Source organism: Temnothorax nylanderi, unplaced genomic scaffold, assembly GCF_030848795.1.
Source record: "Temnothorax nylanderi isolate EJ_2023f unplaced genomic scaffold, tnyl_v1.0 TNYL_tig0183_pilon, whole genome shotgun sequence".
NCBI classification, from domain to species: domain Eukaryota; kingdom Metazoa; phylum Arthropoda; class Insecta; order Hymenoptera; family Formicidae; genus Temnothorax; species Temnothorax nylanderi.
The window spans coordinates 109,137-219,882 of NW_027249245.1; the positions used below are offsets into that span (position 1 = coordinate 109,137).

Consider the following 110,746-nt stretch of genomic DNA (forward strand, 5'->3'; position numbering starts at 1 on the left):
AGATCCATTTCTAAATAAATTCTTGGAAGAGATATGCAGTTATTAATATAGCTTTTGCAATATATCGCCGAACTATTCCAAGCAAAAAATGACCAATCGCCCAAAAAAATCAAATTATGAAAAAGATAAAAAAATAGAACTGTTCAAAAATAACAAAATTATAAATAAATATGAATATTTCGTTTTTATTAGACATTAACTTCTTTTACAATCTAATTTGCCACATAATTTTTACAAAGTAAATTTGTAAGTATAAAAATATAAAAAGTAAACATATATAAAAAGTAAATTAATTTGTCCTAAACTAGTAAACAAAAACTATTTCAATTATCAGCGTAATGTATAGACGGACACATGCGGATATCTCTCTTTCCATTGATTAACCAATCGATTGCTTATAATGTTTACATTACAGTATATCAGATGAAACTATTGCAGTTTAGGACATTTGTTCGAAAATAACGGAATATTTATCAGGTCTATTATAATCCACCTGAACAAGATATAACTTTTTCAAGTTTCTACACTGCGCTAGTAATTCCAACCTGTGATTAGTGAGGACAATATTATACAAATAAACTTCTTGCAAGTGTTGATAAAAGGAAAGTAATCTAAATAAGCTGTCATCAGCAACTGGGTATCTGCTTCTGTAACAAAAATAATATATTTATTACAGTACTTTAATTGCAAAGAGAACATTCATGTAACTTTTTCAAGATGCTCGCAAGAGAAGCAAACAAATCAATAAAGAATACAATAATATGTATTTTAAAAGAAAATGTAGCGCACATACTTACGGAAAAATAAAATTCACTTTTCGTAAATTCTTACAGTTAGTGAGGGCACTAATACACTGAGGTGCAGATATTACTTCCCATGTTATTACTTCCAAGTCACGACACAAATTTCCGAACTCTATCGCAACTGGGTCTAATACAATACGCTTTAAGCCCAAATGTAACTCACGCATCCATTGATTTTTTTGCAGTATTTTGCAAAGACGTTCAGTTTTTATCAATGTTAAACCAACGTTTAAACGTTCCAAACCTTCCAGCTTCTCGAGGTACGAAAATCCTTCGTCGTATATATGAAAGCAATGAAAAAGATCCAATTCTAAGAAAAATGTGTATAAGTTATATGCAATTTACACACAATCTTGACAATTATATATACATATATATATTTTATGCATAAATATACATACCTTTCAAATTTTTGCATATCTCTGAAATTTTAAGTAGAGTACAACTGTTAACAGATTCGCTGCATTCACTTAATCTTAAGTGCGTTAAACGCATTCCGCAATTATCAAGAAAGATTACAAAATCCTCAACATAAAAGATGCTTTCTGTAAGATCTAACTGTCGCAAATATTTACATCTAGATGAAAAGTAACAAAATATATCGCAGATATATTTGTCAGATCTAATATATCGCATGCTCAAACATGTATAGAGTTCACGGTCCCGTATTAAATTATTGAAGCGCTTATCTACATAACTCATGCGGAATAACGACATGAATTCCAAGTTTTTTAATATCATTAGTAGTACTTCATCCTACAAAGATAAAATATAAAACGTCAATACACGATATGACATTGCAATAAATATTATTATGAGAAATAGACTTCTTAGAATACTTTACAGGAAGCGCAGACAAATTGCAAAGTGATAGCTCCTTGGATTCATCCGAAGAGAGTTTCAAACCCTTGTCATAATTTGAATTACTTTTTAATAAATTATGACGCAAGTTTTTCTCTCCATTAGGTTGCAGATAAGCAGGAATTACCTCCTGAGGTACTTCTTTGTGCCTCATATTATTCTTATAAGAAGTCGTCCTTCGTATATCGCTGCAAACAACATTGGAACAAATTAATATTTATTATTAAAAGAATAAAAAATATTTAAAAAATACTTATTATCTTCGATCAATACCTTTTACAAATAACGCAATATTCTGAGAAATTTTCTTGCAGATGAACTATATCCAAGTGTGCACTTTTTAAATCTGCCGTTAAATTATAAACATCGTCATGGCATGGAGAGTACATGGAGTTAATTCTTTTTAACACATTTGTTAAACTCTCTTCAGCATTTCTAGAAAGAATCAATTCTGATGTACCGATAAGCATCACAGCATCTATCTTTGTGTAAGATTCAGGTGAGCTCTTCTTAAATACTAGTCTGAGATTTTTGGTTTTAAAGTTACACGGATGCGATAAGGGTGGAGAAAATAATCTTGATGTCGGCGGCACAATCTGAGACGATCCATCCCACAATTTAAACCACTTTTTATTAGAATCTTGAGCCCAAATTTGCATTACGCTTCCAGGATTATATATTTCGTAAATACAGACTCTGATTGGATATACAGCTTCATGAAACTCGATATCTTCAAAATAGAAAATATAATTATACTCTCTTCTCAACAAAAGCGTATCTTCTTTAACAATATCTTATTTGTTAATTCAAATATATTACATACTCATATACTCATTTTTGAACGTATCCCAATTTATAAAATGAAATTGAAACATTTTTTTGTCTTGCCATGGAGATATTGAGATATGGTGATCACCATCACCATATGTCTGTAATGAAAAGTCAAAAAGTGTCAAATACTATATAAACGCTTGTAAGTTTAAATTCCAATTACTTTTTACGGGACAATAATGTATAATACCAAGAAATATACATTCCAACATTTTTCCAAAAGGAAATGGTAAATGAAATAGTTGTCCATAGTTTGGAAATTTAGGTGGCCCAATTATGTCAGGGGCAGTAAGGAATACGCTAAGATTCTCGTGGTTCTTGGCAACAAATCTTTTCTTCACAAATTGATGGATGAAGTCAACACTATCCTCCTCTCCTACGGATACTCTGCCGACATAGGGATATCGACTACAACTCTCGCAATATAAAGATTGATAATGGAATGTCATATTTTCTCTCTGAAAGAAGACAAATAATATGGAGAATAATAATCCTTGCTTTTGTAGTATATGCTAAAATGCATTGTAGTATCATGTATTTATAATTATAGCGGTACGATTATATAATTAGAAAAATCCTTTGCTGCGACCAAACTGGCTAATATTTATTTAAACAGCACAACGCGTTTCGACCGTGATTCCGGTCCTTCTCAAGTGCTTACAATAAATTAACGCTCGCAAACCACTTCATTAAACACCATGTGGCAGCAATGAGTCTGCGAACTAAAATATATAAAAAAATAAATATAATTAGATTATATTATATAATCTAAATTTATCCTGGTTGCATTCACATGGCTAGTACTGACATTATTATTACATAGTCTGCATGTATATTATTATCAAATATTAAATAACTGATTATTCTAAAGAAAATTACAGTTTTATAATATAGAAAAATGTTTTTTTATAAATCTGAAATATCGCGAGCTCTGTATTCTTCTACCACCACGCGTGGTACACGTGCACGATTACAAAGAAAAAGACAAAAGAATTACAAAATTTAGATTGCTCAAATTTTCCACAATCAAGTAGGTACGCTTAATTTCTAAGTAAGGTCCATTCCACAATAGTCGTATATAAGAGTAGATGTAAAACGTAAGCACTGTAAGCAGTAAACTATTCACTAATAAAATTTTTACAATCCACGAATAATCGAATGTGGGTGGTCAATTTTTACTGCTTACGTCTTACCGCATACTCTTACGTCTATTGTAGAACTTAAGATTTTCCGAAATGTATTATTTATCTTACTTGGAAAAAAAATGTATTTTTGATTTAATTTTCCGATATACGTTGTAGTGTGTTCCACCACGTAGTAGTGTTTCACCACGTGGGAGAAGAACATACGGCATACACGTGCATATTACACGAACACCAAAGATAAAAGATAGCAAAATTTAAATTGCTTTTACGTTCTCTACGCTTACGCTTCTAAGTGACTAACATTTTTTTAAATGTATTTTTACACTTAATTAATATATCTTTTATCTCATTGTTTGATACAGTGCTAACAATCGAACAAAGGATTTTACAGTGAATAAAGAGAATTACCGAAAATTTAACTCGAAACTGAATCAAAAAATTAATCAGAATAACTAATTTCTATCGATTTTCATACTTACTGTTTATCAGCGAGGCAGATTTAATTTTTTTTCGTATAAAATAAAAAAATCACGAGAGAGATGAAATGTTGGAACACGTGGTTAGTAAGCGCATACTGGTGCATACTACTTCTATGTAGATCCACATCTCATGCCAACTCCCACGAAATACATACATAGATCTGAAAAGTGTTACATCCAAACCCTAGGATTATTTGAAAAGTGTTACGTCCAAACCCTAGGATTCAGGTAAATTACTGGAAAGCAAAGGAAAGACTAGCTAGAGGGTGGGGGTATGAAAGGACGCAAGTAGGTAGGTACAGATAATTTTCTACTGGGAAAACTACCCAGACAACACATAATACTAAAAGATAACGAAAACGATGTCTTTCTTAAGTTATCTTTTTGACACAGCTAGAAGATACGTGAAAGATACTTTTTAATCTTATTGAAAAAAATTATCATAAAAAAAACAAACCGTTTCGTCATCTTTTTTATAATTTCTTTAAATAAAAACAAAATATAATGTTAAAAATATTTTTTCGACCAATCAAAAATAGTTATTATTTTATATTATTATATTATATTTATATTAAACTAATTAAACATCAAAATGTCGGTCGAAAAAGTAAAAAGTGTTTTTTTTTTCAGTTTTATTCTGCTTGCAAGATAATCCGTTCGTAGACCGTTAATAATCACTGGCTGCGTTCAGCAGAGAAAACTGCTTTGCAACTGTTGTAAAATTTAGGAATCTAATTGGTGAGTGCTTTTAATTTTGGCCGAAGCTAAGAGTATACACTAATCAAATTCGCGATTTTTACAAATTGTAAAACTTATACCGTTGTAAAATAACTTTTTCTGCTGAACGCAACCATTGTGACCATGTTGGAAGCAAGAAATGATACACTGAGAATTCTTGCGTGTCATTTTTAATAAAAAAGATATTTGGATGAAAAAAACACTTCTGATCACTTACATTTTATTTTATTCAGAGAAGAATATTACAATAATAAATATTAAGTTTTAACAGTACATACTGCCGAGTACTTGGTTGATTCGTCATATTGCACACACACACACACACACACACACACACACACACACACACACACACACACACACACACACACACACACACACACACACACACACACACACACACACACACACACACACACACACACACACACACACACACACACACACACGCACACACACACACACACACACACACACGTTTATATAATTATTTTATTAAAAAATTACTAACGTAGTTTTCCAAAATTATTTTACGCGAAAGCCTTTTACGGCACTCACATTACGTTTTCAAATTTATTGCATGTGAATAACAGTTATCACTACGTCATAAATATTCGTATGTAAGTGTCCTAATAACTGTACTAAGGCGCTACTAAATTTATTATTATAAAGTATTTCGGAAACGATTGACCGTCTGCACCTATAAATAGAGATATCATTAATTTCAAGGGAACTTTCTCTGTAAATCCTATTAAGTTTCATCGAAATCGGTGAAGTTTAGTTCTGAACCTTCACTTGCTAATAAATAAGACCAGTATTTCGCTGAACTATTCTCAGTAAAAAACGTACACCGTCGCCCAAAAAAGTCAAATTATGAAAAAGAAAAGAAAGGTAAAACTGTTCGAAAATAACAAAATTATAAATAAATATAATCAAATATTTTGTTTTTATTAGATATTAACTTCCTTTACAACCTAATTTGCCACATAATTTTTACAAAGTAAATTTGTAAGTATAAAAATTTAAAAAGTAAGCGTAAGTAAAAAGTAAATTGAGATGTGTCCTAAACTAGTAAACTAAAAACTATTCAAATTATTAGCAGAATGTATAGACGGACACATGCGGATATCTCTCTTTCCATTGATTAACCAATTGATCGCTTATATCACAGTGTATGAGATAAAACTCTTGCAGTTTAGGACATTGTTCGAAAATAACGGAATATTTATCAGGTGTATGAAGTTTATGAAGTTTCACAAGCTCAAAATATATCTTTTTCAAGTTTTTGCACTGCGCTAGTAATTCCAACCGGTGATCAATGAGTACAACATTGAATAAATAAACTTCTTGCAAGTTTTGATAAGAGGAAAGTAATTCAAATAAGCTATCATCAGTAACTGAATAATCGAGTCTGTAACAAACATCATATAATTAGTACAGTACTTTAATTGCAAAGAGAACATTCATGTAACTTTTTCAAAATGCTCGCAAGAGAAGCAAACAAATTTCAATAAAGTATACAATAACGTGTATTTTAAAAGAAAATGTAGCACACACACTTACAGACAAAGGCCCACTTTTCGTAAATTCTTACAGTTAGTGAGGGCACTAATACCCCGAGGTGTAAGATAACGTGCAGATGAATTTATTACTTCCAAGTCACGACACGAATTTCCCAATTCTATTAAAATTGCATCGTTTATAAAGTCTCCCGATTGTAACTCACGCATCCGTTGATTATTTTGCAGTATTTTGCAAAGACGTTGAACGCTTATACGTGTACAAAAAAGGTTTAAACGTTCCAAACCTTCCAGTTTCTCGAGGTACGAAAATCCTTCGTCGTTTATATCAAGACAATGACATAGATCCAATTCTAAGAAAAATTTGTATAAGTTATATGCAATTTACACACAATCTTGACAATTATGTACATATATACTTTATGCATAAATATACATACCTTTCAAATTTTTGCATATCTCTGAAATTTTAAGTAGAGCACGACTGTTAACAGATATGCAGTTACTTAATCTTAAATGCGTTAAACGCATGCCGCAATTATCAAGAAAGTTTACAAAATCCTTAACATCAAAGACACTTCCTGTAAGATCTAACTGTCGCAAATATTTACATCTAGATGAAAAGTAAATAAATATATCGCGCATACGTTTGTCCGTTACAACAAGACGTATGTTTAAAGACGTATGTGTATAGAGTTCAGGGTCCCGTATTAAATTATTGAAGCGCTTATCTACATAACTCATGCGGCATAACGTCATCAAATCCAAGTTCTTTAATATTATTAGTAGTACTTCATCCTACAAAGATAAAATATAAAACTTCAATACACGATATGACATTGCAATAAATATTATTATGAGAAATAGACTTCTTAGAATACTTTACAGGAAACGCAGACAAACTGTAAAGTGATAGCTCCTTGGATTCATCCGAAGAGAGTTTCAAACCCTTGTCATAATTTGAATGACTTTTTAATAAATTATGACACAAGTTTTTCTCTTCATTAGGTTGCAGATAAGCAGGAATTACCTCCTGAGGTACTTCTTTGTGCCTCATATTATTCTTATAAGAAGTCTTCCTTCGTATATCGCTGCAAACAACATTGGAACAAATTAATATTTATTATTAAAAGAATAAAAAATATTTAAAAAATACTTATTATCTTCGATCATAATACCTTTTACAAATAACGCAATATTCTGAGAAATTTTCTTGCAGATGAACTATATCCAAGTGTGCACTTTTTAAATCTGCCGTTAAATTATAAACATCGTCATGGCATGGAGAGTACATGGAGTTAGTTCTTTTTAACACATTTGTTAAACTCTCATTAGCATTTCTAGAAAGAATCAGTTCTGATGTACCGATAAGCATCACAGCATCTATCTTTGTGTAAGATTCAGGTGAACTCTTCTTAAATACTAGTCTGAGCATTTTGGTTTTAAAGTTGCACGGATGCGATAAGGGTGGAGAAAATAATCTTGATGTCGGCGGCACAATCTGAGACGATCCATCCCACAACTTAAACCACTGATTATTATTAGGATCTTGAGCCGAAATTTGAATTACGCTTCCAGGATTATATATTTCGTAAATACAGATTCTGATTGGATATACAGCTTCGTGAAACTCGATATCTTCAAAATAGAAAGTAAAATTATACTCTGTTCTTAACAAAAGAGTATCTTCTTTAACAATATATTATTATTTATTAATTCAAGTATTACATACCAATATAGTTATTTTTGCTCGTCGTCTCCGACCATGTATAAAATTCAACATTAATAATACGTCTTATCATGAAATCTTTGTTTTGCCATGGAGATATCGAAATATTGATACCATCCTCCCTCTATATTAGAAAATCAAAATGTGTCAAATAGTAGAAAATCTTATTGTAACATAAATTTATAGATAGCGATTACTTTGTACAGGACAATAACAGATAATACTAGGAAATACACATACTTTAACATAATTTTTTCCAAAAGAACATGATAGATGAAATAGTTCTCCGTAGTTTGAAAATTTGGGTGGCCCAATTATATCAGGGGCAGTACAAAATATGCTAATACTCTCGTGGTTCTCGCCAACAAATCTCTTCTTCACAAATTGATAGATGAAGTCAACACTATCCTCTTCTTCTACGGATAGTCTGCCGACATAGGGATATCGATTACAACTCTTGCAGTATAAAGGTTGATGATGGGATGTCATATTTTCTCTCTGAAAAAAGACAAAAAATATGGAGAGTAAAAATTCTTGTTTTGTAGTATATGCTAAAATGTAATATAATATCATATTTTTAGCACATTGTAGCATCATATAATTATAGCGGTAAGATTATAATCTAAGTTTATCTTGCTTCCATTCACATTGCTAGTACTGACGTTATAATATTGTCTGCATGTATATCATTATTAATAATTAATTATTTTAAAGAAAATAACTGTTTTTTATATTTTTTTAATATAAAAAAAGTTCTTTTTTATTAATCTGGGGTGCGTTCCAGAACCACGCTCTTAGCAATATGCGGATGCTCTGCCCTTGTTCAACTTTCTGTGAGTAACAAAGATAAAACGACGCTCGAGCGTTAAAAGTGTAATTCTGGAACGCAGCCCTGAAATATCGCGAGATCTATGTTCTTCAACCACCACGTGGCACACACGTGCACGAGCACAAAAGATAAAACAAGAAAATTACAAAATTTAAATTACTCCACAACAATAATAAGTCAAACAAGATGACACAGTGAATAAAGAGGATTACCGTAAATTTAACTCGGAACTGAATAAAAAAATTAATCAGAAAAACCAATTTCTATCGATTTTCATACACTCACTGTTTATCAACAAGGCAGATTTGATTTTTTCCGTATAAAATGAAAAAATCATGAAAGAGAAGAAATGTTGGAACACGTGGCGAGCGCATACTACTTCTGTGTAGGTTCACATCTATATTATATATACTAGACTGCGACTTCCACAAAATACATGGTCCTGAAAAGTGTTACATCCTAAAGATTCAGAATTACTGGAAAGCAAAAAAAAAATACTAGCTAGAGGGTAGAGGTATGGAAGGACACAAGCAGATAGGTATAAGTAGCGTTCTCTACTTGGACTAAACTAGCGTCCTCTACTTGGACGCACATAACACTAAAAGATAACGAAAATAATGTTTTTCTTAAGTTATCTTTTTGATAAAACAAAAAACTGTGTGAAAGGCATCTCTTGATCTTATTGAAAAAGTCATCGTATAAAAAAATACTCTTTCGTCATCTCTTTTATGTCTTTCAATGAAAGCAAAAGCAAAAGAATGTTAAAAATATCTTTCCACGGTCAATCAAAAATAGTTATTATTTTATATTTATAATATTAAACATTAAAACTCATCAATATACCGATCGAAAAAGTAAAAACTTTTTTATTCTGCAGTTTTATTTTGCTTGCAAGATAATCCAGCCCGTTTATTAGTATAGTCACTGGCTGCGTTCAGCAGAGACACAACTGCCTTGCAATTGTTGTAAAATTTAGGAATCTGATTGATGTATGCTTTTAATTTTTATCAGAGCTAAAAGCACACAAATCAAATTTACGAATTTTACAAAAGTTCCAAAGCTGCTTTCTCTGCTAAACGTAGCCATTTTTAATTCTCTTCAATTTTGTAGGGGAGACCGGGGCTAAACAATCCGTTTTTTTTCGGTGCCGATTTTTAACAACAAAATAAATAATTGTAGTTAAAAGTGGTATACCACTGTAAAGAGTGAACCTTTAGCTACAAAATTTATATAGGAAATTTTTGTCTACGTCGCTTTGTTTAACCGGTATAGAGCAAAAACGACAACGGTGGAAAAATTAAAGTCTCAAAAATGCCGGGGTATAACAGTCTGCACTGCATTTTCAATACATATACGTACATCTAATCCTAAAAAAATAATAGGATACATGCAATAATTGTTTTTTAAGAGAAAAATATAAAAATTTATTTAAAATTTTTATACGAAACATTATTAAAAAATAGTTACAAGGGTTCCTCTTTCCGCAGAAGTCACTCGCCCTACTTGTTTCACTCCTCGACGTCCGATGACTCTATTCGGTGTCTGAACGGTTGTAATTCCCGTCTCATCCATATTCCATATGCAGTGAGCCCGAAAATGCCTTGGAAATGCACCCGGACTGCTTACTGACCGATTAGCCCCAAACACAAGTTTCAGGTTTGATCGCCCACGAAATATTAGACATCAACGATAATGAAAAAACTACACTGGATTCGTGTTCAGCATGCATTACTCTTTATAATCACGTACCTCGAGATTTGGAGAGCAAATATTATTGCAGATATTACAAAATTTCCACGCGCAGAAAATGTAACTTTCACCTTTCGAAAACACGTTTGCCCTCGTAAAAATCATAACACGGCAGGTAACCTGCCGAAACTCCGTTGGGGTCACATGGGTAGGGGAGAGTTGGCAATTACCGCGCGGTTGACAATTCCGCGCCATTGTTTATCTCAATAACTATTTGTATTACGCGCCTACAATGATGTTAATATCATAGAGTAACACGAAATACCCCACCCGCATGCGCCGTCAATGCGTTCCGGCCGTCCATGTAAACACAGTGCGCTCTGGAAGCTTCTCTGCTTGCTCGTTGCAATTTTGCTGGTAGTTTCGATAAGAGGTGAGTAACATAATATTTTCATTAGAGAAATAATCCTGACGGATTTGATAAGCTAAAACACTATAAAATTAGGTTGCAAAGTGATTTTAGAAACATGCGTTTCTTTCCTATATATTTTAAGGTTGTAAAGTAAAATGATTGAGTTTGATAATTTCGCGCCCAAAAGGTATAATACTCATAGGTATAACGATAACTGTGTGTTAAGAGTTACCAAGACTGTTTAGTTTACAATGTAAGGTGCTTACAGAAAAGATCGTTGCTTAAGTTTTGATTTGAATTTATAATGATCGTTATTTGTTAACGCATTCACTTATTTTTATATGTAGGTACCTACTAGACAACTAGACGATATTAATGCATACATATAAAAAAAACATTTTGTTATTGTGTTCTACTTCATGTCACTGGCTGAAGCCAGAGTAATTTTTATAGGTACGGCTTTATTAAACTGGGCACGATTTTATCAGACCTGGTCACGATATTATCAGACCAGTTTGATAATACCGCGTTTTCTCACTTTTTGAAAAATTATTAATATTTTAGTTTGTGTTTAACTTTCAACATTATTGGTATGATATATGGATAGCCAAATAAATGACCTATCTAAAACTGCACAGTTTGTTTTTTTGAAGCATTTCTGAGCTTAGATATACGCTTCGGTTCTTAGGGGCTCGGTAATTGCCAACTCTCCCCTACTATAAGCAGCGTTTACAATGTTAATAGCGAGTTCGCACAATATACAGGTTCCGAGATATTTGATTAGACGTATTTACCCCGTAGACGTTTTAGCCCCGGTCTCCCCTACATATAATCCATCCATTCATCCATCCATCCATCCATCCACACATATCTAAAAAAGGCATGTAAAGTCGATACTCGAATTTATTAAAGTTTATTGTTGTCTCTTTTCCGCGATGCTAACTGGTTCTCTCGCTGCGCTTACTTCATGAGCAGCTGTCATATTTTGACAGTTGTGTGCATCAAGAAGTTAATATTGTAATAGTGATAGTATAATGTTAAAGCTAAATAGCGCGCGCAATGAAGTGCGCGTCTGGTATGTGTAGTGTTATAAAAAACTAATATTTGAATTTTATTAACAATTTTAAGGTGATGCTGGAGTCGTCTGTTTTACCGGCATTTTTTGCCGTCACGTAGCGTCGTATTAATTTGACAGAATTAAAATTCCTTTTTCACAACACCTCCACGGAAAGTTCGACTTTCCATGCCTGTAGAGAGGGGCGAAAGCGGTCAATTTCACGCCAAGGCGGCATAGCGGGCGGAAAGTAACCACTTTCCTCCCTGTTTAGCGGGTTTACAGATTTGATTTTTTCCGTATAAAATGAAAAAATCATGAAAGAGAAGAAATGTTGGAACACGTCCCTGGCGAAAATTAAGAAGCTTTATAAAGCGTTGACAACCGTTCAATGAGGGTTTTTTGAGAGTTTATACGCTTTCAAACTTTATAAGAACGCTTACACAACGCCGTTGGATTTTGAACGCTTTCAGAACGCTTATAAAACGCTGTATATAACGTTTCATGAAAGTTCTGAAATGCTGAGGCAACGCTTTTCAGAGAACGCTCAGTAAACGCTGCGTGCAGAGAGTTTGCTGTCAGATTTTTCAAACGCTTTTCCCAACGCCGTAAGACAAGCGTTTTCAATCCGTTCAGCAAACGCTCTTCCATGGCGCTCTACAATGGCGAATTGTAGAGGCGCAGTGAACGATTTGTAAGGCGTTAACGCAAACGGCTTGGAGACGCCAGACGCCCAAGAAACGCTTTTCCCGACTCCGTAACACAAGCGTTTTCCCTCCGTTCAGCAAACGTTCTTCTAACAATGCCGCTAGGCGGCGTATCTTTCTCGCATTTAAAATACATCCAGCCGTGTATATAAGCAGACCCCCTGCGAGGCGAAAAGCAGATTTTAACATTTAACGCTCTTTACGCCGTTTCTTCTAACAAAAAGAGTAAACGCCCGTTAAGCTCAATAGAGGCTGCACGCAGTTTTCAATGATGAAAGCAAACGCTTTCGACTTATCAGGGCTGCGTTCGAAAACGTCACCCGAGTGCACACGAGTATACTCCCTTCTCTTTCTATCTCAGCGAGTTAGGAGAAGGGAGTATACCCGTGTGTACCCGGGTGACGTTTCTGAACGCAGCCTAAACGCTTAACAGAGGATCTCTAAATGTTTTAAAGAACTCTCAGCAAACGTCATACGTCATGTAAACGCTGTGCAAACTCTCAAAAACGCTATATACAAACGCCTTTCAAACGCTGCAGCGTTGCAATTTCCGCTCTACGAACTCTCTACTGACCGTTTCTAAACTCTCAACGAACTTCCGCAAACGCTCACGTAAACATCAAAAAAACGTTTATAAAACTTCTCATTTTTGCCAGGGTGTATCTCGATGAAAAAACATTTGTAAAGTAAAAAATACCTTTCTAGGAGTAAAAATAAGACTCCTACTATCATTTGAGTATCTTACATCTAGATTTACTATGCGTTAGGCGTAGATATTCAAGTATTTCAAATTTCATGCACTTTTGTCTAAGATTGTACCTCCGATACATCCTTAAGGATGTAGAGTCGTACAGTCCTTGCTAAAACTTAAACTTTCAATAAAAGAAGACTTTGCATATACCTATATGTCAAACAACTCAAAATTTTTTATATGTTAGAAGGGATTACCGTTAACAGTTTGAGTATGATTTTTTGTTATTTAAATAGTTAGTATTGTTTAAACAATTAAAAAATTGTTTTGTTGCAAAAAATTTTGAAACCTAAAATACAATATCAATGATGTATGTTTTACACATAAAAAAAGTTTAAGAAATATCTTAATGGTTTATTTATATTTTATTTATATTTACAGCAAAAATGTCGATTCTCTATAAGGGATAATGTTAATTTTATCAACTTTAAACTTAAATACATAACTCTTAAATAACTTCAAAATTTTACAGAGTATTTTTAATTTAATTTAGAAACAATTTACAGCACTTTCTGAATATATTTGAAATACCTCCAATATATCCTTAATTACAATAACTTTTAAACCAGTAAGAGAATTGTGCTGAAATTTTACACATATACTTAGACGTAATAATAGAACAATCTATGAAATTTTTAGATTTTTGGTAATGCTTTGAGATGTCACCCATACATCCTTAATAGGACCTTTTTATGTTGCCCTTAAAATATATATTTTAAAAAGAAAATTATTTTTTAGGGCAAACCAGGCATGCTTGATACGGCACCAGTCAGGACCTTGCCAGTTTGCCCTAAAAAATAATTAAATATTCTAAACTGGCGCGCCTGATAAGGCAATAATCAGGACCTTTTTGAGTATCCCCTAATACACAAATTTTCAAAGGTCAATTAATCTGATATTATTAATATAATATCTATAATAAAACATTGAGGGCCTTTTTTATTTGACTAATATTATTATTGTAGAAAGTACAATTCGTCTTCTTTCATTATATAATATTAAAATTTGTTTTTAATAATTATATTTGAATTAATAAATATAATATATATATATTTACAATTTTATTTTTTTAACCCGTCTCGACAGTCGATAAAAACGATATTTCCAATTATCCTTGTACTTATCGGGCTTGCTTGATAATTGCAATAATTTACCCAGCAGGGTCGTCTTTAATGGTACCTCGTCTGCTCGTCGGTGCACGATGTTATCTGTGGCGCTTTGTGCGCGCAACTTGTTAAATATAATAAAAAAGTGTTGGAGGTTAGAGACGTTTCTGTCAAGCTCGTCGAAATTTCACGCACATTTAAAACATTTATCCGTCAGCGATCTGAACATTGTGGAGCAATTAATGGATTGACAATGGGTCTGTTAACGGTGCTGAAAAAATTGAAGCAAAAGGAAAAGGAGATGCGAATTTTAATGTTGTACGTATTCACATTTGTGTACCTATTTTATATATTCAGCCTGTGGTTAGTTTACGCGTTGGCAGGTTAATAAGTGTTACGCTTAACTGAACTTACGACGCGTCAAATAATTGAGGACAATAATTTGAAAATACATGCGTTTCGTCACTTGCCTTTTCAACAACGCCGTGTTACAATTTCAGGGGCCTGGATAATGCAGGCAAGACGACAGTGTTGAAGAGGCTCAATGGCGAACCAATAGACACCATATCGCCTACGCTTGGTTTCAATATCAAGACACTGGAGCATCGCGGATACAAACTCAACGTATGGGATGTGGGTGGACAAAAATCATTGCGCTCCTACTGGAGAAATTATTTCGAGTCGACGGACGGGCTTGTCTGGGTGATAGACAGCGCGGACAGAAGGAGACTGGATGATTGTAAAACAGAGCTGTACAAGCTCCTGCAAGAGGAGAGGCTGGAGGGAGCGAGTCTCCTTGTGTTCGCGAATAAGCAGGATATGCCTGGCGCATTGTCTGCAGCTGACATAGCCGACATTCTGGAGCTACCTAATATAAAGACTCACCATTGGCAAATTTACAAGTGCTCCGCCGTGACGGGCGAGAATCTAGTCGACGGTATTAATTGGATTGTTGATGATATTGCAGCGAGAATATTTTATATAGATTAAATTGAATTTGGATGTCGATACTGTTTACCTCATTAAATGCAGAAATTAGTGCTTGACAAGTTTTTGCAAAATGATATTGATGGTGTAATCTATACTGTAAAAACGTGTAACATAGTGTTATAAGGAGATTCTCTTTCAATCATTTATTACATAATATAATGTACATTTTTTCAAATATTTTTTTATTTATATTTTATCCTCTCCAATATTAGTTTTTATATTTCTTGTATTTTTTTGTTTTTTGTTTGTCTCACTTTCTGCTTTCTTTTTTTGTCTATTTGGCGGTCTTAAGTTTTCTTTTCTTCAATTTTAATAATGCAGCTGTCGTTTCCGGGTACTCTTCTAAATAGAATGATTTTAACAGTTCTTGATCGACAGTGTTATGCGGCCCTTCAAATGCATTCATAATCTCATCGACGAGCGACGTCGAAAGTTTCAGCTTGAACTTATGAACTAACTCCATAAATTTTGCTGCAAAAAGGAGGAAATTTGTTTTTAATTTTTTTAAAGGTACAAAAGATCATAATTTTTTGTAAATTAAGTAGGAATCCGAGATAAATTCTCGCGAACGTGCCTCGCGATATTTTTTTGTCTTTCAGCGACATCACGAAGAGGCCAAAGTTGCGTCGCAGCCTCTTTCGTTTCGGCAGCATCGCTTCGTAATTCGCTCTCTTCAGAAGTATTCGCCTGACGTTCGGCCCAACGAGCTGATAATTGCTTAGAATACCACCCAACTTGACTGCGACCCACGGTCTGAGCTTTTTGATCATCTCCAAGCTGTGAAGAACATCCTTACTCGCCCAAACGTTCTCCAAGTCCAGGAGGCGTAAAGCACTGTCGGGCGATAGCTGCGGGGTGATCGCGTGAACTAGATCTGAAGCACCTTGTGCTCTTAAAGGGTTGTTTCCCAGGCGTAATTCTTGGAGCGTACTATTTTTCGATAGAGCTTTTGTGATGGTTACAGCGTCGTCTTCGGTAAATCTATTCCCTACGAATCGCAAAAAATAAAGTAGCATTTGTCTTTGGAATTTATTTCAACTGATTGTTAGACGTTCATATTTTAAGATACTTTCTATTTCGTTTTTAAATTTTATACATCATAAAAACATAATGGAATGTGCACGAACTTTGAGAAAGTTGAGCTATCTCGATTTTAAATAAGGAAGCTTATCTCTTATAAAAATTCTTCTTTTATTTCTATTATAATTGTGCGTGAAAACATTCTTTCTTATAACGTGATACATATTTACAGCTTAAATCCAGCTTCTCGATGTTCCGCGAGCGTGATAATAGTTTGTAAAGATGAGGCACGCATTCTTTATCAAGTGCGTTCCAAGATAAATTCAGGGAACGCAGTGTCGCATTTTTCTTGAGCCCATCGACCAGAGCTCTCCATATTTTTGCATCGTACAGAGAGTTCCAGGATAGGTCCAGATGCGTCAAGCCTTTCGAGTGCGACAGCAGATCCCGCAGATTTTCCGAGCACGCCTTATCCAGGTGATTGTCGGATAGATTAATGCTCTCCAAGTCTTGATTATCAGATAACGCGGACGCGACGTATTCGAAGCCTTCGTTCCCGATGTTGCAGCTGCTGAGATCGAGGGTCTTCAGGGTTGTGTTCTCCGATATCGCGTCGGACAAGTTTTTTGCGCCGTTCGTGCCAATTCGGCAACCCGATAGTGACAAGTCGGTTATCGTGTTGTTTCTGAGCAGTAAATCGTTTAGATGTCGGCACGCGTCCGCGGACAGTTTATTATCCTGTAATGAAATATAGCGATTAGTTGAAAAAGAAGATATTTTTATTAATCAACGCGAAGTAATATATTTGCATCACAATGCCAAAAGTTCAAGAACTTGTTTCCAATCTGTAGACAAATTTCAAACAGATAATCCACCATTTTTGTAGTATTTTGAAGATATTTAGGATTTTATGCAATTCGTATAAATTGTCAAGCTTGTTTGTCGCACCTTCAGATCCAGTTTCCGCACGAAAGTGTTGTCGGCCAAAGCGTCGCAGATCACTCTCATTACCGGCGACCCGAATCCATAATACCGCAGATTTAGGTAATCGGTCATGAGCATATCCTTCAATGGGCCGATCGGTCTCAAACCCATGCGTTTTGTCGTGTCGTAGAATTTCTGCACGCCATCCGCGCTGTAAATCGGCGGGCGTTCGCGTAACAGCCAGAAAGCCGGCAGCAATCCGGGATCGTTCGGCACCATATACACCGTATACGGATTCACTAATTTCAGCTGAGAATCGCTGATGTATATCTCGCGCAAACATGGATGAACCGAACTCTCAGTGGATACTCTGTCACTGGTGATATCTTCGTCTTCCGGCGTGATCACCGTCTCCTCAGACGCATCGTCGTCTTTCTTCCGTTCAACCTACCTTGCACATCGTAGCACTTGACTAGAGGTTTCCCAAAGTTAAAGGCAGATCGGCCCTGTCACTTATTTGCATTGCGGTAGCTTAATTATTGGGATCGCGACATATCTAATAAGATCGAACTGGGAACATCGAAATGTCGAAAAATACAGGACATTCTGTATATATGTTACTGAAATGTTAAGCTACCAAGCTACCACGCTCAAGTTACACGGATCAGATGCCGCAGCTGTTTCTTCTCCTCTTTAGCCTTGATCGCCAATTCCTTCGTCCTTTTCGCCCCAAATTCCATCATAAAATTAGCCAATATGTCAGTCTCATCGATTATTTCTGATTCCGCTTCGATGTCTTTCCTTTTCTCTTTCACGGCTTCGGACTCGTCTTCTGACTCCGTTTCGATGTCTTTCTCTTCCTCTTCCATAATATCATCCTCATCATATTCAGTATCATCTTCATCATATTCGGTCCACGCATCAGTTTCTTCATTCTGCAATGCTTCGACAACATCTTCTATATCTTCTAATGTCTGAGCAATGTTCATGGACTTATAGAAGGTTATTTATAATTATATCTCAATCGCTATCGTTAATTATTATTTCGACATGCAAATCTATTTTGAATACAGAATGCACGAAAATTGTTCTAGCATATTTTTATTCTGTCAGTCGCAAAGAAGAAAGTATATCGGGACATTCTAGAAATCGCTATGGTTTAAAGTTTTAAATACTTGTGTGAGATCCATTTTTACGAGTTGTATACTTCTTACTCGTTCACGAAATTGGTGATATACCGAGAGCTTGTATAAATATAAATATCATCGTATCAAGACATAATACGATTTCTAAATTTGCAACAGTTCGCTGTGTGAAATTAGCTGCAGATTCGCAGAAATTAAATAAAAGTTATAAAATAAATGTATATCATAATGAATAAGTTCTTTGTCTTTAGAATATTATAACTATCGTTCGCTCGGAAGAAGTCATCTTCATCGGCGTCGATCGGCGGTCAGTATTGCGTTTCACACGAGCCGCAATCGCTCATCGCAGGGTGCATGATTCATCTACCGGGTATTTGTCAAGTGGCTCTTCTGGTCCATTGTATTGTAATTTCGGCAGATCGTTCATTCAGCGGTACGTGCTTCGTACACGAGAGGAGACCCGGCGCGTCTCGCTTTGTTAATCTCAGCCGCGCTTTCGATGGTAATGGCATCGGGTATTATCTCTAATGAAACAATCGTGACGGGCCATTGAAATCGGCGCCGCTGATAAAATCCGCCGCCCGTATATCTAAGAGAAGCGAATGGATTTATGACTTCTTAATTGGCTAGCGAACAATAAAGATATTTTCATAACTTTATCATAAATTTTTGCAAATCAAGTTTCTCTACTCTTTGCAAAAATAATTTTAAAAAATATATCAAAATTTGTAATTTGATTTGCAGATAACATGAAATAGATTTAATTGTCGATCTACATAAAATGTTCCTTAACTTCTATTGCGGATATATTAACTTCTACTGAAGATATTTAATCTTTCTTTTCTCATCATCAGTTCTCATAACAAGAAGGAAAACTGTTCTCTCTCAGTGATTTCAATGCCGGGAATGCTTATTACGCGACGCGTTGTCATCGACGCATTTGATGCAAGGGTATAATAAATAGTAGACGCCACGTCGAAGAGTTGTACTTTTTATTGAAATCCTTCACATCGTCAAATCTATGCGAGGGGAGGGAGGGGGAGAGGAGAGGGGTAATAGGAGGGAGCTTATGTACACGCATTCGTTTGCACATTTCTCGATATCAAACACGAATAATCACAACGCGTGAATGTTTTTTTTTAATTGTTTATCGTCGATTAGACCAAAAGCATTAGTTTGACAAATTTTTATCGCCATCGGCTTCGCTTCGAAGCCGACGAGTGAACAAAAAAATTATATGACAATGATCAACTATTGCTTATGATCTGGAAATAATTAATACGAGACAATAAAATAAAAATAATATAATATATAATATATAAAATAATATATAATATATATATTTATATATATTTATATATATTCATCGTCTCTCACTCTCATCTATATGTATTCGTACAATAATATATTTCTCTACAAAATAAAGTATCTATTATAAAACTTTGTTCCTTCCTGCTGTAAATCTATGTACTCCTAAAACGAGCTACGCTTCTTAAGTTTAAACTAGTCTGTTGTGGACACTTCGCTGGGGCATACGGGAAACGCTAGTATAAAAAAAAAGAAAACGAATTGCACATCTAAGGGCGGGGGGTCAATAATGACTGGGGATGAGAACGATCTGGACATGTGTATTTAGATTTATTTACATCGTTCCACGATGCAATAGCGTCACTATGTACATCGTTCGTTTTTACTCTGCGTTCGAGTACGTTCTAAAATTGTATTACACTTATGCCGCTAATATATGTTCTTTACAAGTCAAATGTGCCGTCGCGATTTAGCGTATCGTGTATAGCACATCCTCTCGCAATGGCAGTATCTCTCATTCGCGTAAAAATCACGTGTCGTGTCTTCGCGAAAAAAAAATAAACTCGAGCAAGTGTTGAAGTAAAATGAACACGCGGAGTATCATAGTAATGCTATACAATGACGTTGTTTCCTCTATGAGTATCACAATAATATCGTCTGAAGGAACGTTTGAAGCCCACGTTATATCATACAAAGCACACTTTCACGTACTATAATCGAACGATTGTCTGCGCGATGCATCAGTCGCAAATAAGTCCCAAATGATACCTATAGAAACTCTCGTATTTTTCATCAAATTTATTTATACTTTACGTTTATGTATCTTCTTGATCTTGAATGAAACGCAGCTTCGCTTCGACGATTATACATGACGAACGTACAATACATCTCGTAGGTGCGACGGTGCCATTCTATTTTTCAAATTATGAAAATAAAAAATACTAACAACGACGATATATGATAATATCAAAAGAGTACAAGATTAAATATAAACATATAAAATCAAGGCGCGTACAAAGGGGGAAGAATGGCAACGCCGAAGAGGATGCGAAGGAGAGACAGGCTTAGCGAAATTAATAAGTACGAGCTATGTACATATGTACAACGATAACAACTGATCATTATCATTAAAATTATTTATAATTGTCAATCGCTTATTGTCGTCGTATAGAGAAGCGCGAGAGGGCCGGACAAGGAGAAAAAGAGAGAAAATAAATTTTTAATCGTTTTCTAAATTTGCTATCTGATAATCGTGCTAATATTGTTGTACAATTATTCAGAAATTGAGAATTTTTATAGCCATATTCTAATAATACTATGAATGAAGCGATCCTAAAAAGATGCGCTGCGGAAAGGCATTAAAAATTTATGCGTTATCTTATAACATAATCGTATTGCTGAGCCCAATAAGAATGCGTTCTCTTCTTTTTTCTCTGCATTTGTCCCTAATATATTCTGGTTCAACTTTCATAAAAGAAGAACCTCAGGAGAGAGCCGTCTCAAGTTATCTCGAAATCGAAAGTCGATTTCGACACATTTCCCATTATCACAAAAAACAGATCGTCCAAGTAAGCATTCAGTCTCTAGCATTACCTTCTAGTTCCTAACAATTTTTATTAGTGCATCGCATACGGAAGAAAAGTCAAGAAAATCACCGACACTTCTGTCTAACTGTTTTTCATATTATTTTAATGATATTTAATCACACGTGTACCGTTAGCACTTGATGCGGCCCCGACGTCAGACTCTGACTGGTACCTGGCTGCTGATGAGGGTACGGATGCGGTTCCTGCAGTCTGGGCTTGCTATAAGGTTTGTGCGGTCCTTCCTCGTAGCTAAAACTGGCCGTATTGTTCCTGGCTTCCGCGCTGGGCGGTTTGTAGAGCGGTGGTAAACGATGTCTACCTTCCTCAGATACCATTTCAAGACTCTCCTCGGTGCCGGTCAACGTGCCGAGCGAAGTGCCCGACAAAGGCCTTACGACGGAGACACGAGGCTCAGAATCCTGGTCCTTCAGCGGATTGGCGTATCTCCTCAGATTCTCCTCGTTCTGGAGATTGTTCGATTTTTCGTCCAGATCGCTACGATGGCGGTGCAACGAGGTCTCGCTGCTGGTAGTCGCCGTCAGGTTCGATCTGTGCCTCATAGTTTTGAGGTACCAGAGGCTACCAAATAGTGCCAATAACAGCACGGTCGCCAGAGCGCCGCCCAAAACAGCTACGTAGCCGCCGGCATTAGCCGCACTCGCCGAACTGGGCTCGCTGAGCAACGCCGTCTCTACTTTGACCTCCAGCACGGAGGCCAAAACGAGAGGCCTGGCTAGCGGGCGACTGAGGGTTTCGCCGAGATCGCGAGCCGCGTCCGCCGCCGCTTCGGAGAAGATGGTCACTTCCACCGTGTCGTTGTCACCGGGCTTCAGATCGCACAGCAGCACCACCGACTGCGGCCTTCGTGGATCGGCCAGGAGCTTCCTCAGACGACGGCATAGTAGTTCCACCGACGTGCCGGACGCCAAGGTGTCCCTCCGCAGTAGTATCGTAAGTCTCGAGCAAGTTGGCCCGAGAATGGATTGTCCGGGCCAGCAGGACGGCGGAGCTGGTAGCGCGGGCGGGCCGACTCGCCTCCCAGTTTCGATGGGACGGCACTCGCCCCACGCTGGACACGGCGGCGCCAGGCAACTCTCGCCTGGACTAGGAACGCAGACCTCGTGGGCCAAGCAAGAGGTGCCGTTCAGGCAGTTGCCCGGTCCGCACCAGACATTGCTGCACTGATTCTTGCCATTCCGGCATTCGCATACGTTGCAGTCATCCTCCCACGTGGCGGCCGCGCAGCCGGGCCCACCGGCCGTTCGGATCTCGCATCGCGGACCGGTTCTACCGGGCGGACAGATGCACGAGTAGCTCGCGATGCCGTCCACGCAGGTAGCGCCGCCAGTACACGGATCGCTCGCGCATTCGTTCACGTTGATGCGGCAATCCGGCCCGGTGAAGCCGGGCGCGCATTCGCATCTGAACCAGTTGTCACCGTCCACGCATTTGCCGCCGTTCAGGCACGGCACTGGCTGGCAGTCGTCCACGTTGCGCCGGCAATTCGTCCCTTCGAAGCCCTCGCGACAGACGCACCGGTAGCTACCGTCGACCGTGTTCACGCAGGTCGCGCCGTTCGCGCAGGGATTACTCGTGCATGCCGACGGCGACGCGATGTGACAGGCTGCACCCTCCCATCCGCGTGGACAGTGACACGTGAAACCGTCGCCACGATCCTGGCAGGTGCCGCCGTTCCGACAAGTGCCCGGCTCGCAGTGACCGCGGCGCAGCGCACAGGTCTTGCCCTTCCAGTCACCCTGGCAGATACACGTGAAATCTGCCACGCCGTCCATGCAGGTACCATTGTTGCGGCAAGGCTGTGTCAAGCATTCGTCCACATCTGGAAGAATTCATTTATCAATTACACATTATATCGAGTCCAATTGATCAACTTTCATTCTATAGCACTTTTCGAGTGTTCCGTTACTTACTTTGGTCACAAAGATCCCCGCTCCAGCCCTCCCTGCAGATGCACTGGAACGAGTTAAGCAGGTCGACGCATGTGCCGCCGTTCAGGCAGGGATTGCCGCGACAGTCGTTGATGTTCTCGTGGCAGTGGACGCCGGTGTAGCCCGGGTCGCAGATGCATCTGCCGCCGCTACAGCGACCCTTACCGCCGCACGGGGTGCCCTCGCTGCCGCAGCCCGACTGCCCGTCGTCCAACGCGCCGAACTGCGGATTATGCGAGACCGACTCCGAGCAGTTTCTACCCTGCCACTGTGCCGGGCAGTGGCAATAGTAGTCGGTCTGCGTGTTGAAACACGGCGCCGAATTGCGGCATGGATTTGGGCTGCAATGATCGCGATCGATCTCGCATTGATAGCCGGTGAAGCCCACCGGGCATACGCACTCGTAAGCGTTCACCAGGTCGCGGCATTCGCCGCCGTTCTGGCACGGCTTGGACGCGCACTCGTCGATGTCAACGTCGCAGTCCTTGCCGGAGTAGCCGGGAGTGCAGCTGCAATGGTAATCGTCCACCAGATCGATGCAGAGCGCGCCGTGCTGGCACTGGCCGACGCAGTCGTTGATATTCTTCGTGCAGTTCTTGCCGGTGAAGCCGCTCCGGCATCGGCACCTGTGAAACGAACCGATAAAACTTGTAAGTGGGGTTTGCGACTTGGGGGTTGCGACTTGCGAGAAAATCGCTTAGACGGGAACTTCGGTTAGATCCGAATATAATTTGGCTTGTTGGGTTTATTAATTACTGTTCGCCTGTTTTGCAGAAGATTAATGAATCCTTAAATCACATTTAACGCAGTCAACTGAAACACGGTTTTTTTCTTCGTTAGCGTTATTTTACGAACGACGGGGGTAGTAAAGCGGGTAGTAAGTGTCAAATGACAAAAACGCATTTATATTTATTGTATAGGTATATTATTTAACGCCTCGTGCTGTGGAGAACGGAGGGAAATGGTATAACGACTTAATTTCTAATAACTATATCGTCCGTGGGAAACCTGTAATTTGTACGTAACGCACTGTGATTCGAAAAAATAGAAAGACTGGACGGAAACTCAAGCTTGCAATAATGTCAACTTGTCTTCAAACAGCGCTATATATTTACGTCAAACCTGTTAATAATATATGCGACCTATGATAATAACATAAATTTCGATATCTCCGCATTTCTTCCATAATTATCGAATGTTATTAATTAATAGCTTTTATGTAGGTAATAAATGCGTTTACTGGTCGCTTAACATGTATAGTTCTTCTAGTCGAATACATGGGACATAAGAAATGTAACTTTAAAGCGATTAAGAGCCGATAAACGAGCAAAAATAAATGTTAAAAAATGTAATTAATATATTACCTTCAATACAAAAGTAGAACGTTTCAACTACACTGAGACCTTCATCAGCCAAATAGAAAAATTCTAAATTTAGACTTTTTAGTTTTTAATTCTAAAAACTAAACCCAAATAAAGAGCGATAAATAAATAAGATTAGACACTTAAGAACAATAAATTAGGAATGAAAGTAAGTCAACGTTAATAAGACATAATAAAAAGCAACAATAGAAAGTAATAAAGTGAAGATCGTAAACCAACGCAATATCCGGAAGAAATAGTTGAATCGTCCTATTTTTTTATTGACGTTGATATATTAATTTAATTTTTTAACATCTATTTGCTCGTTTTATTTGTCATTTAATCAATTCATAATATTTGATATATATTCGAGCTTGATTTCTCATTTATTTTAAATGTAACTTGGACATTCATCACAATATTGGAAAGATAAGACCCCGCTTTTGAAAGATCCTCCACGAATTCGTGATAATTGACAATAAAGGCAAGCGGTACCTACCTGTAATCGCCGGCCAGGTTGATACAGGTGAGAAAGTTCTTGCAGGGCGACTCCTTGAGCGTGCACTCGTCCACGTCGAACTGGCAGAGCACGCCCTGCCAGGCGGGCGGGCAGTTGCAGACGAAGCCGTTCCTGCCGTCCACGCAGGTACCGCCGTTCTGGCACGGCTGCGAGGCACACTCGTCGATGTCGGTCGCGCAAAACGGCCCGGCGAAGCCCGGGGCGCACTCGCACTGCGCGGTCTCGCCGAGCTCGCGGCAGATCGCCCCGTTCAGGCACGGGCTGGACGCGCACGGATTGTCGACCTTCTCGCAGGTGGGCCCGGAGAAGCCCTCCGGACACGTGCACCGGTACTGATCGGGCGCGGTGTTCTCGCACGTGCCGCCGTTCTGGCACGGCTCGTGGGTGCCGCAGTAGTTGAGGTCCTGGTCGCACAGTATCCCGCCCCAGTTCGTGTCGCAGATGCACTGCCAGCTCGAGCCGTTGCAGTAGCCGTGCTTGCAGCCGGGATAAGGCATGCACTGGTCGCACAATTCGCCGCGCCAGCCGTGCCGACACTGGCACTCGCCGCTGACGTTGCAGTGGCCGTGCACGGGATGACAGCCCTCCTTGCACACGGCTGAAATGATTTTTGCACAATTACACGATAAATCACATGCCATCGTCGCGATCAATTCGGAACGTTTGAGATTCTAATTCGCAATAATTTCCAACAATGTCATTAACCCTCCAGTGGACGCGTATAGGGTGTATTTTATATCCCACAACAACTTGAAAAAGATGAGTGTTCTGGATTCATTAAAATTAAAGTTTCAACCTGTTAATATACTTTAAGGTTTGTACAACAATGAATAATATTAAACAGAAAACACTGGACCCACTGGAGGGTTAATGACGATTTTGTCCGCAACTCCAGCGCAGTTTCAGATGTCTAACACTTCTCCATTATATTCGTTTACTTTCCAACCGTTATAAATAAGATTCAAGTAATTAGTAATATACTGTATCGGGAAGATTAATATACTTTGCGTACTCTCAAGAGATCCAAGTTTTACTCATCGATCACACGTAGCTATTGAACGAGAGATTCGAAAAGAATTCTCTCTCGAGATGTCCACGGGCATTTGTGGATGGTGACGTAGACGGATTAAGTCTCTTGTTCGTCCTCCGTGCGCGACATGCGACACGTAACAGTCATAGAGTCGGGGCAAACGTAATTAGCGGAGATGTAATGAACGAAACGAGTGTACGCGTCGAGACGAACGCGGAAGGGCCGATGGGGGACATTTTCTACGGTTTCTCAAAGAAGGGATACGCACGATTATCAGACATCTCTTACCGGATATCTCGATTACTAGGCATGAGAGGACGTACCGAAGCAACAGGTAGTTGGACGAGAAAATCTAATGGCGTTGCCAGGGTACCGTATCCCCGAAACCGACGAGGCGCGCCGAAGACGCGGCGACGATGACAACTCGGTTTCTTCCCGTCCTCCCGCCAGGATGAAAAAAAAATACGAAACAGCGGGGAAAAGAGGACGTACGTGACGGGGATCTCGCCGGGACCGGGCAACTCAATTAGCCGGTGGGACAGAAAGACAGATGAGAAGTGACAGAGAGAAGGATTATCCCTCCAACCGTGAAACGAAAACTCATGCCGCGCGCTCGCTCGTGTGCACGTACGTACGTACGTACGTATGTATGTCTTTTCGGGATTTCAGTCGGCCGTGCGTATACCAACACCTTTACCGTTACCGTGCATACGCGATTATCGTACACGCGTACGATACGTTCGCGCGTATACACGCGGGCGCATATATGCCGCCCGCGGCATTCCTAATGATTAATAGCCCCGCTCTCTCGTCCGGCACGGACAACGGACATTTACGGATATTTATACGACTGCATCGCGATACTTCGGGGCCCCCTAAATGACGATGCATTCGCGACAGCCTTTTCTTGCCGCGCTGCAGCACCATCCGCGATTCCCGCGAGACGCGGTGCCTGCATATGCTAACGTTGACGTCGTCGTCGTCGTCGTCGTCGTCGTCATCGTCGTCATCGTCGTCATCGTCGTCTTCCGTCAGAGGATCGAGCTAATCAAGGCTTGCCCCGCGTGCTTTTACAATCTCCGGGGACTCTCTCGCGGTGCCCCGCGCGCAGTCCTTTCGCACAGTTTAGAAACTATAAATCCCCCCTGGGTTGAAACGATCGCGCGCTGCTACTCGTATATGCCTACGGCTCGCGGTTGATTAATACGCTGGCAGTTAGGTAAATTAACTTGCGCGAAGCGTCTCTCTCTCTTCCTTTTTCCGCATCGTACGCCTTTTTGCGTACGGAACAGCTGCGCGAAGAGAGGCGGATTGCCGGACCCAGCGCGGCGCGGCGCGGCGCGGCGCCGGCGGTTCGCGATTTTTCGCGCGATCGTACTTTGTACGCGCGCGACTATGACCGCTCACGCGGAAGCGTTTTCCAGGAAAATTCAACCCGTGGTTGCATGCGTGGCGAGAAAAATTTTTATCCTCGTCCGTCGGTAATCCGCGCGTTGAGAGGGTCATTGTCGTGATGCGACCCTCTCTCTTCTAGAGTGTAATTATATTTTTATCGCGTGCAAGATAAAGACTCGTCCCTCGACGATGAATAACGCACAGGCAGGAACGTTATTAATTTTCTGAATTTTTCTCCCGGTCTAATTCTATCACCACATATCAATTGTCGTTATGCAAACGGTGCGATGTTTTTATAATTTGCACACCTGCGAAACCCCTTAATAATTTGCGAACCTGCGAAACCCCTTTTCGCGGCCGCCAAATGTTAAAGGAGCACCATGTATGCGCTTGGCGTAGAGATTTTACCTCTATCGCGCGCGACCAGGTTGGCGCATCGTGTGAAGACGATGCACGAGTGAAATTCTCCTATTGACCTTTCACATCGCGACAAAAATGTCGGAGCCAGTTCTCTCTCTCTCTCTCTCTCTCTCTCTCTCTCTTTCTCTTTCCTTCTATCTTTTCTCGTAGCCGAGACTCGCGTCTCATCGCTTCTTGCACGAACACGCGATCTTCGCCGATAGTTTCTAATTGGGGTTTGCGCATTTTTCCGTCCGCTTAAGTAGAACGTGCTCAAAACGATAACTCGATCCTTCCGCGTCGTTAAACGGGAGAAACTTTTTGTCAAGAAGATTCGATCTTTTGACGAGATGAGACGTTTACTTGAAGCTATGAAACGAAAGTGTCGCGATGTAACTATCGCCGTCGCACGTGTTTGATATCCGCAGAAAGCGGATTATCGAGTAGCGGCCCGAGATGATCGTGGCCGCTGATTATCAAACAGTAGAATCTCAAAGTTCATAGTGCCAAGGAAAACGAGCACCGTTGTCGAAGTAAACGTATGTTATTTAAATTCCTTCGGCATAATATCGTCAGCGTGCAAACTTGCGAAATGATTAGGTAAGCAAATTATTGTTTGAGCGCAGCGCATGACGGGATCTCGATTTTATCGCAGTCTTATAACATCCCAAAATTTATTTAGTAATAAAATAATAATGCATATATACATATATGTGGATATATTTGACTCGCGACTTCTTAATTTATAACGCTTCGATACTAGCAATAAGATTCAAAGTCTCAAAAAATTGTATATCTTTATTCGAAAAAGTTTATATCGAAAAATAAAATAAAAATTAAACTCTACACCCATTTTTTTTTTTTATTCACATCTTGACTCGACAGCAGCCCTGGATAGTGTCACGATATCGTGCAAATGTCGCGGACTGTTCTGAAAACGAGTGGCATGATTTAAATGCCGGAGTGCAGAAAGGGGACTCACGTATCTATCTAACGGCCGGAATCGTCAAATGAATGCGGTCTCCGGGGTCTCCTCGAGTCGTCCGTCGCGGTCGGTCCGCTTGTGATCGACCTTATGCATGCGCTTGTGCCCCCCCATTACAAAGGGGAAGGGATGACAGTAACCACGGAGCGGTCACGGCGAGGCGGAAGTAACGATTAAGCAGCGAAGAAAGAGCTGTTATATTAGTCGGCGCAGCATTGTACGACTGGACCTGGCGTGATGTGTCGCTACCTTTGTGGCGATCGTACGACATGCGTCTAACGTCCGCCTCATTGAGGCACGCTCCGGGATAATTCGCGTGTTTTACGATCCATACGGGACCACGCACGGCGGCGCGCATCTTCCTCTCTCGGGCTCGACTCGCCGCGCCGCGGCGACTTCCTGCGCGCTAAATCGCGGACGTGACGGAATTGCGTTCCCCCGTAGGAACGGACGAGAATCCGGAACGGTAGAAATAAAGATAGGAATCGCGGAACGTGGAGGGCAGTTTCGTTCGTCCTTCCGTTTCTGCCGTCAGGTTCCTCGGGATCTTTTTTGTGCCGTTCGTTTCCGTGTCTGTAGCCTTTCATGAATTACTCAAGTCTCGACTCAAGTCTTAAAATATTATACCCAAAGTCCTCAATAAATATTTTTCAGGATAAAAGAAACTAATACTATAATTTAAGATCAAGATATCGTCAAGTTCACTGTAATATCGCTCGTAATATTGCTTATCTCGATTGTCATTTACGGATCCCACAAAAGCAGGTGCAAGATAGAACTCTTAGATAAAGATTGACCTTTTTTTATTTTCAATATTATCCAACTTATGCAACGTTTTGATCATTACAATGATTATTATTAATGACCCGCAATCGATTTGCAAGTCTCGTTAAGCTGAGAGGTGCACATGCGTGTGTGAGAAATCGAGTTAAACGACACCCATAAGCGGTAAGTCCTGTCGTGAGATTTCACGCTCCAATGAACGATTAATTATTCTCCCGGCGCGGCGGCGGTGCACGGGAGACGGCAAAAAATCAGATTATGCCGCAAACGCTATCGATATGGTCGAAGACCCTTAGGCGTAACGAGATGATAACGATGACGAGCGGGAATATGGCGTGCGAATTTCGCGATGTATCTTCTATCGCGAACAAGTTCTCCTGGATAAGAAAATTCTATGAGCGAGTTTATTAACCCTCCGTCTGTATACGTTTTTTTTTTGCACCCTAGTAAAGTATTTAAAAATAATCTGAAAAAATTCACAAAATGTCTGTCTACATTGTAGTTGATGATTTTATAGTCATTTTGAGATAAATATCGTTTATTTAATATTCTCTAGCAGGCTTGCAAGTTTTACAGTTACGAGCGGATACCATTTTGGCTCGGACGCCGTAGACCCACATATACAGACGGAAAGTTAATTAGGCAAATTCTTTTTTATTTCGTGTAAAGCGCGCATTTTCGCGTCATTAAGAAAATTGATGTTATGTTGCGTATTATAAAATCAAGATGTAATGAATTAAAAATCAAATATGATTTATATGATATATTGTACATATAAAAAGATTTTATATAATATTTTGATAAAAGTAATTTACCAACGAAACATTTTCTATGAAAGGATTCAGAGAAGGGTCAAGGAATACGTTTACGGAGATATTTTTTACCTATACGTTACACCATGTCCGGTATAATTAATAATGCGCATGGTAATACGTGGTTATGCGCGCGGTAAACGCGGGATTAATCAGCAATAATTCATTCTAAAGTCGATGCACACCTGAGGTGCTAATACTGAAATATGTTAAGGGAATTCTTTGCGTCTCTTTCTTGCAGCGCATTCCTGCATGATAAGGAGAATTACTATTTGGAGACGGTAAAAAGTAATTTACCAATTTATTAAAGAAAATTATTTTCCCAAAAACGTTGAGTTCAGCGTTACAATTAATCTAAATGTTTAGACATATTCGAAATAAAGTGACATATGGCTATGTAACAACGAACCCGAGTAATTGGGGTCGTCGGCCAAACTTATCGTCAGACTCACCTGTCTCGCAGTCGACGCCTTTCCATCCTTGTATACACACTTTGTCCCCGTTCTCATCGCAGGTGTAATGGCCGAAAATGTCGTTTCTAGGTCGGCAGAATTTGGTACAGGTCGCATTGTAATAGTGATCGGCGCACTGGACCCGCACCCGATACGCCAAGTGAGCGTTTCTTCCTTGATGATTGAGAGTGTGCCACGTGGGTCCTGGCAGGACGATGCCGCTGTAACTCGCTTCCTCGATCACGCCGGCGCTCACCTCGTCCCTCGCTTGCAAGATCAACGTGAATTGCCTCTGTAACAGAATATATTAAAATGATTTTTTTTTGCAAAAGCTACAAAGCGACAAAAGTAGACGATAAAAATGTTCAGGTTAAAAACTGTCTCGTTGCTTTTATTATTTTATATAAATTCTCTTTACTTTATTAATTGTAATCATAGAGATATTATTTTATTTGTTATTTAGTAAAAAATAATTATTTGAATAAATCTTTATAAGAAAAAACGTACATTTATCAAGATCGAGATCATCTCTTATATTTTGACGGATCTATCTGGATCCCTCGTCTACGGATTCAGTATTGCCGTGACGCAACAAAATCGGATTAAATACAGAACGGTGATGTCACGGACGACAAGGGCTCATTTGAAAGAGGAAGGGAGGTGGTTTGATGAAGGCAGCAATTAACCCTTGCCCAGCTTGAATAATTCCTCGCCAGGCATGGCTCTAAGTGGGACCTTCGGTGCCTGGTGCTTTTGCAAATTTATACAGCGTCTGCTGACCTTTGGGGGCGGTTTAAATTATATGATAGTGTACGGTTACCAATTTCAGGCCTTCGGGACTTACATAACCGAGAGTTACACGAAAGCGCATTCGTCGTGCGAAACTATGCGGTAGAAAACAACTTCCGGTGTAAAACGATTCCGATGTAATGTAAATCTGAACGAAACAAGATGAACACGATGCCGCAGCGTGTGTCGCCTCCTGTTTCACCACCGTGTAAAGTGCGTTATATAAATTGCCTTGTTTCTTAAATTGTACAGTAGTTGATGATTTACATATATACTAATGCGACATTATACTTATATGTGGATAAACTTCAATGGTAAGGCATCGTGGTTAGAACTTGGATATTACCGTAAGTCCTGTTGTAACCGATTAGCGATACATTGATAATGGCCTGCGTGATAATGCAAAACTGAGAGAATAGCCGTTAATCAGGATAATTACAACGCCGTTTGCACGAGTATCGACATGACAGTTTTGTCCTTTATATAGCCGGCTTATCTCCGCCAGCGTGTTGCTCTTCGCTCGCAAAGGGGAACCCGATTGGTACCCACCAATCAAGCGCCGTGAGTGAGCGACGGCCGACTAATGCAATAAATAAATTCGAATCGTGCTGCCGCCGCGCGCGGAAGACGCGACCGTCCGTTTCTTCGTGTATAGCCGCGCGCTGGCACCCGATGGAGTTACACGGGAGTCGGGCCGCCGATGCGATGGTAGAAAGCTGGAAGTGTTCCTCTGATGGAACCGGTCCCGGCGAAAAAAAGATCAGCGCGCACATTGGCGTCTCGCGCGCGCGCGCTTGCGCTCGCGCTCGCAAACGCGTCTGCATCGGTATAATGAACTTGACGATCCTCGGAAATTAGACAATGAACACGGAGTTCTCGACTTCGGTATTCGTGAAGTGATAACCGTGAAAACTGTGTAACTTGTACGCGCATTTCAAAATTTATATTATGTTGACAAGTTAATATCGTTAAATATATTTATCTAAATAAAAGTGTATATGTTCTTAAATACATTTTTGGAAATATAAATTGTCGCGAAAAGATTACAGTTTCAAAATTAGAAGAATTTTGGATAACGGAATGCAATCTGACTAACAATAAAAATGATCCGTTTCCACTACATTAAAAAAAAATGTATTATTTGCATTATTTAAGAAAAACATTTTTCTAAGTTCAAAATATTTTCTCGAATCTACCTAATACTTCTTTGAATTAAGGAAACTAAATTCGAAAAAATCTATTTTCTTGCAAATATAATAAAAACTTTTTTCCAAGTGTAGCGATTTATTTCTTGATTTATTTCTTGCGCCAGTATTCCGTTACTCCTTGCTGATTGATTCTTCTCCCAATTTTGACATCGTGCACGATAATTAATTGCACACTTATAATTCACGAAATTAAAGCTTATAAATCTTTCTTGGCAATCGAAATTGTTATGCATAGCATCGATCGATTGGCGCGAGTTAGTTTCGCGCGTCAAAGAATTTAGAAAATTATATTAAACTTAATTATATTAAACGGGTTTTAAATCTATCAAAAGGGAATAACGATTATTCCCAGTACGTTTCTCTTGTTTCGACGGTATAGAGGCAATATACTCGATGATGCAATCTTTGCAGTACAAAGAGCATGTTGTGGCCAATCCGCGGCGAGTCAGACGTCTCGCGCTAAACGTAAAGTCAGCTCCGCTCGCTTGGCAGTACCTAGAGCAGATGAGCGCTAATTGGTGTTAATTGGTGGCTCGCTCGAGGACCGGCTTTCCCACGCCCGCGACTTTCGTGCTCGCCTTTTTTTTTTACACCTCGTATATATATTCTAATGCGGTCGGTCGGTTGGCCAGCGGGCTGGCCGGCCGTCGCGCCTGCTTCCCCGTGAAAAGAACGTTCTTTGTGCTCGAACGTCGTGACGCTTCCTTTGTCGCGCCGCTCCTATTCCTTCACGACGAGTTCGTCACAATTGAGACGTAAATGGTTTAAGGTTAAGGTCGGAGGAAGTGTCCAATATCGCGTCAGACTTTACGGGATCGATAAGTTTCCGACCGGCGTGATGAGCGTCGGCTCATTGCACGTAAATCTAATTAATTCGTCTCGTTAATGTGTTCGGAAAAATCGTAAACAATTAAGATATATGAGTAAAATTGTTCATTTAAATTTTGGACATGTTCAAAATGTTTACTTTATCCGAAAATTTTTTAGAAAGACTTGGGAATCACGAATTAAGCATTTTGCTTTTCCGTTCCTGACCGTTCGCCCATTATGCAAAATGAACTTTAAATCTTCGCTGTATGTACCTGCTCGGAATTATCATGCAAGTAAGTAGTCCTAAAACAAAGGAACGAACACGCGTGATGCGCCAAGAGAAGAGAACCAAGAGCCGACAAGATGGTACCGATCTAGGAATTCGCGTGGGCGTTTCGCTATTCCGTTCGCAGCTTCATAATCACGCGGGCGTACCTGACGAATTTCCCCTTTCACCGTTAAATAACGAGGGGGAAATTGAAAGCCAGTGAGGTGGATGCATCTTTGAGGATGCAACCGCCTTGCGGCTGATGATCTAATCAAAGCAACTGATAATCAAATTTTTCTTGGAACACCGGATAAGAAATAAGGAACGAAATTAATCGTATAAGATTGAGAAATTAGGACTGTTCAGTAAATATATATATATAACGATATAATAAATTACCAATAGGCAATGACTGAAGTAACAGACATTGCAGTTTAAAATCAAAATTACATATACTCAATAACTATTAAGAATAGCAGTTATCAACGTTATCGTGCACGATTATCTCTCTGACCTTAAGAAAATATAATAAATATAATGCGGAAGAAAGAGGAGCGTGGGATGTGCATACGTGCTGCATCGCGGTCGTGTGCATCATCTCGTATTCCACGGCCGTCCAGTACGTAACATGAATTATCCTGTTTCTCAAATTGTGCGACGCGAAGTACACGCATAAACCATTATTTGAATGCGTGTCAGAGCGCGTAAACAGCGCCGAAATACATAAATCATCGCGAGCAGGAATTTTTTTTTATGATCACGCCGTTTATGGATGCACCCTCGGACAATTTTTCCTTTTTAGAAAATACACGAAGAAAACTTGAAAAGCATCCAATTCGTGCGAATCAGACGTGGTCTTCGATACAGGGAACGGAACCTCTCGATATTGGAAATTGCCGGCACGATTCCACTGTCTTTTCGAGGGACGTGGAAGGAATCGCCGCGTCGACCAACTCGCGTAGGCGTAGGAAATTAATTAAGTCGAACAGTATTCTCGAAGAAGTCGATGCACGTCTATTTCTCTCTGTAGTGACCAATTAATTAATTTCCTGTGAGACCATGGCCGGTTCCATTCCTGGCAGTTGACGCTAGGTTTCTAAAACGTTGTTGAAAAACGCCGTCCGCGGGTGTTGCACAGATTAAATATTTAAAACATAATTTCATACCAATAGGCACATAGTCAAGATAATAATCAATTTTGTCAACGCAACCTTTATCGATTGCGTTGCTTATTCAAGAGTGAGAAACGCAATTAGGTATTAGTCAGCTGGTTCTTACAATCTTTATCCTCTATTTTATATATTGCACACACAATGAAACACACTTTTAGAGTCCGAACTTTTAGAGTCTGATGTTTTTAAACAATTCGTAGTAGTGCTCCTAGGAATTTTATTCGATGGGCAAGCCCTCGTTGGTGACCGGGTCGATTCGGAATTCGTGCAATCTGCATGTCCGGCGTATTAGAGCATCACGCGGCGGCACAGGCGATTCGAGGCGAATCTAAAGAGATCGAAGGAAGCGAGCGGACACGTGAGGCACGTAGAATCCCGCTGCGAGGCTATCTGGCCGTTTGCCTGTCTGCCTGCCTGCCTGCCTGCCTGCCTGCCTGCTTGCCTGCCTGCCTGCCTACCTCGTCCGTCAGTCTATCGGGCCTATGACTTACGTACGCGCGCATCCACGCTCGTGTGCGTTCGTCGGTAGACTTGCGGGCTGGCGGACAAGCAGGTAGATAGGTACTTACGTACGCCGAATAGAGTGCGCCGAGTCCACCTCTCTCTATGTCAGGCGACGTGTCTTAGGTTTCGCGGAAAAGATCGAACGAGCTGTACGTGAGGACGCATACGAAAGACAACGGCCGTACGATCGAATGAGGGTACCAAAGGGTACCCTCCGATTTCCCATGCGATCTCCTCCCTCTACCCAAGTAGGAGTCGTCGCGTTAGATTTCGCGACGCGACACGACGCGGAGCGGAGCGTTCTCACGCATGTGTCTCCTCATTCTGACGGGATTTACAGTCGGCCACGGTAACGCGATGCTAGAGGAAACGATCTCTGCGAAGTAGACGCCTTTTTATTTCTATAAACCGAGAAATATCTTAACGAATTCAGTTTTCAATAGAATAGAATAATAGATAAATCTTTATATTTGCTATAATGCCTTTTCCTTAATATTATTCTATTACGTAACGCAGATTGTCCTCGAGAAAATCGTCGGGGAAGATAATCACGTACGTGTTCGACTCGCAGCGGAGAATCAATCTCGCTAATTGACCAAGCCAAGGAACACGCGGTAGATAGAGCGTCGCGCCGTAATTGAAAAACGTGGCGACGCCGAGGAACGCAATGGGCCGCTTTTGCGGCCGGCGATTCTGGTTCGTTCGCCAGAGATTCCGTCCGGTCGCGTTGCGTCGTCTCTTTCTCTCTCTCTCTCTCTCTCTCTCTCTCTCTCTCTCTCTCTCTCTCTCTCTCTCTCTCTCTCTCTCTCTCTCTCTCTCTCTCTCTCGGTAGCGCATTCCCTTTGGCGACGGAAATCTCCGTTCTGTAATCCCGGCGGCCGTCCTCGCTTCCCAATTAGCCGGATGGCTAATAAATCTCGCGGTGTACCCAGAACTGCAGAAAGACTCTCTTCGAGCGAGAGGGTAGGATCGGGAATGAGGGAAAGGGCAAAAGCGGTGCTGCGAGAGGTAGGACTGAGAAGAGGAGAGGAGAAGGAGGAGACGACAGGAGGGAGAGGATCCCGTCGTTGTCGTCGTCGTCTTCGTTGGACGAAGAGACCGCTCGTAGAGGAAGAGGCGTCCACTATTCGCGAGGGCACAAGGCCAAGTGCAACGGCGCGCCTTCTTCCCGCTTGGCGGAACCAAAGTGGAAACGCCGCGGACGGGCGATATGCTGATGATCGTGCTGGTAGTGCTGGTAGTGGTGCGTTACCTGCATAATATAACGCGAGTCTGTGGGATACGCGCGCTACGCCTCGCATTAAATACTCGCCTGGACTGTCCGACCGCGTTCCACGTTGTTCCACGAATGTGCTTCACTTCGGACTCGGGACAACGTAATGCGTCTCTTATCGCACGTAATCGACATTCGTTTGCGAGGTACATCGCGATATCGGAAGTATAAAGTTCAAAATCAATTCCTGCCGTCCGGACAGAAAATAAATTATTTAGAAACGATAGAAATGTATTTAACTGTAAATTCTTTTGCACATATTCTGATGTTACGTTGTATTATATGTGATACCTTCTACAAGTTCGTATAGAAACGGCGAATCAAGGTACTCCCGGAGAAAATCGCGAATCGGAGAGACACTGCATGCTGCCAGCGGGTTCGTACAGAGACGGTCTCGACAGCCTTTCGAGGGAAAGGAGGAACAGGGAGAGAGAAAGAGAGAGAGCAAGGACAGAGAAAAAGAGAGAGGGACGAGTTTGGTATGCGCTTCGCGCAGCGGGTTCACACACGACCGGCCCAAAGGAGAGGACCCCGCGGCCCTCGCCGTTTCCTCCATCCACACGCTCGTCGAGCCCCCCGTGGACGCGGAGACACTCCAATGCGAAGAAGCATCGTCTCCAAGTGACAAAAAAGCGTGGCGACATTTTTTCCCCCTCGTATACCCACCTTGCCTTTCATTCCCCCTCTCCCCCCGCCCTCCCGCCGCCTCTCGTGTAACACGCCGTTGCATTCTGCACCTGCCTGTGTTTGCGCACGTCCACCCACTGATGCCGACACGTGCGTGCGGATGCGTATACAATAACATAAACGCGGTCAAATGTAAATCTTGCAAAGAAGAGAGAGACGACAGGGGGGGAGGGGAAACACCATGATTGCAACCATCCTCGGGGCGATCGCATAAAGAGAGCAATTTCGGAGCGGCGAGAGAACAAGGAGGACCGGTTCGCGCGCGCGCGGAAGTTTCGACAAATCGGCCGCGCTTCCGCATTAAGAACGTGCAATTTATGCGTTCCCCGGTGAACCTTGCCGCGCGATGAATCCCGGCTTCAATGGGCACCCGTTGATCCGCCCGGGAGCCTACTATACTCTCGTCGAGGAGGAAATCGTGCGCGTTCTCGTGATTAAAAAAAATTACGCGACTCTGTCGGACGTTCCTCGTCTGCGTCTCTCCTTCGTTCTTCTTTAACGCAGCTTAACTACTTAACTATTTCTCGCGTAACTCTATAATTAATTCACAAAGGTTTTTATCTTGCATCTTATTCTCATCATTTCCGTTTAACGCCAGGTTTCTTATCTTTCACGACTTTTACAACTAAACCAAATTTTCAATTATATATGTATAATCGTATTTGGTCCTAATTCAGATAATTATATTTAATTTCAGTAATCTCTTGCTCGTTTATCGTTGAGTTTTATTAAATTATTCAGCATTTTATTTTGCAGTTAATTAATTTTTCTTCCCCTTCTATCTCGAGATCTCTAATACTCATCGCCGATATTATTTTGAGAAAGCGATCTACGAGAACATAAAGCGCGCAAGTAAGTCATTTATACCTATCGTAAAAATAAGTCTAATAACGATCAAACGATGCAGAGAGAGGAGATATCGTGCTCAACAATCGATGACAAATTGTACAGGTCATTATATCGACAGCGTGGCTATTATGTTAATGGAATTAAGATTAATATCGGCGTGTACGTCGGGAGTACCACAAGTGTGTGTGTGTCGCTGTAATCACTGATTTTCGTAGAGAGAAATTGTCTTCGCCAAGAGCCGATCAGTCGGGAGCTGGCAATCAGGAAATCTTTAATTCGCGCGAACGTAAATCTCGATGGCGGGGGACCGATGAGGCTGGCCTCTCATGATTGTAACCCCGCGGGCGATCGGCGCAAAGAGAGCAATTTCGGATCGTCGGTTTCTCCCCCTTCCCCTCCTCCTGAAGACCGGTTTGCACGGAAGTTTTGACAAATTGCTCGCGCTTCCGCATTCGAAATGGTGCAATTTACGTTGCGATTAGATAAAAAGGCTCGGCGACGCGCAGGGATGCGCGACGCGAACGGCCGCTCGCGATGTAAATCCCGCGAGCGTTATTCATTATTCGCGTTAGCGTCGCGTATTAACGGCACTAATATATTTGAACAACCGTAGGTTGCGCTCGCGGGCTTAGCGCAGCTTATTCATGACGCTATTAAGTGCACGGCGCGAGCAGCGGCTGTGCATGGCGCAGCCGGCAATTCTGCGAGCGGCATTAGACGAAACAAAACGCTAAAAGTTGTCTCCTTGTAAAGTAGAGATTATTGTAATTATATTATTATGTTTAATAACTAGTAGAAATGTTTTCAGCTTTCGATATTAATGACACGAAAATCAGAGATAAATAATTTGAAGATTTATTTCCATAAGCTTCAAAGAAACATTTTAAAATATTTAAAAAATATTTTTCAATATACCTCCACTCTTCAATGTTATTTTTAAAAAAGTATGATATTTTGTTTCAGAGATATTCACTCGTAATCAAATATATGGAATTTCTTTCAACCCTTGAACATGTTTCGAAGCCGATTAAAAAAATACGTGTGTACTTTACGGTATATCCAAAACTCGTAAAAATCGGTAAGGGACGTTCCCTTGTGAGAAAGAAAAGCAGAATACAAGAATCAATTTCGAATTGTGCTCGTAGTTTTGAAACACGTGGTAGGTTGAAAGGGCAACGAAGATATCGGCGAGAATGGAAAACGCTTATAAGGCCGCGAGGCTCGTTTTCGAGACGCGGATGTACACCTGTTAGGCCCCCTGACTCACGTCATTCGATCCCCGTGGCGTTCCCGCGACGCGTCTTCGAACGGGCTCCTTCATTTTCGTTCCTCTCTCTGCTCCCCACCGTTCCCGCTGCTGACCGCCGCCGCCTCTTACGTGATGAATGCCGCTCGGCCGAGAACATCGTTTATCATTATATGTCCATTATCGAAACTACGATTGTCGGAATTAATCACGTGCTCGAGGAAAGGGGATTAAACGTGCCGTATGTAGACACGGTTTCCAATTCAATTCGGAGAGGCTCTTTCTCTTTTGTGTTTCGCCTAACTGTACGCCAATGCCACACTTAAGAGACAATTTTCATAATTGAAACCTCTATTTTAGTCGAAACTTTCCGCCGTCGAGACAGCCACTGCGTATCGCAAATTTACAACTAGCTGTCCTTTTACGCAACATATCAATTAACCGTGGCACAACTAAAACCACAAAAGAAATCGCTAAACTATTTCAGTCATTTGGTACGCGCGTTATTTTTAGACGACAATTCTACAGCGTCCACGTGGATCCAGCGGCGGCGTCTCGTGATGCTCCACCATTCATAGTGGCGCCCAGATTGCAGACATTGTACGCGCGGGTATCTGTATGTGTTCCGATGCGTTCAACACAACCGGCCAGTCGTGCGTGCCGGTGCATACAAAACGCGCGGACAGGTCGAATGTATACGCGCACCACCGCATGTGAATCGTATAGTCGAGTTCATAGAGTCGCATTGGCAACGGTCGAACGACAAGGAGAAATTATCGAGAACGAACGGGGGATAAGGGGGAAAAGATGGGAGAACGATTCGCAGAGAACAAGAGAGAAAGAGAGAGAAGGAGAGATCGAGTCACGAGGAGATGTGTGGCCGGAGAAAGGAGACACGGAGCACACTTGGTTCGAAGATGCATATAGCTCCGAGGTGGATTGTGTAAAAGCTCGACCGTATACTCTCTCATCTCGCCGATCGCTTCCCGTGCTATTATGCGACCGCCGAAGATAGGAGAGAGAGAGAGAGAGAGAGAGAGAGAGAGAGAGAGAGAGAGAGAGAGAGAGAGAGAGAGAGAGAGAGAGAGAGAGAGAGAGAGAGAGAGAGAGATGCCTATCCCATCCCGTATTCCTTACATTGGTATTGAAATTAGAAGCAGGGAAAGTCGACGGCGGCGACGACGGACGATTACAATGTTTGACGTTGTTGCTATCGCGACCGCATCACGTTCGCGTAAACTAGGTCGCTATTAGAAAACTCTTGCGATTGCCGGCGATATCCGCATATGTAACTTATTGAAAGTTATATAGATGGATGGCCTAGTATCTGAGACTATCAGTAACGTCTAACCATTATACCATGTTTCTTCATCTGTTAGACTCAACGATCCAATTATTTTACCGTGATGAGTATCGCTTATATGAAACTCTACGAATTTGAATCGCAATTTTCGCACGTACGCGCGACTGGTTTGCGCGCGTTAAAGCCGAGAAATCGTTTTCAAATTATTTTTCGATTTCGAGCGCGAAACGAGCGATTTTATATTGAAAATCTTCGCGAATGGACGCGCGATCAAGGCACCGACTTCGTTCGGATGAGAATTATAAGATGGGAATCGTAGGATTTGTATTGGTAAGAGAGGAGGACTTCTCGGATGCTCTCTCAAGCCAGCCTCTCGCTAAGCGCAGGTGGCATTCGGTAGCCTGCGCGCGCCTGCGAGTGCTCGCCGCTCACTCGACGTGTCTCGGTGCCTGGTCGAGAGGACGAGATTATATATACCGTATTCAATCAGCGGAGACGATAATGACGGCATTATCCGCGGAAGGACGATGAAAGTCAGGCAGTTTACCGTTTTCCACGGTGGGTACCACGTGAAAACCGTTCTATGGCTATTACATTCACGACGCACGAGTACGCGAGATACCGAGGCATCCGGGCTTTTATCTCTCCGCGCCTCTTATTCCCCTCCGACCCCTTATTTCGACCGTATATTTCGTTGTGCGCAAACATGCCCACATTCTCGCGCACCTGTATGCTTTCCATATATATATTTTTCTTTATTGCGCAGCAACGGCATAATTGAATTAGACCGGCGAGCGCTAAATGATCGAAGGTAGCGCGTCGAAAGCGGGATGAGGAGAAATACTTCACGAAAGGGAAGCAATGTAAGGATTTTTCTGTTTATACCCTTCGTGGCGGCGGTTCTTCGAGAAGAGAGGAAAAGAGGAGAGAGAGAGAGAGAGAGAGAGAGGGGAAAAAACAGAAAAAGAGAACAGGGCCTTAGAGCCCCTTTGTCGCGCGATGGGTCCTCTCGGAAGATAGCCGCGAGCGAGTTATGAAATATACAAACAGAAAGACTGGCGCTCTTCAAACAACTCACGACGACGCGGATGCGTGTAGGTAGATACAACGGGTGCGTTTTTTCTCGAGCGTGGTACCCTTCAGGACTTGTCAGGCACCCACCGAACCCATCGTCGTCTGAAGGAGGCACTTTCGATGGTCCTGTGAGTATACCCGGTCTCGCGAGGGCACGCCTCGCCTGCGCACTCCAGGCATCACTTGAGAGGACTGTTTGGGCATCCTCGAAATCGCTCGTACATTATGCCGTAATTACGTTAGACGACGACAACGGCGGTCTGGTCGTAGGTGGTGCGCTACTAATTGGGTACCGACAAGACGACTCTCCCGGCTCCCAAGAAGGACGGGAATTTTTCTAGTGCACGATAATGTACATAATTATTTAAATAGATAGAACGTTTTACGTTAACGTTGCAACAATGAAGTATTTAAATGTTATTTTTCAAGTCGCATAATTTCTACGCTTTCCTTCATTATCTTTTAAATAGGTACGAGACAATTATCTCGCGAAATTATCTGGCGTGACACCTTGTAGAAAACTCGCGATTTTCGAGCATTACAAAATTCGTGTGTAAAACCGTCGGCTCTTCACGGTCGAGCGAACTGATTCCGTGTGCCGCGGAAAAAAAGTGACAAGGTAAATTCAACGTGGGTGAACGATCGTAAAAATTTCGCCGCGAGAGTTCACCGAGAGAGCATGGTGAGAAAGAGGAACGCAGCGGGAGAGATGGAGGAACTGACGATGAGGAGTTGCCAAGCGACTGGAACCAAACTGGAATTCTACGCAACGACTCGCGCGGATGGGAGACCAGCGGACCGGAAATCCCTCGCGCGGATTCGATAGCTCTCTCTCTCTCTCTCTCTCTCTCTCGCCGTACAAGACAAAGGAAATCGGGGGCTAGAAATTCGCGATTCATCCGACCGGCGATATAATGCGAGTTATAAGCGCACGGACTCTTACTCGCCGCTGGTCGTTAGCCTTATACGTTGCGAAAGAGCGGCGCCGTTCGCCATTCGCGATTCACACTCGGCCAGCTTTCGGCGATTTCGAGAATGGGAGCTCGAAACGGGAAAAGAAGGTAATCGCCGTGGTATATCCACACACACACACACACACACATCTACACACATATATTTACAGTGGCCCCCGGGGGCGGCGTCGCTAATGAGACGCCGCCGTTCTCCGTCGGCGTCGTGTCACGGCGTCGATGATAAATGATCCGAGTGGCGGCCGATTCGTAAGCCCGAATGTGTCGTCCCCTCGTTACGACTTCATCCTCTCGCCCGTTCGTCTTTCGGCGCGACGTTCATTGTGCCGGTGACCAAACAAAATTACGGTCCCGTATATATGTACACCGTGCGGCGTCATTAATCGCGGGACATCGAATTAAGCCTCGTCGCCTCGTGCGTTATACGCGCGGTGTAACGGCGACCGGTTGGGATTTTCAGCCGACGTTCGCGTTCTCACGGATATTAGGTAGTGCCGCGCGTGTTTCGGCACTCGAACGACTCTCGGACTGCCTCTCGACGTGTATTTAGCGATTAAATGCGATTGTCTGATTTCTCATCTGACAGCGTCAACATTGAATTCGTATTAAACAAACAATATTAGCGAACGTCATAAATGAGAAAGTACTTGTCATAGTAATACTCATAAATCAAAATTAAATATGGAACATGTTCGCGAAATCTTTTTAACATGAGATTGCGCAACGTTTATATTGCACCATGAGGGGAAAATGCGAATAACAATTAATGCTTAAAAAAACAGAAGCTCAGAGGCTGTAGGCTGTTGCGAAATAACGACTCACCGTCCATCGGAAAGTAAAGTGGAGTTGCAGAGTGACGGGGTCGGTGAGGGTGAAAGTGTTCGGGCCGAGGGCGTGACTAGATACGTTGCCGAAGCTACAGGAGCCGATGGCGGTGACGTTCGACTGGTACTCCTTGAGGCAGAGCCAGAAGGCTGTCGAGCAGGGCGTCGTGCAGGGCGGGAATTCTGTTTTTCCGCCCCCGCCTCCCCCGCCGCAACATCTACCGTCCACCAGGGTGCCCCTGTTGTTCGTCAGCGAGAGGATCTGCACCTCGAAGTATCCACTCGCGGTTGTTGCCTGCAACACAGCGGATAAAAACTTAAAATTAACTCAACTTGTTAGACATTTCGTGTTTTGATTCTCATATTATTATCGTGATAACATTATATTATGTTGAATATGTCTTCTAATAGAAGAAAACGCTTTTAGGATCAAAGAACTTCTGCCGTCTCAGATAAAACAATCTATGCCTAGATGCTACACATATATGCTGTAAGAGTTGCATAACGACTTGTTAAGTACGGAATTACTCGTTTCTCACTAACTTGTCAGGAGCTTGTTTCGTAAATCGTGAAATTTAGAGAAAATGAAGCGTAAGTGAGAGAGGGGAAGAAATGAGGAGCCCCTTCTAATATTATGAAAGACTTTTTCGTAAAATTCGGTTCCCGCTTTTGCGCCAAGCGCGGGAACCTGAAAAGGCCTCGGGTTACTGTCCATTATTGCGTATCGTGGAAACGGAAATCTCATGTTAGCATCTCAGGACAAAGAGAGAGAGGGAGAGAGAAAGATAGAGGCCTCAGGCGAATGCATCGAATACAGCAGCAGTAGCAGCTTCGGGCCAATCTCGGAAAAGAAATCGAGCAGTTTCGAAACTGCAATCACGGCCGGGCAATTTTCGAGCTCGCCGCGATACTGCGTGCCGTTACGCGCGATACGCATCACACATTCTACATCCTATAAGTATTATAATGAATGATTCTACTTTTTCCTAACCCGTTCCGAATCTGAGTTCCTGATACGCAAATTCGGATAACAACAAGCAGTTTAATAGTAATCCGAATATACCAAATATATAAACATGTGTCAAGACAGAAATAAAAATTAAATATATATTCACAGTTTGTCTTATTTTAATCTCCCTTTTTTATTTTGTGACAATACATTGTCTAATTGTTTAGAATCGATTAGGAATACTTTTAGAAATTAACGTGGTAACGATTGTCTATACTACTCTATACAAAACTGCTTTCTCGAGAAAGTGACGTTGTTATAGTTTAAATTCACTTAAAGAGCTATGAGTAGGAGTATGGGATTGCACTGTACACCGCGAGCGCGTGTATAGGGTATGTTCGACACGGTGCATACACGTGTGTATACGTATACACGGCACACGTAATTATCGTAAGAGTAAGATCGAAGGTAGAAAGCGCAAAGGCTCGTCTGCTGGCCTTTGCTTTCCATAACGCGTTTCCCTTTACATTATATAAGCCCGTCTCTCGCGAGTGACATTTTAACGGGTCGGCACGGCGGGCGCTGAGCTCCCGCGGCTCCGGTTCGGGAGACGTCGGGGATAAATCAGAGAATAATTGAAAAGCAAAACTATACCTCGGCGATCGTCCGCGTGACGATAATCGCGCGCGGTTCAAGAAAGGCGGAGGAGAGAAGGAGCCGATAACACAATGGAATTCGTAACGAATCAGATCTTTTGTGCGTTCGGACAATACGCGCGCACGGCAGGTGAATAGAAATTCGTCCAAGTAGACAATAACTACACGCGTGGTAATGTACACTTGCAGCAATTTGGAGAAATCGTTAAAAGAAAATGGCTATTATTATTTACGAAATAAATTCAGTACCTCAATAATAGTTGAATCGTATTTAAAGATTCAAAATATTGCAATCTGCGAGGCAATCCGCTCCATCGTGCATCACTCCGCGGTGGAACGCACGGAAGGAGGCTCGTTTCAATAAATTTCAAACGAGCGTTTTGTGCTTTACGATCAAGCTGTTGATCGCGAAGACGACCTCGTGTATATGCGATCCCATCGCCGTAAAAATAGTATCGCGATTTATCCTCGCGTTAACCCGACCCATTCGGCAATAGTAATAACTATCCCCGCAGCATCATGCACGTCTATTAACATCGCCCGGTGCTTTTTGTATGTCGAGAAATAGAAGATGGGTCTCCCTCTCCCTCCCTCTCTCTCTCTCTCTTTCTTTTTCTTCGATTAGTGTCGTGTCGCAAGGCGACGTTCGACGTCGACATCATCGTCGTTGCCGTCGTCGTCGCGGTTCGCGTTTACGTCCGACGACCGACGTCCGTACGGCGATAAATCCCGTCGGTACGAGTTTCCGAGTGCGCGCGATGACGAGAGCCGCCGCGCGTTTGTTTGGAAAGCGAACGCTGTGTGTAACGACGCGCGCGTACGCGTTTTATTAGCCGAGCATACTTATTCTGGAGGCTCTCTCGGCTTCGTCGGTAACCTCCTGCCTCCGTGCGGTCCAGCGATAGAAACTCTCTCTCTTTCTCTTGCTGGCGAGCGAACGCGCGTGAGCGTTTGCAAACGCGCGCTCCGCAAACTTTGCACAGTCCGCTCACGTGCCGACGAGAAATTGTCGGACGACAAGCAAGCTGGAGATGCTTTAAGTTAGCCGACGCGGAAGACCCTTTCCGACGCAGTCGCGGATGGACGCTTACGGAGCCTCGACCGGGAGATGCTCAAGAGAATCGCTCGCGGACGCGACCAGAATTTGGTGGCTCGACGAAATTTCGGCACCAGATTGAAAAATGTGAGTTCCCCTAATATTTCGACGCTTTCATTTTTTTCTCATAAAATAATGCCACGATATATTAGTGTTGTAAACGTTATGTAATGCTGTAATAATCAGTGATATGTTGTACTTATCGTGTTTCAAATAAAAAATGTATAAAAAGTTAAAGCGTACTAATGATGTTGTATAACGTAGTATATATTAAGGACTCTATTCCAGTTTCTTCCTAAGATTCCAGCCAAAGTCTATATCTCAGATTCTCTCATCGAAGTCGACCGCCACCCAACGATAATTGAAGTTTCTCGGGGCTGCCGAGGTGTAATAAAAGTGGAGACACCTCGTATTAACGATCGCTTCCTTTATCCTGGTACCGCGCCTTCTATCTGCGAAGCGATTATTTCTTTTCTTTCGTCTTTCGCAGCGACGCTCGCTTTCGCGGTTATTAGGTTGAAAGTTCATCCCTTTCTAACTATATTATACGTACATTATAATAACTTCATTGTCCATTAAACAGGTTTTCACGATTTACATAAAAAAATAAGATTTTTTAAATTATACGCTATATTCTTACCTTCTCAATGACGAAATCGAAGGAGATATTTTTGGAAAATGTTTGAAATTTAACTTTCCTAACGATGAACACACCTATCTGGCGGTCCAGTCTAAGTTTCGGAAACTATTAAGTTAAATTTTCAATAAAAAGAAAAATTAACTTAAGGCTCTCGATAATAAACCAACAAATTGTGATAACTAAAGAGCTATGAGAATACAACGCGTAATTTTATAGATTAAAAGTAATTTACTTTAATTTTTACAAGATAATCTTCCGTAATATTTCGGCATCACGTTGAGCCATTTTCAACGTTGTAAAAATTCGTAATAACTATTTCTCACGTTTTGATCACATGATGAAAAAGTGTTCATCAAAAGGGGCATCTTATTCTCGCTGCGAGTGTGCACATCTTCGTAACCTGTCGCAACGTCAGCCGTGTGTGTGTGTGTGTGTGTGTGTGTGTGTGTGTGTGTGTGTGTGTGTGTGTGTGTGTGTGTGTGTGTGTGTGTGAATATACACGAGATGGACAAAATGATGGCCTTCGGTATATGTAGTAGCGAGTTGCACGTGAGTTGTGTGCGCGTTCGCTCGCGCGGCGGTCGGTCGGTCGGTCAGCGTTCGTCAGAGAAGAGCCTTTCCTTTCCGCATAACCAAGGTGCAGCGAGCCATACCTCAGTGCGCCTACTTTTATATACATTCTCGTAGAACTCGCGAAGTACGAATAATTCGCCCGGCTGGCCGAAAAAAACGCTCGCGGAACGCATACTGAGGAACGACTCTACCGTGTCCTCTTCAAGTGCGTCTTCCTCCTTCCTTTGTTCTTGCCCCTTTCCGAGGAAACTCATTTGCCGATGCAAGCCGCGTCCGCGAAAATCAGAACCTGCCGCTTTCGAAAAATTCGCTTGGCGCATTTGCACGATTTTTCTCACGCTAGATGCGAAAATCCGTCGCAGTTAGTGAATTTTTTCAATTTTATCGCCAAATAATAATAAATGTATAGATAAATAATAAAGAGGTGACAATATTTATTTAAGTACATTAATATTTTCTTGCCTAATTGTAAGTCCTTCTTGCACACAATAGCATTATCGGTAGCAGTCGGAATCGAGGATATTGTACGAAAATGTAAGATTATAAAATTCGATGCATATTACCGATTTATGGTTGGTAATCATTGCACTTAACTCGAAGATAAACAAGTTTAAAAAGTGGATAAATGCAGAAAGTACGCTGTGTACAAATCGATTGTTATCAACCGATCTCATTAGGGTGCCGTAAACGCGTACGGCATATATGTAATTATGTAAATACGTAATTACACCCGGCTATGATTACGTAAACCCACGGAAGAGAAGTGTTCCTTTAATATCTTAACTGCGAATCCGCTACCGTCTGGCGACGCAACGGGACGCATCGATGAAAGTACCCGTATCTTATCATTAGATGCTAACGCTAATTGGAAAACGGCGACGCGCCTGCAAAAAAATTCCCATCTAAATTAGCTAAATTAGCTAAGTACCTCGGCGTTGCCTTAAACTACTTGCAACGAACGATATCCCCGATAATCGATGCGCCCAAATAAAGAAAAAGGAATCGCGACAAGGCGCGCGGCGCAATAATCTCCTAAAATTGATTACGTAAATATAATCTCTCGTATCCTGCACATTAATAAAGCAATGGAAATTACATATTTTTTATCATCCCTTTATCTCGCCGATCATCGCGAGATCGCGAGCCAAATGGCGCGATCGATCACTCCGAATTGCAGAAGGAAAGGAAGGACAAGAGCAAGAATAGAAAATTGGCAAGAGGAAGAATAGAAGCGAGGAGCAGCAGCAGCATGCAGCAACAACGGCAACAGCCGCATCAGGGACTGCCGCGATTTCGGTTTCGAAAATCGTCCGGGCCTTTCATTTTATCTCTGAGCTCCCAAGTCGTAGGTAGTAATTACCGGTGGCCGCTACCTGCCCGAGTGAAATAGACCTACCGAACACCATTTAATTTTATACCGTAGAATCTGCACGGACAAATCGCTCGGGCGTGCGTGTGTGTGCGTGTTGGCCGTCCGTATTGCACGTCTCGTTTCTGCACTCCGCTTCGTTGTGTGCCTCGCGCGCTCGCCTTCGCTCACGGTTTTACAGGCTTGTGTGTTGTGCGCTGCCTCAGTGTACCACGGACTTAGGCCATGCCCCTACGGTCCATATATCTCTCTCTCCATCCTCCCTGCGAGAGATAGGGAGACCTATACTTAATATTATTTGCTACCCACTCGGCAAGCCCGCCAGACTGCCTTTAACCTGACCACAAATTACCGAAATAATTAAAAAGTCTTTGCGTGGGAAGTTTCGCGAACCCCCCATCGCTTTCCCCCTTTATCATCTTGTATTGCTTGGGGTAGGCAAGAGAGATCCGAATCGAAACATCCGAGCCTGTGATTGAATATCTCTCTTACAGGTCTATTAAAGACCGGATGTTTTACTCGAGATATGCCTCGACGCGGCGTTTCCTGCGGCATGTGTTCTTAGATATCATTTAATAAAAGGAAAAGGAATGTCATCGTGCGTCGTTCAATTTAATTGTACCTGCTTTATAGTATGTCGACGGCTTTGAAACCGTTAAGGCGCATCACGTGATTAGTAAAATTCGCTGGGCATTCGGTAAAACTGTAATCGTTAAAAGCGCTGAAATTAATAATCGCGGGGATAACTCCTCGAAGTGGGCTATCATTTTCACATTCTTCCACGGCCGAGGCAATAATTTGATTTAGCCATAAAGAGCGCATTTAAGACACTCCATCGATCGGGCAATAAAATTCAAGTAATATCTACCCCCCCTGCGATAATTATAAGACAGGTAGTTCCCGTTTCGTCGCCGCTTACCGACAGAATTAAATTTTCATGAGCACATGCCTTATATTTTCCCAAACGATTAAAACAATTATAAAACCATAAAGCCGTTCCTCTCGGTTTCTTCTCTAGAAATCGAGAAGATTTATCAAGAGAACGTTTTCGCGAATGTGCGGGTGCACTATACGTCTTGCTTTTCTGATCTCAATCGGACGCGATTGACGAGTGGGTATATCGTATTCGTCGTGGGAAGACTCATGGGAACTTGTCATCGTTGCAACAAAACGGCAGGTCGTTATCGATGAGCTTTTGTTAGCTCCGGTCGAAAGAACGTTTGAAACCCGATCGAAGGCCGGACTGGAAAGATCGGCCGTGGTCCGCTCAGCCTGAACGTCTTCTACCTGTCTGCCTCGGAGGATCGTGGATCCGAGAAACCGGCGGCAACAGGTGTGAGTTGGGGATTGTTTCGTTTACACGCTTTTACACGCAAGGCGTCTGTCTTGAATGCAGACAGATATATCGGTTTCGTTTCTATTAACTGATAAGTGTGCGGATGGCGTACGATAAAATCTCAATAACGATCGCTTTATTCCAGTCGAGCGATTATCGTTTCGTATATCGTTTTCCTCTTCCAAAGAGGAAGTCTGTTCTCGCGTCCCCCGTAATTAATTCCGAGTCAGTAATTGCGACTTAATCCGGCATTCTTCGTGAAATTCGTGCGTTCTTACATGATGTTTAAAATGAGCACCGAGCCAGCAATTAGAGGAAAATTTGTTCTAAAATTTCTATGATTTGTATCTTCAAAAATTTTTTAAATATCTAAAATTAATTATAAACGAACGACCATAACAAGGTTTATGATCGTTTGCTGATACTCAATCATGAACTGCCACTGCGGGCGTTACTCTCGAATTCACAAAATCATAACCTTGTAAATCGCGTTTTTTCCTGGCTCGTCGATTATATTTCGCGGTCACTTTTCGTGGTAAAGAATTGGAGGTGTAAAACAATCAGCCAGACCGCCCGCAGCATCAGCCGTCATCAGCACAAAAGACCGTCGCGCTGATCCGCGAGTATAGCGAAAAGAAAGCGGTGTCCGTAGTCTCTAATCACCAGACTATAGATTACGAGGGCGATTATTACCGATTACACGTTGTGTAAGTACTCTCGCGACAGTGGCTAAGCGATTACGGCGGTAAGTCGAGTGGGGCGAAACGCGATAATAAATTAAAAGGAAAAACGTCGCCCGGTTGGTGGAGCGAACTAAGCGTTAAGGCGCGCAGTTAATCATAATCGACGTTGCTCGAGTTCAGTGAACACGAAAATGAGCAACGAGCCGGGATCGTGTACGGAGTCTCCCCCGTTTGAATTTCAGATAGTCTCATTATTGAAATTTCCAAATAAAACACGCTGCCGGCGATAAATCCCGCTACGTCATCCTTCTAAACGGCCGGCCGTTTGCGTTACGCATATTTCTGTCGCGTGTGCTATTCATGTACGCGAAATGTAACATGCAAAATGCACACACTATGCATTTAAGATGAGATGTAAAAGGGGAACTCACCGTTCGATGATAAGTGCCATATAATTCCAACGAGTGATTTGACTCGTTGGAACTGTATAGCAATTATAATTTATAATATATAATAAGAGAGACCCGGCTGAGGGCTTTATTGGTTTCGCATGCAAAGATAATATGGCGTATCAGGTTGAAGCCGTATCTTCGCGGAGAAGGCAAGGGGATATTAAAATACATATCTCTATACACATCGGCGCGACACTTCGTCGAGGAACGCGACGCGAAATGGAGTAACTGTTAACGGGCTCCGCCTCGCAGTTTTCACCAGTCACACCTGTCGACGTTCATCGAATCGTCCACTCTTTTGTCCACGGCCGTCGTCGGCGGAAGACAAGAAAACTGGAGGCGGCCAATGAAGCACAGAGGCATCTGCGAAAAAAAAAAACCCCGCGTCTTTCTTCTCTCGAGGCGGTATTCGCGCGGTTCCCGCACTGACGAACTGCTCTTCTCGCGCTCGTTCTTCTTACCCATTATTTTCGATCGAATAACGGAGCGATCGACCAAGAAAATCCGATTAACATCAATCAAAAGAAATTGTGCTGATGTCGGGGAAAAAAGATAATCGCCCCGGTAATCATGTCGAGACGACCGCCCAAACCGCCATTGGAATATAATTTCCTTCTTGTCATCTCTGTCGCAACAAGATTTAGTTTCTATACGGGTACTTGTACACAATAGAAATTGAATCGAGACAAGTAAATCGCAATAAGCGCGAAGAAGCTGCGAACAAACTCGGTGGAGTAACTAGCGGAATTAATATCCACATCGTCACGTGCTGCTTCGGCAATTCCCATCGTGCGCAGCATTCGTGCCGTATCACAGAGAGCGCGCCCCATTACTCGGCGCGTTTCGAAACTCGTGAGGAGCATCTCGCGGCTCGTTTCCACGAACTCGTAAAAGCTCTCCGTGCAGGTTCGCTCGGCGGCGAGCTCCGCTTCTCCGCCTGATGTTGCTCCTTCCTATCGGCGGCGCGGCGAGCCGAGGGGGAAAAAGGACTCGCAGGCACGCACCTGTGCGCCGCCGTGGTCCATGGGGTACCATGTCGGTCAGGACGGGGCACCCAGCGCCACGCCACGCCACGCCACGCCACACGGGGCAACGCCACCGGACCGCATTATCTGTCTATCTGCCGAGCATTCGCCGAGGCTGCTCGCTCCTCTTCTCCGCCTCGGGGCTGATTTTTATAGGGGATTCGCGTGACCGCCGGCTAAACGCTTCGCTTTAACCCGGCCCCGGCTCCGCTTCGGCTGCTGTGCAGTGCGCTCTCTCTCTCTCTCTCTGTGTTTTCATCTCTCCCCGGCCTGCCCTTCGTTTCTCCCCGCCGCGGCTTTTTCCTCGCGGATCCCACCGCACGTCCTCGCCCGGCGGCTCTCGTTCGCGCGGAAGGCGCTTCTTCTGCCCCGAAGGATTCCCTATTTACACCCCGGCCATCATCGCGTTCCGCGTTATTTCCGTTCTCTCACACTTTGCGCCTCGCTTCTTCAGTCCTCCTCGCCGGGTCCGAGATTAATATTTTGTTTGATTTTCTTCTCTACTTTTTTTTCGTCATTACCAATTTTTCTTATTGCCTTCGTCACTCTACATGGTGTAAATCGAGGAGGCATCGGATCTTGCCATTGTACCGCGCATCCTTCTAGTTAACTGGAGTTTTCACTTTCGAGGAGCCTGGAGCATTCCTCGTTCTCTTCCTGACATCGATAATTGGCCACGCCGATCGAACGCGGAATGGAATGGTAACAGAGATAAAAAAAAGAAAGAAAAGAGAACAAGATGGATCGAGGTGAGAGATGCGCGAGAAAATCCTCGGTTCTCAGGACGAAAGCGGAAGGAGGTACGGGCGCGCCGGCTTAACAGATCGTCGTCGTCGTCGTCGTCGTCGTTGAGCAAGAAACGCAAGTAGCGTAGGACGAATATACGTCTTGCTCGGCTTTATCTCGCGTCTGTCACGCGGAAGAACTCGAGCCATCAGTCTATGCCGCGGCAAATGCGTAACCGCAGATTTTAATTAAGACCGCGCGATAGATCGAATTTAAAGAGCTCACGTTAATTAGCTCGTACCTCGAAATATCGTCAGCGCTGGCGCGATGCAAAGAGACCCATAATCGCGCGAGCGTGTAATTACGGTCTCAGTGGACCGCTTTCAGGTTCTTCTAAACTCGGGGGGCCCGGCCCGGCGCGCCGGAACTGAGGCGGGCGATCGAGGCGATTGTATATGCTTGAAATAATCGTGATTCGAGATTCCGCGAGTTAATCAATCGGCTAGTTAATCAATCACGCTCGATTAATTATACTCCGCGCTCCACGTCGAATGAAATTTTCTTGTCGAGACCTACGACTTTGTCTAAACAACCGTAAGAACTATCTGAGAAAATTGCGACAGCGCGCACATCTGTGAGAGATAAGATCGGCAATACAGTTTCACGGCAAATTGTCCAAGATATCAATGGAAACCTATAAAACATATAAAAATTGCAGACGCTGAGAAAGTTAGAGACGCGTTGCTGAAAACGGTCAATTATTTTCCGCCGTTGTGCTAATAATCATTATCGTTACTCGCTAACAATGCAAAAATAGATTGCATTACGTAAGAGCTCGTAAAGAGAAATGCAAAAATTATTTGTTTCCACAAGTAGCTGCAATTATACCTACTTTTTGAATTAGCATTCAAGATTATTATAATAATTCAATAAACGTCAGTGAAAGTACACAATTACGTAACGCGTATTCGCGTGCGCCAAGCAATAACGTAATTGTCAAGTTGGTCCAAGGTATAAACGTAAGTGACTGAATCGCGTTAATAACTACAATAATAATATGATGTAGAATATCGACAAGGACAGAGAGAGAGAGAGAGAGAGAGAGAGAGAGAGAGAGAGAGAGAGAGAGAGAGAGAGAGAGAGAGAGAGAGAGAGAGAGAGAGAGAGAGAGAGAGAGAGAGAGAGAGAGAGAGAGAGAGAGAGAGAGCTGCTAGTTGTTTAAAAGAATAGAAAAAATTGCGGATGCACTTAACGGTCGGAATCAGAGTCGAGCAGCGCAACTGTATAAACTATGTTTCTCATATTGAATGAGAGTTGATGATAGTCCACGGCGCGTTCAGCGGATAATTAAGCCGCGGCGATGGAGAAGACGCGATGAATTATCATCTCGCGGCGGCGGCGGCCAATAAAAGTCGGGCCGAGGCGAATCTCAGGTGCATCTCACGCGTCTCGCTGTACATATGCAGACGAATGCGGATCGATTTCCAGCACCAGGAATCCATAACGGGGGTTTACGATAATTGTTGGAGGCCTCGTGCAATTTCAAGCTTAATAAACCGGCGTCTCTCTTCCTCCACCGATCGTGCCGATCGTCCGCGATCGTCGCGGAATCTCTCCGCCGCGGAAAATCGCGATGAGAAAGCCGACCGGCCGATCCGCCAGTCCGGTGGCTTCGATATTCGTTAGTCAGGCCACATCAACACCTTCCGATCCGCAGGCCGTGGCTCTTCCCGTGAAATCGTCTTTAATCAGACAGCCCGAAGTCGATCGCGCTCGATTAACCCGCGATTGCGCGCCGCAACTCATGTCGAATAAAAATAAAATAAAATGTTCGATCTGTAGAGAACTGTGAAGGCTAAAGTGAAAAAATTGTAAAAACGCGAAACAGATACTACATCATGCCAACGACAGACTTTTGTTTTGAATTATTTACTGGCGACGGAAGTTACTGTTTTGTTAATTAATTACGATATCACGAGTAATGTATCACGTAGTGTTGTAAAGATATACATCAGTATTTACAAGGATAATTTCCCATATGCCATATGTTTCAGTAACGATCTATAAGTATGGAGCACAATCGTTTCATCATATATACATTTAAAAAAAATCACGCGCCTACTTCCGGGTTGATCTCAATCGCGGGCTCATCGATTGCCGTGGCCGTAGGAAGCGTCAGCTGCGCGCACGTGGAAAGTCTCGAGAATCGCGCAAGAAATTGCGCGGAAGTAATCGCTTTGCAAATTACAACGCAACCGTGCGAAGGCTAAGTTCCCTTTCTCAGGTTCACGTATATTTTCCCGCGATTTTTTTCGCAGCTAGCGCTCTTCGCGCGCATGAATCACAGTGTGCCATGTGGTGAAATTCACGGATGGAGTAACTAATGTTCTCCCTACATTAAATTACTATATCTTTGGAAAAACTATTTGTACACTTTAAGCAATTAATCAATTTTTTTTAGTCGAAAGACGAGATGTCTTAACGTAGAAATTCCCTCAAATTTGATGTTCCTTTTTAAAATAGAACACGCGGAAGGGCACGGTCGAAGAGACACACACGAAAGGGCACGAATCTAACAGACGCGGGATATGCGCTTCTTCGGAACCGCTTTCGAGGAACTTTTTTCGGCATCGCACGTTATAACGGTAATTCCGTTCGGACTGTAATTGAAAGAGAGCAGCGCACACAACGCGGCAGCAACAGCAGCAACGGCGGCGGCGACGGCTTAATTGCACTAGGTCGAAATCATCGAGAGAACGACGGACGGACGCGGCGAGGGAACCCTCTTCTCTACCGCGGCCCGTTCTTCGAAAGTCATTTATAAGAGAGAGGGCCCAGGAGAGGAGGTGACCCCCGGTAACTCCAGGTCGGAGCGAGACTCCGCAACGCTCCGGCTCCTAAGCTCCCATTATTCGTCGGGTTCGACCGAAATTGTCGATCGTTACGGAAGCGTGGATTTGCTTGCCTCCTCGCTCGAACACACGCATCATACTTTAACCCGGCAATTTACATTTGATATTTATAATTTAATCATTTTCGCTCGTGATTGCGGCTCTTTTCCGAGATACCACGGCGAAACAACGGGATAGCTAGAAGAGAAAGAAGTTATAATTATTTTTATTGTAGTGCGCGCTGTCTCTTAAAAAATATATAAATTTTGCGTAAAATATCACAGAATTTTCTTTCATTCCATTGCTATTTCAAGTTTATAATCAGCGCCGAAAATTCAACAGTCTCTAATAAATTGATACATCATTGACAAGTTTACAGGCGTGCCTGCAACTAAGATGCTAAAATTTTATACACGCGATTCTGACACGATGACTGACTGAACAATTGTAATAATTCATGCAAAAATAAATACCCGCATATGCGCGGCAAAATTTAATATTAATTACTACATTAACATACATTCCAATACAATATAATACATAGTGATGTAATAAGCAATCCGTAGACAGAAAATAAGCTATATAGATATTTGATATGTCAGTTTAATATTAAATATAGAGTCAAATTTAAAGAGTCCATGATTGGTGAGTTAAAAAATACTATATATATATATATATATATATATATATATACGGCAACTATTCGATAGAAAAACGTAAGTTTGCAGTGCGAATGAAGACTGCGCGATATTGTCATTCCCGGACGAAGCTATCCGAGATAGTGCACAATACGGAGGAGAGACGCAGTAAGAAAATTATAAAGTGCGAGTGACGGGGCAACATCCGCAAAAAAAACTATACTTACGCAGTAAGTGCGTAATCTCTCCTGGCTGAGAACAAGGAGAAGGATGTAACGCCGCCCTCCTATCCTTGTGCAACTCGCGGGAGAGACGCGTTAAGATAGTCGTCCAACGACATATTACATACCGTGGTATACAGAAACACAGCCGACGATCACGAGGACAAAGAGACGCCGATTCATTAGAAGCGAATTCCGATCGTGCTTTAATATCCAACGAAATAGAATGAAATCTTGTTTCTTTGATGTGAAACTCAGTCGCATTTCTAAGCAGTCCTTGTACGCAAGGTGTAGCAACAATCATAGTTTTTCTTAGTTATTAATTCCATCAAGAGTCAGAACCTACTTTTCCCTGATGACAATTAAATGAACTTATTTATAATTATTTAACATTGAAAGTGAGAATATATTAATCTGTAAAAACATACATATATATATATATATATATATATATATATATATATAAGATGCTACTTTTATAAAGTTGCAAAATGACGAAGGAGTTTCTTATCGTGTCAATATCTAAGGGCATAAGTAATTTAATAAACTGTATTAAGTGAATCACCGTCTTTCTCGCCTGTATTTATCTAATCGCTTCACTTTACAGCAGTTTGCTAGTTTTTTAATATGTAAGTGATTAATATATAATCGTTTTCTACTAATTAAACTGATGTCAACATGATTTTGATAAACGCGATAATCTTAATTAATTAATTTGGTCTTGTAATGTATATTCAAACATCGTTATATGTTATAACTTATCGATGAATAATTTATAAATTATAGCTATAGCTATCAACTACATCGTGTAACCGGCTATATTATGCAAAAGCCGGCTTTGCCGGTACATATGTGAAAGCAATAAAAATTGTGTGATAGAAGCAATAAGAACGTGAGAAAAGAATTATTAAGTATTTTAGTCTCATAATTTATAAATTTATGGAATGTTTTATTTTTTCTTTTTAATATTGGAAATAATAATTCCGTTATAAAGTTAAATCATAATATTACTGTGAATATTATTATAAAATTATTTTTCTTCTATTTAAATTGTATATTAATGTATGATAATTGTATGTTAATGAAAAATGAACTTGGCTTCTCTCTTTCTCTCTCAAAGGGAGAAAAAAATTTGTTGATAATTAAACTCCGATGTGTCACACACGCGCACGTTAATTAAGTGTTTCTTCGAGATCAAAATAGCTGTGATTATAATAAAATTCACGTTTTTGTGTTACTTTTGTGCGATTGGTTTTGTATCATTGATCGTACCCCAAGGCGGAAGACTGCCAGAGATCAAAACACGTACGTGAGAACGGCCTCGCGTCGCAGATGCTACATCACGCATGATAGCACCTTGTGCGGTGATGCAAGCGGTAAACTATGAGCATTTGAAAGGAGCCAACGCTATGCGCTGAGATCGCAATGATCTATAATGGTCGCGGGGACTGGTATGGAAATCTCGCCGCACTGTCTTGCAAATTAACTTCCGATACGCGATGGTAGCAGATCTTGTGTAAATCATAGTGATAACGAGACGGTACTCGTAAATCGAGTATGGGTATTTTCTATTACATTATCATAATCCAATGGTGGGATATGTACAAGCGTACAAATATTTGGAGTCACTGATGTTCCGTTAAATTATAATCGATTTCTGCCGTTTCGCGGATAGCGTCAAGAGCAAGTTTTGCTGCATAAAAGCAATTATATCTATGTTTTTAATTAGTAAACGATAAAAGTTTTAATTTAAGAGGCGTTTATATACGAGAAAAAACCTACTTGATAGACGTGCAATAAAAAAAACTTGAGTTCAATCATACATAAATGTGTATCGTAATGGCCTGTCACGTACAACTGTTTATTTTTGCGAACGTACGCCTCGGGGTATGTATGTACACTGCGTTCTGTACGCTTGCATCACCTGTTCGAATACCCATTGGCTCTTTTTTCCGATCTCACTTGTGTCGCCGCGCAAAGCGAAAGAAGGGGATACTTTTCACTCGACTGCGTGAGGCTTTACTGCTGACGATCGAGCAAACGTACAACGTTATAACGCAATCTAATGTCTTAACGATCGCGAAAACAGTCGTTCGCAGAGACTAAAAAGTGTCTGATTATTAGTATAAATAGTACCGTGATCTTCTCGCATGCTGTGCTTTTTACGGCTCTTAAATGCCGGCTTAAATGCCTGCAGTGAAAGATATTGCAGTGGCCATACGGAGTTTACATTGCTAAGTTGGACGTAGCAATCAGAGGTTTCAGTTATTTTGATATGTCCATTACAAAGTCCATCTTTCTGTCTTTTAAAGATTTAAAGTATACATGATTTTTTATACCTTGTAAATGTATCATACCTTGTCGTATTCCATTAAATTCATGTTATAGATGATAAATATGGTCGATTATAGGTTTGCGGATTTGTAACTGTAATTTACTGCGTGTCTACTTTAAATTACAATAAACGCAATTTTGACATAATTGAAATTATAATTTTCGGAATTCGAGTACCACATTACGTTTCATTTCAAAAGTAACATATTGCCTATACTGCCAACCTGCTTAATCCTACAAAATAATTTATTCTATTCATCTCCTCTCTGACTAGCTCGTTTGTATTTGCATCGAGTTGCACCCCGAGGGCGACGATATCTAGCTATTATTGCTTGACATTTCAGACGATTCTTTTCGCCCGTTTCGAAACGCGAAGTGAAGCACGCGAGAGAGTTATCCGGGTGAATCGGAGGAAGGTGTGGAGGCGACGTGTGTCGCGGCGCGTACCTGTATGAGATGGGCAAGGAACAGGACGTAGGTGGCGGCCGCCCTCATGTCTCTCCCTGGGGAATCCCTCGACTACCGCATATCATCGATATCCCCTGCTGCTACTCCTCGGCCGCTCCCTCGAGCACTCCTCCGCGCTTTCGATGAATCCTCCACTGTCTGCCCGTCGCGCCGTTTGTACGTATCCTTCGCTCTTTCTCTCTCTCCCTCTCTCTTCCTTTTTCTCACCACTCTCACCGAATATTATCGATCTCTTATCGGCACACTGCACTCAGATTTTTCCGGTCCGCGCACCAACACCGAATATCCACTGGCCTGTGTATCCTCCGCGGGGAGGGACGATCCTTTCTCCTTTCCGTGGAGCACTAAACACTCGTCAACACTTGGTGAATGAATGGAAGACTCGCGTGCGTTTTTCTCCGCCGTTTCTCGTCCGTAAAGATCCTCGAATCCTCACTTTTCCCGTGCATAAGCGACATTCAAAGAGGAGACTCGGGTGAGACTCGCTTCTTCGCGTACCGCTCTCGCGACGCGACAGGTACCTTTCGCTCTCGAGAATACTCCAACCACGATCGCCGTGATACGGTCCTTTTCTCTCACGCCTCTTTTTTTTTCTTCGTCCTGCAACTCACTCGCTTCGTTGTTCGTCGGTCCTCGTGCAAGACTAATCCGCGTCTAATTACACGACTCGTGCCATACAAATTTTCATCGGACGGGAGAAAGCGACTGCGCGCGCAAAAGCCTGATGATCGCACGCGCGCTACTCCAGAACTCGACACCTGCTTTCCTCGATGCGCAAGTCGCGACGTCCAGCACGTGTCCCACGTGTACGAGCGATACGACAGTATCGTAGAAATCAATTTGGAAAGTTGGTAGCGTCACGTGTATTCTTCCTTCCCGGACACGTAGTTACGGTTGGATCTGACACTGATTTTCGCCGGTCGATTCCTCAATCTGTAGGCACGTTGCGGCATATGAAAGACGAGAACGATTCGGAGTTCGAGCTATCAGATAATTCCATTCGCACTCCATGCGTCAATTGACCCCCGATGCACGAGAGGGGGAAAAAGAAATCTTCGCGGGAGTCGTTCGCACCTTTTGAATGAATTTGATTATTGTCGCAAGACGCTCGTCGCGCACCCCTATTCACTCACACGTGTAACAATCCTGTGGTCCTAAAGAAGCGATTTCCTCGAGATCCTCGGGAGAGAAACGCGATACCTGGGCACTACCGTCGGGAAAACGAGACGTGTGACACTGCCTCACGCACACGCGTGACACACCGCGAGAACCCGCGAGAGAGTCGGCCGCCCGGCGTCGGCGCCGCCGCGGAAACGCGCGGCGAACAGGTGTGTGCACGTGTCCGGCGTACGCGGGAACGTGTGCGTATAATACGGCGTGCAACGCGCCTTCGCTGTGTGCACGGACACGCACGCACGCCGCCGCTCGGTAGCCGGCGTGCACAAAGACGCGTGTGTGTGTGCACGTGCGCGCGTGTGCGTGTGCATGAATGCGCGGCGATGTCCGTGTGTACCGTTCCTACCACTTGTTAATCCGTGTGCGCACGCTGGAGCACGGAAACGCAGTAACGTCCGCGGGGTACACGACTCGGTCGCTCCGGGGATACTGAGTCGGAGAGCCGCAGGCCGGCCTGCGGGCCTCCCCCCTAATCCCACCGCGGCTCGTCCCCCCCTTTCGGTGCAGCCCCCTTCCCGAGTCACTCCACCTCCGGGAGCACGGAGGACCCCTTTACGTGTGTACCCCGCGCGCGCTCTGCCTCGCATCCTTACGGGGTCCTCTCTCTTTTTCTCCTCCCGCACCGCGCATCGCGACTTTACACACGTTCGCCGACGCTCTCCCTCTCTTTCTCTTTCTCTCTTTCCATCTTACTCGATCGCGAATCCACCTCGTATATGCGCACGTGCGTGTGCATCGGGCCGCGTTTGCTCACGCGCGCATAGGTGACTGTGTGTGCGCGCGCGCCGCGCGAACATCTCGAGGGCTCTTTGCTCTCTCTTGCCTTTCTATGAGGCATTACACGACGACGTACACTTGTGCCCCCCGTGCCCAGGATGCTGGGCCCGGCTGAACACGAGCTAGCGCGCGTCCGTATATAAGTCTTACAATCGGTTTCATCACGAGCGGCATCGCGGAGTCGGTAACGCCGCCGCGCGGTGGTTGTGTATTCTCACCTCTTGCCTCGCGATCGAGGCGAGAAACGCGTGGCTTAGGCGCGCTCTCCGACTGCCGCTCGTGATATGAATTTCGCGGGGGCTGCTCGCGAGGAGTTGCGGTCTGGGGTACCGCGGCATCCAGGCCGCGAATGGCTGTTGCAAGTCGCCGGAGTAATATAAATTTCGTTAGTATCGCGAAGGAATAGCGGATCGATGAGCGCAATGAGAATTATGGGAATAATAAGAGTCACTTGTTTCCTTAAGCAAAAAAATACATGAAAAATATTAAAGGATTAACGAGATTCCCACTGTCCCTATCTACTATCTAGCGAAACCACTGCCAAGGGAACGGGCTTGGAAAAATTAGCGGGGAAAGAAGACCCTGTTGAGCTTGACTCTAGTCTGGCACTTCCTGCAAATAATAATGGGTCTGTTTCTTTTAGCTGCACTTGCTGAACTGATGCACACTGATGCAGTAAGTTAGAGTAAAACAAAATATACTTGTCTCACTCTAACTTATTGCACCAGTTCAGCCTAGTTCAGCCAGTCAGTGCAGCTAAAAGAAACAGATGGCATCTCAAATAAAAATTATTTTCTTAAAATCTGCACATGAATAAATTACTTTTTCGTAGCAAAAAGTTAACGCCTAGTTTCTCATCGTGATGTTTCAATTTAAGAAATAAAAATACCGCAAGATATATTAAGGATTATGTGTGGATATGTTAAATTCGAGGATTCACAAAATATTTGACGGGTTACTCTCCTTATAAATTGACTATCTTTTCTTGCGGAGACAAAAAAGGTGTTTAAATGTCGTTAATAATCATCGTATCGGAGATCGGTTGTTTGTATCGAGTCGTTAAGGTGGGTTCCCGGTAGACTCCGGCTGGCAAGACAAAATTATATGTATTCACGAAGAATGATTTTGGACGATGAATAATGGATAAGTCCTGGTGGTGTCGCGTGTCCATCGTCATTATGTGGCTAGCGGGCTATGCTCCTCGCGAAAGAGAGATGCCATCGCCGTCGCGTCGCGTCGTGACGATCGTCATTGAATTTCTGCCCCATATACATACAGTATATACCGTTCCACCGTAATTCGCGTGTCGGGAGTATCATGCGAACTGAGAAGCCGAGTTAAATGGCTATAAATTATCGCTGCAATGAGAAACGTCTTCGCTGATCTTCTTTCAGGAACTACGTAAGTAACGATGTATGTCACTTTTATGTGACGCGACGTCTGGTAATCGGAAAATTATAAACGCACGCGGATTATCGTACAGTATCACGTCTTTCTTGGAAATTAGTCTATTGAAATCTGTATGTAAACGATCTGTATGTAAATGTGTTCATCAAAATCGTCGTAATAAAAAATTTGCGGACAGTTTTTGAATTTATGCGAGAGCATTCGCGCCACTGAAAACACTTATTGTTACGATGGATAAAGAATTTTGTTATTTTTGCAATCCTAAACTATTTTACGTATCTACCTTATTTTTTTTTTGCATAAACGGTTACCTGGGGGTAAATTTTATCTCAATTAAAAGTCATTGTTATTAATTGCATGTTTTTCATTGTTCTATAATTTATTAGTATTTGAGGACAGAATGTATATAGATTTACTCAATATTTTTTAAATAAAGTAAGGAGAAATTTAAAAAATGTTTAAAAACGAAAAAAGCACATTAAAATTATTGTGACGTAAGCTTTATTTTTTCGACAATGGAGTGTAAAAATCACTCCATATGACCGTTCTCGGGTTAAAGATTTATTAAAGCAAGATCGTGTATTTCAGCAATTATGAGTTTAAGAAAATTTTGGCAAACTGTTAAATGTAATCAATGATTAAAAAAAGCGCAAAAGTTGATAAAAATATTCAAGAGGTAAGAATTGAATGACAAAAATAAATATCTTGGAAATGAAATTTCACGACGCTCGCGCCAGTTTTGATTAGCGCGGTCATTAGAATTGCGGCGGGACTCTCTTCGGCTGAAAGAGCCTGTAACGGACGGTATAGCGCAACACGGCGGGGCTATATCTATCCTCTCTTTCTGCTCTTCTGGCGGCAGTCTCTTGAATCCGATGGCGAACCCGGTGTGGTAGCGCAGCAGTATGGTGTACCGTGGTCCACATGGGCGGATGGACGAACGGGCGAACATCAGTAGTGGGATGCTGCGCGGTGATGCTGCTTGGTCCGCACGCTCATCCGTCGTTCTCTCCCTGTCTCTTCCTTCTCTCTCTCTCTCTCTCTCTCTCGCTCGCTACAGTCTCACCATTCTCGTCCGTCCTTCTTTATCTCTCATCGTCTCATTCCGTCCCGTTTTGCTCTGTCCTTCGTCCACTTCTTAATACTAGGTACGTCACTCTTCTCGCTCTCGCTTATACCTTCCGCCTTCCTCCCGTTCTCCGTCTCTCTCTCTTTTCCTCGTCTCGGAGGACTTGCTTACTCGAGGGCCCCGAGTTAGCCGGCGGGCATTATGGTGGCTACTCCGTTGGCTTCTCGCATCTCTCGAAAGCTCACGAGAGAGTGTGCCCCCCGAGGGTCAAGGAACTCCCTCGGGAACAGGTTCACCTCCTTCCCTACCTCTCTCCACCCCTTCTCTTTCCACTCCTCCTTCTCCTCCTCCTCCTCTTCCTCTCTCTTTCTCCTTTCCCCTTTCCTCACTGCGCGCCGCGTACCATCGCCAATCCGCCCTATGCCCCCTCCGGTTCGTACCTTAGGGTTTTACTTATTTTCTCTTATTACCGCCGTGGGCATGTAGGTATGTTTCACATACACACATACACACACACACGTCTGCAAATCCAGCTCGTACGTACACGGGATACGGTCCACCTCGAGGTTCACCGGACTCCCTCCTTCGCACTCAGCGCCGTTCCCTATGTTCCTCTCGTCTCCCTCCCGCCCCCTCCCACGGTACTTCTCTCAGGTACTCCAATATGTGAGCACATTATTACAGAGGCGCAAGAGGAGCGGGAGGGACGCGGGAGAGTCATGGGGAGTCTCTCTCTCGCGAGGGAGCAAAGACGAGGTGAAACGCACACGCGTTTCTCCCGGTAGGTAGATGAGGAAAACGCGCGAGTGAGTGAGCGTTCATGCAAGGGTGTTTAGGTGCGGTTCCCTCCCCTCGCGCGACCCTTCGCATACTCCTCTTCCTCGCTTCCCCATCCTCCCTCCGAGTCTGTCCCGAGTCGAGCTCTCTCTGAGAGCCAGATACGAGATTCCACCTGTGCTGCCTGATATGCTGCCGTTGCTGCCGTGCTCATCCTCCTCTCGTCTCCTTCCATGTCTTCCCCGTGTCGTGAGATCGTTTCGAATTTGCTGGATAGCTCGTCCTTTCTTCTTTTCTTTCTTTTCTTGTTTTCTTAAAAGCCCGGGCCGCGCAACCGGCCCGGGGGATTATGGCGGCGCCCAGACGAGAAAACATGTGGATTTTCGGTACGCGATATACGCATGAATCGAACGAACGGAAGAAACGCGAGGGCTCGTAATAAGAGCATTTAGCGGTCCTCGCACCTCGCGATTCCCTCGCACGTCCTCGCCGCCTTTTGCCGCGTCCCGACCGTTAAGAAATTGCCTACCGCCATTCGGCGGTTTCCTTGTCCTCGGTTTCGTTCTCTCATGAGATCGTTCCGAATTAGCTGGATACGCGTATTTTTAACAGCCCGACTCAAATGGCAACGGCAGACGGAGGATTATGTGGGCCGGTTCGGCGATCGTGGAATATTTTCATGTTGCAGAGACATCGCCGTGGCAAAAATGAAAGAATCATAAAGTCGCCTTTCCTTTTTATCAGATTTGATCGGATTCTTTCTCGGGTTATTCCAGTATATTAGGATTGTCCGTTAAGTAAACGAGCGCTACGTATATTATTATTTATCGTATTTATGCGTACGCTGGATAGCTCGAAAAAAATACTTTTTGCAACGAATCCCATATAGTTTTCGCACGCGTGTCATCGACAGGACTCTAGGCATATTATTCTCCTCGCCTTCTATTTTCATTATTCATGAATTTACGTTTAGGTTTCTGAAGGGCTTTTGCAAAAGCGGGAGATGTAATGGATACGCGACGGGGCGCAAACCGCGCGGAGTGTATACACACGCAGGAGGATTTTAATGATCTTTCTTCAGGCATTCGTCGGACTATAGATACCAGATTCCACCTGGACCGCAGCCGTACGTTGCTTCGAACTCGGCTGCATCCGCGCAGCCTGTCTCGAGGACACGAACTTCTTGTGTACTCTTACTTTCTTTCCTCCTTGTAAAATTAATGTAAACGTCCCACGATTTAAGTAATTACTTGTAACAAAGTTCAACAATTTCTCCTTATATACTCACCTCGATGATTCACATGCATACGTAAGATATTACGTAATATTTAATAAATTTTACAACACATTTTTGTCTCGTCTTTCAGAAATATCTCAAATAAAACAGCGTTATTCGTTGTAATGTTATTTGCATTACTTTCACGAGAAATATATTTATAATTTTAATAGAAATTTAATTCATTGTTATAATTATCTGTAAGACATACGAAAAATTTAATGCCGCTTTAAGATTTCACTAGAATTTCATAACGTCTGGGTATATGCCGGACAGATTCGCAGGCGTGTCATGAACTCCGGGATAGCTCGGTTTCTCCGGTTCCGTTATCCCGCGAATACCCGTCAGGTGTCCTTTTGACGTCTCGCTAATTGTTGCTGAAAGCAAGTTATGCCCGTTACATACTTGCTCCATGAACTTGGAATAGCACGTAGTTTCTTTTCTTCGTATGCGAAATTATGCAGATTCGCTTGCCGAACAGAGCGAATCGGCGAATCGATGATATGCAAATTTTACGACGAACGCGCGTAATTAGCGGCGCTTCGACGAGCGCGTAAATAAAGTAAAACTTTCTCTGTTCACTATCCATTCGAGCAATTCTTATTAAATAATTGCGTAGTGTTCGCGATAATCGAGCATCTGGATTTGTGAATAAAAGTAAAAGTATTCCAGAAGTAACGCAACTGAATATTTTCTCTATCATCTCGTAGCGATACAATTACCGGAAAATTAGTAATATTATAAATTACCTAGCTAGTTTATATAATATTTGCATCCTGTAATTTATCTAAAAACATTGTTTATAAACTTATTCCATTTCAGTAATATCAGTAGATGAATAATATATTTTTACACAAATTCTAAAATAAATACAACTAAAAACTAAAATCTCTTCTTACTAATATGCATTACAATGCAATTCTTATTAAATAATTGCGTGGTGTTCGCGATAATCGAGCATCTGGATTTGTGAATAAAAGTAAAAGTATTCCAGAAGTAACGCAACTGAATATTTTCTCTATCATCTCGTAGCGATACAAATACCCGAAAATTAGTAATAATATAAATTACCTAGCTAGTTTATATAATATTTGCATCCTGTAATTTATCTAAAAACATTGTTTATAAACTTATTCCATTTCAGTAATATCAGTAGATGAATAATATATTTTTACAAAAATTCTAAAATAAATACAACTAAAAACTAAAATCTCTTCTTACTAATATGCATTAAATATTAAGATCTTATGTGTTATGGAATTTTAAGAGTAGCTTTAAAATACAAAATTAACTTTTTCTGTTTCGATTTTTATATCTATACGCATTGTAATATCGTAAATAATTATCTAACGTAAATGTTTATCGTAAATAATGTTATTTTCTCGTTTAATTCCTTGAAGAGCCAATATACCGTACATTCTAATATTTATCGTAAGCATCTCGTCGTATGAGTATCTACTTAACTGATGCTTGACGTATGTATCTTATGACGTACGATTCAGTGCCTCTAATTCGTTCTTTCAGAAGATGTATTGGCAACCACCGACGGAAAAATGTAAGGATGCGGCGTATACCGTTAATTCAGTGACGCTGTCAATAACGATTAGACGAACGGCCGACACGAAGACGAAGATATATAGACGGATAGAGGGATAAAAGAGATTTATCGTTCCGGCTAAACGCGCTGTTTCGCCAGCATATCGACCGCGCGAGTAAAGCGAGTATAAAGCGAGAAAAATCGACTCATATTCCATTTACAGATGGACGTAAGTTGTCAATCAGTCGAATTGAAAAAATATGTGACGTTCCATATGCGAGAAATAAACTTTTTCCCATTACGAGCTGTGTACATTCTGTCAATTAGCCACGACTCTATTCACGATCGTGTCCAGATATAGATTATATAAGAGGCCGGCGGTCGTTCGCAACGGTTATTTTTGTTATCGTCCCTCTTTCCACGCGCTCCGATCGTAACAAGGTAAAATGCTATTAGCGAGATAATTAATATTCGAGTACAATCTGGCTTTTGGGCCGGTCGATCCCAGAAAAAAATTATAATTACGGTCCCGTGAGAGTTTTTGGGCATCGGAAACAGGATCACGAAAGTAAGCCTCACCCGCCCCTCGGCGGGTGCATCGCAAATCGCTGCTTTTTATTGCAGTCTTAAGAGGAGGCGGGCACTGGATATTTGGGCGTGTAATAATCGAATGACGCCGATGAGACGAACGGAGCGCGCAGAGGGTGATCATTCAATTTTCTGCACTGGCCGAGTCACAGCACGCACACGACGAAGCCGCGTGGCACGGGACTTTACATGTGCGCGTTGAGGCCTCTGGTCTGGTTTAACGTTGGGTCAGTGAAGCCCCGCACGATAAGCTCCGGTCGAGTTAATTAATGTTAAAAAAAAGCTCGAGATAAGAATAAAGGGCCTCGTGTGCGCGCGCGCCCGTATGGCGCACCACGACGCCACCGGACCGCCAACAGGCCTCTCCCCACGAGACCCATTCTCGATATGCATATTGTGCTCGTTAAATTAAACAATCGCACGGGGATCGAAGTAAAAATTCAAGTAAAGACCTATCTAATCTGCCCGGCGGGAACGGGGGACGGCTGGTCGTTCGTCCGGCAATGGCCACGCTCCCCTGGCGGCTTTCGAAGACGATCGTTAGAATCCTGAACAGCGGCCAGTGTCCTTGCAGCTGCCCATATGACTTTCTTTTAATGCCTCGCAAATTGATCCTTGAAATTTCAAAAGTCATCCGCTTCGGATATCGGTAAACTTTTCAAGTTTTGTATAAGTTTCAGATATGAAGAAAAAATATAATTAAATTTCTTCTTCATATTCTTACTCGAAACTTATTATACATATAAAGAGAGAGAGAGAGAGAGAGAGAGAGAGAGAGAGAGAGAGAGAGAATATTTTAAAAACTATATTTCAATGTTAATTTTAAAACAACTAAATAATAGTTTTGGACATAATCACAAAGAATACGTTCGACACAGCAAAAAATTTTACGTTCTGTTTCGTAAGTACTACAGATCAATATCTAAAAGAAGGTAACAATTTCACCAACCATCGATCGATTGATAAGGCTGTCGACAGTGACGTTTTATTCTGACTTAAGTTAAAATCCCATTAGTTTCGAAAGATGCCGATTTTCTGGAGGACCCTTTCGTCGTATCGGACATGTACATGCCACTGCGGTGATATATTGGAAGCGAGCAAGGTGGCTTTTTAACGAGAGGCGGACCGCTCTACCCTCTCACACAGAAAACCTAACTCGGTTGTGTTAAAGTAGAATCAACAGGTGTCTTTCCTACCTGTCACTAACGAAAACTTATCGAAATCCATTTAGTGGCCATAAGGACTTAACCATTTGAGAAGGCCCGCAAACGAGGGATAGAGGCACGACAATTGGGAGAACGAAAACGGCGATAGATCAGAAAACGGAGGGAGAATGGAGAGCTCAAACGAAAGTGAGAGGGTCCGAGAGAAAGAACGGTAGGCGAGAGAAAAAAGAGAAAGAGGGAGCGATTGGTGGAAGCGAGAGAGGGTGGCGGAGGCTCCCACAGTTATTAAGGACCGAACTGAAGGTTTCCAGGTTTAAGGGCTAACCTGTGCTAACGTCGACGGTGGAAGGAGTCACCTGTCAATTACGGACAGAGTTCTTGGACTCCCTTGTACCCGGGCCCGATCGTTATCCGCTCAGGAAATTGAGCGTTCAGGCACCGCTCGGCTTCCCCTACCCCGGTGAAAACTCCGAGGGCCCTACCGAGTTAGACGGCCGCGATCGCTTATTAACGATCTCGTGCATTTCGTGCAGTCTCGGCGTTAACGAAGCGCAGTCCTGTGTGCGTTGCGAAAGAGGAGAAGCCGAGTTCCGCGAATTTCGCTTTTCGAAGCCGATTGGAAGGTCGGGTAGATATTCGTGCCCAAAAATTACGCGATACTCGGGCGAACCACGGGTACGAACTTACGTAAGAAAATACGCCTTTCTTGAGCGCAGCTGATGCATGTCATTACAGGTACCTTAATTAACGTAGATCAAAGTGTTTTATTTATCGCGTAAAAACAAGCGGGACTCTCTCATCGCGGCGAGCAATTTCCCGTAATGCCGCGAAATTCGCATTCGAGATCGCACGCTTCTTGGCGTTACGTCCATTGAGAACGCATGAGTTAACCGCTGTCCGACTTTCGTGGAACACCAGCATTATAGAATTTCTCGACCGCGAAAAGAATTCGCGCGGGCGCGCGCTTAATTTCTTTCGCGCGCGGAAGTATCGTGCGCGTAGCTGCATATTCAACGCGGCTGCTGCATGTTCGTCGTCATTCGTAATTTCGTGACGTGACCGACGCGGTCAAAATTTTGAAACCGAATTCGCAATCACGGCGCGAACGATCGTAATGGCAACGCGACGTAATACACGTTACATAACGGCACGCGGACGAAGCAAAACGCGGCACGATCGTGGTTACCATGTCCGCACATATTCCGTACGCCGAATATTCCCGCATTAGTGTATTCTTCCATTATCATTAATGTATTTATTCACTTAGGAATATTTCACGAGCTGTTGGCTATCTGATACGCACACCGCGTGTTCTCCGGTAATAATAGACAGAGAGATAAAAGTACGATTCTCTCTCTCTCCTTCGTGGGAAACATCCGGGCGTTCTATTAATAATCCGTGTTAAGTCAACGATCGCCAGTGTCTCACAGACGTCACTTCCCTCTTGCCTTCTCTCTGGGTCCGCGGGGAGAAAATCTGCGCGCGCCGAAATCGCGAGGCATGGACGGCGAAGCCGCGATTCTTACGAATGCCTCCGATATACGTGAACGGCGTATGGATCGGCTGAATGGCGATCGGCATCAAGTAGTAATCAAAGAATCCCATTAAATCGCAGGAATTTCTTGCGGCGACCAGCTTCCCTCTTCGCTCCCTCTCCCTCGTTGTCCCTCTTTCTCCTTCTCTCTCTCACCCTCTCTCTCTCTCTCTCTCTCTCTCTCTCGACTCTCTTTTCTCGTCGTACGAATCACTCGCGCGCGGCAACGCGTAGTTAATTTCTGCGTATACCAGCTTTTGAAAGTGGCCGCGCAAAATCATTGCGTCTCTCAAGTGGTCTCATCGGCGCGATTGTATTGCCGTGTTGCAAGCGCGAGTTTTATATACGTATATTTTAGTTCGAATTATCTCGCAAGAATAATATAGGATGAAGAAACAAATCGAAAGGAAAAATTGCGAGTCGAAGTCTCGTAACGCGACGAAATCTTAATGCGTATATTACAAGCGATGCCACCGTGATATAATAACGAGGTGAAAAAGTAGTCGTAAACGTGATTCGACTTGAGTCGAGACGTATTACGATCCCGAGAGAAGATTTCCGTTCGCGCTTGAAACGAAACGAAGAACAAACAAAGTGTATCGAGGCAATAATTATTCACTAACAAATCTGTACTTTTCACAGAATATACTTCGAAATTGGAAATTTATCACGATATCAAAAAAATGATCGAAGAGAAAGCTGTCGATGTGGAATTGCGAAGGTCTTGGTGTGTGCCCAAAAGTTAATAAGTCCGATTAAAAGAGCAGAATGGATCGCCGTCGCATATTGCCAGCGATATCGCGACGTTTGCATAGACACGGACGATGTCACGGTCGTCAGGATTAGTACGGTCCGCTTCGTCTTCTCCGTATATCTCCTGCCATCTATCTCCGATTCTCCTGCCGGATCCTCCATTCAATGGACCGCTCTCGCGAAGGTTCTTATGGAGGTACTCACGCAAAACGCCGCCACGTGACGGGCATCCGGATCGCCGATGACCGATGAAGATTCCGTCCGTACGTGTACGATGGAATCGACGAGTAATCGCTGCGATGCCACACAGTACATTGGCCCACGCAAATCTGATTTTTATTCCTCTCGAGAAACTTATAAGAAGCTCGCGAAATATTACGGCTAATAAACCGTACAAATTTTTTAAATGTAATATTTCATATATCTAATAATTTTTCTTCGATTGTACATAATACAGTATATCGATAAAATAGATTATGGAAAAGTTATTTATGTTTATGTAAAAAAAAAAAGGAAATAAATATTTCATATGAGTTAAGTTAATATTTAAGATTAGGGAATTTAAAAGATATTCTACGTTAAGGAGGTTCGCCTATACTATTCTGAAGCAAAAAATGCGGTTGAATAATAATGTCATTACAGCGATCCCGAATTATATGCATAATGCATATGCATAATGAATTGTGGATGCTAGTTATGCGCTATATTCTTCGTAAATTATTAGTGTATAGAATATTAACAAATATATGCCGAAGTATGAAAGCGTCAACGACTCGGGAATCGTTGTCAAATACTTATTATCCAACATTATAAAGTAAAAGAAAAATCACAAATAATTTATAAAAACCTATATGAACAATTGTCAGGGAATACTAAAGACTTAAAATGATTAATACATTGATAATTGCGTGCACTGAAAAAAAAAATAGTTACATTTGAGAAAATATTTTTTCACATAGTACCAATGGCCTTATTTACTTAATATAATCACATATTTATTTAGAATTAGATATCTTTACTTAAATTAAGTAAAGATATCTAATTCTAAATAAATATGTGATTATATTAAGTAAATAAGGCCATTGGTACTATGTAAAAAAATATTTTCTCAAATCTAACTATTTTTTTTTTCAGTGTGTCGTGAACTCATGATTAGTGGTTAAACACTGTTTGTGAGGTTGGGATCGCATCAGCTGTTGCGTTGCCAATGGCAACGTCTGTCATTACTAATTCGATCCACGAGGTAAAAGTAAACTTTGTGACAATAAAGCTTTAAATCCACACGGTAAAATCCTATTTTTAAAGTTTTTATGCAATCCTTAATGTTTCACGTGTCAAATGCTAGTTTTTCAAAGTCCTAAGTTGGCTAAGTGTGTACTAAATCAGTGATCATTTACCTCAGAGCGACCGTTTCTCATGGGACGATAGGATCAAAGTGGTTAACTTTCAACTTCTGAATAATATTACAAAAAAACTATACGGTCAATATTGCTCAACTTTTAGGATTATTTGTGTAAAGTGTTTATGTAAATCATATAAAAAAATTAAGACTCTAAGTTGACTTTCGACTAATAGGCGAACCTCCTTAAGACAATTTATTATTCTCGTACGTGCGAATTAGTCACGTGTGCTGCCAAAAAGTAAGTGATTAAAAATCTCTCCTAAAGCTGGCGACTTCTCCGTTCATACAATTTTATTTCACACGTCATTCCGTGTTATATGGACGAATAAACGAGCCGGCCTTTCATACACTAAGGTGATGTCGGTTTTCACCGTTCGGAATGTTCTTAAGACCGCCTCAGAATCTAGGTAGACGTTCGGTAGAAACTAATGATCGATGATAGAGACTTGTGTTGGGTGTTATCTGCGATCAATGTCAAGATTATAATCGCGAGCCAGTTTCTCGGCGCGATTTTCATTAACTGTCTGGCCGCAACAAATAATGTAAATTGTGCGGGCTTACGTAATCGGTACGCGTAATATACCTATAGAGTAATAATATTGTCTGCGCAACGAAAGCGGAGAAACTGTGTTGTTAGCATAACTCAGCTCGATACATATTCGCCTTCACCGCGCCGTCTGTTCTAGATATAGAGTTTACTTTATTATTTCTTATTCTGAAAGCGTTTCAATGTCGCTAAACCAGTAATCATTCGCAATGTGGCTGTTAAATGATAATTAAATAAGAACTTCTGGCGGGCTCTCTATATTTAAATATAACTCAATTACGTGATGCTGTTCTATGTAACGTATATAAAATATTTTTCTTATATTTCTATATTTTAGTATATTTTTATACTTTTATATACTTTTATATATTATGTGTAAATTTATTTATATTTATTCTTAGAATTCACTCGATCTTCAATCCTTGTGAATCTGAATTTTAGTATAAATATTAAATAATAATTTAAAAGGTATTGCACACTGTACGCGCGTAAATTATTTATAAAGTTAACATGATCGAGTCATCGGTACCGGTTGTTTAAATGGCAACGCCGAGAGGACCGCTTGGTCCATCTTGGAGTTATCTTCTGTTTGAACTGTGGAGGTAGGGCAACGGGGGTATAACCACAGTCCGGTTATACTCCCTCAAAAAGCATACGCCATAGGACACACGGCTTATCTAAATATATCCTAAAGTGGAAACGCACGATAATGTTTTAATTAACTAATTAACATTTTTGGTGTCGCGCCTCGTATATCTCGATTCCACGGATCAAGTCATGTCTCACCGCATTCTTCGTAGATTGACTTGTTTTAACATGTAAGTGCCATGGGCGTTACGAGATAATTTGTTCAGTTTGCATCGTCAATTTCTCCTTTCTTTACATCGTTATCACAAGTCGCAATTGTCACTGTAATTATTATATATAGGATAAATATTATATAGAAGATAATATTTTCTTATACTATCTTTTGTGCTCATGTCAAACGTGACAAATTCTGAAAAGATTTTAGGACACAAAGAGAGTTACTAAAAAATAAAAGAATTTTGGTGGATTTTAATAAAGTGACTGTGCAGTGAGGAGAAAGGAGCAAGGGAGGATTCTGGTTATAATATTAAAAGTTAAAAATTGCGCTTAGGACTTATCTCGCCTCTACCGCTTCGCAAGAGACGGTGGGCCCTGGTACGGGTCCCCTTCGGGGCCCCCCCACAGATCCACCCGGCCCCGCCGAGCCGAGTTAATCGGCGCGGACCTCTGCAAGCACGCTTCGCCACCTCGACTCGCTTCAAGAGGCCTCCAAAGCTGGTATTAATAATCCGACGCTGAATCCCCCCGCCGTGCTTCTTTATGTACTTTTTCGACACGCTGGCTGGTCCGTCGCTTCTCGGCCACGTTAATCTCCCCGAATTCATTTAATTCGCAAAAGAGATACGCAATACGTAAATGATAGCGCATTCCGCAAATTCCGTAACGACATACTTACACGTACGCACGTATGTTCAATAAGATCTCGAAAATGTATGTTACGCCACGCCGTCCGTCCGTCCGAGAGTAAAACGTACACCCGTTGACCTCGAGCGCGCGGAACGGTCATTTTCTTCCCTCAGAAAATCTCATCGGACGAGACTCTTGATCGACAATCAAGATTACGCCGTTCGATCGAGGCGTCCACATTCGCGTAATGTTGCTCAACGGCGCGAATCATATCTTGTTATTCGGCTTATTTGTATTTACGTGTCACAAGTAATCGTCTATCGTTACGTGAAATGCGAACGCGAATTGACGTACGTGCGAACACATCGCGGAAACATCATTATATATTACGTGGAATCACGGAACCGCGTCGGACAAATTGTCCGGCATGATTTACCGTTGCGTTCGATGTATCTCAACGAGTTATCGTATTTTAAGATTAGCTTGTCGCGGGTAATTCCGTATTCAGGACTTTAGCCTGAAAAGCTGGGGCCCCGTATGAAGGCGATGAAATATTGCACATAGTTTATTTAACGCTAATTCGGTATAGCGGTCATGTAAGAGCGCATCTTCATGTTTGCGAGGAGTTTTTCGGTCATTCTTTCACCTATCACATCTCGACATTCGTGGGAGGCCAAAAGGCTGATTCGTTTGAATAACCGGATGCAGACTATGTGGATTAAGGAATGAAGAAATACTCGCATCGATTCGTCACGGATGAGAATTATGCGCATGCAGAGCGATAAATATTTGATCGTTTTAAAAAGGCAACAATTATAGCAACGTGGTTTATGTTCAAGAAAATTCCTCGACGCTTGCTTAATTCGCAACGCAAAAAAGATGTTTGTTTAAATCACAAAAATTAAGATATCGCAAATAAGAATAAGAATTAAGGTATTATAGTACCGTCTGATAAGATGTAACGTGTCCGAATGTTTAAAGAAAATTTAGAGAAATGTAATCAATTATGTATCAATTAAGTATGTTACATTACTAAATCTCTCTCTAACTACCGTAAGTTTACGAAAAAATTTAAATACAATCTGCATGGTAGAATCGAGCGTTGATTCGTTTAGCACACGTCTCTTCGCCTTCGCACGGAGATGTAAATTCTCATCGCTTGATCCGCTTATACCGGCCGATATTACTTTCAGCCCGCTCGATAGAAGGTCCATAATATACACGTGATATGAGTGCGACGATAGCATGGAAAACGAGGGCGCCGGCGGCTGTAAAATTATATGGCATCTTCTTTGTGCTTTCACGAATTCACGAACCGTTTTTACGGCCGCCAAGAACTCCTCGTAAATCGGCGGTACCTATGTAATATTCCGCCGTAAAAGGGCAAGCGTAATAGGGGGAGAAAGGTAGTAAAAATTCTTTGGCAGCAGCGACGTTAATGAAAGTATCGATCGAGGTGTTAGAAAGATTCGTCGACTAGCGTTACATTGTTTATTGACGTATTATTTGTCTTCTGGGAATATATGTAATAAATGTACATATGTAGGTATATGACACGCTAGGATTGTAATTTTTAATATAAAAAGAAAATTATAGGAAAAAAAGCAAAATAAAGATTAGAAGACGAATTCTATAATTCAACTTCTTTGTTACATTCTATAAAATCCGTTCATTTAAAATTTAATCGAGACGAAAGAAGTTCTCTTTCTTACAATTTGACTATAATTAAAAAAAAGAGTGCTTCTCCCACATCCAAAACCGATAAGACTTTCCGTGTCGTTAACGCAGATTGATACAATTACGTGTAATAAAGCGATCAATTTATGTTCCTCTTTTTTCACGTAATTACACTAAATCCATCGGAAACCGGTGTATCAATTATAACGGCTGACCATTAATAACGGCCCGGGCATAATGACAATGCTCTCCTTCCTTGCGCGCACCAGCGCAGCGGTATTAATACAAATTAATACCCGCACGGCGATAAGCGTGAACCTGTAGAAAAGCCGCGTGTATAGCAATAAGTCGTAAGGTGCCGGGACGGTCTGCCAAGAGAGCTACTACTTTTTGTGTCAATTAATATTTCGTCACGGATCAGAGGCGGCTAAAAGCAGCGTCTAGAAACCCTTCGGGGCCTCACGGGCTCATTCAAGCATACTTACTCGCCGTTTCTTTAAAGTACGGTACATCGGTACCCATTCTCCTCGATTTTCTTCCCTGTCTCCTGAGAACCGGCTTACCGCAACGATGAGTTTGATGAAAATGGTATTCCGATTTTTCTCCAATGTACTTTATCATCGTCCCACGATAAAGAAACTGCCGGAGCGGTTTACGCAAATCACCACGTTGGTATAGCTGACGGTCGACATTTTCGATGCAATATTATTACGGTAACTTGACGCCTTATTCAGGAATAATTCATTAATTGTGCTAACGAAGTGTCACAGGAATTATGATTTTATGTTAATAATATCGTTTCAGTTTCCCTCCTCGTTCGCTTTTATCGTTCCGACTTAATTTCTCGACCACTTACGTACACTCGCCTCACTGCCGCCGTGCTCCGGTATGCGAGGCGTGGAAGACAAAAAGTGAGCCATCTAATTAGACGCGATAAAAATGTTAACGACATTCCAGATGCGCGCTATTTCGATACAGTCGAGCGCGTTCTCTCGTACGAGGCCCCCACGTTCTCGCGCGTCGTACGCCAATTTACGTATGGTGCGTAATGCGACATTATTATTTACTCGCGATTACTGCAGAGTAACCGGGTAGCAGGCCGGTAGATTAGTAGATCGTCCGACGGTGACTTCGCTATTGAGCATATCCGGCTTAATGATGCGTGCGAGGTAAAAAGGACGAATGTGGAAAGCACCGCACGTATCGTTCGCGCGGGGATATCGATGACGTCCGCATCGTCATGAGGATGACTCAAAGTCATCGGTATTCCGTTTCCGTCGGCTTTTCTTTTCGCTCAAAAATCCGCTTGCCGTTAGGATACGCTTCACGATATAGTTATATAATAGCAGACAAATGGTGGCTTTCCCGAATTTGACGCTAATAATTTTTAAAGAACCGCAATTAAGAAAATATTTCTTTCTTTGGGTAATGTCTAACTACAAAAAATTAATAATTTTAAATTATCTTACATCATTGCGTGACAATTGAGGTTCAAAGTTTCAATTTTACTAGTTCCCGTATAATAGAAATCTAATTCTCATTAGTGGAAAAAGATGACCGAAATGCCTCACTGAAGCAGGTACACTAATTTTACACGTATTTTTTTTCGAGCCCCAGTTGGTCGGTCGCGTAAATTTACATTGCGGCCACTTCTAATGGAACTGCCGATACATTTCGCGCGCGCGGACGATTATTCCCGTCGCCCGACCAACAGAGTCAATAAAGTCAGGAGCAAATACACGCGCGGCTTAACAGATTTCAAGCGAGTAACCACGTTTCATTACACAACGCGCGGCTCGTATCTCTCTCGGCCGGGAAAATAACGAGCGTGGTGTTTCCACACTCTGATACGTCTCTAACGCACAGACATCCAAGGCCAGGGAATAGCCTTCTTGTTACTCAAGGATAACCCAAGATTCTATCCTCCTTACGCGATTTTAACTTCTGCCATCCGGGGGGATATTAAATAGCTCTTTGCGCGAATCGACCGCATCATCGCCCCGTTTATTGTGTCTCGCTATGAGAATGATGCATCGATGTATTCCTCGAGATTTCGCAACCGTTGTGTTGCGACTTATGAAACCCGATAAATGTACTTCTGTCTAATTCTAACTGGTAGTAACTATAGCTTTCGTCTCGTATGGATGACTTATTGTGAGAACGAGCAATATCTCGCTATCAAACTGTCATAAAACGTAACGGTGTGGCCGTAAATGATGCAATCGAGGACATCGGTTTTAGCGGGAGCCTGTGAAACGCCTCTGCGTTGATGGCCGCTTATTAATTACTACGAAAAGTCATGTCGGACAAACGATTAAGCGTCTGATAAGCATTGTAATCCGAAGTGTTTTTAACATAAAGCACTTAAAACATTTTTACGACTTCTGAGGAATAAGAAAGGTAGTCCCGTTTATCTTTAATAAAGATCAGATTGAATAGAGTATGTTGTTACTCAATGAATATTTCCATCTCTTGGATAAGTAATAACGTGTATCGTGTATATGAGTTCGGTGCACGAACTATTCTCAAGCAAAGATTATCGAATGCGCAAGGTTATCTGCATCCTCTAGGAAATAGAAACAAAATCTAACGAGATCACCATATCGCCGTGTCCTCGAGAAACGCTTTGTGTTAAAGGTATATTAAGCTATCTAAGCCAAATTATCAGAACACAAAAAATTTTATATGGAATTAATTTGCTAATTATTTGCTTTTAAAAGTAATTTTTTTGCTCCAGCTATTAAAAAGTTACGAAGGGCTGGATAGCTTAAAATTAAGCTATCCAGCCATTGTAAAAAAATATATATATACATAACTACATAAGTCAAAGCAAAAAGTTAATAATACCAAAATTATTTCCTATTTTTTTGGTCACACTATTAAAAATTTACAAAGGGCTTAAGATTAAGCTGTCACGCTATTGTAAAAAACAGCATATTATACAGAAGTCAAAACAATAAATTAATAATACCAAAATTATTTGCTACATTTTTGCTATTTTTTGCTTGCAAAAATAATTTTTTTGCTCGCAGCTTATACTTAAGGGGATGCTGGAGCCGCAGGCGAACTCGATCAGCGTCGATAAAGAAGTGCTCACCGACTATATCTGTCCTTGTATAGACAAAGATATAGACAAGGATAGCACGCTAATTGCACGCACACATACGCACGATACACATCGAAATTATACTTTTATATTATGCTTCCAAATCTTGATTTGTGGGGTTTATCGATGTTTTTATTGTTGTACAATTCAGGGGAACTTGTTTTCGCGTTCGTACCAATGGTATATCTCTTATATGAAATACATCTTGTGACGAGCTGACAGCTCGCCGCAACTCGAGACGCCATATTGGGATAAAAGTAGATAAGGAAATCTGTACTTCCGTAATTTTTTCTCGTTTTCTATATAAAATCGGAGTTCCCCTGAATCATGTATGTACTGCAATTCTGGAGAAGGATTTTTAATTCTGTCAAATATTAACGACGCTACGTTTCGACAAAAAAATGCCGGTAAAACAGACGGCTCCAGCATCACCTTAAGCTATCCAGCCTTTGTAACTTTTTAATAGTGTGAGCAAAAAAATTATTTTTGCAAGCAAAAAATAGCAAAAACGTAGCAAATAATTTTGGTATTATTAATTTTTTGCTTCGACTTATAAATATGCTGTTTTTTACAATGGCATGGCAGCTTAATCTTAAGCTATCCAGCCTTTTGTAACTTTTTAATAGTGTGAGCAAAAAAATTATTTTTAAAAGCAAAAAATAGCAAATAATTAGCAAATTAATTCAATATAAAATTTTTTGTGTTCTGATAATTTGGCTTAAATAGCGTAATATACCTTTGTGTTAAATGTTTTGTCAGAGCAGACTCATTTATTTATGTCCTACGCATTTGATGATTAATAGCCATCAAGATATATTCTGCTAGCTCGTGTTCTAGGGATCATAATGAAATCCAATAATGAAATCGTGTGATACATTATAAAAAAAAAGATCATATTTGGATAACGAGATAAGGTCGCAAGAATCCACGGACCGGAAACGTCGTCAGGACATGCAGATCGGAGACCGTCGGGTTCCCCATTAATCTTCTGAGTGTTTCGCCAAGAGGAATGGAGCGGAGAACTAGGAGCGAAGAGAGGGTGGACAAAAAGGCGATCGTTTCAGTTCGAGTAAGCGAGGTAGCGTGCCCTGAGGGCTCTCCGCGCCGCCGCAGTCAATGTAAACGGGGTCGGTTGCACCGGCGCGCGGCGCGGCGGTATGGTGCCGGCGCTGGTACTGGCACTGGCTGCCAGCACCGGCACCCAGGGCACCGACATCAGCGGCAACGACAACGGCAACGGCAGCAGCAGCAGCAGCAGCTAGGAAACCCGGCGGCAGTCCGAGAGCTGGTTTATGAATGCAGTCCTCGCTTGCATTTATGCCGGTAGCTGGAGGCGCTTATAAATAAAGAGCCGGGACGCGGAGAGAGAAAGAGATGAAAGGATGGAAAAAGGGGTGAGGTGGCGAGCGGGCGAGAAGAGGAAAAGTCAAAAGAAGAGGGAGATACGGAGGAAGATAGAAAGAGAAAGAGAGGGAGGGAGGGAGGAGAAGGAGACGGGAAGAAGGAGAATGATGAAATGAGCGCAATGATGAAAGTAGCGTGTGTGTGCGTAGTGAACGCACGGATTCAATTATTCTGCGATTACAACGCGACTGGCGACTGGACGGTCGGCTGACTGCTTGGCTTCGATCGCCACTGTGGTGCTCCTTTGCGCTACGTGTTTCTACGTCGAGGTTGTTATACTGGGTGATCGGTTCAAGTACGACGGAGTTAGCGCGTTGTTGAAAAGTGTTAACGACCTTTTTGTGAGCTGCGTGTTATCTGAAGCTCTCTCATGGTAAAAAAGTTATCGTATCATTTGATCATTATTTAGTTGTCATAGCTAAAATGGGAAACATCTGCAATATAAATATAAATATAAATATATTATATATATAAATTTATCGGAACAAACAGTTTAGGATATAAACCAGAATAAATACTATTGAGCTACGCAATCCACAAAAAGTGTGTATCAGTTTTTCTTCGATTGTCATTTTAAGGACGACGATATTTTTTATTCATTGTCCGCATTCTATCGATATTCATGAGATGTTGTATTCACATCTCTATGAACATGCGCAACAACTGTCTCCTTTGTGAAAGACGATCACCTTGTATAAGTGGTGACTGGCCAATATTCTCTCCACACATTTCCACGCTCGCTCCCGCAGTCACTTATGCTCAAGTCCTATCGCGATCACGTCGAAACTATCGCGATCTGTTATTGCATACTGCCTACGCTCTACGCGCGTCATACGCCGATAAGCCACCGGCAAATCTGATAACTTGCGTTAGTACTTGTTCTCTCACGCGCTTGAAATTGACACGCTGGAGATGCTTCGTGTCATCGCTACCACTTGTTGGAAGCAACTGTTGATATTATCGTTTAAATATTTATAGTTCGTACATCGAACACATGCCACTTGTTGCAAACGATAATAATAAATATATGTGCGATGCCTCTGCTTGATTCAAATTATTTTTAACTTATTCCATAGTTAATTGTTTCTTGGTTAAGGTTCTTGCCGCAGTTAATATATTTTAAATCAAAAAACTAAATTTTTAAACTATGTTCTCAAATTACATTCTTAAACTACGTTCATTAAATAAAGAATACTATCTACTAAATTGGTAAATATATAAATTTGCCAATTCAACCTAAATCAACTTTTGATTTATATAAATAAAATCAAACGTAATGAAATTCGTGTCCCATTTCGAGATTAATTTCCGTCTCTGCTTTCGATAGGCGTATAGATACGGTGCGGATACGGTAGACGAGGTTGCTCTCGTCTTTATCTCGTCCTTAATTAATCCCCGAACGGATCCTCGAACTATCGAACAAAACGAGAACCAACCACGTCGGACCACCTCGGCGGAGCGGAGCCGTCGTCGTCGTGACCCTCGGCTCGCCGCATCGGGGGATAGGAGCGCGTATAATTACGCGGAAAGAATCGAACGGGGGTCTCTCTTCTCCCCGTCCTTTCGCCAAGTCGAGGGATCAAAGAAGGGACGATACCCGCGGATGTGTTGCTTTCGACCGGTCGGACGACGCGTCACGGTTTTGACGGGGAAACGAGTTCGGCACTAGCGCATTGCCTCGCCGCAGAATGACGAAGAAGGCGTTCTCGGGCGAATTTGCGTGAAACGACTCTTCGCCGCGGTATCGGTTTGGTGCACGGGCCAAGGATAAAGGTAGCAGCGGCAAGAGCGTGCGCGCGGCGCAGCGCGGCGCGGCCGGGCCCCCTTGGAGGAGATGAACAAATCCGCGAGAGGAGGAGGAACGGGAGAAAGAAGAAGATAAAGAAATGTGGAGAAGAGAAGGAGGAACGAGAAGGAAGGAAAGAGAGAGGCGAGAGAATCAGGAGGAGGTAAAGGCAGACAGGTACTCATGGACGATCCAGGTAGCTCAGCGCGCTCCAGCAGCCAGCGGGGCCCAGGTACTCTCTCTCTTCTCAGGCCAGGCAGCCTTGAGCCAGTGAGACTGGTTTCTGTTTTTGCTTCCATAGGTTCCATCCTTCGAAGCTCCTCGGTAGTCCATCCTTCTTCGACTCTTTTTTCCTACATTCTCCTCCTTCCCTCTCTTCTCTCGTCTTTTCGATCGTGTTAGCGCGTCTCTTTCCTCTCTCTGGTGTATCATCCGTCGATTGGTATCTTCCTACATCGTTTCCATCGCTTCCTTCGTCCCGACATACTTTCGGCCCTCGTCGATCCCCTTGTAGCCTTGTCGCGCGGTCAATCGTAATTATTTCCAAGTAATCCGGAATAAAAGAGTTACCATTATAGCCCGATAACAATTTAAAATGCATGATATTTTCGTAATCATAACCTTCTCTTTATCGATCGTCAATTATTCTTCCAGCAAATTGTGATACGTTTTTATTTCGTATAATTTGTGGCAACTCCCGCCGCGAATTTTCTGAGGATGCAACGCGGTATTTCCATGTCTGTGTCGTCAACACGATTTTGTAATTAAACGTAAGTATCAGCGATATCTACATCGGTTGATCGGTGATCCTGTGCGATGACGTGATTACGTCTCGTCCGCCGATGCCTCCCAGCTGCAATAATGGAAACGGCGTCGGAGACACGCAGCGTGAAGACACGCTGGTGATCTCTCCGTGGCTTTTAATTACGGCGCGCGCTTTTACGAGTTAAGCGTGGTTGAATCTAAAAATTCCACACGTTCCCGCCGAGAGCCCGGAGGTCGTAGACGGGGCCCCATAAAAATTTCTTCCGGCGAAGTATGACCAAACTCGACGTCTGCCGTTGTCGTCTCCTCTCGATGCCGGTCCGTCCTTCTTCCTCGCGCGCCCTCGCCGCCTCGTCCACGCATTCGTTTTTCTTTCAGTCCACTCGTCGCCTTTTTCGAGTGAATTATCCGACGCTATTAAGAGAGACCGAAAAGAAATACGCCGGATGACGTCACGTGTCTCTCGGAAGGTTGAGCCGACAATACAGAAAGACTCCCGTTCCCTCATTTAAGGAATCGGTCCGATTTATACCTGAACGAATCAAACGGATTAACGCCGACGCACTCGCATGCGACTGAATCCTTTTTAGATCCTAATCTGCCGAATCCGTCCACGACGTGGGCATATAATTCCGCAAAAAGTTATCTGTGAACTGCCATCTTGCCTCAACGACATCATCAGCGTGTCCACCGGATTTTGGACTGTTAATTAACGGCGACGCGGTTATCGCCTACAGTTTTTATCAAGATTAATTATAGCATTCAAAATTAATTATTATTTCCTGTCGAATGTTACAAGGCATCGACCGTAATCGGCAATTCCGCAAAATTATAATTTTTTCATATATAAATTGAAAAAAATCACAAGAGGCCATTGAATGACGCGATAAAACGATTTTTTCCTTTACGTTTTCTCTTCTTCTTTTTCTTTCTTTTTTTTTCTTTCTCGGTTTCTCTCTCTTTCTTCTTCTTTTCGCGTCGCACGGACCTTTTCTTTCTCGCTCCCCATCGACTTATTCCGGTGGTAGATGCTGGACAGGTTGGAACGATCTGGACTGTACAGCTCGGATCGGGACTCGTGGCATTCCAGAGTCGGTTTCTTCGTGCAACACTACCCCGGCGAAGAAGAGAGGAAGGGTAGACCGTGCTTTCTCGGTTCGGCTGTGTCTGGAATCTGTTCTCTCATTCCCGGACAGTGCGTCGTCGACGGGCGGGATCAATGGGACCCCTTGGCATTAACATTGAGTAACAGTACTCGCTGCATACTAACTGCCGTGTTATCGCCCCACCACGTATCTCATTCACTATGGCTCGTCACCATAATCAAATACTCCATAAACGCCCGCTTTACGAATCCGAACTGTCTCCCGAACACGCCTGATGCCTCGTTTAGGAGGCAGTTTCAGGTTTCCCTCGAAAACCTAAACAACTAGAACCAGGAAGATGATGTCATCATATTCACATATTTGTTTCGTTTTGACAACGTAATAACATCACTGTGTTAAGTAAGTCTTGTATTTAAAAAAAAACATCACAGACGTCCATCAATGACCTTATTAAATAAATAAGAGAAAATTGTAAATAAATTAGATAAAATCTACATCTTATTATATAAAATTTGGAATATTCTTTCTTCTTACGCATTTGTTATATCTACCTATTGTATGGAATTCCAAGCAAAATAAATTTTAAAAGCTTCTAGTCTAGTCTATGAATTTCTCAACCCAAGTACCTATTTCACAAATAACGATCCATCCTTCGCGATTTATATATCTCTAATTATTTTCTTTTCTTGCTTATTGTCTACCAGAATCTCTACACCACGAAAATGGCAAAGATTCGATCGTAAATGTGAGCGAGACGGCAATTTGTGTCGGATCACGTGTTGGAACCAAATGATATCCAGCCGAATTGATGTTTCCTTACTTCTGGTGAGGTCGTTAAACGTCGAAAAGTGCTCGTTTCATTCACGAAACGTCGACCGCCTCGGGCGAGAGACGCGTAACATATGATTTTGAAGTCAAGGTGCTCGAATCCGCACGGTATTTTGCAAAGCGCGGTATTATAATAATATAAACATAAATACTGCAAAAGAGATAAAAATAGAATTATTTTAAAAATGCAAGCAAAGAGTCTTGACTTCTTATTTCTGTAATAATTATGCAAAATATGATCAATTAAATGGGCGTTCGCAACATCTCTGTATCATCGTCGGATAAATCACATGTATCCATAATCATCAATAAAATTTATATATTTAATCACAGAAAATATATCTAATATAGTGTCAGCGGAGAGAACAAGACTAATATATACTAATGATACATCAGCGATAGAAAGGCGTTCTCAATGTTTTCTATAAAAAAATGTAGTTTTAAATAGATAAGGATGCTTATAAATTTGATACCTACACAATTTCTTTCGGTATATAGTACATGATGAATATCGAAACTGTCAAATATTTCTGCGTTATCACATACAAACGTACAATAAAAATTCAAATTGCAAAACTGCAACGTGGTCTTCTCGATTTTCTACAGCAAAGTCGAGTCTTCATCAAGCGAATATACGTAGCTTCTATATATACTTCCTGCGGAGGAATCGCGAACTCTTTCTTCCCGTGACACGGCGCTGACCCCTTTAAGAATGTTGCTCACTGGGTTCTCGGCTCGGCCTCACCCGTCATGGCTATTACTTATTGCCGATCTCAAGGAGATTCGCCTCTCGTGTATTGTTTATGAACGACGAGATTGCAACACGACGGAGCGGACGATCGCGAAATGCCTGTTGTTTGCAATGTCGTGGTTCGGGATGCGCTGCACGGCGCATGACGAAGTAACTCCGCTCGATTGGAAGCTTCTCGATTTTTATAATCACGCGGATAACGGATGGCAAGCGATTTTATGGCGGATGGTTGCTATCGGCGACAGTCGAGTGCGGCTAATTGGCCTTTTACGAGATAATGTTTTATTTTCACGCGAGTCACAAGATCAACTAAGAATATCATTTATCGATACGTCGGGCGTGCAATCTAAAAGCTCCAGCATGTAAGTTTTATACGTTATTCGGTGAAATAGATGTCTTCAATAAGCAAGACAGTTTCGATCCGGTTTAATCACTTTTGAGATTCCACGGGCGAGGTTCTTGCTTGACATCGCGGAAAATCGAATGTCTCGGCGCTACCAGCACTTTCCTACAGCTGGGCTAGCTGAGATTAACGTAAGTCGAGCGATTTATGAAAGAAGTGAAAGCACGATGTAAATCAGTGACGGCATGGCGCTCAATTAAGTAACAATTTATTGCACAATTACGTACAACTCGATAGGGCGCAGCAACATTTTACCGGCGGGAAGATCGCTGCTAACCAACTGATTACTACCTTTCCAGCGGCGCGATCGCCTTTCGGTTATCGCCGGTTAAAAGTGGAAAAAGTCAAGTAGAAAATTAGAAAGCAACAGCGAAAACCGGAAGTTAAGTAACATATAAATATAATCTGTAATATAGATGTCATTTTTCATACACGATATATAAGATACTGCATTGTAATTATTACTCGAGCCTCGTTGCATCACACAAGTCATGTTCTTGAACCTACTAGCACGATAACTCTAAGATTGTCGCTCATACGGATAACGACTACGTTCTATTTTGTAATAGTAAAACTCGCACGTGTGATCTATGAAACGTTTTTCATTTGATCGCCTGGGGACAAACGAAAATGAGAATACTTACGGCATTAGAGGAGGATATAACGAGGCCACGATGGACTATTAAAAGGACGGGTTGTGCCGAGCGTAAGAAATCGAGTAACGATATCCCATCCTGACGAACGTAATAAGGCGGCGCGGCGCCTATTATCGGAATATTCGAGGACCGTGAATAATTCGCCCGATAATGCCGAAGTAATGACAGACAGACTTTAGCCGCGGCTGTAGTTATATATTACACGATTTACGCACACGCGTGCGCTCGCCTCGCTTCGTACTCCTAATACGAACTAATTGGATGCCGAGTTAATCATAGTTCCTACGTTCGAACATTCCGCTGGCCCGCCCAATTATCGCATCGGCTTCGGGCGCGCATTAATTAAGTTATTTTTAACACCTGCCGCGCTCTGCAGCTCGGCACCGCAAACGGCGCCGAGTACGAGCTGTAAACTCGTATAAACCACGCGCAGCCCCTGCGGCAATAATCTCGCACCATAGATGAGATGTAATGTCGATTGTTTTCTTCAAATTCAAAAAGTAAAAATGTGCGCGCGAGGTTCATTTTATTTAAAATTTAGCTAATAGACATGTCCGCAGTTTTGTTGAACAAAGTCAGTATTGTTCGTTATGAGAATATTTTATTACTGTATTTTATCATTATATATATTAAATAGCAAACTAACGATATATCATTTTGATATTTCTGATGCATCATATTATTATAATATAGTAAATAATTACACATTGCAACATATATCTGTCCTTATTTTGTGTAATTGTTGCTGACAAATCCTGCAAAAGTGGTGATTAGAACTTACAATTATGCCAGCGACGCGTGTGGCTAGTGATATATTGACTTGAAAATACCGGACTGAAAATCGTAGCCGATGGGCAAGCGAAATTACCGGATCATTAATAGCGCGATCCGCTCGCGTAAAGAAGGTAAGGCAAGAAATCGCGGAGAGAAAACTCGTACGGGCTCGCGGGACTGCCTCCTCGCCGATCGCGGGGACGATAACGCGCCTATGATCCCGATAAACGGCCAGGGCGATAATTAACACGTGAGAACTAGCTCCTCCTATGGAAGAACCACCGTCGGACGCGCGTATATACGTGTGCTGCGATCGTGCCGCGTTACACGCCCGTAAAAGCGATGCACCGTCTGTGCATTGCATCGTCGTGGTCCTCGTCGTCAGATACACGCGAATGGTCGACCCGAACGAACTCGTACGTTCTCACTGCTGCTGGAAAGAAGCAACACGTCCTGCGCGACGCAGGAAGAATAATAACGGTACGACGCGCTGCCGTGGATAAGGATATAGAGATTCCACAGCGAGGCGTTATAGGAGGACCTCGTTATAGCCGCCGTGCGCCGTACCTTCCGCCATGAATCGTACGTATACTTACGTTCCGCGCGACACGAAGGACACGAGGCGCGCGAGGACGTAGGCGTCGAACGTCTCAATTTTCCGTTCCCTTACCGAGAAATGCAGAAGTTGTCATCGCGATGTAGGAAACTAAGGAATTCCAGTTCTTCAATGATACATCTTTCAACAATTTACAGAATTCAATTTACAGGAATTACAGATATTTCATACCACAATTGAACAAGTGGAAGGTTATAAATCATTGGGACTTATTCTTTCTCGATAACTTTTAGGGCTCATGCACAATGAGAGGAATAAGGAACAAGGAATTAAACACAGAGAGAATTCCGTGTCTTGAAAAAAGAGAGAAGCTGCGTCTTGAAAAAAGATGCGACTACTATGTTTAATTCCTTGTTCCTTATTCATCTCATTGTGCATGAGCCCTTAGAGTTCGTATGTTATATTCAAGCAAAATGCAGAAAGCTCCTCTCGAAGCCATGATCGAACCTGAGTATAAATAGAGACTAACAAGAGTCGCACAGCCATCTTTCGTATACAGTTTAACGTGTTATTGCCTCAGCACTTCAATCAAATCGCTGATTCTACGCCTCTATCCCCGCATTCAGCATCGCGTTTCACGGAAAGACTGACAAAAACTGTATAAAAATCGCCCCCTCGTTCACCCCGAACATTCTTCGGTAAGAGCAGGGTACCGCATCCGATATGAATCGCAGGCGGACACAAAAGAGGAAGGATACGGTCAAACGACGACGTCGGAAAGGCGAGGAGGCCGCCGGTCACTCTTTTTAATTGACGGACACCACATAATTTCAGGGTGGCCCGGCCGGTCCCTCAGGCCCCCTCAGCGGGAAAGGTGAGAGGGGAAGGACCTGTGTGGCGCTACGACCACTGCAACGCCGGAATTCCGTGGAATTCCGGGACTATGCGCGAACATACGGAGGGCACGAGGCGAGTCTTCGGGGCCCTCCGTCTTCCCGAGACGTCATCAGCTCGCATTCGCGGGCTTAGTCACGCTACGCAACGAGCTCTCTCGCGGCACACTACTCTTCTCGATACGCTTCTCTCCTCGCACACTCGCAACGATCTCGCCAACGTCGCGGTCGTAGTGGTCGCAACACCCGAGCCATTACGTGTCGTTATTGGAGCTTAATAGGCGCGCCGGGCCCTTCGGTGGATATGCCGATTATCGGGTTACCCCGATGCCAATCTATGCCTGCGAGGCCCCATAAGTACACGTTGTTATGCGTGCGCCTACCGTACGGGCGCGAGCACGCCGCCCTTTCAATGCAAACGTACGCAGGGACGGGTTTACGTGGAGAATAATGAAACCCCAACTATTTCGGTACGTCGCGTCGTCTAAAAAACTTGAGATATCTGTATTTATAAAAAATAATTTTGCTTTTTTTCATAGATATTACCTTTCAGTATTTATTCAGTAACGTATTACGTAATGTGTAATGGAGTGAGGCCAGATATTTAACAAATTCCATCGACTGTTATATTGACATAAAAGCGGCCTCGCGTTCTAAGTTGACCGAAAGGATCAAATTTCCAAGCCCCTCACCGACTACGCGGAATAATTTCGCTCACAAATATTTGCCAGTTTTTTCAAGTAATGTATATACGCATTCCTCCGCGTAACGGGAAAGGCCTTCGTGTAGATACCTCTTTCGCCGCTAAAAAATTATCATCCTGCGGGACGGCATTGGCATCCGCCCCTGCGCCGAGCAGCGTACAGGTGCATTTTGCTCGAGGGATGTGGACAAAGAGAGGGAACGTAAATGAGCTTATGCTCTCGCGGACGAAAGAAAGAAAGACCGGGATCGAGCGAGCACATCTCTCGATGACCGCGCCGCGCGCGCTCGTTCGGCGATCGTTTTCGAGAGGTAACGCAGTCCGTGTCGTTCTGGCCATGTATCATGGGCGGGCGACATAATGAAGGTCTTCGTGCCCCTTTACGAGATGATTGCCGAGCGACACATGGCGCACGGCATCATCTTGTCACAGTTTTGAGATAAGCACGTGCTCAGAGCGATCGCGGATATCGGGGGAATCTCGCTCGCACGCGATACCAATCTCACGCGTTTACATTAGCGGTAATCCGACTTGCGTTTCGCTTGTTATTATTTGCACGCGTGTCGGATCGATATCTATTCCAGGTACTCGATGAGAAAATGGAGCAACGCGCCGATAAAATTTATCGAGCGTCGCGGTATCCGGCTGATTTAATTACCGGTCCTCACCCGGCGGAAAGCGTAGTTCGCTAATTAATTCTTCGTCACCTCGGCGTATATCTTAACGGTTAATGATATCCGCGCGTGTGTACATACGCACGCATGACGGTTGCGACACGCGAACCCGAAGGTGCACTTTCGCGCGGAGCGAGTTAACGCAGCTTCCCGTTTGCTGCGGGGAATGTTACGCGCTCGATAGGATCGGCGGAGACGAAGTCGCCAGATATTACGAGGCCAGAGCGGCAGTGCCCTCCTCTCATCCACGAAGAGGTACACGGGGAGTAGCTTTACCTTCGATCGGATTACCGCGCGGTATATACGCTTTAACAGACCTGTACGGCAATTTTTAATCGTTGAGATAAAACGCGCCGAGCGTACATCGTGAGACTGACAAGATATGTTCGCGCCAAGTGCGTTTCACCACGTATTCTGCAATCTAGAACGCCTGATGATTGATAGAATAAGCTTGCGAAACTGTCAAGGTTACAAGGCACTTGATCGTAATCATTCCTTTTCGAAGTTATTCTTGATGTGGTAATCAATTGCAAATTTGATCTCTACGAAGTTGTGCGACACACGCACCTTAATCTTTTAAGGAAAAAATAGTATGATGTACGGAAAAATAAATTATTATGTGATACAAAGATAATATTTTCAAATAAAAGACAAATAGAAAATAATATATATATTAAAACAAGTTACAGGGACACTATTCTAATAATGCTGGATTCATCTCTTTTTCATACTATTAATTTCTATAATTAATAAAAAAGTAATCTATATATAATGTAATTATATAATTTCTTTTTTGTTATATCAATTTTGTTTCAAATAACTAAGATATTCTCAATCCGTATGAAATATGGTCTTTTATTAATTCAACAGCAAATAAATTTTCTTATTTTACTTATCGAATGTATACTGCAACATTTATTTCACGTAACTTAATTTCTTAATTAGGAGCAATATTTCACTTGCGTCGCTGCATTAAATCTCCAGGTTCTCCGATATAAATTTATCTTTTGCTCTCCATTCCCAATCCCCCAATGGGAGCGCCAGATGCATCCGTGAATGCGAGCGAGTGGGTGCTTTCGTGTTTTGCGCCCGCGGGAACGTTGCATCGCTGACGCATCTGGTCGTAGCGCGTTGGAGAAACGAGGAGCGAACGAAAGGGACGGGAAGGAACCCTGTGTTCAATGGGAACCCCGTGGTACGCACCTGTGCGCTTTTCAACGGTGAATGGAGGGCCCCTGCCGAGGGGAAAGGCTCGAAATGAGTGGCTTTGCGTCGCCGCCGAAGGGTGCGAAAACGCTCTTTTAAAGAGACACGCGCGACCACGCATCTGTCGCAATCATCACGGTATTGTCAGCAAGCCAGAGGTGATTTAAATAGGGTTAAGCTCTCATCCTACGCGCCTGCTCCCCGGTATGTTTTGCATCGATCACTGGCATAGGCAACGGCAACGCCTCGTAAATTTCGTGCTATCTGTCCTAATTTTTTTATTCTTTAGCGAAAGAAGCAGAAACTCGCTTTTGTGTATGCATTCATGTCTTTTAAGTAGAAAATTGGGATAAATAAATGCAATATTTATATCGAAATTAATGGTCAACACGTATATATAATGCTCCACTTTCTACGATATAATATTTAAAATTATTTATAATTATTGGCTTTTGTGCGAATTAGCTCAATAATTCTTGACATATACCAAGTTATTTATTCTAATTATTTTAAACATTTTACAAAAAAATTAGCTAATAATTGTATCTAAGATAATAATAGTGTCTATATAATCATCGATTCGACGCCTATGATATGGCTCGCTTTGCAAGTCACCCTTTCACGAATTTTGAGGGTTGTACTCGTTCACGCGTTGCAATCCCGCGCACGTGTGCCTCACACATCTTTGCCTAGCGTTTGCACGACGCGGCTGTTCAGAAAACCGCCAGTAATCCGAGAAGACGGCCGTTTACGCGAAACGCATCACGCGCATTCCCTCTTTCTCACTCGTATCTCTTCTCTCGTGCGTGCGGAATCTTTTTCCATTTCTGTCGTCTCGCCTTGTATCTCTTTGCGTACACGACTCTGCCGGCGCTAAAACGTAAGACGAGATCCGAAGGCAATGGAATCCGCCGACCGATCGTTCGAACGCACGCTTTAAGCATGCTTCGCGCACCGCGCGATAAGTATTTACCTGTCCCACGTTCCCCGTCTTGTAGCCCGATCCCTCAAGCTCGCCGTGTCAGCACCCAGATTTCCACCGAACGGATTAACGTCACGAGATAACGTTACACGATCCGCGTGTACACTTTACTAAACGTTCAAGCCAATTTTCTGATAAGGAAAATTAAAGCAAATAATGTCACGGACAATATTATTGTAGGAAGTTTGAAGGTTTCGTGAGAAACGCGAAAAAATAATCGGAATATCTAATTTATTCATTTGGACTCGGACTAGATTTGTGGCTAGATAACTCTCCACGTTCTCGCGGCGCTCATGTAAGACGAAACCGAGTGGAAGTTATCGATTGCCAGTTCTACAGACACTTAAGTATGGTACACGCACCACGCAATGCATATTTGCTTGGGAAGCCTTGTCGCCAGCAAACTGATCTCTTAAACGCCCCACACATGTCAGCATCCAGATGGTCAGATTGAATTTCGTACGCGTAGCGTGGTTCAAGATAATGTTGCGCACCGATAAGATACACAACCTTCGCTAAATTGCTGAAATCTTAGTTTAGAATTCAAAATAGACTCAATGTAATTCAATTAAAAAATACGGTAATGCAATTTTGAGTCAATTATTTATTCACGCTTAAATTTCTGCTTTATGAAAAGTTATGAGTTAATAAAAAAATTAATTAATCATGTAATTTAAATGTATACTGTGGTTTAATTTTTAAGTATATCGCCCTAAATATGCAAAATAGTCCTAATCAAAAAGAAAGCATTCTACTGTATTTCTATGGGATGCTGCCGATGGCCTGTGACGATGCACTTAGAGCTTGAAAGAGGATCATAGAAACGTCGAGGGTGCAATGCCGCACCCTGAATTACCCTTCATCATTGACAAGGGTTGATCCAAGCAGGATATGAGATATGAGAACACTTGTCTTCTCTCATGCACGTGGCAAACGCGGCTCTTTTTCACATCCTGTCTATCGATGACGAAAATCTCAAAGTACTCTATATTTATACTCCTACTATCTAAAAGCTTACAGATGCTTTCAAAAAATTGTAAAGAAGAGCACGATTGTAAATTATACGTCTTTAAAAATAAACTTTAATTATATACAGAATATATTTCCCAGTGTTGCGTATTAATATTTTGAAACCTGTGTTTCTCTCCCGCGTTTATCTCTCTAAAATGTGTGTGAATTACAAATTGCCCATCGTTCATCAGTCAACCCCCGCAATTTCTAATTTACCGCATGGAGATTCTACGAAGCGAGGAAGGAGAGGCGCGTTACGCGTTGCTTCCCATCAATTTCAACGAAATAACACGAACGGAAGCCTATGCGCGCAAGCAAGGCAGAGGGTCACAGAGGAGCAACCGGTATAAATCTCGACAAGGCATCTTTAATTCCGTCGATACGGTCGAGACGATAAAACGGTCCGGGCGAAGATACGAGCAGATTGAATCTCTGCTAATTACGGTTAATTACGGCCACCTCTTGACTGGCTTCTCTCTCTGTATAATACTGAGAATATCCAGAAAATTGCCCCGCTACCCATTGCTACCAGTACTCCAGAAGCGCGTGATCCGCCGCGGTGACGTGGCTAGCAAGCGCGCGCTCGAGTGTATCCGAAAACTGATATGCACCCTCTCACGATGCGCCATCGGCGCACATCGCTTCCGCAGTGCTCACGTCCAGGCAGCGTAACAGACGCCGAACGAGCGTGGAATCGATTCGTCGAATACCAAAGTGGTAAGTAACGCGACGGTAAAACGGCGCGGCGGCCGCGCGCGAGACCCCGGAAAACACCGGCGAGATGTGTAACGGAATCGTCGATCAGGCACCGTCCGACCGATGGATCGGGATCGATAGGTCGCGCCGATGATTCGCTGTCATTAATTTTCGATCCTGCGATGGATCGGGAGAGAGAGAGAAAGAGATTCCTCTTCGCGCGCGCAAACGGACCAAGTTTATCACTCGCACGTGTGCGACGTGAAATGCGCGCAAATGACGATAATAATGATAACAATAATGGTAACGATCTTTCTCTCTCTATCCCTCTCTTTCTCTCTCTTTGACCGTGAGCGCTTGATTAGGATCGTGGGGATTATTGAGAATCGATGGAATCACGCCGGGATACCGAGTTATTAATTCCAATAACTTCACAGTCGGTATCGACTTGCATCGGCGTGCGTTCCTCGATCGATTAAAAAATCCACCTGGCGAGAGCGTTCTTCGTTGTTACTCTGTTGCACCTCAATGATTCATACGATATTCGCAATTAATAACGACAGTGAGGCTAAGGTCTAAAACCGTGGCCGAAAGTAAAGACAATTATTTAGGATCGCATTTGATGCTCGAGAATCAGGTTATTAATTATTACAGCGGCCTTTGCTTGGTATCATCTCACGTATGTATTATCTGTTTGTTTTGAAATCACGAAGTAATCGTTCTCGACGTCGATAATTACGCGAGACCCTGGGATGCTTATGGCGGTATATGAAACCATTTAACATTAATGTTCATTCTTTTGTCGACATATTTCTCCTGTATAAATGTTTCAATAAATTATCTGGATAATATTAATATTATATCAGCAGAGAAATGTGATTATATGCGATTTTAGATTTCCTTAAAAATAAGAAATAATCTATACGCTGTATGAAAAAATACTAACAAAATTATTGCTAAAAATAGCAACTATTAATTCTCATCATATATAAATTTGTTGAATTATCTAATTCACTCACTAATTACTTACGCTTAGTTTTATATTCCTTCAATATTTAAACAATTACATTAACGATATTATCTAGAAGTTTGTATTTTGTCGAAGCGTAAACCTTCGAGAATTCCTGTAATGCTGTTTAAATTTCACTGTTCTGTCATTTGCGCAATGTTCCTGGCTCCCAACTGTGCCTCGCATAATATTTACGATCTAGTTCGATAATACCTGTAAAGATTAAATGAAAGACTGAAAGCCTACAGCATCATTTATGAACGACAGAACTACGTCGGTCATGATTTATAGTGTTATTAATTATCGTAATTTCGAATATAGTAATGAATGTCATTCACAATGTTCTCTAGCATTTCAAAGCTGAACGACCATCGTTCTTGACGTCGTCGTGGCAAAGATAGGGTAACGCGCATTACTCTCGGCAGTGTATGAAGTAGTTTACCGATTTCATTGATTTCGTAAATCTCCCGATACACATCTAATTGATAATCTGATCGTTTTGATCGGCGTGATCTTAATGGTCGGCAAAATTAGCACGGAAGGAACGGAAAGGAACAGCTCGGGTCGGCTTCTTGACTATACGATCGTTAATTATGCGCGCCACGATCGTACGTCGTGACGAAACCGCGAAACGAAGTCGTAAGTCATGGTCGAAATAATGATAATTGATGACCGATAACGCTCGTTAATGCATCTATATGTGGTGAGCCTAACACGTCGCAACACGTCGTATATATGAACGCTTGTAATCGATTCTGATGAAGCTCGTCGACGTGGAAACGAAAATCAAGATTCGATTCTGTGGCCAGGCGAGAGACGACGATGAGTTTCGCCGCGACGTGCGAAACCCACCTGATAGTGTATACCGTATACCCACCGCGAAGAGAGCACTTTTAACAAACGTGCATTACGCCGCGGCGGCGGCGCGGCGCACGAAATATACGTGTAGGATATGTATGTATCCCCGATGCTGCGCGGCCGATACATTTTGCAATCAGACTTTATTACATCGCTCGATTTACACCACGAATCGAAAGTCACGATCCCCCCCGAGTTCGATCGGGCTCCGATACGTGCAAGGTGTATCTGCCCGCCTGCCTGCCTACCTGGATGACTCGATATCTTCCGTACGAGGAAGGGACGAGGTGAGGGGTCGAAAAGAGAGAAAGAGAGATGGTGGTGTGGGCCCAATGTAGTCGGCTTGTACCGTAAGGATACGATCCGCGGCGATCTCATACTCGCGCCTGTATATGAATACGAGTGGATGGATACATGGAGAAGTGGGGGCAAAAGTAAGAAGGACTTACGGCTAATAATCATTAGCCGGAGAGATGCGGGAGCAGATATCAGTCGAGGCAATCATTGCGGCATTCGATCAAACGAACGCAGGTCCTGAACCTCGCCTCGAACACAACGTAACATACGTACATACGTACGTACGTTTCTTCGCATCGGTCATGATACCGCCGCCAATTGCCGATTGCCGATTGCAGAAACATCCGTGATCGCTGTTCGCGATCGTGTTGATCTCGCGCCGCGCGACCGATGCGCTTCCGATAATGATGCGCGGTCTATCCTTCCTTCCTTCCTCCGATTTGTGATTAATAGCACAATTATTGGACGTTTGATTGTTGATCGTTTTTTTTCTATTGCAGAGCTTTAAAGTTTTATTTAAATTGTTCTTTTCTCTGTAATTAAGAAACATGGTAGTGTACGTCTCGTCTCGCACCAAGTGTACGCACAGACCATGTATCTATACGCGATAATATGAGAAATAATTTTTTTGTCGTAGGCAATGTACTAATATATATAAATAGAAGCTATTTTTAATAAAAAAAATTTTAAGTAATACCTTCTAAGAACAACTTTGCAAAAAAACATCTGATCGCTTCTCCATATGGAGCAATATCCTTATACAATCGACTATTACGCTCTACAGCATTTTTGACCGAGGATCTTTCCGACGAGACAGTATCGATTTCGGTGCACGGCGCGTCGAAGGGTCCATAATTTGAGATGGCGCATCCGTTTTCGAAAGCACGGCAATTTTACGACCACGCGACCCCTTATAGGAGATAAGGTTTAGGGTGAAGACCGAGCCCCGGACGAGGTAATTAAGCTTAACGCGCGCGGATCGTCCCACAAGCGAGCGAGGAAGCCACTGGCTTGCGATTCTCTCCCGTCTCTGCGGCGTTCCGCCGTATAGAGTAGGTTTTGCCGCGGCCGCGTTCTGCGGTTTACCGCATGTCCAACACGGCCGCTACGGGGTCTGCGCCTCCATCGGCCATAAACCATCATTACGCTAGTATATACAAGCGCATAAGGGCAACCCGGGAGATCGCGCCGAGCCGCGCTGAGACGAGCTGAGCTGCGCCGCGCCGGCCGCCGCGGCCGTCTCCGTACTTCTATCGCCGTGTCAGAGCCGCGCGAGCAGCGTCCGTGAAATTTCTGGTAATATTTCCAGTGGAGAAGGACGCCAGCATCGATCTTCCTCCCCGAAGCACGCCGATGCATTTCCTGTGCAGCAGCTCTCATCATCTTCTTCCTCTCTTCTTCGTGCGCGCATAACGGTCGCGTTAACTTCACGACGTGGAAAATGAAATTTTATCTCAGCCATCAGGTGTTCCTAAAGATCTATGAACTTAATTTAATAATAATCTTACTGTAAGAGTAATGATCTTAAAATTGACATATGTACCAGATGTAAGTTTTCAGAGATATCGATTCCTATACTTTCTTTGATGACATTAATATCTCTTCTTATAATCGGTATTATATAAATCTCCACATCATTCAACTTGGTCATTTTTCTATATATTTTAGACCCGTATAATTACGTTATAAAAATGAGAATTACGAGATAAATCGCCCATGAACAATTTTTGTCGTAATGGCGTATCACTTGATACCTACTCGGGGCGGCGCACTTTATACCTCTTCGCAGTCGGGTGATAAGTAAACAGCCTAGAATATAAATGTAATAAGCGGCCACATATAATGCGGCGGGTAATTTACGTATCGAGTACAGCCTGAAGAAGCCGGTCTTAAGTGTCGAGATAATTCGACTTCTTATCAAACCGGCGTCGAGCAGTTTCGTTCATTAAAGAGGCGGTAAGAAAAGCCGCGCACACGCCCGCGGTAACAGTTAACGTAATAAAACGTGTTGTTGCTACCGCAAGTTCCTGCCAAACGGCGGCCCGGCTACTTATCAATTACAATAATGGGACTATTAAATAATAATGGCAGACATGTTAGGTGCAAGGGCAAGCTTTTATGACTGCGACTTTTATAATAGGGTTAGGTGTTAGACTGCCGACTCAGATTTATAGATGATGTAGTACAAACACCGTATCGGTGTCTTAAAAGCCAGTCTTCAATCTTGTAACACCACAAGGTGAACTTTGCGTAATGAATTGAATCTCGTTAGGCTTCTATAAAATTCATGTACGTCTGTTTAACGTTAATTTCATTTAAGCGATGCACGGAATATATTTCGGCAAATATCCACGCTGAGCGTTTTACGTGCAAATTTTCTCCCACAATGTTACGCCTTTATTATTATATTTAATAATAAAAAATTGCCATAAATAATTACCACGCTAAAAATTCCAATGTATTTCAGATGTAGAATCGCATGAATCTTATTGTTAGTGAAATCGCAGCTCCGTTGACTGCCCGACCAATCGCGAAGACGTCGATCAAGCAGCACGGGCGACAAAAATACGTCGATCGTGGGGAGATGGGCCGCGATCACGAACAAATTTAATTCTCGATCGTCGCGATTCGTTACGCTCGCGTGTCTAGCCGCTCCACCAACGGCCCACACCACAAGCGTATCATTTATTCGATTAACCGCCATTTCTTAACCCGCGTTGGACCGAAGATTTTTTTCCCCTACTCTCCTCGTTTTGTGGCAGAGCAACGATGCGTGGCTACGGATATCTAGTATCTTCCATTTCGTATCGTTGTGTCGCGGTTCCACGGTGTTAGGCACGGGAACGATCTTCTTAGTCCACTCCTACTGTGGTCTCATTGCTGGCCACGAAAAAGCGTGCCATACCAGTTGAATTTAATCGGGCTGCACGTCGGATATCAGCTGCGTTATTGTATTCGGCACGTATCACGTTGATCCCTGCGGTACGAAGAATCTTAGAAATTTCCGCGCGTTTGCCTAACTTGCAAATGTTGCGGGTCAGATCCTATTATCGAGAACCACCTATCGATTTGTCTCATTTCCTCCGAAGATCTCTTTCTATCAAACGCGGATATTACAATAAAATAAACAAGTTATATATAATCGGTTCTGTTAAATATCTCCCGAGATTAATTATAAGGTATAGAATAGAATGTAGATATAATATATTTTAGATACAAAAGCAATTACGAATATTTAATTGCATATGTGTGATGTTTGAACAAAAAACTATATATAAAATATGCTATCAGCGGATAAATACAGAAATACGTTGGCCACCTTTCAGGCTCTATTCATACGTATTGTTTCAAATGTTCGTTCTTTGTGCAAACTTATTACGCCTTCCGTAGATTTACGTATTTACGTCTCGCATACGTCTAATAAGTATCGTATATCGCGTGGGCGACCTCCTACGTGCCGCTATTCGTCAGGAAACTCGACTTCGGATGAATACATACACGTTATGCGCAACAGCATGCCGCGTTTAGGTGACGCTTATTGTTATCCGCGTATGGATACATTGTACATCTATTGGACGAGGAAGAGATCTCGCGTAGGTATTAGACGTAGCTAATTTTTCCATCGAGCATAATGTCCACAAGCGCAAGCTGTCTACATACGTCAATCTATCGTTCGTCGCGCGAGAGCCGATATGTGAGAAAATTCCGTGAAGCGCGAATGTTTAATTTAATATAAGAGAGATGATTCAAATATCAAACCACGTCGACCAAGTTCGATCGGGTGAGACTTTCACTATTAAATAATACCCGTAAATGCCGTATTGCGCGTGCGAGATAAACGATTGTAGATTCTCACGGAAGAATCGTATAGCATTTAAACAACGTATAAAACCAGAAGACATATATTTTCTTGAATTCTCTATTCTTGACCATTGAGATATATCCGCGTAATTGGAAGATAATTTGATGTATCGAGACGCCGCGAGTTTGCATCAACTTTACTTCCTTTCCAGACGAGATCTAGATAATTTGATTAATTAGATATTATAAGCGTTATTGATGGGAACAGCGGGTCGCGCGGGCCCCAAGTTGGGAATCTCGAGCGATGCGAGGGACAGACGGACGGACGGATGGACGGATGGACGAACGGACGGACGGACGAACGAGCGTTACGGAGAGATCAGATCAGGAACGGTAGGTGGTCCATCGAGGCTCGCCAGCATCCACTCTCCACCGAACAGTCTCGATCTGGGCATCTCCTTCGGCTCCCGCACTCTCTCTCCGTCTCGCCGTTCCGGCTCTTCTTTGCCACGTTTTCCATCTACCTCACGCTTCCAACATCCACTTTGCTTCCCCGTCTCGCGGCTCTCTCAACCTCTCTCCCGCGTCTCCTTTGCTCCTTATCCCTTTTCCCCTACCATTCTTCTCGTCGCCTTCTTTTCACCGCATCTTCGTCGCGTCCTTTTCTCCTCATCATTCTCTCGCTGTGATCCTCCATCACTTCCCCGCTGTCCTAACATCCCGTTCCACCGCCCTTCACCCCCCCCCCCTCGACGCCGAGAGGACGGGTACACGGAACTCCTCGCTGCCAACACACGATTCAACTACTCTCGACTACGCCAGCAGCCGATACCGCGAGTATCTATATACAACCTCGCCACTACGGCCGATTTCTATGTATATGTGTGCGGGGACTCTTTCATGCCCGGTGTCGTTCGGTCCCTACGAGCTATGAGATGAGACCGGCAGCGGAGTCGGAGCACCGTGCACGGCCGAGCACTGATCGAATCTCGGGCGAGGATCTCTTCCTTCTCTCCTCTTTCTCTCCTCGCCCCGAATCGCGTCGGTCGACGTCGACGTGAGCGTTTCCTTGGTGACTTTTTCCTGTTAAGGACAAACGATCCTTCATCCTGATCCCTGTCCAAACGCGCGCGCACTTTGACCCGATAGGTCGTTACCTCTCGACCAACCTGGTGGCCCCCTTGACGAGACGTGACCGCCCCTGAAGCGACGGACGGGCCCGGTCAGAAGTTGCCGGTCGGGATAATGCCGCGGGCGGCACACCAGATGTGCCGTCCGGCACCGTAATTTGATGTAAACAACACTCCCCTTCCCGCTATTGCTGACGAATTAGAACGGTTACCAACACGCGCCGTTTGAATGCTCGGATAATACCGGGGTCTGTCCGAAAACGGTGCCAATAGCGGGATGCTGTGTTTTTCGGATAATCCTATTTACTCGGACGTCCGGATGATAAAGGTCCTGGAAACGCGCGCGGGACTGGAAACCGCGAATAGAACCGGGGGGGGGGGGGAGCTGCAATTATCGAGGTTGCATCGCGTATCCTGATGATACTCGCCAGATGGTTTCCGCACGCGGCGGCAGGACGGTTACGCAGCGATTTCGAGAGTCTCACAGTCGTCCTTATATCACTTCTCATATATACTTGAAATACTTTTCTCCACTTACGACGCGGAGATTACATTAGCGGGATGCGCGCAGTCGGCTGAAACATAACGGCGATCTCGTCCCGGCTCTCACGTTTCACAGCGTCCTCCTAATGAAATTCAGCTTGCGAGATGCGTCGGCGAGCCGAAGGATTCCATTGAAAAGGAATCTCGTAAGCGGCGCAATTCGCGATAGAGAAAGATAGAGAGAATCCGTTTGTCCCGCGGCCATGTCCTCGACCCTCTTTACAATCATCGATAATAATTATTCCACGAGAGAGACATGGAACCATTGAAATTACCGTGGCGTGGAATTTAATGGACTTTTACGATCTGAGAATAATGCTTAATAATTCGCGATCGTCCGAAAACAAGAAAGCGGAATCGTGCCACATGTACAGTGTACGCACGTTGTGTAAACGTAAACGACATAAATTAATAGTCAGTAGATTGGACGGCATTCGTTCTAGAGTGCCAGAATCTTGACTCATTAACCCAGAATCCAACGTTTTAGCAAAACTAGCTGGACAATGAACGAGTTACCGAGTTCAAGCGTGCATTAACGTCTCATTATTTCGGAATATTTATTCTGTTAACTACAATGCGCATATATAGAAACTCTTACAGAAATGTTTAGAACTAAACTGCTCATGATTTTGCGGTTCAAATTTTATGAACAATTTGTTCAACAGTGAAAAAATTTCAGCTACCTCATTAACGACTCTAATCGTATGTATAGATACAATCACGCTTTTTTATACGAATATATACTTTTTTCGGCCTGAATAAAAAGTCGGCTTAAATAAAATGTTGAAAGCAACCGTGCAACCGAAATAAAAGCAGCGGCATAGTTATAATCGTAAGGATCAGAGACTCTCGCCGACGGCGAGTATTTATCCTATTCGTTGGTCCCCTATATCTTTTCGAATAGTTTCGGCGGCAGATAAATTTTTTTCCAAGCGCATCTCGTCTTTCGGCTGGAAGAAAATTGGATATTCTCGACCCTGTGAAATTTATGATTGAAATGATGTGTCTTCATTAATAAAAATTATATATCTATCTTGAATTCTCGATAAAATTTCTCCTACTGTCAAACATTAGTATTAGCTTAATTTCTACGGCATGTTGGAATATATTTCTTTAGTCTTGCTTTCTGTATAATTGTAAGTTTGTTCAATATTTGTCCATATTATTATTATTATTTGATAAAAACTATCTATTATTGTAAATAAACAGACTTTTACGCAGAACTCTAACGATGATCATTTAGTTCTAATTTAGTTATGCTGTTTTAATGCACGGATTAATAGCTCGAAATAAAATTCTCGAGACGCTGGCGGAGTGTTAATAACGCACCTGTAACTTTGATATGTTTCTACGTTTTCGTTGGCTATCGTGTCCGGCGATCGTCCTTACGTCACCGGACTCTCACACAATAATTTACCCTACCATTATTATTAATTACGATGCAACGTCTCGTAAAAGACGAGCACTTAACATTCTTGCCGCGTTGACTATTTACACGCACAGATACGCGCGCGTTTATGTACCGCGTAGAGAGCGATCACACGGGCTCTCTCTCTTCTCCGTTCCTCCTCGTTTTCCACGTGGATAGGCATGAGCATGAATCATCTCGTAGGTGCTTGCTCGTTCACACTCGTCGCCGAAGAGCGGGAAAGGAGCGCGCCGGTGCCGTGGAGAACCACGGGGAGATGACAGCCTCGACTTTTTCATTAGACGACAACGTCACCGACAGTTAAGTTCTCCGTTTCTCTGGAATTCCAGAGGGAGATGTTACGATTATTGGTCTTCAGCCTGGAGAAGAGTGCGAGATGAAAAAAGGAGAGAGAAAAAGAGTATAAGGTAAAAGTGCGACAATTGTAGAGACGTGGAGAAAGAAACGTATCCGCGAAGATACGTTGTTCTTTGCGAAGGACGCTAACGCGCACCGGCTAACCATGAAGAACGACGGAAGATGTTCAGTATTCTGCATTCTGTTTCTTCGCGTAACCGTGGAGGATCCTTCGATGTTCTTCCGAAGTTTGACCGAAAGAGATTTATACCGTGAAAACAATATCACGTTCGTTTTGCCGATAACCTTTCACACGTATCGCTGTATTTCTTCGCCGCGCGTACGAAGCGTGCAAGAAAGTACCGGAAGATATCGTTTTCGATGTGATCGCGTATATATCGAGTTAGCTCTTTGGAATTTGGCGTGGAGTAGGTGCTACGGTTATTGGCTATATCCGTGACGACGAGAAGAGGCAAAAGGGGGCGGGGGAGGGGAGGGGAACGGATGGATGGATCGGTGGTAGGCCGCAGAGTGGAACAAAGAGAATCCTCTGCCGTGGCAGAAGGAGGCAACGAGGGTGAAGGAGGGTCACGCCTGTCGGCACGAGCTCTTTCGATATCGTCTGCTCTTCACGCAGGTCTCGTAATTACCCGTCGATCGAGAGTAGGCGCACTAAGTCTCGCTCAGCTGACTTCTATTTCCAGACTTTTTCCTCCTCCCGGTGTTGCCGCCATCGTCGCCGCCACGTCTTTCTTTCCACGGCACTCAGCTTTTTCGTCGCATCGCACGAACCTCGATGGACCCGTTCCCACCCTGTTCACCGGCTACGTGACTGCACGGCCCTCCTGTCCGCATCAGGAGAGTTACATGTCGTCTGTCTTCAGGTTCGTTTGTGGTAATTACGCCGGGTACATTGAACCCCACACCGCGGCGCAGATGCGCGATCCGAAAAGTTTAGATGCTTTCCATTCTAGATTCTGATACAATGCGAGGAGATGCATATTAATATCTGCAGATTTATCATCACTGTCAACGAAAAGTTCCTCTCAAATTCTTCTTGTAATTAACGATCTATAATTTCATGAGAAAAAGTTCAGATTTAATCAACTATCTCGGAGTTGTGTCAAATCGCTCCTATCGACCCATCGCTTTCATGGAGCAACTCGCCGCTCGTATGTCTCATATGAAGAAAGTCGGATGGAGAACCACTGTCCCATAATATTGCGCGGTTACATTGGTGGTTCGTTAATGAGGCTTCGATTAGATCGGTGCGATATCGAGGGATCGAAGGATTCGCGAAGCATTGCGGTGACGAATCGTGAGAGGTACGGTTGAAAGTATTTCTTAGTCACAAACGCATAGAGACTTGCACAATGTAAAGAAATGCACTTTACTTCACCTTGGAATTACGATGATGATAAAACGGAATTTAATTTTTCTTCCACGTCTAGAAATAATACGTACCGTATGTAAAAACATGCGTATAAATGTATATATCTTAAATAAAATGCACATATGAATGTAAAATTTGTATCTGACCATTATTCATCGCTATAAATCCGTTATAATATTAATCCGCTGCGAACTAATCAATATATTTTTATTTTGCGCAACGACGTTTCGGCGTAGCGCGTTTCGTACCTCGGCAATCACGCTTTATTATTGTGCAAATTGTTTATTGGCGAAATGTCTTGTCGATAATCTGCTGCTGCTGGGCCGGAGAGTTAAAACGTCCACAGATTTTTTAACGCCCTATTGATATTCTGTTAAAACAGGATCCAAGGCGATTAGTAAGTCAGGATCAAACATGACAGATCATTAATTGCATTTATTGAGGCCGGTAATCGAGAGGGCAGCCGAGGCGTGGGTCGACGGATGAAACGACGAGGGGGTTGGTCGAGGTCGAAGAGGAGAAGCGGACGAGAATGAAGCAGGGAGAACGAGTGAGACAGGGGGAGGCAGGATTTGAGGCTCTCGATCGGATCGCGAGAGCGAGACAGGTTTCGTTCAGCGGCTTTTACGAGTCCGATCGCGGCGTTATTAGTAGGACGTTTTATGGCGGATTGTATTCAGGCGGTGGGCAGCAGCCTCGCGCGCGTTTGGCGTTTAGTGTTTAGTGGCCGAGCACCGTTTACAGGTGCAGGCGCTAGACGCGCGGACGCTCTTTACAAGATCATCCGAATAAATTAAGCATAGCTGAAAGCGAGCGGGGAACGGGGCGAAGAAACAGGTCTATTGCCCGCTACCGATAACATCGGGGCCTGATCTATCGCCTATCATTTATTACACGCTCGTCCAGTGTGTTTCATGAAAAAGTATCTTGTAATTGGGGAAGAGAGATGATGGGCCCGAATCAACGACGGACAATTTAAAGAATCGATCGCTAACATACCTGGCCGTATGAAAAATGTAACGAGCACGCCTCGTTACAGTCGTTGCAGTCGGGCCCGAATTAAACACGCATATCTGCTGCCAATTATCTATCTATCCACGTTTTTATTCAATTTGTCTCTTTGTGTAAAAAAAGAATTTGTTAGAAACCCGAGATAGCTCGGCTCGAGACGATGCTTGCGAGTTCTTCTCGCGCGTCAACGCCACGGCGATTCGATTTCGAGGGCAAATCGATGCCAAGTCGAAGATCGCCCTGCAAGGTAACGGGAACCCACTCGTCAATACCCCGTAAGCGTTCCATCGCTCGGCAAGTAATTGGCGTCGTAAAGAATGGCGTGCGCGAAAGAGAACGGGAAAGAGAGAGAAAGACTTCGGGAAACGTACGCCGCAGGAGCATCCATTTGCAACGGAACGATCGTCAACCAACGCTACGCGCGCGCATTTTCTCTTTGCGGATTAGACTACAATAGATATAAATAATCGAAAACGACGTTGGTATTTTCTCCGCGAACAGTCGATTCGTATCGATTGTGATGTCGTTGATAGGATACTCAAACTAAGATTGCCGAAAGATGCAGGAGAGCTGAAATAAATTGGGCCTCAAAATACTAATACACTGCGACAAATATTTTATTACGATATTATCATCGGAAACACGGCTTTTATTGCACTTTGTATAAGATGACTTGTCTTTCAATGCCAATATTGGTCTTAATGATTAAAAAAATATATATAATACAAGCATCAGAGAAAGACATCTCATTTAAAAGAAGACGCATTCCGAAAAATTAATTTTGTGGATAATGTAAAAATTATAGATAATATCGTCTATGTTATGTAATGAAAAAATTTGTCTCTATTGTCGTGGAGCATACGAATATATTCTATTTCACTATTTAGACCATTCTACGGAATGTTTGCACTCTTACGGTAATCAACAGTGTATATTCTTTGGCGAAAGCAGGATCTGTCTAAGAGAAGTACCAAAGGCATTAGCGGTGTCAAAGTCGCGTTAGTCGGCGAATAGATAACCGCGCGACGAGCTTATCGCGAAATCGCGAGTAATAAAGTCGCCCGTTCTCTGAAATATATTGGACTTCCTGCTAAGCTGTAGCGTAATTTTAATTAATATTCGAGTCGTTTCCCGTGAGACGAGTGCGAGGTCGGGCGCATGAGAAACACTTAAAAGCAACTACTTAACGACGTTGGCCCGGAATTTTGGGCAATTAACAGAATGGGCTTGCCTTTGTCGCAAATTTCTCCGTCGCGGACATTTAAACAGGTAACGAGGGTCGGTTTGGCAACGATTATCGAGCGCTGAAAATCTCGGTGCTCTCGTCGTACTTTTTGGTACGCTCCTCTGATAATCTGCCTCCTGCGATCCCGCACCCACACACGGTCGAACGCTTACAAACCTGTAGCACGCCCACTCCGGGCGCCTTATCGATGTTGGTTGTACAAGCGTGACAATCGGTGGTCGCGGAACGGTAGTCGATATTCCACAAAGATACGCCGTTTAAACTCGCATTCGAGTAAAACGTGCGTTTGCGATATAGGTAACAGTCAATCCAGTGGCGGTAATAATGACAAAGCGACGCGACCAATTTCCGAAACGAGGCATCATATTTCTCCGTTACGTTATATATATATCGTTGGCTCGAAATAAACAATTATTCTCGCACAGCCTGGTGGCTGTGTCGGGGTCGAGAGTCGGAGTCGAGTCATGTTGAGCCGAGTCGAGTATCTCCGGCATGGCAGTTGGCTACCTGGCCCTCGTTGCCGAACCAGCGACGCAATTATTTCGCGCAACAAAGCGCTAAACGCTTAACGCGTATAAGTACATTTTGAATAAATAACCGGGCCCCGGCGGCGGGGTCCTCCGCGCGACTTCATACCATCCATCCCACCTGGTGCTGCACGCTCGGACCTGCATCTACCTGCCTGCCCGGTTCGGCGCCGACCCCATCGTGCCGTATCTGCGCTAGAATCGTAAAGGTACGAGTTTTACGAGCCGTCCGGTGAAATTAATACACGTGTCTCGCATTCTCTCGAATTTGGTGCCGATTATGCGTCCGGGGAGCGCGGGTCCCGGGAGACCGGTTGGCCGCATGGCCGCGATCGCTATACGCAATGCGTTCTCCAACTTTTATTCATTCCCCAGTTTCGGGTTACCTATAACGCCGGTGTCGCGCTCGCTAATTGATCGCCGTCCGTGAGGGCTCTCGAGCTCACCTCCTCATTATCGTAATGAACAATAAAGCCGGGCGTGTCGCGCATAATGCACGTCGGTGTTTAACTATCTCGAGTGATCGGTGTAACGTGGGGCTAGGTGGTACGGAAAGAGAGGGTAAAAGCCGGTATAAGGAAAAAATATATTTGTAGAGATCAATATTATTTAATAATGTTATCTAGGGGAGCATCACGAGTACTAACTAATAAATATAGATTAATCTCGTCAAGTTTTGTACATATCAATAACTTCATCGGTAATATACGATCATAAAAATATTTAATTTCTTTTAATTGATTTATCGTGAATATGGAAACATTACCGTTTTATGGTGCAATTCTGCAATTATTTGATAATTTAGATTTGCTCAATGAGGGATATAATTGCGAAAGGCCTAATAAGAAATAAGGGGAGCTCGTTCTTATTGCTATTAGATCGAGAACAGATGAAGCAGTCCTGAACCCTTTGTTAATCTTTCTGACCGACGATTTTGTAACGCGAACGATCGTAGGCGTAACTCTGCCGCTCGATGCCCGTAATTGTCTGGGACGCGAAACGTTCTGGCGCACCGATTGTTGCAACTTTTACAGAATGATGAAATTGATTTAAGTATACTGTCCCTATGACATTTTAGATCACGTTTTTCTGTTGGCTTTCGCGGTGAATGTTCGAAAAAGCGTGGCAATTATATCACGTATTCTTGACCAACCGCTCGACACTCGAGTCAATTTATCTTTCATAAATTTAGAGTTAAGTCTCAGTATAAGCGCTTAATACAACGTACAATCTTATTTGAACTTTATAATGAAATATCTTAAGAACATTTGGAGAATTGCAATTATTCTTTTTTCCGCGCACGTCCATCCCTCGCGCGACATGATATGTATTCCGAACCACGAAAGAAGATGCGTATTAGCGCTAACAATGTTGTAAAAAGCTACCGAGGCGAAACCT

At 42.8% G+C, this 110,746-nt stretch overlaps 4 protein-coding genes and 1 long non-coding RNA gene across 5 annotated transcripts; 2 read left to right on the forward strand and 3 right to left on the reverse strand.

The window, feature by feature from the left end:
• Window positions 1–5,784: 5,784 nt before the first annotated feature.
• LOC139778429 (F-box/LRR-repeat protein 4-like) lies at window positions 5,785–9,357 on the reverse strand. The gene is made up of 8 exons (XM_071716353.1): window positions 9,221–9,357; window positions 8,347–8,604; window positions 8,110–8,230; window positions 7,556–8,015; window positions 7,264–7,468; window positions 6,818–7,175; window positions 6,421–6,730; window positions 5,785–6,268 (listed from the first exon to the last, which is right to left on the reverse strand). Exons 2-8 carry the CDS (start codon window positions 8,593–8,595, stop codon window positions 5,953–5,955), a joined length of 2,019 nt encoding a protein of 672 aa, XP_071572454.1. The 5' UTR covers window positions 8,596–8,604; window positions 9,221–9,357; the 3' UTR covers window positions 5,785–5,952.
• Window positions 9,358–14,780: 5,423 nt separating this feature from the next.
• Arl2 (ADP ribosylation factor-like 2) lies at window positions 14,781–15,815 on the forward strand. The gene is made up of 2 exons (XM_071716344.1): window positions 14,781–14,972; window positions 15,155–15,815. The coding sequence occupies exons 1-2, from the start codon at window positions 14,908–14,910 to the stop codon at window positions 15,642–15,644; spliced, it is 555 nt and encodes a 184-aa protein (XP_071572445.1). The 5' UTR covers window positions 14,781–14,907; the 3' UTR covers window positions 15,645–15,815.
• An 83-nt stretch (window positions 15,816–15,898) lies between these two features.
• LOC139778438 (uncharacterized) lies at window positions 15,899–18,577 on the reverse strand. The gene is made up of 5 exons (XM_071716368.1): window positions 18,248–18,577; window positions 17,613–18,035; window positions 16,895–17,402; window positions 16,219–16,632; window positions 15,899–16,115 (listed from the first exon to the last, which is right to left on the reverse strand). The coding sequence occupies exons 1-5, from the start codon at window positions 18,575–18,577 to the stop codon at window positions 15,919–15,921; spliced, it is 1,872 nt and encodes a 623-aa protein (XP_071572469.1). The 3' UTR covers window positions 15,899–15,918.
• Window positions 18,578–19,708: 1,131 nt separating this feature from the next.
• Window positions 19,709–61,932, reverse strand: Ser (protein serrate). The gene is made up of 6 exons (XM_071716343.1): window positions 60,328–61,932; window positions 44,290–44,586; window positions 31,314–31,605; window positions 25,437–26,055; window positions 23,559–24,202; window positions 19,709–23,467 (listed from the first exon to the last, which is right to left on the reverse strand). The coding sequence occupies exons 1-6, from the start codon at window positions 60,373–60,375 to the stop codon at window positions 21,744–21,746; spliced, it is 3,624 nt and encodes a 1,207-aa protein (XP_071572444.1). The 5' UTR covers window positions 60,376–61,932; the 3' UTR covers window positions 19,709–21,743.
• A 25,607-nt stretch (window positions 61,933–87,539) lies between these two features.
• On the forward strand, window positions 87,540–88,923 carry LOC139778437 (uncharacterized). Its single transcript, XR_011719564.1, has 2 exons — window positions 87,540–87,748; window positions 87,855–88,923. It is a non-coding gene; the product is annotated as an uncharacterized lncRNA (long non-coding RNA).
• The last annotated feature ends 21,823 nt before the right edge of the window (window positions 88,924–110,746 follow it).

Bases quoted from the DNA above. Each gene is read 5' to 3' on its own strand.
- LOC139778429 (XM_071716353.1), bottom strand. From the start codon at position 8,595: ATGACATCCCATCATCAACCTTTATACTGCAAGAGTTGTAATCGATAT. The intron at 8,231-8,346 runs GTATGTGTATTT...TTTCTAATATAG, and splicing joins TTGGAAAAAATTATGTTAAA to AGGGAGGATGGTATCAATAT. The intron at 6,269-6,420 runs GTAAGTGTGTGT...TGTTTGTTACAG, and splicing joins CGAAAAGTGGGCCTTTGTCT to ACTCGATTATTCAGTTACTG.
- Ser (XM_071716343.1), bottom strand. From the start codon at position 60,375: ATGAGGGCGGCCGCCACCTACGTCCTGTTCCTTGCCCATCTCATACAG. The intron at 31,606-44,289 runs GTGAGTCGTTAT...ATTCTGTTACAG, and splicing joins ACTTTACTTTCCGATGGACG to AGGCAATTCACGTTGATCTT. The intron at 26,056-31,313 runs GTGAGTCTGACG...AAATCATTTCAG, and splicing joins AGGCGTCGACTGCGAGACAG to CCGTGTGCAAGGAGGGCTGT.
- LOC139778438 (XM_071716368.1), bottom strand. From the start codon at position 18,577: ATGAACATTGCTCAGACATTAGAAGATATAGAAGATGTTGTCGAAGCA. The intron at 16,633-16,894 runs GTAAATATGTAT...TGCGATTCGTAG, and splicing joins CGAGAAGCTGGATTTAAGCT to GGAATAGATTTACCGAAGAC. The intron at 16,116-16,218 runs GCACGTTCGCGA...TCCTTTTTGCAG, and splicing joins AGACAAAAAAATATCGCGAG to CAAAATTTATGGAGTTAGTT.
- Arl2 (XM_071716344.1), top strand. From the start codon at position 14,908: ATGGGTCTGTTAACGGTGCTGAAAAAATTGAAGCAAAAGGAAAAGGAG. The intron at 14,973-15,154 runs GTACGTATTCAC...TTACAATTTCAG, and splicing joins GAGATGCGAATTTTAATGTT to GGGCCTGGATAATGCAGGCA.